Source organism: Dipodomys merriami, unplaced genomic scaffold (genome assembly GCF_024711535.1).
Source record: "Dipodomys merriami isolate MVZ:Mamm:240054 unplaced genomic scaffold, mDipMer1.0.p SCAF_10, whole genome shotgun sequence".
Taxonomy (NCBI): Eukaryota; Metazoa; Chordata; class Mammalia; order Rodentia; family Heteromyidae; genus Dipodomys; species Dipodomys merriami.
The window spans coordinates 20,172,993-20,284,713 of NW_027202271.1; the positions used below are offsets into that span (position 1 = coordinate 20,172,993).

The 111,721-nt window shown below is 45.5% G+C and overlaps 6 protein-coding genes across 15 annotated transcripts; 3 read left to right on the forward strand and 3 right to left on the reverse strand.

Moving 5' to 3' along the window:
- Positions 1 to 2,557: 2,557 nt before the first annotated feature.
- On the forward strand, positions 2,558 to 19,800 carry Gdf11 (growth differentiation factor 11). Its single transcript, XM_070042490.1, has 4 exons — positions 2,558 to 3,053; positions 8,333 to 8,730; positions 9,679 to 12,059; positions 19,720 to 19,800. The coding sequence occupies exons 1-3, from the start codon at positions 2,558 to 2,560 to the stop codon at positions 10,057 to 10,059; spliced, it is 1,275 nt and encodes a 424-aa protein (XP_069898591.1). The 3' UTR covers positions 10,060 to 12,059; positions 19,720 to 19,800.
- Positions 19,801 to 19,803: 3 nt separating this feature from the next.
- Positions 19,804 to 73,976, reverse strand: Sarnp (SAP domain containing ribonucleoprotein). Its single transcript, XM_070042557.1, has 11 exons — positions 73,871 to 73,976; positions 69,715 to 69,814; positions 63,909 to 63,955; positions 63,173 to 63,240; positions 58,994 to 59,045; positions 57,323 to 57,396; positions 56,870 to 56,898; positions 53,410 to 53,435; positions 49,845 to 49,913; positions 24,493 to 24,582; positions 19,804 to 20,098 (listed from the first exon to the last, which is right to left on the reverse strand). The coding sequence occupies exons 1-11, from the start codon at positions 73,904 to 73,906 to the stop codon at positions 20,057 to 20,059; spliced, it is 633 nt and encodes a 210-aa protein (XP_069898658.1). The 5' UTR covers positions 73,907 to 73,976; the 3' UTR covers positions 19,804 to 20,056.
- A 103-nt stretch (positions 73,977 to 74,079) lies between these two features.
- Positions 74,080 to 77,747, forward strand: Ormdl2 (ORMDL sphingolipid biosynthesis regulator 2). Its single transcript, XM_070042568.1, has 4 exons — positions 74,080 to 74,305; positions 75,295 to 75,469; positions 75,630 to 75,781; positions 77,304 to 77,747. Exons 2-4 carry the CDS (start codon positions 75,296 to 75,298, stop codon positions 77,437 to 77,439), a joined length of 462 nt encoding a protein of 153 aa, XP_069898669.1. The 5' UTR covers positions 74,080 to 74,305; position 75,295; the 3' UTR covers positions 77,440 to 77,747.
- A 208-nt stretch (positions 77,748 to 77,955) lies between these two features.
- Positions 77,956 to 87,559, reverse strand: Dnajc14 (DnaJ heat shock protein family (Hsp40) member C14). 5 transcript variants are annotated; one of them, XM_070042456.1, is made up of 8 exons: positions 87,510 to 87,533; positions 85,605 to 85,785; positions 84,267 to 85,075; positions 80,700 to 80,806; positions 80,379 to 80,498; positions 79,490 to 79,650; positions 79,300 to 79,402; positions 77,956 to 78,899 (listed from the first exon to the last, which is right to left on the reverse strand). In XM_070042456.1, the coding sequence occupies exons 1-8, from the start codon at positions 87,510 to 87,512 to the stop codon at positions 78,689 to 78,691; spliced, it is 1,695 nt and encodes a 564-aa protein (XP_069898557.1). In that variant the 5' UTR covers positions 87,513 to 87,533; the 3' UTR covers positions 77,956 to 78,688. The 5 variants fall into 5 exon arrangements, with proteins under 5 accessions (XP_069898557.1, XP_069898543.1, XP_069898554.1 ...); XM_070042442.1 differs by having other exon boundaries at positions 83,607 to 85,075; XM_070042453.1 differs by lacking the exon at positions 85,605 to 85,785 and having other exon boundaries at positions 83,607 to 85,075; positions 87,510 to 87,559.
- On the forward strand, positions 85,571 to 93,524 carry LOC138841710 (transmembrane protein 198-like). Of its 5 annotated transcripts, none has more exons than XM_070042526.1 (5): positions 85,571 to 85,627; positions 88,293 to 88,552; positions 89,121 to 89,702; positions 90,915 to 91,078; positions 91,215 to 93,520. In XM_070042526.1, the coding sequence occupies exons 2-5, from the start codon at positions 88,378 to 88,380 to the stop codon at positions 91,341 to 91,343; spliced, it is 1,050 nt and encodes a 349-aa protein (XP_069898627.1). In that variant the 5' UTR covers positions 85,571 to 85,627; positions 88,293 to 88,377; the 3' UTR covers positions 91,344 to 93,520. The 5 variants fall into 5 exon arrangements, with proteins under 5 accessions (XP_069898627.1, XP_069898646.1, XP_069898605.1 ...); XM_070042545.1 differs by lacking the exon at positions 85,571 to 85,627 and adding an exon at positions 87,156 to 87,336 and having other exon boundaries at positions 92,544 to 93,524; XM_070042504.1 differs by lacking the exon at positions 85,571 to 85,627 and adding an exon at positions 87,156 to 87,336.
- Positions 93,525 to 94,001: 477 nt separating this feature from the next.
- Positions 94,002 to 102,984, reverse strand: Mmp19 (matrix metallopeptidase 19). 2 transcript variants are annotated; one of them, XM_070042469.1, is made up of 9 exons: positions 102,786 to 102,984; positions 102,391 to 102,476; positions 101,040 to 101,170; positions 100,446 to 100,661; positions 98,132 to 98,377; positions 97,583 to 97,708; positions 95,950 to 96,114; positions 95,663 to 95,790; positions 94,002 to 94,954 (listed from the first exon to the last, which is right to left on the reverse strand). In XM_070042469.1, exons 1-9 carry the CDS (start codon positions 102,873 to 102,875, stop codon positions 94,520 to 94,522), a joined length of 1,623 nt encoding a protein of 540 aa, XP_069898570.1. In that variant the 5' UTR covers positions 102,876 to 102,984; the 3' UTR covers positions 94,002 to 94,519. The 2 variants fall into 2 exon arrangements, with proteins under 2 accessions (XP_069898570.1, XP_069898578.1); XM_070042477.1 differs by lacking the exon at positions 98,132 to 98,377.
- Between the last annotated feature and the right edge of the window lie 8,737 nt (positions 102,985 to 111,721).

The window sequence follows — 111,721 nt, forward strand, 5'->3', positions numbered from 1 at the left end:
TTGGGATGAGAAGGGAAAGGGAAAGAATTTTGAAGGAGAAGCCCATGAAGGTTTCTATTAATTACTATGTAATTCTGGGAAGGTGGCTCAGTGGTAGAGTGCTTGCCTCGCATGCCTGAGGCCCTGGGTTTGATTCCTAAGCACCACATAAGCAGAAAAACCTGGAAGTGGCACTGTGGCTCAAGTGGTAGAGTGCTAGCCTTGAGCTGAAGAGCTGAGGGACAGTGCCCAGGCCCAGAGTTCAGGCCCCATGACCAAAAAAAAAACCTATTTGAGGGTAGGTATTGTGGTCCAAACTTTTTTTTTTGCTCAAGGTTAGTGCTCTACCACTTGGTGCTCTACCACCTGAGCCATAACTCCACTTCTGGCTCTTGGCTGGTTAAGTGGAGATAAGGGTCTCATGGGCTTTCCTGCCCAGGCTGGATTTGAACTGCAATCCTCAGATCTCAGCCTGCTGAGTAGCTAGGATTATAGGCATGAGGCATTGACCCTGCCCTTATGCCTGGAGCCCCAATTTTTTTCCCTCATTTTGCTCTAGCTCACCTACCCAACTCTGCTCTTATGCTTCTACCAACCCAACTTTAAGATATTTTATTATTGTATTGAGTTTTAATTCCAGAATGGAAATCAACACACCCCTCTACTTGGTCTGAGAAGCTCAATAATGAAGTTCATCTTCTGCCTCCCCCCCCCCAAATGACTGACCTTGTAAATATTTACCATTTGCCTAGTAAGCTCCAAATTGTGAGGACTGAGAAATAGCCCTAGAGGAACTAAGGTCTTGAGGAGGTAATGAACACTTGAAGTTAAGTTCTCCCAAAGCATTTTATCACTAAGCATTCTTCCACTCTGCTTTCTGGCTGTGCCTAAGGTCACATCTCCTTATAAGAGGGCTGGTCCCACATCTGAGTTTCTCTCTTGACAACTTTCCATCTCCATTCAGCCATCTGGGCAGAGCCTTCTTCCATTCTGAGCCTTCAGGTATTCTTTGTTTTGTTGTTGTTGTTGTTGTGCGGCTTGGAATCCAGGCCTGGGCTTTGTCCCTGAGCAATTTTTTTTTGGGGGGGGGTCTGGCCATGGGGCCTGAACTCTGGGCCTGGGCACTGTCCCTCAGCTCTACAGCTCAAGGCTAGCACTCTACCACTTGAGCCACAGCGCCACTTTTTCTGCTTATGTGGTGCCAAGGAATACCATGGCTTCATGCATGCAAGGCAAGTACTCTACCACTGAGCCACCTTCCCAGCCCCTGCCCTCAGTTTTTTGACACAAGGTTTCACTTCAGATGGCTAGCTAGCATTACAATCTCCGTGGTGTGTGTGTGTGTGTGTGTGTGTGTGTGTGTGTGTGTGTGTGTGTGTGTGTGTGTGTTGGTACTGGGCTTGAACTCAGGGCCTGAGTGCTGTCCCTTAACTTTTATCACTCAAGGTTAGCTCTCTTACCACTTGAGCAATAGCTCCATTTCCAGCTTTTTTTTTTTTTGGTGATTAATTGGAGGCTTGGCTTCACACCTTGATCCTCGGATCTCAGCCTCCTGAGTAGCTAGGATTACAGGCATAGGCATGAGCTGCTGGGTGCACAGCCTATGGGGCTTCTTTAAACAACTTCTTTGGAGTACCTCTCATAGTCAGGGATCCTCCTCTTCCTTCCCCGTGGGCTCCTAGTGCTGCCACCAAGGCTGACTTGGTTCCTGGGTCCCTATCTTTCAGGGCAACTGAAGGAGTCTCTGCCTTCCCCAGTTACCTGCATCAAGCTCCTGATGACTCTCTGCTACCTCCCGGGTATCTGCCCTCCTGTGTCTCTCCCTGGGTGCTGGTCTGGGCCCCATCACTAGGGTCCCCGGCTCTCATTCTTCTCTCCGTGCCTTGACATCTCCTCTGCTCTAGTCACACTTCTGTCTGGGCTCTCCTCATCTTTGTCTTTGATTCTCTTCCCTCTTGAGACCCGTGGCCCTAGTCTTTTCTTCTCTTCCTCTCGGTCTGTCTCTGTCTCTCTCCAAGTCTCTCCCCACTCGGACTTCTTTCCTCCCTCCTTTGTTTCCCCCTCTCTCCACTGCCTACTGGGGGTCTCTCCGGATCCGACCCTTTCCCCCCCCCCCGATCCCTATCTGCGCCCCCCTCCCCTCCCTCATCCCTCCATCCCCGCGTCTTCCTCTGGGCCGGTGCTCCCTCCCTCCTCTCCCTCACCCTCCCTCCCTCCCTCTCTCTCCCTCGCCCTCTCTCTTTTCCTCCGCTCTCTCCAGCTCCCTCTCTCGCCTCGGATGACAGCGCTACCTCTTTTGTTGGCTCCGCAGCCAATCGCGGCCGCTGACGACACGGGGGCCGGGGCTATAAAGGGCCTGGCCCGGGCCCGGGCCCCCCCAGCCGCCCGCCCCGGCCGCCCGCCCGCCCCGCCCGCGCGCCCGCCGCCCCCGGCCCCCCCGGCCCCCCCTCGGCCGGGCAGCCCCCAATCCCGCGCCGCCCGGACCCCCTCCTCCTCCTCCCCTCCTCCCCCGCCCCCTCCCCGCGGGACTCCGGCGTCCCCGCCCCCCAGTCCTCCTCCTCCTCCCCTCCCCTGCAGCATGGTGCTCGCGGCCCCGCTGCTGCTGGGCTTCCTGCTCCTCGCCCTGGAGCTGCGGCCCCGGGGGGAGGCGGCCGAGGGCCCCGCGGCGGCGGCGGCGGCGGCGGCGGCGGCGGCGGCGGCAGCGGCGGCGGCCGGGGCCGGGGTCGGGGCCGGGGCCGGGGTCGGGGCCGCCGGGGCCGGGGGGCAGCGCGCGAGCCGGCCCGCCCCGTCGGCGGCGCCCGAGCCGGACGGCTGTCCGGTGTGCGTGTGGCGGCAGCACAGCCGCGAGCTGCGGCTGGAGAGCATCAAGTCGCAGATCCTGAGCAAACTGCGGCTCAAGGAGGCGCCCAACATCAGCCGCGAGGTGGTGAAGCAGCTGCTGCCCAAGGCGCCGCCGCTGCAGCAGATCCTGGACCTGCACGACTTCCAGGGCGACGCGCTGCAGCCCGAGGACTTCCTGGAGGAGGACGAGTACCACGCCACCACCGAGACGGTCATCAGCATGGCCCAGGAGAGTAAGTGCGCGAGCGGCGCGGGGCGGCGCGGGGCGGCGCGGGGCGGCGCGGGGCGGGCGCGGGGCCGTGCGCGCTCGGCTCCGGAGCGAGCGGGGCGATCCCGGCAAAAAGGGTGGGGGGGAGACCGTGTCCGGGAAGCTTATTTTCTGCAAGCAAACAAACATCCCCCCCCAGCCCCGCAACGTGGCTCCGGGGGCCGGGGGCCGCTCCGCAGAACTTTCTTCTTCTTTTCTTCTGAGCGGTGCCGGGGGGGGGGCAGCGGAGTGGCGCGTACGCCCCGTCCCGGGAGGCTGGGGTTGAGGTGTGGGGCAGGGGAGGGAGACCCTGCCTCGCACACCCCTGGCTGCCCTCCCCGCCCCCCCTCGCCCCCGGTGTGTCCTGAAGGGCCCTGTGTGTGTGTGTGTGTGTGTGTGAGGGGGTGTTAGGCTGGAACCGAATCGCGAGGCGCGCGGACCCCTGCAGTCCAGCCCAGTCCCCGGGCGGCCGCAGTGCAGCCGCCCCGCGGCTTCCCGCGTCCACTCTCCGCCCCGGGGGCTCCGTCCGCGGCTGCGCCCCGCGAGGCTGCGGGGAACTGGATGCCCCTCTCTCTCACCCGTCTCAGGAATAGGATTCCAGAACCCCGGGTTGCTTGCTGCCCCACAGCCCAGCTTGGCACTCCTCAACCACCTGCCCGAACCTGGTCTCCGCACTGGGTTACTACCCCAGTCCTGACAGAGCTCTGGAGAACTCCACTCCGCGGCGCGCGCGGGGGAGGGGGGGTGGTGGCGCTTAGGACATCTTTGGTTACTCAAACCTCAGTGTCCGTCCCTCATTCTACCCGCAGGAGCCCGAGGAAGATCTAGGGAGAAAAGAGAAAGAACTAGATGTGGGGGTGAGGGAAGCTGGGGGGGGGCACGCCGGTGGGACCCAGGCATCCGAACTCCTGACCAAACGGAAGATGAACATGTTAATAGACATGAGCTGCTTTGAAATTTTATGGCCTGGAAAATCCAGGCCAATCCTATACCACCCCCACCTCCAGTTCTCCCTGGGGTCAGGTGACTCCCTCTTCCCCTCTCCTGCTGGGTCTCCCCTCCACACATACCCCCCAACTCCAGGGAACCAGGCCCCCTCTATTCCCCAGTGGAATGGCAAGGTTCCCCACCAGCACACACACACACTCACACACACTCACACATACTCTTTGGTTTTATGGCTCTGGACAGCAGAGGAGGGAGACTGGTTTATTGGCAGATGGGTCATAAAAAGCTGAGGGGCTGAGGGGAGCCCTAATAGCCCACCCCCCATGTTAGAGGCACAGGAACACAGGTGTACCTCTGGGAGGCCGAGGGCCTGAAGCACTTAGTTCTGCAGAACTTAACTGCACAGTCCTTGGGCAGTGTTGTGAAGAGGATGCAGAGAACCGGGGAAGTTACACTTGGTGGCGGGTCAAGGCATGGAGCACTGGTTTTGGATTCCTTAGTCTTCCTTCTGTTTCTAGGGTTTCTGCCTTGGGGAGCGAGGGTCAGTCTGAGATTCACAGGAATGGGGGAGGCATTCTAGAAAATAGTTGTAGAGGAATTCTGATTTCACGTGCGCGCGCTGGAAAATGAAGGGTGCAAGGGAAAAAGATGTTCGGGTCTATGTGTTACAGTGTAAGGATGTCCAGGATGGAAGGGTTTCTAGGCTGTGATGTTCTTGCTGCCACGCTCAGCATCCCTTAACATTAAGGCCTGAGCCCACAGTTAGCTCTGGAAATGGGGATGCATGAAGGGAAGGGACCTTTCCTGTGTACCGGATTGGGCAGCCCAGCTTAGTCGGGGTGGGGTGTGAGGGAGGGAAGGACAAACTCGTGGGGTGGGGTCTTACCTCAACTTCCCCTCTAGTACCACCCCCCAGGACTTGGGTTAACTACGACTAGGTCTCCAGCCAGGTATATTGTACGGCCCCTTTAAGAGTCTAGCAGTGCTCTTAAGACAGGGAGGGGGAGTGGAGGGGAGGGGAGGGAGAGAGGGGAAAAGGAAAAAGAGACTTTTATAGTCTAATCCCCAGGGACCCGCTTTAATAAGAGACTTGTGCTCTGCTAATCGGGGGAGGTGTTTGTCAGCAGAGATGGCCTCTGCTCCCCTCCCCCCTGTCTCCCCTCCCCCAGCCCTGTACAGTGGACCCCAGCCCCCACCTCGCCCAGGCTGCTGTGCCTGCCTGCCCTAGTTCCTTCGACCCTCTCAGGCGCTCTCACCCCAGCCTTCATCCTGAGAACCCAGCCCCCTGCCCTTCGGGGAGCCAAGCCCAGCCCCTTAGTTTGTCTCTCTGGCACACCCCTTGAGGCCCCTGCCCTCTCAGCCCCAACCTTCTGCCCCCAGGCCTTCCAGCCTGGGTTGGGAGAGGGGTGTAGTGGGGGGGGGGGGAGGAAAGGGGGGGAGTGAACGGGGAGGGGGGTTGGGCCTTTGCTGAAAATAGTGCAATGACCTCTCTCCCCCACCAGCACCGCCTACTAAACCTGACCTGCTGCCTGCCACCAACCAGATCAATCCAACACAGATGTGGCCCCTTCCCTTCCCCATGAGTGCTGGGGGGGGGGGGCGGAACGACATGTGTTGGGGACATTCTCAAGCCCCATTTCCCTCTGTAGCTCTACCTGCTTCCCCTTTGTTTCTCCCTCTGCACCCTTTCTGCTCTTTTCTTTACCCCTCTTACCTCTAGCTTAATTCCTACCCACTCCTTTCCAATTCACTACCTCAGCCTTCTGCAATTCCCAGACTGACTTCTTCCCTTACTGTGATCTAACCTGCCTTCATTCCAAGATCTCTCCATTTCTCCTCTCCCTTTTCCCACATCCACAGAAGTGTAGGTGTGAGGGTTCTCTAGTGTGGGTGAAGAATGAGGGAGGATAAGGAACCAGATTGTGGGGACAAGACTCTAGTACCCAATCCATTACCTCCAAATCCTAGCTCAGTCAGCTTTGGTAGTGACATAGGTTTAGAGCTTAGAGAGTTAAACCAACATTGATTGAGAATTACCTCTACCACACTGAAAAGTGTGGTAGGTAAGGAGTCTGGCAGTAGTTAAAACCCACTGGTGGCCTGGGGTCTGGTGGCTCATATCTATAATCTTAGCTACCCAGTAGCCTGCAATCTGAGGATCACTGCTCGAAGCCAGCCAGGGCAGAAAAGTCTGTGAGACTTTTAACTACAATAAACCATTCAGAAAAAGCCAGAAGTGGCACTGTGGCTCAAGTGGTAGAGCACAAGGAGACTGGGGACAGCGCCCAGGCCCGGAGTTCAACCTCCAGAACCAGTTAAAAACAAAACCAAATCCACTGGTGTTGTAACCAAAGAGTAAGAGTTTAGGAAAAATTGAAGTCTTTGCCTGTATAAGATCCCAGCATGGAATGTTGAGTACAGCTTTGTACTTATGAGAAATCTGTTCACAAGGAGATGAGTAGTTAACAGCAAAACCCAGGTAATTCCTATGCTGTAATTAGGCACATTATGCCATGTGGACTGTTGCTTGTCATTCCAGATCTCACTAGTAGCTTCCCTGACCCAGCTACTACTCTCCTAATCTCTGAATCTCCACTCCCCAAATCCCCTCCACTGCACCTCTACTGACGCTCCCACCAGTAGAGTAACTGTGAGGACTACCAGAGCACGGGGACCTCAGAAGAACCAAGGAAAAGATGCTACAGGACAGAAGAACTTTGTGTATCATGTTCTGAATATATGGAAATCATTAAGCACTTTCCTCCCCATCTCAGCTCCTTTTGGGGAGGGTTGGGGGGATGTTGATGGGAGACACCATATGCTAAGTCCTTCAGAATATGAAACCTGGGCATGAAAAACTTCATAATTTAGGGCACTCCCAACTATTTAAGTAATTAGGAAGAAGCAAGAGAAATCAGAACTGAGGAAGACACAGGGGACGTATATTGAGAATCTATCTATCTATCTATATACATATATATATATATATATACATACACACTATATATATATATATATTTTTGTCGTCTGTGGGGCTTGAACTCAGGGCTTGGGTGCTGTCCCTCAGCTCTTCAGCTCAAGGCGAGCGTTCTACCGCTTGAGCCACAGCGCCACTTCCGTTTTTCTACTGCTTTATTGGAGTTAAGAGTCTTACAGAGTTTCCTGCCCCAGCTGGCTTTGAACCGTGATCCTCAGATCTCAGCTTCCTGAGTAGCTAGGATTACAGGCGTGAGCCACTGGCGCCTGGCGAGAACCAATATTTATCAATACCTCTTTATGGCCCCCAACAAGGGAAAATGGATCAAAATGTAAAGTGGGGTATTGAAACTTTTTAAAGACTTACTGTAGCAGTAGACTGAGGAACCAAAAAAAGCTCGGGGGAGAAAGAGACAATTGCTAATAATTAATGTCATTTGCTGAAAATGATTTCCGACACTGTGCAATAGCTGGGGCCAGTGGGCACCCTGGCTCATGCCTGTATAATCCCAGCTTCTTGTGATGTGAAGATACAAGGGTCATGGTCTGAAGAGGTCAGCCTGGGCAAAAAGCTTGAGTCTCTACCTGAAAAATTGTTGATTAAAGCTAAAAATACTGGGATATGAATCAAGTGTTAGAATGCTTGACTATCAAGTACAAGACCCGGAGTTCAAACCCCAGTATCACAAGGAAGAAAGGAAGGAAGGAGGGAGGGAGGGAGGGAGGGAGGGAGGGAGAGAGGGAGGGAGGGGAGAGCTGGGGCAGTAGTGGCAATGAGGAAGCAGCTCAGGGAATTTGATTTAGGGGAGAGGGAATGGGCAATCTGGTAGGTGTAAAGGAATAAGATGAGAAGCCTACATCTGAGTTCTACTTTGAGGCAAATTTAGCCTATACTCTCTCTGGACCTCTCAGATCTCCTCTAAGGCCATTTTCTTTTGGGGGTGGGGTACCAGGCTCCACCATTAAACAGATCAGAGCAGACCTGAGGAAGAGGAAGGCAAGGTAACCTGAGTACAGCAGGAGTAATGAGGTACATTGAAGGTTCAGAGAAAAAAGTTGTGGTCTTACATGCTTGGAAAGCTCTGGAGGGAAGAATTACCTAATAACTAGCTTTATAGGTCATTTGGTAGAGGGGAATCTGTAGCTTAGTGAAACTGGTACAGATCAGGAAAGCCTAACAGTCATCATCCTAGAGAGGAGACACTTGGGTACCAGAGGCGCGGGAGAAGGGTAAAGAACTGGAAAACTCAGGCTCGGAGGAACCTGCCAATGCCACCCAGGGTTGCTGAAGCGCTACACAAACACTCTTTGCTGATGCTGTGCCCCCTTCTCTCTTATCAGCTGACCCTGCAGTGCAGACAGATGGCAGCCCTCTCTGTTGCCATTTCCACTTCAGCCCCAAGGTGATGTTCACAAAGGTACTGAAGGCCCAGCTGTGGGTGTACCTTCGGCCGGTACCCCGCCCAGCCACGGTCTACCTGCAGATCTTGCGACTGAAACCCCTAACTGGGGAAGGGACCACTGGGGGAGGGGGTGGAGGCCGGCGTCACATCCGTATCCGTTCACTCAAGATTGAGCTACACTCACGCTCCGGCCATTGGCAGAGCATCGACTTCAAGCAAGTGCTACACAGCTGGTTCCGCCAGCCACAGAGCAACTGGGGCATCGAGATCAACGCCTTTGATCCCAGTGGCACAGACCTGGCGGTCACCTCCCTGGGGCCAGGAGCTGAGGGGCTGGTGAGCAGGGGGCCGGAAGTGGTGGTGGATATGGCCCTGAGGAGGTGGGGGATGTTAGAAAAAGTGGACTAGGCATGTGAAAGGATTGGGGACCAGTGTTCTTTCCTCTGGGGTCAGGAGCTGACTCTAGAGGCATCGGGAGGAGCTGGGCGGTGGCTCAGTGGTAGAGTGCTTGCCTTGCATGCATGAGGCCCTGGGTTTGATTCCTCAGCACCACATAAACAGAAAAAGCCAGAAGTGGTACTGTGGCTCAAGTGGTAGAGTGCTAGCCTTGAGCTGAAGAGCTGAGGGACAAGCGCCCAGGCCGAGTTCAGGCCCCATGACTGACAAAACAAAACAAACTTATCTAGGGAGCTGGGCACTGGTGGCTTACGCCTGTAATCCTAGCTACTCAGGAGGCTGAGATCTGAGGATCATACTTCAAAGCTAACCCCAGCAGGAAAATCCATGAGACTCTTATCTCCAATAAACCAGGAAGTCGCTGTGGCTCAAGTGATAGAGCACTAGACTTGAGCTGAAGAGCTCAGGGACAGTGCCTAGGCCCAGAGTTCAAGCCCCACGACTGACCAAAAAAAGCAAAAACAAAACAAACAAAAGCTATCCAGGGACTCAAGCCAGCTGAAAACTGGATTTGGGATAAAGAAAGGTGTCAGTTATTGGGAGGTGGGGGGTGGGAGGGACTCACAAACTGGCCCCTGAGGCCCTGGGCCAAATTGCTGATGAGGCTCAGGTTGGTAGAAAAGGGAGAATCAGGGGAGGTGAGTTGAGATGGTTAGGTGACAAAAGTGTGTAGAATATAGGGTCTGTCTGGGGTTAGTAGCGATGGAACAGCCTAGAAGTCAATGGTTTCTGTTCTGATGCCCCTGTGAGAAGTAGCAGGGAAAGGAACAGGGAAGATCTACTGTTCAGGGCTATGTCACATCTCTTTCCCCTCTCCCTGACCCTCAGCATCCTTTCATGGAGCTTCGAGTCCTAGAGAACACAAAACGGTCCCGGCGGAACCTGGGCCTGGATTGTGATGAGCACTCAAGCGAGTCCCGATGCTGCCGATATCCTCTCACAGTGGACTTTGAGGCTTTTGGTTGGGACTGGATCATCGCACCTAAGCGCTACAAAGCCAACTACTGCTCTGGCCAATGCGAGTACATGTTCATGCAAAAGTATCCACACACCCACTTGGTGCAACAAGCCAATCCAAGAGGCTCTGCTGGGCCCTGCTGCACCCCAACCAAGATGTCCCCAATCAACATGCTCTACTTCAATGACAAGCAGCAGATTATCTACGGCAAGATCCCTGGCATGGTGGTAGATCGCTGTGGCTGCTCCTAAGGTGGGGGACAGTGGATGGCCTCCCCCATAGACCCTTCCCCAAGACCCAGCCCTGGCCCTAATTCCCCCAAGCCCTACAGCTCCCTCCGCCTCTTCCCATGAACACCACACCTTGTTCCCTGACCATGCAGTGTGCAATACAACAGAGGGAGGCAAGTGGGGGATTGAGGGGTGAGGGGTTGGGGCAAAGGGAAAAGGAGGGGCATGGTCAGGGTTAGGCAGTGTCGGAGGTTTGCGGATGAGAAGGTTTGGCAAGAAGACAGAGATGTAGAGACAGAGGTAGAGATGGAGGAATAGAGACAGGAGCAAACTGAGCAGCATGGAGAAGGCAAAGGGACAGAGAGGCAGACAAGACAGGAGACTAGGCAGAGACAAATGCTGAGAAAGAGACTGACATGGAGTAATAAATGAAAGCCCCACATCAAGCCTCCTTTTTTCTACTGGCGAGGTGAGAGGCTTGGTGTAGTTTGGGGAGTTCCCCTGATTACTCAGTAGGAAGAAATCAAAAATCCATTCTTAGATTCTTCCCTCTCCCTCCAAAAGTTGCCAGGGGAAGGGAAACAAAGACAGGGGCAAAACTAAGGATTTGGGAATTTTATTTATTTATTTATTGTGACTTTTTTTTTTTTTTTTTTTTTTTTTTTTGGTATTTGGCTTTACTGGAATAGGGGGCCCCTGCCCACAATGCCCCATTTGTCCCTTATTCCTCAAACCCTGTTCTTCCCCAATACCCACTTAAGCACTTGTATAAAGCCTCCAGGGTTGGGAATGGGATTGAAGGGCAAGAGGGCTAACACATAAAAAGTTTCTACCCCATAATCACCCTAACTAACCTTTTTGAGCCAAATGGGGTTGAGGTGAGTGTTCATGGAAACAGGTTAGGGTTTAAGAGCTGGGGGAGAGAGGGAGCCCTCAACATCCAGGATCTATATGAGAGCCACCAAACTAACCCTCAGGCCCACTTTTATGGTATTATTTTGCCAGGGGGTACAACCTGCTTATGCCCAAATTCCCCTCAGCCAAGAGACCAAAGAGCCTGTGGAATGCCTCTGCTCCCAGCCTCTATCTTCAGGTCAAGAAAAAAAAAAATACAGATCCCAGAGTCCTCCAGGTCTGGGAAGGGTTAGAAAGGGTCTAGGAAGTAGTAAAGAGGCTGAAGGTCACAGGGCATTTGAATCCAAATCACTGCTCTGGGCTAGGGAATAAAGCCAGCAGACCAAGGTGGAAGGGATTCTGGAGATGGGGACATTTTAGTCCCCCAACCCCAAAGCTCAGGGTAGAAGGAGGGAAAACAAGGGAGTAGAGTGTCTATAATTTTTATCTTTTATTTTTGGAAAATAGTATCTGGCAGCAGGGAGGGGTAGTACAGCGGGGCACAGCATGTGACAAGGCCAGTTACAGCAGAGGATGAGAAGGATGGAGACCCTCTGATTTGGAAGGCTGCGGAGCAGGCAGACGTTGCCACTTCAAGCCACTAGTTGAGCCCCTTCATTCCTTTCACAATCCTCACCCACCCTCCTCTGGACTCACTGTGCCTCAGTTTCTTCCCCTCGATGGAATGAAAAATAGCAGCACCCGCCACAGCCAAGAGATGAATTCTGAGCACTTACCACGGGCACTTTATGGACATAAAATACCTCTCGCTGTGGGACTAGATAACCAGGGCACCAGAGTGGTGGTGAAGACATGTGAGGCTTAGCAGAGTCACAGGCTTCGAAGTACAAGTTCCCCTCTGCCTCCCAGCTGGACAGTGCCTGAAGCCACGGAGTTGAGAATCTCCATACCCTACCCATACCTCACCAGCTACCTCCTGGCTCCAGCCAGGAGCCTACAGGGAGGAAGTATGCAGCAAAAGAATTCCCTCTATACAGAGTCAGCAGTTCTGGTCTGGCAGAAAAAAAAAGCTGAAGTAAAGCACAAGCTGGTGAGCAAGCCTAGAAGACTTGTTCTTCCTGAGAGCATGTCTCTCCTGCTTAGACCAGACCATGGAAGGGGCAAAGGTATGTGATCAACCTTGGGAAGGTGATGTTACTAAGTCTTAGCATCTTTCTCTTATTCTCATAGTGAGAAAATGAGGTAAGGTGCTTTATAAAGGAGTGACTTTTCAACTCACTTCCCATATGGCGACCATGTTAACCCCAAGCCTCTCCTCTGGCTCTGTTCATCCTTTCTAACCCAGTCTTGGAGAACAAGACACCCTTGACTGTCAACACTATTTACATTTCCTTGGTGGAAGGATAGGAACAGAAAAGTGAAGATGCTTTCCTCTAAGGGCCAAATGCCTCTTGATGGGGTGGGGGTTGAACAGTGGGCACCAGTCAACTTCCCTCAATAGTCTAGAGTTAGGGCATTAAACTTGGGGGACACTTAAAACATTGCCCCTTTATTACCATCGTAAAGAGCTTTGCAAGGAGGGAGAACTCTTAGGAATATAAGCCCAAAAGCTGAAGTCTTCCTCATCCTTACACATCCCCAAAGAGGCATGGGAACAAAGAGGCTTGGGGACATGGCCCAGCTCCCTAAAAGGAGCTAGTCCTTACCCCCACCACACACACCTTGTGTGTGTGGACCTGGTCAGTGCCCCTCCAAACATACCAGTTTTTAGTGTAATTATTTACTTTTTTTGTGTATTTGTTACATCATGTGTGTGATTGCCTTTGTTTGTTAAGGGTGTCTGAGAAGTATGGGGCTGAGAGGGGTACTGGAATGCCAGGAAAGGACTTCTTCACTGAGATCAAGGCTTCCTGGAAAGAGGAATCATTGCAAAAAGGCCATCAGGCAGTTTTCAAGTTATGTGACAGAGGGCAAAGATGGCCATAGGGTGCTCTGAGTTTTGGGATGGTCACATGACACAATCCAGCACTTGAACCTGAAAAAAGAAAAATAAAAGCAGTCAAAGAGTTTAGAATTCAGTGCTGACCTCTTCTCCCTAATCAAGCGCCACATTTACACCATGGAGACCAGGAACTGAAGAGGATCTAAAGGGGTCCTTGGAACGAGACAGAAAACACTTAAGGATTGTGGGATGAGGGTTGGGACACAGAAAATAGGAGAGGGAAGGGATTTAACAGTTCTTTTCTGGAAAGTCAGAATTCTTTTAAAAATTCTCTGAAGACATCTCCAAATCTCCTCAGAATGAACAATGTAAGTTCTCTTGGGATAATATAGCTGATGTCTCTCCTATTCTGCAGTCCTTAGTCCTAGGTAGCTTCAGCAGTCACCAAAACCCACGAACCACACCAACACCCATTCCTTTTGCCTGTGCAACAAGCACCTCAAATACTGTGCCCACAACAAAAATTGTCCCCATATAGACAGCACCATTTGTTCCAGGGACAGGAGAGCTAAAGGTGGCAAGAGAATCTTGCTTGGTTTACATTAAAAATAATGATGGCAGCCGGGCACTGGTGGCTCACGCCTGTAATCCTAGCTACTCAGGAGGCTGAGATCTGAGGATCGCGGTTCAAAGCCAACACGGGCAGGAAAGACCGCGAGACTCCTATCTCCAATAAACCACCAGAAAACCGGAAGTGGCGCTGTAGCTCAAGTGGTAGAGCGCTGGCCTTGAGCTGAAGAGCTGAGGGACAGCGCCCAGGCCCAGAGTTCAAGCCCCACGACCGACAAAAAAAAAAAAAAATAATGATGGGAGGTAGAGATTGAAGGATTATGGCTAGGGGACAGCCTGTGCAGAAAAAGGAGATGCTATCTTAACAGAAAAATCTGGGCATGCTGGTACAGCTGTCATCCCAGCTAGGACTAGGATTGCAGTCAGGACAGTCTAGGGAAAAAGTCAGACCTTTTTTCAAAAACAGCCAGAACATGAGCCAGGCATGGCTCAAGCAATAGAGTGATTCCCTAACAAATGTAAAGCTCTTGAGTATAAGCCCCAGTGCTGCCCCAAATAAACAACAAAAAACTTCTGTGACATGAACCTGACCCAACATGAAGGAGGACCAAATGAGAGTTTCAATGTACTTCTCCACGAGCATACTGACCTCCACCCAGACCAATAACAAAACAAGTTGGGAATGGGTAAAGTTGAGACTGGATGCATAATAAAAATGCTACATCTGGGCTGGGAATGTGGCTTTGTGGTAGAGTGAACCTGGGTTCAATTCCTCAGTACCACATAAACAGAAAAAGCCAGAAGTGGCACTGTGGCTCAAGTAGTAGAGTGCTAGCCTTGAGTAAAAAGCTCAAAGATAGTGCCTAGAGTTTAAGCCCTAGGACTGCCCCCCCCCCAAAAAAGCCCCATCTTTCTATTTTCCTCCAAAAGAACTGCTTTATTTGTTCTGTGCTAGTAATGGGGCTTGAACAGAGGGCCTGCACTCTTGCTTGCGTATTCAGTTCAGCTGATGCTCTACCTCTCTAGATCTATCCCTAGCTTTTAGCCTGAGCCAATAATGGGTCCTATTACCCATCTGTCCACTGCATTGAAAAGGCATTCAGAAGAAGGTATAAGATGACTAATAGGCTTTCTTTCTCTCTTTCCCCACGCTCCCCCCCCCCCCCCCCCATTCTGCCAGTACTGAGGCAGCTCTCACTCGACATTTTTACTGGTTAACTGGAGATGAGTCTCAATGACTTTGCTGGCTTAAAACTGCAATCCTCAGATCTCAGCCTTCTAAGAAGCTAAGTTTACAGGTGCAAGCTACAAGTCTCCAGCCTACTAAAAAGTTTTTGCCCCCTTTTCCCAAACCTCCTTCAAGATAATGAACAAGTAGTTATCCTATAATCTGCCTTTAACCAGGTTTTGCATGTGAGGAGCTGGAGGAAGAAAATCAATGCCCCAAACGACCAAGTCAGTTTTCCTGCCAGTGATCTGGGGCTAAGAGAGCACCTACAATTCTCTGCAGTCTCTACACCAAAAACAATTGAATAAGTAAGCACATGTACGCATACACAGGGCTATTCCACTTAACCCCTATTCTTTTTTTGTTGTTGTTGTTGGTCATAGGCCTGAACTCTGGGCCTGGGCACTGTCCCTCAGCTCTTCAGCTCAAGGCTAGCACTCTATCACTTGAGCCACAATGCCACTTCCAGCTGTTTTCTGGCCTATGTGGTGCTGAGCAATCGAACCCAGGGCCTCATGCATGCAAGGCAAGCACTCTACCACTGAACCACTTTCCCAGCCCCTCAACCCCTATTCTTATTTTTTTTCTTGGATTGGTCATGGGGCTTGAACTCTGGGCCTGGGCACTGTCCCTCAACTCTTCAGCTCAAGGCTAGTGCTCTACCACTTGAGGCACAGCGCCACTTCTGGCTTTTTCTGCTTATGTGGTACTGAGGAATTGAACCCAGGGCCTCATGCATGCAAGGCAAGCACTCTACCTCTGAGCCACCTTCCCAGCCCTCTTTTTTTTGTCAGTCATGGGGCCTGAACTCTGGGCCTACGTGCTGTCCCTCAGCAATTCAGCTCAAGGCTAGCACTCTACCACTTGAACCACAGTGCCATTTCCAGCTTTTTCTGCTTATGTGATACTGAGGAATCAAACCCAGGGTCTCATGCATGCAAGGCAAGCACTGTACCACTGAACCACCTTCCCAGCCTCAACCTCTATTCTTTAACTGGCACCTACTTTAAAAAAATGCCACTTAGCCTAAGTTTTAATGGTAATAAACCTAAGAACTAATATTTACTGACTGACTGCTATGCAAAGTATAGCATGCAAATCATGGTATATAATATGGGATCAGTTAATTTTCACTGTAACCTTCACAACAGGATTCCAACCATTTAGAAAATTTAATAAAAAAAGAAGAAGATTTTATTTAGTAGTTTGCCCAGGTCTCGGAGCTGGTATGATAGAACAAAGAAATCTAAACATCTAACACATAGCATTACATTTTAATCTATTATTTATTATTTTATTGATATGAGAGGTGGGAAACTAAATATAGGGACAACAAAGAAGAAAAATAATGAAAAAAGTCAGAAACCATGGAGTTAAAGAGTTTAAAGGTGTGAAGCCTTTTCTTTTCTTTTTTTTTTTTGTCAGTCGTGAGGCTGGAACTTTGGGCCTGAGCACTGTCCCTCAGCTCTTCAGCTCAAGACTAGAGCTCTACCATTTGAGCTACATCACCACTTCCAGTTTTCTGGTTTATTGGAGATAAGACTTTCAGGACTCTCCTGCCTCAGGACTCTCCTGGCCCAGGCTGGCTTTGAACTTCGATCTTCAGATCTTAGCCTCCTGAGTAGCTAGGATTATAGGTGTGAGCCACCGGTGCTCGGCTAAACCTTTCATTTTCAATCCCCTTAAAGGAAAAACAAGGGTCTAGAAACACCAAGAGCAGGCAAGGTTAGATTTGGAAAGAACTTGTGTAATTACAAGTGGCACTGATGGTGAGAAGCTTCATAAAAGAGAACAGGGAAAAATGGAAAAACTATATCCTGTTTTAATGATCTGAGTTCCTCTCTCCCTCCATTTCCCATGTGAATTATAGCAAGAAGACTCAGTTTAACACCAGTAAGTTCTGCTTTCTGACACCTTCCTTCTTACAGCCTTCAACTCCACACAAGCTTCTAGCTTTCTATTTTCAGTAATTCTCAAGAAATGGGGCAGGACAAAGGCATTTTAGGGATGGAAGAGAAACAGGATTATTCTAGAAAAAGTAGAAAAAGGTACAGATTTACAGCAAAGGAAGCCTGTTCTCTCCACAGCTTTTAAAGACCCACCCCCACACCCCACCACTTTTTGTTGCCAGTCCTGGGGCTTGAACTCTGGGCTGGGTGCTGTTCCTGAGCTCCTTTTGCTTGTTCAAGGCTAGCATTCTACCACACTTGAGCCACAGCACCACTTCCAGCTTTTTCTGTGATTAATTGGTGATAAGTCTCAGGACTTTCCTGCTAAAGCTGGCTTTGAACCTCAATCCTCAGATCTCAGCCTTCAGAATAGCTAGGATTACAGGCATGAGTCACTGGCTCCTGGTCAAAGACTTCCACATTAAGAACTTCAGGGTATGCAGGGAACATCACAGCTTCAGAGTAAGGAAAAGTCAACTGACCACATCTAGATGTTGAATTACCCAGGAGAAAAAATAAGGGATAGAAGGGGTACTTGGATCCTAGATAAAGAATTACAAGCCTAGAAGTCTGTTCTATCTAAGCAAATAAAATGGGGTTTTACCTTTGGGATTAGACATAGACATGGTAAACTACGTGTGCTCAAAAAGTGTGAAATAACAATGAGACAAAAAACAGGGGCTGGGAAGGTGGCTCAGAGGTAGAGTGCTTGCCTTGCATGCATGAGGCCCTGGGTTCGATTCCTCAGCACCACATAAGCAGAAAAGGCCAGAAACGGCACTGTGGCTCATATGGTAGAGTACTAGCCTTGAGCTGAAGAGCTGAGGGACAGTGTCCAGGCCCAGAGTTCAGGCCTCACGACTGGCAAAAAAAAAAAAAAAAAAGAAGACAAACACCATACTTGGAGGTTAGATTCTCCCCCTTCCCCTTCTTCTTTCTCTCAGGGGAGAGGAGGATGGTACTAGGGCTTGAATCTAGGACACTGACCTCTCTCTCAGATTTTACTCATGGATGCTGATCTACCAACTGAGCCAATGTCTTCAGTCTGGCTTTTTGCTGGTCCATTTGAGACAGGGTTTCATAGAGACTTTTCAGTACAGTCTGACTTCAAATCCTGATCTTCCAGGTCTCACTCTCTCTCAAGCAGCTAGGATTATAGGTGTAAGCTACCAGCAACTCAGCTGGAACTTAGTCCTGAACTGCAGAAATGGAAAAAAGGTTAACAAGAAAAAAAAAAATCCTTACATATTGAGAAACACTTTATATTTCTGGAAGGTCATGGAAGATAAAGAGAAGAAACCATCGAAGGAGCCATTGCTTCTTCACTTACATCCAGGGGTAGAAATTCTTACAGAATCTATAATCTCTCTCAGCACAAAAAGAATAATTCTCTGATTGCTTTCTTATAAAGACAGTAAGGGGGGAAAAAAGAAAAGAAAAGAAAAGAAAGCTAATCCAAAGATTGGAGTCCAAAGTTAAAGAAAGGGAGGAGGCAGAAGACTGATGAGAAGAGGAAAAGTCACTCAAATTGTACAGTTTGAAGAGATGAAAGTTTAACCGATTTTCTCTTCTATTCCTCAGTTCTACAAAGTCTCAGATGAAGCAAAATTCATAAATGGGCAAACCTTTGGATCTGCTCTCCACAGTATAGTTTTGCTGAAGTGTCTAAATATTGGTCTCTGCTTTCTTCACCCATGAGAGATTTATTTAGCCAGGCCGATTTTCATACAAACAACAAACACAGAATCTAATTATGGAACTGGACTCACGCCTGTAATCCTAGCTACTCAGGAGGTTGAGATTTGAGGATCAAGGTTCAAAGCCAGTGGGGGGGGGAGGGGGGGGAAAGTAGGGGGGGGAAGGAAGAGGTCTGTGAAACTCTTATCTCCAATAAACCACTTGAAAACCTGGAAGTGGTGCTGTGGCTCAAGTGGTAGAGTGCTCACCTTGAGCTGAAGAACTGAGGGATAGCACCAAGCCCAGAGTTCAAGCCCCACGACAAAAAAAAAAAAAAAAAAAAATCTAATTGTGGAAGCAAAGATTCCAGGTAAGATACCAGGCTTTTAAGTTTTATGACTTCACACCTCCCCTCCACTAAAAAAAATAAACCAAGCTTTTATAGATATTCAAGTATAAAGACTAAAAGGAGAAATACAACACTAACACATCAAAAATACTAAATATATATACAAACATATATACAACTTCAAGTACAAGCAAGCAGCCTGCTTGGGCTGACTATACTTTTCTAATCAGGAGTCTCAGCAAGAAACATCACTGCCAAAACATCAATGGCACATTTAAATAAAACAAAATAAACTAGCATTCTAATTTGACTTACTGGGCTTGATAAGAAAGTAGAGGTAGCGTTTGGAATGTACCTTAGTGCTCAGTGGTAGTGTTTGTCTAGCATGTCCAAGGCATTGGGTTAAATCCCTAGCACACATACACGCAAGCCAGGCAGTTATTTTACTAGCTCATGCCTCTAATTCTAGCTACTCAGGAAGCTGAGATCAGAGAATCAGCCAGCCTGGTTAGAAAGGTCCATGAGATTCTATCTCCAAATTAGCCAACAAAAAAGCCAGGCTAGACATATGGCTCAAGTAGTAAAGCACGAGTGGAACAAGTACAAGGCTATGAGTTCAAACTCCAGTACTGGCAAACAAACACAAACAAGAAGCATCTCGTCCCACTGCTTATGTATCAATGATATAGGTAATGATGCTAAATATCTGACACCTGTCATGCTTTATCTAAGGAATATCCAGGCCATTTACCTACACGAACTATATAACCAACAAGGCCAAGCAAAATGACTTCTGGTATTAGTATCATGCTAGGCCATCCTGGAAAATAGGGCCCTTCTTACTGTTGGGATTCTGACACATTTTATCCAACAACAAGGCATACAAAAGAAGTTTATCAGTCATTAGCCTTTATGGTTATATCCTTTGCAGTTCCTAAAACCTCCCAAGTTTTCTCTATTTTATCTCATGATCACTTTAACCTGCTGAAGCAAAAATTCAAGGGGTAACTTGTCCTCTTCACAAAGTAGAAGGATGTCTCTAAGTGTAAACATGAGAATAAACAGGCTTAGAAGGTAGACTCAATCCTCTTTCTTATCTTCTTTTCCAAAGGATAAAAGAATTATGGCTCTAATATTTGCCCCTGAAGCTCCCCTCATCTGGTCTGATCTGGCTTTGAGAACTTAAAGGAGCACCTAATAAAACACATTGTTCTATTTTCTCTCTCTTTTTTTTATTAACAAGCAAAATAATTAAAAACAAAACAACCTTAAAGTTGGAACAGCAGTAAGTCCAATTGTTGCTGGAGTTCACAGATGTGTCTGGGGTACATGCTCCCTCATTGAGAGCAGGACGTAGACATGTGACTGTGCATTTAGATATATATGTAACCAGTAAGAAACATAGAAATGGAAACCACTGGAGAACAGAAAGCATGAAGAACTTTTCATCATGCAATCCCAAAGCGTTCTGCTCTTTTCCTCTTCTTTGCCTGTGAGGAAAAAGCAAGAAGAAAAACATTTGATCGTTAAAACAATAGTGGCCTAGGTTCCTGGTTGCTTTAACCCAAACTCACATGAATCGTCACAAGGCCAGAGGAATGATGACTCAAGACTTTAACCCAAAGACTTCATTCCTGAGTCCTTCTAGTTATCCAGTTCAAGCTGGGAAGATTTAGTGAAAAAGGAGAATGAGGACGAAATATTATTAAGATGTGAGACAGGAGGGGAGAAAGAAATGATAGAAAGGGGAAAGGTTTTATGAAGGAACAGAAGTGACACTCATTTCTAGTCTCAGCAATCAGAAGGCTGAGGTAGAAGGATAATAAGAAGTTCAGGGCCAGTCTGGGCTCCAGAGTGAGACCCTGTCTCACTACATAGAAAAAGAAAAAAATCTTGCAAAATGGCAGCTCTACCTTAGAAAAAGCTATTCTGGAAATTCTAAGTCCTAACCAGGCTGAGAAAGTCTTCCACTCTGTGCAGAGCTGGGAGATTCCAGAGGACAAAAGGGTTAACCAGTGCTATTCAATGAGGGAATATTCTGCTTTAAACAGTAGCAACACCTTTGAGCCTCAGGACTCCAATCCAGAGAAGTATGTACATCTTCAATGCCAACAGTATACATTAGTGGAAGCTGGGCCAGTGGCTCATGCCTGTAATCCTAGCTACTTAGGAGTCTGAGATCTGAAGATACAGGTTCAAAGCTAGCCCAGGCAGGAAAGACTGTGAGACTCTTATTTCCAATAAACCACCAGAAAACCAGAAGTGGCACTATGGCTCAAGTGGTAGAGTGCTAGCCTTGAGCTGAAGAGCTGAGGGACAAAGCCCAGGCCCAGAGTTCAAGCCCCACAACTGACAAAAAATAAATATATAAATAATATATATATGGCACAAAAGTGGACAGCAAGGCTGGACAAAAAACAAAAACAAAACAAAAAAACATTCTAGCCCTTCATCCTCCAACACACAAGAGACTTTTCAACCCAATCACATAGAAAATTTAGTACAGATAAATTCCCTTCTTCATTCCTTCCACTCAGATGAGTTTTCAATTATGGCTGGCATTCTACCACTTGAGTCATGTCTCCAGTCTAGTTTTTCGCTGGTTAACTGGAGATTGACTGACATAGAGTATTCTGATCTGGGCTGACTCTGAACTTCAATCCTTAGGTCACAGTCTCTTGCATAAATAGGATTACAAGTGTAAGCCACCAGCATTCAGCATAATACAATGTGTGTGTGTGCACGTGTGTGTGCATGCATGCATGCCAGTACTGAGTCTTGAACTCAGGGCCTGGGTGCTGTCACTTGTTTTTTTGCTTAAGGCTAGCACTGTACCACTTGGGCCACACTTCCACTTTCAACATTTTGGTGGTTGATTGAAAAGTCTCATGGGTTTTCCTTCCCAGACTGGCTTTGAACCACAGTCCTCAGATCTCAGCCTCCTGAGTTACTAGGACTATGGTGTAAGCCATGGCTGCCTAGCTTAATCTTAAAAGAAAGGTGAATATAGGAAGTGGAGGCACTAAAAAAGCTAAGAGCCCAGCCATACCATCATGAGAATCAAACAAAAATCGGATTCATGTGAACTTCATCAGCTTTAGAAGTTTCTATTCCTTTACATATACTACCTCTTCTAACAAAAGCCACTGTACCATGCCAGAAAAATCTTTATCCTCCTTAACTTGGGAGAGAACAAATATATTTACTTAGTGAACATGCTTGGTTTACAATAGTTTCCCCTTGTAAGAAGAGACTAATTCTAAGCAGTTAAAACAAGTGTAAGTTTGCTTCACGATCATCCTGATAAATAAGTATGTAACCAGATACTTAACAACGTAAGTATTTTATACTCAGTAGTACAAAGACTTTAAATTCCTTTTGTTTTTTTCCTAGTGGTGAATGTAAACTGATCTGCCCTATTCATAAAACTACAGGTCTTATTATGGCTTATTTATAAGGTGATGGGTAGAGCTCACGACTGTAATCCTAGCTACTTAGGAAGCTGACATCTTAGATCACAGTTCGAAGCTAGCCCAGGCAGGAAAGTAAGACTCTTATTTCCACTAAACTACCAAACAAGCTAGAAGTGAAGCTGTGGCTCAAGTGGTAGAGTGCTAGCTTTGAGCAAAAAGAAGGTCATTAGACAGACCTCAAGCCCTGAATTCAAGCCTCCAGGACTGGAACCAAAAAAGAAAAAGAAAGGAAGAAAAAAAAGAAAAAAAGACTATTGGGAAGCAAATAAATTTTAGAGGCTATCTCTCCAGATGTTGACAGAAGAAAATCTAGATTATGGAGGTAAGATACAATATTATAAATACCTTGACACTCAAGAAGCTTGTTGTGGGCTGGGAAGGTGGCTCAGTGGTAGAGCACTTGCCTTGCATGCCTGAGGCCCTGGGTTTGATTCCTCAGCACCACATAAGCAAAAAGAAAAAGCCAGAAGTGGAACTGTGGCTCAAGTGGTAGAGCGCTAGCCTTGAGCTGAAGAGCTAAGGGACAGCGCCCAGGCCCAGAGTTCAGGCCCCATGACCGGACCCCCCCCCCCCCCCAAAAAAAAAAGAAGCTTCTTGTAAGTCTACAGAAATAATTTCAACTGTCCTTTATATATACTTCTGCTGATACCCACATACTATTAGAGATATGATACTCAAATCAATAAATTATCAATGATCGATCTCAGTGAATGTCAATTACTCCAGGGGAGTCTGAGGTATAGATAAACAAGTCTCTTAAAAAGCTACAGTGAGGGCTGGGAAGGTGGCTCAGTGGTAAAAAGCTACAGTGAGCCCAGGGCTCAAGCCTGTAATCCTAGCTACTCAGAAGGCTGAGATCTGAAGATCACGGTTCAAAGCCAGCCTGGGCAGGAAAGACCATGAAACTCATATCTCCAATAAACCACCAGAAAACCAGAAGTGGCCCTGTGGCTCAAGTGGTAGAGTGCTAGCCTTGAGCTGAAGAGCTCAGGGACAACGTGCCCAGGCCCAAAGTTCAAGACCCATGACCACAACCTCCCCCCCCCCCCCCCGCCCAAAAAAAGCTACTGGGGCAGGGCACCAGTGGCTCACACCTGTAATCCTAGCTACTCAGGAGACTAAAACTTAATTGTAAACAAAGTGTAAGAATAAGAAGCCTCACTTGTGTCCACTATCTTATTCCAGAGGGGATTTAGGCACAATTATTCTTTTGCTTAGGTTGGAGGTGGCTTTCATTTTTTTTTTTTTTGGGGGGGGGGGTCCAGTCATGGGGCTTGAACTCTGGGCCTGGGTGCTGTCCCTCAGCTCTTCAGCTCAAGGCTAGCACTCTACCACTTGAGCCACAGCGCCACTCCGGGTTTTTTCTTTTTGCTTATGTGGTGCTGAGGAATCGAACCCAGGGCCTCAGGCATGGAAAGCAAGCGCTCTATCACTGAGCCACCTTCCCAGCCCGGAGGTGGCTTTCATTAAATGATCAAAGGAAAAGGAAACATGCCCAGCAGAAAATAATAAACACTGTTGAGTAAACACTTTTGAATACTTACAACATGTCAGGCCATCATTCTTAAGCATTTTGAATAAAGCCATCCCTTTTTTACATAGAATCATTTCACTCCATTCTGAAAATCCTAGTCTGAGGTAAGCATATTATCTCTACTTCTTTTTTTTTTTTTGGGGGTCTGGTCGTGGGGCCTGAACTCTGGGCCTAGGCGCTGTCCCTCAGCTCTTCAGCTCAAGGCTAACGCTCTACCACTTGAGCTACAGCACCACTTCCGGCTTTTTTTCTTTTTGCTTATGTGGTGCTGAGGAATTGAACCCAGGGCCTCAGGCATGCAAGGCAAGCGCTCTACCACTGAGCCACCTTCCCAGCCCCTATCTCTACTTCTTAGATAGTGAAACCAAAGTACTCTATAAGTGGCAGAGTCATTAAAACAAGCATTTATGACACCAAATCCATTGCTGTACTAAGTCAAACATGGAATTAAATACATTGGTGGAATTCGGTATAACTTCAACCTAGACAAAAATATCAAGCAAAGCCGGGCGCTGGTGGCTCACACCTGTAATCCTAGCTACTCAGGAGGCTGAGATCTGAGGATCGCGGTTCAAAGCCAGCCCGGGCAGGCAGGAGAGACCGTGAGACTCCTATCTCCAATAAACCACCAGAAAACCGGAAGTGGCACTGTAGCTCAAGTGGTAGAGAGCTCGCCTTGAGCTGAAGAGCTGAGGGACAGAGCCCAGGCCCAGGATTCAAGCCCCACGACCAACAAAAAAAAAAATCAAGCAAAAGGAATACCTTGTTATTTGGGCACTTAAGAAATAGGATGGAGAAATAAAGGTGTTTTTTCCTCTCCAACATATTTGTCCTCATTTATTTCACTTTAACAGCTCTCTAAAGCATTCTATTTTACCTCTGTATCCTCTGTGGTTCCAGTTCCAGCTGAACTTGTGACAATCCCAAATCGTTCTTTCCTCTTTTTTAGTTTCTCATCATCTTCAGACTGTTCAAAGACAAAAACAGAACAACCAGCTGAAACAAATCAGTCTTTTATTCATAAAATACACAGAAATAAGGTATTAATTTATTGGTTACAACATGTAAGCCAGCTTTATACCCAAGAACTAAGGATCATACAAACAGAACAACAGGTGATAAAATGAATACAGATGGTGTTATGATTTGGATAGGTTTGTCCCCAAGGGCTCATGTATTGGAAACTTTTTTAATATGATGGTGGTGGAGAAAGATAGTGAAACCTTTATGAAGTAGAGCCTTATGGAAATTTTGGTTAGGTCATTGGTAGCATGATCTAGAGGGGATTAAAGTATTCCTGTGGGATCTGGAGTTCTTGTGAGTGAGTTATTCTAAAAGCAAACGTAATCCAAGTCACATTCTGACTTTTTTGGTGGGGGTTCTAGGGCTTGATCTCAGAGCCTAGGTGCTATCCCTGAGTTTTTGCTCAATACTAGTACTTTACTATTTGAACTACAGCTCCACTTCTGGTTGTTTTGGTGCTAAATTGAAGAGAAGTGTTTTAAGAACTTCCCTGCCCAGGCAGGCTTTGAACTGTGATCCTCAGATCTCAGCATGAGTCATCATAGTACTTGGTTAACTATACCTCTACCTCAGTCTTTGACTTTCAGTACACACACACACACACACACACACACACACACACACACACACACACACACACTCACTGCTTGCTTTCTAGTGAGTAGAAAGGATATTAAGAAAGCTTGGAGCTGGGCGCACGCACACGCACACGCACACGCACACACACAACACACACACACACAACACACACACAACACACACACACACACTCACACACACTCACGTTGCTTGCTTTCTAATGAGTAGAAAGGATATTAAGAAAGCTTGGAGCCCGGCGCTGGTGGCTCACACCTGTAACCCTAGCTATTCAGGAGGCTGAGATATGAGGATCGCGGTTCAAAGCCAGCCCGGGGAAGGAAAGACTGTGAGACTCTTATCTCCAATAAACCACCAGAAAACCAGAAGTGGCGCTGTAGCTCAAGTGGTAGAGCGCTCGCCTTGAGCTGAAGAGCTGAGGGACAGCACTCAGGCCCAGAGTTCAAGCCCCATGACCGACCAAAAAAAAAAGCAAGCTTGGGTGCTGTGAGTGAAAAACCTTACACATTAAATTTTTTCATCTTAGATATTATTAAGATCAACTATTACCTACAGTTTTTCTACCTTTTTCATTACAACCACCAATCAGTCTACAATGGGTGCCCAATGCATATAATATAAACTGTGGAAAAACCAGGTACTAAGTATATATGTCCTTAATCATAAAATAACAGTAATAATAGTAAAAATATAGACATTAACATTTGAGTGCTTTCTATCTGCCACATACAAATTGTTTTTGTTTGTTATCTTTATTCTGGTAATAAGCCTATGAAGTAGGTGCAAGATTAGATTCATGTAATACAAATACAAACTAAAGCTAAAAAGATTAATCTCAGATGGGCACTGGTGGCTCATATCTGTAATCCTAGTTACTCAGAAGGCTAAGATCTAAGGATTTCAGTTAGAAGCCAAGAGGAGCAGGAAAGTCTATTAGACTCTTATCTCTAATTAATCAGCAAAATGCCCAAGTAGAGCTGTGGCTTAAGTGGTTGAGTGCTTACCTTGAACACAAAAGCTCAGGAACAGCACCAAGGATCAAGGCCCTGAAGTCAAACTCAGTACCAGCACCTGTGTACATGCATGTGCGCACACGAGTGTACACACACACACACACACACACACACACACAAATTTACCTCAAAAAACACCAAGTAGTACAGCCAGGATTAAAATCTGATCAAGACTCATCATACGTACAAACTGACATGTTGAATTAAAACCCCTTTATACAGATACTTAAAGACTTAAACAAATTTAGGGAACTTTGCTCAAGTACACACTTTTCCTAACTTTGCTATCTAACACAGTATTTCTTGGATGAATAGTAGCAGAATAAGTGCTTAATTCCCAAGGAAGAAGATCACCAAGAATCTTAGTTAAAAGTATTTGTGAATTAATTACTTCTATATGATTTATATAATTGAAGCAGTATTAGCATCCTTCTACCAGAGTAACTGCTTCTACTTTATAAACTAAGAACCTAGGGAAGGTACTTCAGGTAGAAATATAAGGTCATCCACAGTCAAGATATGGAATCATTCCAGATGCCCCTCAGTGGACAAATAGATCAAGAAAATATGGTAGGGGCTGGGAAGGTGGCTCAGTGGTACAGTGCTTGCCTTGCATGCATGAGGCCCTGGACTCCATTCCTAAGCACCACATAAGTGAAAAAAGCTGGAAGTGGTGCTGTGGCTGAAGTAGTAGAAAGCTAGCCTTGAGCTGAAGAACTCAGGGAGAGCACCCAGGCCCAGAGTTCAGGCCCCATGACTGACAAAAAAAAAAAAAAAAAGAAAGAAAGAAAGAAAGAAAAGAAAATGTGGTGAATATACACAATGGAATGCCTCCATCAGAATGATATTGAACTATTCATAAGGAAGTGGAAAGATTTGGAAAAAATTATATTAAGGGAAGTAAACCAGACCTAAAGAAACATTGTTTCCCTCATTTGTAGTTACTAAAATATGCCTATAGGGGCTGGGAAGGTGGCTCAGTGGTAGAGCGCTTGCTTTGCATGCATGAGGCCCTGGGTTCGATTCCTCAGCACCACATAAACAGGGGGAAAAAAGCCGGAAGTGGTGCTGTAGCTCAAGTGGTAGAGCGCTATCCTCGAGCTGAAGAACTGAGGGATAGCGCGCAGGCCCAGAGTTCAAGCCCATGACTGGACCCCCGCCCCCCCAAAAAATTAATAAAATAAAAAATAAAATGTGCCTATAAATCTACAAGTTAACACACTCAATGGTACAAGACAAAAAATATACTGTGATATGATAAATTACACAGGACTCTAGACATTTATACCTTGAGACCAAAGGAGGATATCCTTAAGAGAGGACCACGAAGGCTCAATAGATATGTGCATATGATCATATAAAATAATATCTATCAAAATGAACTCCATGAAATAGAAACAAGGTTATTTTCCTTTGTTGCTGTTTTATCTTTTGTCTTGTTTGTAAATTGTGGGGAAAGTAGAGGGGGCACAGAAAGGGAACAAAGGAACAAAGGAGGAACAAATGCAGCAGCACACTATAATGTCACTAGACACTATGTTGTAAAGGAACTATACAACTAGTGGGTGGGGATGGGAGGGGAAAACAGTGGGAGCCAGGAAAGGGGGTGACACTGTTCAAGAAGAAATGTGCTCATTACCTGACTTATGTAACTGTAACCCCTCTGTATATCACCTTCATGTATTTATGTATGTACTTATTTACTTAAAGAAATATACTAAGGTTTCCCTCAGCTGAATTTGTTTCTAAATTTTGCTAAGGAACCATTCCAGGTGTTCAAATGTAATAAAGAATTGTAAGAAGCCAGGCGCCGGTGGCTTACGCCTGTAATCCTAGCTACTCAGGAGGCTGAGATCTGAGGATCGCGGTTCAAAGCCAGTCCAGGCAGGAACATCGGTGAGACTCTTATCTCCAATAAACCACTAGAAAACCAGAAGTGGCACTGTGGCTCAAGTGGTAGAGAGCTTGCCTTGAGCTGAAAAGCACAAGGACAGAGCCCAAGCCCAGAGTTCGAGCCCCACGACTGACAAAAAAAAAAAAGAATTGTAAGAGCCAGGTACTGGTGGTTCATGTCTGTAATCCTAGCTACTCAGGAGCTGAGATCTGAGGATCACAGTTCAAAGTCAGCCCGGGCAGGAAAGCCCAAGAGACTTTTATCTTCAACTAACCACCAGAAAACTGGAAGCGGCACTGTGGCTCAAGTGATAAGAGCGCTCACCTTTAGCTGAAGAGCTCAGGGACAGTGCCCAAGCCCAGAGTTAAAAAAAAAAAAAAAAAAAAAGTAAGGAACTGTAACCCCTTCATATACCACAAACAAAACAAAACAAAAAAAAAGAATTGTAAGGTTTCCAACAAACACCAAGCCCCACCACATATTTACTGTATACATCAAGGGGTAAGTTGTATTGACTTTTTTTTTTTTTTTTTGTCGGTCGTGGGGCTTGAACTCTGGGCCTGGGCACTGTCCCTCAGCTCTTCAGCTCAAGGCGAGCACTCTACCACTTGAGCTACAGCGCTACTTCCGGTTTTCTGGTGGTTTATTGGAGATAGGAGTCTCACGGTCTCACGGTCTCTCCTGCCCGGGCTGGCTTTGAACCGAGATCCTCAGATCTCAGCCTCCTGAGTAGCTAGGATTACAGGTGTGAGCCACCAGCGCCCGGCTTGTATTGACTTTTTAATACTACCAGTAAGACAAAACCAAGTAAGACATAAATGGAGACTGAATAATAAAATGAGTTTTAGGAATAAAAGGAGCATTTGAGGCTAGGAATGTGGCTTAGTGGTAGAGTGCTCGCCTAGCATGCATGAAGCCCTGGGTTCCATTCCTCAGTACCACATAAACAAAAAGAAAAAAGCCAGAAGTGGCACTGTAGCTCAAGTAGTAGAGTGCTAGCCTTGAGCAAAAAGAAGCTCAGGGACAGCGCCCAGGCCCAGAGTTCAGGCCCCATGAACGGACCCCCTCCCCCGCCCCAAAATGCCTATGTCTATCTGGAAGTAGGGGGGAGAGGAAAAGGGATAGCCTTTTCCCTTGTTCTTCATTTTGCTACATCCTAAAATGGCAAGTTTCAATTTGAAATTAAATTGTATTTCCTTTTGAGTTCAAAGGTAAAGCATGGAAAGTAGGAAGAAAAATGAGGACTCACTTCTCTGGCTACTAAGGCTAGCATCAGAGATTTCTCTATAACCTTTGTTTTCAAATCACCTCTCTGGAGGCCTAAACAAAGTTTCTGCTCCAAACTTATTAGGAACTCTAGGGTGAAAACTAAACCCAATACAGCTTCCTAACTCCCCATAAACAGCCTGTCTTTCCCTCAACTAGTACCCCTCAACTCCCCCCTGTGGCCTCCTTCCTTCTTGCCCTGCAGGGAAGTGTACAACAACCTAGTAAATCAACACAGTTCTAATGATTTCTCTCATTTGACCCTCCTAAGTGTGACCATGTTCCATGGAAACAAAATACACAATAAACTTCACTCCATCTTTAGCTCCTTGCTGACAGGTTTTGGTTCATGGGATTTCGAGACCCATCTGAAAGAAATTACCTCAATCAAAACTCATCTCTCTTTGTATTCATCAGGCCAATGCTCCCCCCCAGGCCATGATCACAGGCACAAATGGGGTTACGCATCTGCGGACAGCCCTGACCTCTCTAGCTTGGTGTCATACGCATTTGTAAACCTCTCCATTCTTCATCACCCTCTCAATTCCTTCCTCTAATCCCTCAATTCCTAACCAATCTTTTACTTCATATGCATACACCTATAAAGGGAGAGAAGTGTTTGAATCTAAAGTGTCCTCATTTCCCATCAAATGTTAACTCCAAACAAAAAATTCAAAATCAGAGGGAAAAAAAAACAAGTCCTAATTGACACAATACAGGCTCTTCCACAGACTTAATTTCTCCCAATTTTTTCACTCCTCAAAATGAGATATTTACATTTCTGAGGAATCAAACCCAGGACCTCATACATGCGAGGCAAGCACTCTACCACTGAGCCACCTTCCCAGCCCCAGATATTTACATTTCTGGTTTTTTTTGTCGGTCATAAGGGCCTGAACTCTGGGCATGGGCACTATTCCTCAGCTCTTCAGCTCAAGGTGAGCGCTCTACGGCTTGAGCCACAGCACCACTTCCAGTTCTCTAGTGGTTTATTGGAGATAAGAGTCTCACAGACTTTCCTGCCCCGGCTGGCTTTGAACTTTGAACCGTGATCCTCAGATCTCAGCCTCCTGAGTAGCTGGGATTACAGGTATGAGCCACCAACACCCAGCTGAGATATTTACATTTCTAAAATGAGAAAAAATTGTGCAAAATAGAGCACTCATGTAAGAAGTCAAATATTTCCAGGAATCACCACGATTGCATTTTACCATTATGTAATAAACACAGTACCAAATGAAGTCCCTTAAGACATAAAGTATAAAGAAAATAACACATGCTAAAAGAAATGACAGATATTCAAGGCTACTCCAAGACACCAGTTACATATGCAGAAACTTGATAAATAATAACTACCACATAAATAAGTATGAACTATCATATAAGGTAGTAAGTGTTAGGAGCCAGGCCCTGGTGGCTCAGGCTTGTAATCCTAGCTACTCAGGAGGCTGAGATCTGAGGATCACAGTTGGAAGCCAAGGCTGGGCATGAAAGTCTGTGAGACTCTTATCTCCAATAATGACAGAAAAAGCCAGAAGTGGCACAGTAGCTCAAGTGATAGAGTGCTAGCCTTGAGCAAAAGGACCAGGGGCAGCACCCAGGCCCTGAGTTCAAGCCCCAGAACCGGCAAAAAAAAAAAAAAAGAGGGATTGTTTATATTGCCAGATTTCCCATGGTCCTTAGAGTAAGAATAAGATCCCTTACCTAAGGTAACAGAGAAACTGCTTTCAGCTGCAAAGGAAATAAGTGAACAGATAGCTAGAATCAAAGTTAAAATTTAGTGTAGTAACTGGACAAAAACAGTCTTGCCCACCAGATCCTAACCATTTTCTCTCTCAAGGTCCCTGAAAACCTTTGCCAGGCTGTACTGATTTCACCAAGTTTAGTGGCTAAAAACAGCAGAAGCCCACATAAGGTAGTACCACAGAGGACTGAGCAAGGATCTTACCTTCACTTACATAGTTCCAAAGAAACTGAGGAATCATTTCATTCATTTATTCATTCATTCATGGTGCCAAGGATGGAACCCAGGGTCTCACCATGCGAAGTAAGTAAGCAAATATTCTACTCCACCCAGTGTAGCACAGGCTAGCTACACATTCAAGAATAGCTTTCCTCAGCCTCTGAAGGGTAGGATTATTTAGACATCCATCCCACATCTAGCATAAATAATCATTTTCAAGAACAATGCCACTACAAAACTCATTCATTCATTCATATTATCAACTGAGTGTCTCCTTTGGTCAGGCACTATTTTGATCACTGGAAATACAGAAATGAATAAGAAATCTTAATCTCACAACGCTTATTTATAAATTCACCACTGAGTTACTGTAAAGGTTCATGGAGAAATGTTCTTTCTGGTTCTCAAACCCAATATAGTTACACTTAAAAATATATAATTAGGCTGGGAATGTGGTTTAGCAGTAAAATGCTTGCCTAGCATGCATGAAGCCCTGTGTTTGATTCTTCAGTACCACATAAACAGAAAAAGCTGGATGTGGCATTGTGGCTCAAGTGGTAGAATGCTTACCCTGAGCACAGAGAGGCCCAAGGACAGTGCCCAGGCCCTGAGTTCAAGCCCCAGGACCAGAAAGCACACAAACATATATATATATAGATATATATATTTATACTTTTATATGCAACTTGTTAGCATTTACTTTGTGTACACTGTAAACAATACAACTGTTTCTTTTACTGCTGTATGTCTGGAGCCTTCCTTTTTTCCCTCCTGTGCTGGTACTGAGGCTTGCACTCTACTACTTGAACCACACTTTCACTTTTGGAGATTAGTTTCATGGACTTTCCTGACAAGGGTAGCTTCCAACCACCATTCTCAGATCTCAGTCTTCTGAGTAGCTAGGATTACAGGCATAAGCCACTAGTGCTATGTATGGTTTCTTGTCTTTTTTTTTTTTTTGGTCAGTCATAGCGCTTGAACTCTGGGTTTTGATGTTGTCCCTAGCTCTTCAGCTCAAGGTGAGCACTCTACCCCTCTTGAGCCACAGTACCACTTCCAGTTTTCTGGTGGTTTATTGGAGATAAGAGTCTCACAGACTTTCCTGCCCAGGCTGGCTTTGAACTGTGATCCTCAGATCTTAGCCTCCTGAGTAGCTAGGATTACAGGCATGAGCCACTGGTCCCTGGCTATATGGTTTATTTCTTTTTCTTTTTTTGTTAGTTGTGGGGCTTGAACTCTGGGCCTGAGCGCTGTCCCTCAGCTCTTCAGCTCAAGGCTAGCACTCTACAATTTGAGCTACAGTGCCACTTCTGGTTTTCTAGTGGTTTCTTGGAGATAAGAGTCTCACAGATGTTCCTGCCTGGGCTGGCTTTGAACCACGATCCTCAGATCTCAGCCTCCTGAGTAGCTAGGATTCTAGGTGTCTGGCTTGTATGGTTTATTTCAGACAAATGATTTTGAAAATATTGCTATTAGAAAAGAGAAGCCAGGTCAAGTATAATGGCAAATACCTTTTTATCCCAACTACTTGGAAGGCTGAGGTAGGGTGTGAGTTCAAGGTTAGCCTGCTTCCAAGTTTTAAAGATGTGTGGCACAACAACTGTTACTAGCATGCACTGAGATACTGTGTTCAATACAACCCTTTGGAGATGGTGTGGGCGAGAGAAGAGAGAAGAGAGAAGAGAGGAAGGAAGTATTGAAATGAGGATGAACTTTATAAGAAACAAAGAAGATCAAATCAGAGCCATAGAAGATGCTTAGAAAAGATGAAGTGAAGACAGTTAAAGGGCTGCTGCCACTCCCTTAAAAACTTACCCCGAGGGGCTGGAAAGGTAGCTTAGTGGTAGAGTGCTTGCCTAGCATGCATGAAGCCCTGGGTTTGATTCCTCAGTACCACATAAATAGAAAAGGCTGGAAGTGGCACTGTGGCTCAAGTGGTAGAGTGCTAGCCTTGAGCAAAAGCAGCTTAGGTACAGTGCCCAGGCTTTGAGTTCAAGTTCCAAGACTGGTTAAAAAAAAAACACTTATTCCAGGCCAAACATAAAAGGACCACTTAAAAATACCTCAATGAGCTGAGAAGGAGAAAAAGAGGTACAAGGTTATAATTAGAAACTTTAAACTATGGGCTTTTGGCAACGGTTTCCATAGCATGCACTCTGTAGCCAGTGCATTAAGTCCCAAATGACAAAATCAGCTGCAACAACTGGCAGCTGAATACCATACATATCTTTAAATTGATTGCCTTTTATACCAGAATGCTAGTATTGATATCTCTATAAAACACAGAGCTCTAACTTTTGCCTTCAAGATTCAAAATCAAGAGGACATTTCCCAAAACGTACTAATTTTTATTCTGCATACAATAAAGAACATTGATCCCAGCCTAGCCAAGGGCTATTTGCTCTGCCAAAAGGAGTCCACTTTGATGCAATTAGCACCCCCATGGGCTGTCTGTTCAAAGCATTTGCTCTCTTCAATCTCATTACCAATGCCACTCTAGATCATAAAAATAAACTAGAGAAAACAAAACAGTGTCCTAAAGTATAACCCAGGCAAATTCAGGAAAACTGAACTAAAAAAAAAAAAAATTCTCAAGAATACAAAGTGCTGGATCCAAGAAATCTCGCTATTTTCTGAAGAGGCCAAAGAATTAACAAGAGCATTACTCCTGGTTATTCTAAGAACTCACCCCTTATGTGTGGGGATAAATCTAGAAATGCAGTCTGATATATCTTTACAAGTAGAAGTATTTCAGGGAAACTCAAATATGGCAACTCATTTTCCCTTCAGAAGTCTTTTCCCTGGAATGATGAAAAAAAGAGGATGGGAACTAAGCTATTCAACTTTTCCCCCCAGTACTGGGATCAAAACAGGGTCTTGCACATTCAAAGCAAATGGAGAGCAACTCCCAACCCAAGCTGGTTATAAATTCTGCAAAAGAAACTTCTGTTTTTGTAAATGAATCACTATCCTAAGATGCTAGCAGTTCTCAGGCCAATATGATTTTCTAAGGAAATTGTAAAGTGGTGAGCAAAAAGGAAAAGGGAAGCCTTCTAATTATTTTCCTGAAACCCACTGCCATGTGACTGATGGTAGGATGAAAAGCAGAGCCTGGGGGTTCTGTTGATGATAGATTAAGGACAACATGACCTTGACTTTCCAGAGTTAAAGGTTATGAAACACTCCAGGGTAAGTGAGCTTCTAATTTCATACTCACAGGATGAATGACAACTGATGGCTTTTCCATCAGTTTCCATTGAAACATTTCAATGCTTGAATAGCTGTCATCTCATTGCCCATTTCTGAAATCAATCTGAACTTATTTATTCCTAAGCTTTATATCAATCAGATCACAGAATACAGGGCAGTAACAAAAGTAATGCATACAGTTTAGGAAGATTAAAGGTGAAAGACTAGACTAGCAGAGTATGCTACCTTAACAAATATATGATAAAGAGATACTCTACTCACAAGCATATACCAACCTCCTCAATATAAACCATCTTTCCTACTCAGCACTCTCCAACTGTGAGATTAGAACCAACTTTCAAAGGCCTGGGCACTGTCCTTGAGCTTTTGTGCTTAAGGCTACTGCTGTACCATTTGAGCCACAGTTCCACTTCCAGCTTTTTTGGCAGTCAGAGATAGTCTTTTAGATGCTCCTGCTTTCAACTGCTGCTTTTTTTCCCCCCCTGCATTTTTCCTGCTGGCTTTGAACTGTGATCCTCAGATTTCTGCCTCCCCAGTAGCTAGGATTATAGGCTTAAACGTCAGGCTCCACAGACTTTCTTTCTTGGCCATGGGGATTTAACTCTGGGCCTGAGTGCTGTCCCTCAGCTTTTCAACTCAAGGCGAGCACGCTACCACTTGAGCTACAGCGTTACTTCTGGTTTCCTGGTAGTAAATTGGAGATAAGAGTCTCACTGACTTTCCTGCCCTGGTTGGCTTTGAACTTCGATCCTCAGATCTCAGCCTGCTGAGTAGCTAGGATTACAGGCCTGAGCCACCGGTGCCTGGCTTTCCTTTTTAAAACCTAATTTTATGGGGCTGGGAATGTGGCTTAGTGGTAGAGTGCTTTCCTAGCATGCATGAAGCCCTAGGGTCGATTCCTCAGTACCACATAAACAGAAAAATCCAGAAGTAGCCTGTGGCTCAAGTGGTAAGATTGCTCAGGGACAGTGCCCAGGCCCTGAGTTCAAGCCCTAGGACTGGCGAAAAAAAAAAAAATTAAATACATATACACACACATAATTTTATTGTTATTATTAAGGTGTTATACAGAGGGGATACCATTTTGTAAGTCAGGTAATGAGTACATTTTGGGACAGTATCACCCTTTCCTTCACTTTTCCTCAGTTTCCCTCTCTTGTCCCCCTGCTCGCTGTCTGCAGTGTATACTAAATAGCATCCTTCCTCCCCCCCCACCCTGCTTTCTGCAGCATGACCTCCCCACTCCAAAAAAACCCAAAGCCAAAACAAATACCACCACTACTACCACCACCACCACCACCAACAACAAAAATCATGTTCCAGTTTCCTGGGATTTGTTTCAACAAATAGTATTTTCAAGTTTTCAGAGAAGTTACACCGTTGGAAGGTATCCAACAATACAAGGGTATCCTCCTTTAGTCTGACAGTTTTTGTTTGAATGCCTAGACTATTGTGTCCAGTTATATTTTAGATCTAGCTTCCACATATGAGAGAAAACATGAACCATTTGTCTCTCTGAGCTTGGCTTAACCTCACTTAGGATGATCTGTCCTAGGTCATCCATTTCCCTTCAAATGTCATAATGTAATTCCTTCTAATGATGAGCAAAATTCCACTGTGTCACAAATTCTTCTCTGGGCTGGTTTCAAACTAGGATCTTCAGATCTCAGCCTCCTGGGTAGCTAGGATTATAGTCATAAGGAACTGGCATCTGGCAAAACCACTAGAATTTGAGACCACTAAGAACTGTTAAGGGGCTAGGAAGTTGGCTCATGGGCTGGGAAGGTGGCTCAGTGGTAGAGCGCTTGCCTTGCATGCCTGAGGCCCTGGGTTCGATTCCTCAGCACCACATAAGCAAAAAGAAAAAAGTAGGAAGTGGCGCTGTGGCTCAAGTGGTAGAGTGCTAGCCTTGAGCTGAAGAGCTGAGGCCCAGAGTTCAGGCCCCATGACCGGACCCCCCCTCCCCCCCCAAAAAAAGTGTTAAGCCAGGAATTAGTGGCTCACGAATATAATCCCAGCTACTCAGGAGGCTGAGATCTGAAGATCATGGTTCAAAGCTAGCCAAGGCAGGAAAGTCGGTGAGACTCTTATCTCCAATTAACTACCAGAAAACCAGAAGTGGTGCTGTGACTCTAGCTGATTGTAGGACAAAGCAAAGCAAAGCAAAAACAGGTGGAGGAAATGAAGGCTTCAAAGTTGAGACCCCTGGAAACCAAGTTTCTATTAGAAGTCCCTATCTCCCTTCCTTAAAAGCCAGGAAGCTGATACTTTTAAGGATAAGTGATGAAGAGCTTAGCGAGAAGTTTGTAGAGGGAAGCTAAAACTTAGGAGAGGTAAGTCTTGTCTTAAATAAACTGGGGAAAAGAGAAGGAAGGGGTGACATTGTCCAAATGAGAAATGTACACATAACCTGAGTTATGAAATGGTAACCCCTCTGTACAACATTTTAATAAACATAAATATATGTGTGCATATATAATATATAACAAATATACATATACATATATTATATATACTAAGTCTCTGGGCAATGCTAAGTGCAGCCAAAAGACACCTAGTACAGAAAAAAATTTCAAAAACAAGCAAGGCGGGGCCGGGAAGGTGGCTCAGTGTATCCAGAGAGCCCTGGGGATTAGGAGCAGAGCTTTATCACTTAAGGATAATGATCTACCACTTGAGCCACAGCTCCACTCCTGACTTTCCTGGCCCAGGCTGGCTTCAATCATGATCCTCAGATCTCAGCCTCCTGAGTAACTAGGATAACCAGCATGAACCGCTGGTGCCCTGCTCACCAAATTACTTTCTTAAGTCCAAACCATATGTTTCAAATATAATCTCAAGAATATATCTCTGGGGGCTGGGAAGGTGGCTCAGTGGTAGAGCGCTTGCCTTGCATGCATGAGGCTCTGGGTTCGATTCCTTAGCACCACATAAGCAAAAAGAAAAAAGCTGGAAGTGGCGCTGTGGCTCAAGTGGTAGAGTGCTAGCCTTGAGCTGAAGAGCTGAGGGACAGTGCTCAGGTCCAGAGTTCAGGCCCCACGACCGGACCCCCCCCCAAAAAAAGAATCTATCTCTGTATTGTAAGTATGACAAATAAAACATTAAAAAAGTCACATCTCCATTGCTAAGAATTAAAAGAGAGTAATCAAATATATATTTCAAATGTACAATACTGCAAATGCATTTCTATTTCTGTCCTAAGACTCTGCTTGGAAATTATGCATGTATGCATGTATGTATGTATGTATGTATGTATATATGTATGTATGTACTGTCTGAGACCAGACTCGACCTTGGTATCTGACGCTTTACTCACTGGCTGGCACTCTACCACCTGAGCCATACCTCCAACCCTCTATATTTTTTAAAAGTAGGAAAAGACAGTAGTGTAGAAAAGGGAAAAAGAAACGAGTTAACTTCTAGGTTTTTAGCTTGTACAAGCTCTGAACTCAGGCCTCACACTTGCTAAGCTTCCATGCTTTGGGCTGCAGCTCTATCAGTCTATCAGTTGAGCACACTTCCAGCACTGCTTTATGCTCATTCTTCTGGAGAGGAAGTCTTGGACTTTTCTGTCTGGGCTGGCTTCAAAAAAATGATCCTACAAATCTCAGCTTCCCAAATAGCTAGAATTACAGGTGTGAGCCATAGGTTCCCAGCCACCTCAACCTTCTAGAGACCACCAAGTCAAAACACCAAGAGCAACAACAACAAAAAACCGCTTATGATATGGGTACAGTATGGTTCATGTCTATAATCCCAGCTAGTTTAGAAGTGAATACTGGGAGGATGGAGATTTGAGGCCAGCTAGGACAAAAAAAAAAAGCAACTCCATTTCAACCAATAAAGTTGGGTAAGGTGGCTCCTGCCTCAAGACTGCTATTCTTTTTTTTTTTTTGCCAGTCATGGGGCCTGAACTCTGGGCCTGGGTGCTGTCCCTCAGCTCTTCAGCTCAAGGCTAGCGCTCTACCACTTGAGCCACAGCTCCACTTCTGGCTTTTTCTGCTTATGTGGTGCTGAGGAATCGAACCCAGGGCCTCATGCATGCGGGGCAAACACTCTACCACTGAGCCACCTTCCCAGCCCACAAGACTGCTATTCTAACTAAAGGAGAAGAGTAAATAAGATAATTGCAGTCCAAGGAAACCCTATTTGAAAAATAACAAGCAAAAAGAGTTGGGAGTACTAGGCAAAGTTGGCTCATGCCTACAATTTTGCTACTTAAAAGGCTGAGATCTAAGCCAGGAGCTGGTGGCTCATACCTATAATCCTAGCTACTCAGGAGGCTGAGATCTGAGGTTCATGGTTCAAAGCCAGTTGGGGCAGGAAAGTCTGAGACTCTTATCTCCAATTAACCACCAGAAAACCAGATGTGGCACTGTGGCTCAGGTGGTAGAACGCTAGCCTTGAGCTGAAGAGCTGAGGGACAGCGCCCAGGCTCAGAGTTCAAGCCCCACGACCAACAACAACAACAAAAGGTTAAGATCTAATAATCATGATTAAAAGGCAGCAGGGGGCAGACAAATCTGAGATACTTTATCTCTGATTAATTAGCAAAAAAAGCCAGAACTGGGGATTGGCTCAAGTAATAGAGCACTATCTGTGAGCAAAGGTGAAAAAGGAAGAGGCTAAGAGTTTAAGCCCTAGCTCGTGCACACTCTCTCTCTCTCACACACACACACACACACACACACACACACACACAAAGCTAAGGGCATGGGTCAAGTGGGAGAGTGCCCACCAAGTACCTTCAGTAGTACATGAACATCCCTACCATCATTTTTCAGGCATGAAAAGCAACTGTGCTATTGTAATGAGTACACAGAAAATGAAGTCCAAGCCGGGCAACGGTGGCTCACGCCTGTAATCCTAGCTACTCAGGAGGCTGAGATCTGAAGATCTCGGTTCAAAGCCAGCCCGGGCAGGAAAGTCCGTGAAACTCTTATCTCCAATAAACCACTAGAAAACTGGAAGTGGTGCTGTAGCTCTGAAGAGCTGAGGGACAGCGCCCAGGCCCAGAGTTCAAGCCCCACAACCAAAAAAAAAAAAAGAAAGAAAAAAGAAAATGAAGTCCATGTAACTATTGAATCTTATTTGAATTGAGCTCTTATGTATAAACTATTAACTTTCCTTATCAATGTCATCACAAACAACAGTGTTAGAGGCTCAATTATTAAAATGTATCTCGAATATTCATAAACTACTACAGTTCTTACAACATGAGGAGGCTTTGAACACCAAAAGTGATTATCAAACATAAAAAGTTAGCCTGGCACTGGTGGCTCATGCCTGTAATCCTAGCTACTCAGGAGGCTGAAATCTGAGAATCACGGTTCAAAGCTAGCCCAGGCAGGAAAGTCCGTGAGACTCTTATCTCCAATAAACCACTAGAAAATGGGAAGTGGCACCACAGCTCAAGTGGTAGAGCCTAGCCTTGAGCTAAAGAGTGCAAGGACAGCGCACAAGCCCAGAGTTCAAGACCCACAACCAACGTAAATAAACAAACAAATAAATAAAAAATTATTGAGGGGCTGCGAAGATGGCTCAGTGGTAGAGCGCTTGCCTTGCATGCCTGAGGCCCTGGGTTCGATTCCTCAGCACCACATAAGCAAAAAGAAAAAAGCCGGAAGTGGCGCTGTGGCTCAAGTGGTAGAGCGCTCGCCTTGAGCTGAAGAGCTGAGGGACAGCGCCCAGGCCCAGAGTTCAAGACCCACGACGGACAAAAAAAAAAAAAAAAAAAAAGTATTAAGAACTGAAAGTGTGGTTCAGTGATGGAGTGACTGCCCAGTAATTGGTATGCCTGGCATTCAAACCCCAGTACACAAGTCATAATCAGCTCATTTTACTATAACAAAACGAACAACCCCAATACACACCCCAACTCCCTTCAAAACCTAAGCACCTTCCCAACCATCACTTTCCCCTTCCCATACAAATTTCTAAGGATGGCTATACTTAGATTAATATAGTTAGCTCACATTTCACCAATGTTAGGGAATATCTGAGAGCAAATAAATATTGTTCCACTTCAAAAAGCCTGGCTATCTGTCAGTTACCTCAATGTTATATCTACAATTAAATAAAAAACTAGCTATCATTTTACTTGTACACTGAGAGTAGCATTTAACATGATCATTTCCTTTTGGTGATTATGGGATTTGAGTTCAGGGTTTCTTACTTGCTAGGCAGGGGCTGTACCATTTAATGTATGACTCTAGCCCTGAGAGTGGCCTAACTTTAAAAAAAAAATTAAAGCCAGGTGTCTTAAAATGCATTGTATTCATAAATTCATATACTGAATTGAAATCCCTCTGTACAAACTACAGAAAGAAACAAGAAAAAGGAAAGAAAGGAAGAAGAGAGAAAGAGGAAGGGAATGAGGGATGGAGGGAGGGAAGGAGGAACAAAGGAAGGAAGGAAAGAAAGAACGAAAAGAAAATAAAGGCAGCTAGGTGTCATGAGTGGCTCACACTTGTAATCAGCTACTTAGGAGGCTGAGATCAGGATGGAAGTTCCAGACATACACGTTATGACCCCTTCCCAACTAAGAGCTGGGTGGGATGGGCCTATAACTACATGGAGGCTGAGATTTCAGAGTAATGCAGTCACAGTTCCAAATCACAAGATTCCATTTCAATGGAAAAGTCACTCAGGGAATGATCCTACTCTAAGAACTAAAATTAAATAAGCAAAGGCATTTAAAGTAAAACAGACTCAATAGAATCCAATATTCCTTCTCTTTTTCAGGCTGTGTTGACTTTTGGGGAAACAAGAAAGACAAACATTTTTTCCCCCCAAAGTCATCAGCTCTGACATATTAGAAGGATGCAAAAAAGCAGTGAGAGTAAATAAAGTAGTAAGCTGAGAGTTTTGTTTACTACAAGTTTTATATGTAGTTTTTTTGGACTCAAAGTCAAAAGAATGAAATCAAGAGTGAAAAACTAAAATAAGATCTTAGTGGTCTTAGCCACAAGCTTTAGAGAAAGTACAAATCTCTATCAGAAACTTCCCAAATATCTAATTTGTGTAAACAGGGCAAGGTATTATTAGCCATTAACAATGATAAAGGATCCAAAATTTTACCTTACTCCCCAAATTTAAAAACTTTCTGCCAAGCCAGGCGCTGGTGGCTCACACCTGTAATCCTAGCTACTCAGGAGGCTGAGATCTGAGGATCTCGGTTCAAAGCCAGCCCGGGCAGGAGAGACCGTGAGACTCCTATCTCCAATAAACCACCAGAAAACCAGAAGTGGCGCTGTAGCTCAAGTGGTAGAGCGTTCGCCTTGAGCTGAAGAGCTGAGGGACAGCGCCCAGGCCCAGAGTTCAAGCCCCATGACAAAAAAAAAAAAAACAAAAAACTTTCTGCCAAGCACTGGTGGCTCATGCTTGTAATCCTAGCTACTCAGGGGGCTGAGATCAAAAGGTAGTGGTTTGAAGCCAGCTCAGGCAGGAAAGTCTGGGAGACTCTCATCTCCAATTAACCACCAAAAAGCAAAAAACCAGAGGTAGAGATGTGGCTCAAGTGGTAGAGCCTTGAGCAAAAAAGCCCAGGGACATTGAATGCCCAGGCCCTAAATTTCAAGACACAGGACTAGCATAAACAAAACAAACCCAAAAAACCTGTGAAAGTGTTCAATTTATAACCCTAATATTTGTTGTCCTCTTTTATTTTTTCTTCATACTTTTCCTAGATGAAAAGCATATGTCTGAAGTTAGGGCACAGTGAGAAAGCAGAAGGAAAAAGCTAAGCAAAGAAAAACACCACTCTTGTTTCGTTTCTCTAGTTAAAATTAGAATACATTTTTAAGAGTCCAGCATAAAAGAGAGAAAAATTCCATTCTGCCCCTTTGCTCTTCCAAATTCCTATATCCAAGTGGTTTGACAGCAGTTGAAAGGCTCACATAATGACATCATTGATTGGAACTATAATAGAAGGGAGTGAGAAGAGTTTTTGTGGGGGGATGGAAAGGGAAGGAGGTGAAGATGTATTTGTGTTTCAAACAAAAGACAAGTTCTGTTCTTCAGCAGAGACAAATGAAGAACCAGATGACTGGATAAACTGAGGTCAGAGAGTTTCTCCTTTTGTCTTCTCTTTAAACAGCTCCTTCACCACTCCCTCAAGGTTTGTTCTATTGGGGCAGCAGAGGGAGAACAGTTTGTTTTTAAGAGGAGAAAGAGATGAAGAAAAAAAAGACAAAAAACAAAACCCAGATACATGATTATACACTGTGTCTTTCCTTGAAAATATCAATTACTTACTTTCAAAGTATTATGTGAATTAGAAGGGATTTTAAAACTAGGTTAAATTTTGGTTGAGCCATGGCCAAGCACTGATGGCTCACATCTCTTAATCAGGAGGATGAGATTTGAAAATGGAGTTTTACCTGCCTGGGCAGAAAAGTATGTGACAGACACTTTAACTCCCAATCAACCACCCAAAAAGCCAGAAGCTGAGGCATAGCTCAAGTAGTGGAGAGCCAGCCATGAATAGAAAAGGTTAAAAGAGAGCTTAAGTTCTAGTATTGGGAAAAATTTTGTTGTTGTTGCTGAGCTTTAAAATGTTCTGAGAAATGTTACCTATCCTGGAAACTCATTTAGGCTGTAATCTCCCGGTTGTTTATTCACTGTAATATCCATCTTCAATTGCTACTTAAACTATATACAGATGTTTTTTAACTTATGAGATTTTACCCAATAAATCGGTCAAAAGGTGAAAATACCTAAGTCAAAAATGCATTTAAAGCTGGGCGCTGGTGGCTCACGCCTGTCATCCTAGCTACTCAGGAGGCTGAGATCTGAGGATCGCGGTTCAAAGCTAGCCGGGGCAAGAAAGACCGTGAGACTCCCATCTCCAATAAACCACCAGAAAACCGGAAGTGGCGCTGTAGCTCAAGTGGTAGAGCGCTGGCCTTGAGCTGAAGAGCTGAGGGACAACGCCCAGGCCCAGAGTTCAAGCCCCACGACCGACAAAAAAAAAAAAAAATGCATTTAAGCCAGGAGCTCGTGGCTCACACCTATAATTCTACCCATTCCGGAGGCCAAGATCTGAGGCTCATGGTATAAGGCAGGCCCAGGTAGGAGGAAGTCCATGAAATTCTTATTTCCAATTAACTACCAAGAAACATGGAAGTGGAGCTGTAGCACAAGTGGTAGAGCACTAGTCTTGAGCAAAAAGGCTCAAGGCCCTGAATTAAAGCTCCAGGCTTGGCACAAAAAAAAAAAAAAAAAAAAAAAAACTTAGTGCCAGTGGTGCACAACTGTAGTCCTAACGATTCAGGAGGTTGAAATCTGAAGATCAGTTTGAAGCAGCCAGGCATAAGTCTGTGTGACACCACCTATTTACAGTTAACCACCAAAAAGCTGGCAGTAGATTTATGGCTCAAGTGGCAGAGTACACGCCTTGAGTAAAAAAGCTAAGAGAAGGCTGGGAAGGTGGTTCATTGGTAGAGCGCTTGCCTTGCATGCATGAGGCCCTGGGTTCGATTCTTCAGCACCACACACCACATAAGTAGAAAAAGCCTGGGCTGGGAAGTTGGCTCAGTGGCAAAGCGCTTGCCTTGCATGCCTAGGGCCCTGGGTTCGATTCCTCAGCACCACATACGCAAAAAGAAAAAAGCTGGAAGTGGTGCTGTGGCTCAAGTGGTAGAGCACTAGCTTTGAGCTGAAGAGCTGAGGGACAGCGCCCAGGCCCAGAGTTCAGGCCCCACGACCGGATCCAAAAAAAAAAAGAAAAAGCCTGAAGTGGCACTGTTCTCAAGTGTTAGAGCACTAACCTTGAGCTGAAGAGCTCAAGAACAGCGCCCAGACCCAAAGAGTTCAGGCCCCACAACCAAAAAAAAAAAAAAAAAAAAAAAAGTTCAGGGACCACACCTGGGCCTAGAGTTCAAAGTCCCAGATTGAACAGTTAAAAAAAGAAAAAGAAGCCGGGCGTTGGTGGCTCACGCCTGTAATCCTAGCTACTCAGGAGGCTGAGATCTGAGGATCGCGGTTCAAAGCCAGCCCGGGCAGGAAAGACCGTGAGACTCCTATCTCCAATAAATCACCAGAAAACCGGAAGTGGCGCTGTAGCTCAAGTGGTAGAGCGCTGGCCTTGAGCTGAAGAGCTGAGGGACAACGCCCAGGCCCAGAGTTCAAGACCCACGACAGACAAAAAAAAAAAGAAAAAGAGGGCTGGGAAGATGGCTTAATGGTAGAGTGCTTGCCTTGCAAGCCAGAGGCCCTGGGTTCGATTCCTCAGCACCACATAAGCAAAAAGAAAAAAACCGGAAGTGACGCTGTGGCTCAAGTGTAGAGTGCTAGCCTTGAGCTGAAGAGCTGAGGGACAGCGCCCAGGGCCAGAGTTCAGGCCCCATGACCGGACCCCCTAACCCCCCCCCCCAAAAAAAAGAAAGAAAAATCATGGAGAATTGTTAGAGAAAATACTTAAAAAAAAAAAAAAACAGAGCCCAGGCCTGAGTTCGAGCCCTATTTCTCTCTCTCTCTCTCTCTCTCTCTCACACACACACACAGAGACACACACACACACACAAATACATTTAATACACATAACTTAGGAATAAATATAGTACACTTCAGAGTAGTATCCATTATTTGCCCTGGTCATTGAATGGATGACTAGAAGCTGCACCTTGATACTGGTGACAAAGTAGCCTGTACCACATAATGCTAGCTCTGGAAAACATTAAAATTCAAAATCACAATCAAAATGTAGTTTATACTGAATGTGCAATCTTATTTATTTATTTATTTTTGTCAGTCCTGGGGCTGGAACTCTGGGCTTGGGTGCCTACCCTGTGCTCTTCAGCTCAAGGTGAGCAGCTCTACCACTTGAGCCTTAGTGCCACTTCTGGTTTTCTAGTAGTTTTTTTTTTGGGGGGTCCGGTCGTGGGGCCTGAACTCTGGGCCTGGGCGCTGTCTCTCAGCTCTTCAGCTCAAGGCTAGCGCTCTACCACTTGAGCCACAGTGCTACTTCCGGTTTTTTTCTTTTTGCTTATGTGGTGCTGAGGAATCAAACCCAGGGCCTCAGGCATGCAAGGCAAGCGCTCTACCACTGAGTCACCTTCCCAGCCCATCTAGTGGTTTTTATTGGAGATGAGTCTCATGAACTTTACTGCCACGGCTGGCTTTGAACTGTAATCCTCAGATCTGAGCCTCCTGAGTACCTAGGATTACAGGCATGATGCATTGGCGCCTGGCTTGAATGTGCAATTTTTTAAGTTAAAATTAACACTAATAAGCCAGGCATCAGTAGCTTCCTCCTATAATCCTTTCAACTCAGAAGGCTGAAATCTGAGAATTTCATTTCAAAGCCAGACAAGGCAGACAAATTCTTGACTTTTTTTTTTTTTTTTTTTGCCAGTCCTGGGGCTTGAACTCAGGGCCTGGGCACTGTCCCTGAGGTGCTTTTGCTCAAGGCTAGCACTCTACAACTTGAACCACAGCGCCACTTCCACCTTTTTCTGTGTACATGGTACTGAGAAATCGAACAGAGGGCTTCCTGCATGCTAGGCAAGCACCCTAACACTAAGCCACATTCCCAGCCCCATTTCCCAACTCTTTATCTCCAATTTACCAGCAAAAAATCTGAAGTACAGATGGGGCTCAAGTGATAAGAATGTAAGCTATGTCAGGCATTGGTGGTTCATGCCGGTAATCCTAGCTATTCAGGAGGCTGAGATCTGAAGGTCCAAGTTCAAAGCCAGCCTGGGCAGGAAAGCCTCAGCAACTCTTCAATTTATCATCAGAAAACCAAAAGTAGAGCAGGGCTCAAAGTGGTAGATAAAGAGTTCCAGGACAGCACCCCAGACCCTTAGTCCAAAACCCACAACCAACAATAACAAAAAAAGGATGTCCAGCTGGGTGCTGGTGGCTCACACCTATAATCCTAGCTACTCAGGAGGCTAAAATCTGAGGATCAAAGTTCAAAACCAGTCTGGGCTAGGAAAGTCCATGAGATTCATCTCCAATTAACCACCAGAAAACTGGAAGTGGCACTGTGACTCAAGTGGTAGAGCACTAGCTTTGAGCTGAAGAGCCCAGGAATAGTACCCAAGCCCAGAGTTCATGCCCCATGACCACAACCAACAACAAAAACTAATAATAATAATGTCCAGCTATAATCAGAAAAGACTAAGTATAAACACAAGGTTCAAAGTTCAAGCCCTGTAACTAGACATGCATGCACACACATCAACCTATTTAAATGGACCACTGTATATAAGCAACATTCTTATTACTTGATTCCAACCCCAGGAAGCAGGGGAAATCAAGGATTTAACGGTTTTTTGTTTGTTTGTTTTTGGGTCCGGTTGTGGGGCCTGAACTCTGGGCCTGGGTACTGTCCCTCAGCTCTTCAGCTCAAGGCTAGCGCTCTACCACTTGAGCCACAATGCCACTTCCGGCTTTTTTCTTTTTGCTTATGTGGTGCTGAGGAATCAAACCCAGGGCCTCAGGCAGGGTAAGCACTCTACCACTGAGCCACCTTCCCAGCCCAAGGATTTAAGTTTTACACTCGAGCACTGCTACTTGAGAACATTTAGAAATATTTTAGTAACCAATAGCTAACCTACAGGTTACTTTTTAGTAGAAAATAGCTATAAATAATAGCTAAATACAATAGATATAAATATTAGAAATTATCTAAAAATCTACAGGTTGAGATTCTTTTTTTTTTTTTGGGGGGGGGGTTCCGGTTGTGGAGCCTGAACTCTGGGCCTGGCGCTGTCCCTCACCTCTTCAGCTCAAAGCTAGTGCTCTATCACTTAAGCCACAGCGCCACTTCCGGCTTTTTTCTTTTTGCTTATGTGGTGCTGAGGAATCGAACCCAGGGCCTCATGCATGCAAGGCAAGTGCTCTACCACTGAGCCACCTTCCCAGCCCCAAATCTACAGGTTGAATGATGGCAACTCATGCCTTTAATCCTAGCTATTCTGGAGGCTGAGATCTGAGGATTCTGGTTCAAAGCCATCCAGGGCAGAAGAGTCTGTGAGACTCTTATCTCCAATTAACCACCAGAAAACCAGAATGATGCTGTGGTTCAAAGTGGTAGAGCAGTAGCCTTGTGCACAAAGACGCTCAGGGACAGCACCCAGGCACTGAGTTCAAGCTCCATTACCGATATATAATAAACATCTATAGGTTACTCTTTTCAGCTTGTTGTAGAATTTAATTCTTTTACCACTATCCTCTTTAAAATTAATCTAACAAATTCTTCAACACAGCTCACAGTTCCTAAGGTTTAGTTTCATACTGGCAAAGTTCTATATATGATACCACAGTTTGTAAGTACATAATAGACTTTTGTTTTTGGTGCCAGTCCTGCGGCTTGAACTCAGAGCCTGGGCATTGTCCTTGAACTATTGTACTCAAGGTTAATGCTCTATCACTTGAGCCTCAGCTCCATTTACATCTTTTTTTTTTTTTTGCTAGTTAATTGGAGAAAACAGTCTCACAGATTTTCCTGCCTGGGCTGGCTTTGCAAGCTGATCCTCAGATCTCAGGCTTTTGAGTAGCTAGGATTACAGGCATGAGCCACTAGTACTTAGCTTCTACCTGAACTGGCTTCTGCCTGAACTGGCTTCACACCATGATCCTCAAATATCAGCACTCCGAGTATAGGATTATTGGCAAGAGCCACCAGTGCCCAGCATCATTTTATGACCACACACACACACAAAAAAAAAGGCCTGGTGATAGTGGCCCACATCTATAATCATAAATTACTCAGGAGGTTGAGATCTGAGGATTGTGGATAGTAGCCAGCACAGGTAGACAATTATGAGAGGCTCTTTGGGGGTTTGTGTTTTGTTTGCTTTCTTGTTGTTTTTACCAATATCCTTTGACACAAATCACAAATCAACTGGCTTTGCCATCTTGATTTCCTCTATATAACTCTCCATTCAAAGATGAGTTTATTATGTGGCAGGCCAAGTCCTGTCCTTTACCAGTAGGACTGACCAAAATTACTACTTCTACACACACACACACACGCACACACACATGCACGCACAAGAATGAAAACCAAGCGCGCGCGCGCGCGCACGCACGCGCGCGCACGCACGCACACACACACACACACACACACACACACACACACACACACACACACGCAGAGTCAAGCACAAGAATGAAAACCAAGCTGGTAATCAAAATCAGAACCAACGAGGCAGATCTTATTTTTATGGGTTTGGTTTTGTTTCAGGGGGTAGGAGGTTTTTTTAGTCCGTAGTCACCATGTGGCTTATAGAGAATAGAAATGCCATTCTATCTTCGGATAGACCAAAGAATTGGATGAGACAATTTACAGCCAATTGTGTAAAAAAATGTCTATAAACGCCAGTGCCATTCTTCGCCTTGGCACTTCCCATTATCCTAAACCAACAGGATCCTATTCACTGAGAGCTGAGCTCCAAACATGAATAGACAGACTTTTATTGGGCGGGGGAAAGGAAGAAAATGATGGCATGTGAGAAGCCAGATTTTTTTTTTTTCGGGGTCCGGTAGTGGGGCCTGAACTTTGGGCCTAGGCAATGTACCTCAGCTCTTCAGCTCAAGGCTAGCGCTCTACCACTTGAGCCACAGTGCCACTTCCGGCTTTTTTCTTTTTGCTTATGTGGTGCTGGGGAATCGAATCCAGGGCCTCAGGCATGCAAGGCAAGAGCTCTACCACTGAGCCATCTTCCCAGCCCCGAAGCCAGATTTCTTTAAGTTTCTGTGTCATGCCTAATGTATATGGTATATTAGTAGAGTGGAATATAACTGTAATATAAGCAATCATCCAAAAGTCAGCCTAGGAAGAATAGCAGAGAATGTTTCCACAAATATGTAATATGCTTGAGCTCTAATTCCAAAATATGAAGGAAGCAGATGACTTAATCAGTCAAAGTATTACTTGAGCAGGGTGCTGGTGGCTCATACCTGTAATCCTAGCTACTTAGGCTAAGATCTGAGGATCACAGTTCAAAGCCAGTCTGAAGCCAACCTGGGCAGGAAAAGTCCAAGAGACTCTTATCTCCAATTAACAATTCAAAAACTAGAAATGAAGTGGTGTAGAATGGAAGTAGTAGAGTACCACCAGCCTTGAGCGAAAAGAGCTCAGGGACAGTGCCCAAGCCCTCAGTTCAAAGCCCCATGACCAACCAAAACAAACACACAAAAAATTAAGTTCTTAGAAGCCTGCTATGTTCAAGAGAGTCCTTCTCATTCTGTATAAACCTGCAAGCTGATTTAATATGATAAAAACAGCACTTACATCCAATCTACATTACCTTTCTAGAGATTGAAGAGACATTCAAACCAAATCTTTGTGCTCTTTCCTTTAGCTTATCCAGGTTAACCTACAAAAATATAGGGATACTTTTAAAAATAAAAAGAAGGCAGAAACTATCATAAAATGCTAAGAATCCAGAAAAGTTTAAAACATCAAAACAGTATGGTACTACACACTTGTAATCCCTGTATTTGGATGGGCTGAGGCAGGAGAGCTGAGTTTGATGCCAATGTGAGGCTACACAATTATTTCCAGGTCAGCCTGGGACACTGCCTGGAATAAAAACAAAAACCTGATGGACTCCTGTGGCTCACGTCTGTATTCCTAGCTACTCAGGAGGCTGAGATCTGAGGATCATGGTTCAAAGCCAGCCCGGGCAGTAAAGTCAGTGAGACTCTTATTTCCAATAAACCACTGGAAAACCGGAAGTGGTACTGTGGCTCAAGCAGTAGAGCGCTAGCCTTGAGCTGAAAAGCTGAGGGACAGGACAGCACCCAAGCCCAGAGTTCAAGACCCACGACTGACCAAAAAAAACAAAACAAAACAAAACAAAAACCCTATAACCTGTACTATCAAAGATACCATATTACAACAAACTTAGGAACTAACATAGCACCTATGCACTCCAATGATTATTGAAAAGCTCTTCTGGAATGGAGTGAAGGTTTCAGCCCAGCCTCTATTTGTCAAAGGTAGCAAGAACTTAAGAGATCAAAGTAGGCCAAACACTGCTTGAAAAAGGAACTGTTTATATAAAATATTACTTCCAAACAAGTCCATCATCCACAGCCTAAACCCATTCTTATACTAAGCTTCTGAAAATAGTTTTTTGTTTTTTTTTTTGTTGGTCGTGGGGCCTGAACTCTGGGCCTGGGTGATGTCCCTCAGCTCTTCAGCTCAAGGCTAGTGCTCTACCACTTGAGCCACAGCGCCACCTCTGGCTTTTTCTGCTTGTATGGTGCATGCAAGGGAAGCACTCTACCACTGAGCCACCTTCCCAGCCCCTGAAAATAGTTCTTAACTCTATCTTCATCCAAAAACAAATTAACCTACCACTCAGCACTATGGTAATCTTTAGAAGACATATGCTGCTGCCACTATCCAACTTGGTTCTCTACTCCCTCTTGTGGGAGCCTCGGTATAAGAGTTGTTATCTTTTTCTTTTTTCTTTTGTCAGTCGTGGGTCTTGAACTCTGGGCCTGGGCACTGTCTCTGAGCTCTTCAGCTCAAGGATAGCACTCTACCACTTGAGTCACAGAACCACATCCTAAGAGTTGTTATCATAGGTTTAAGACACTTTTTTTTTTTTGGGGGGTCCGGTTGTGAGACCTGAACTCTGGGCCTGGGCGCTGTCCCTCAGCTCTTCAGCTCAAGGCTAGCGCTCTACCACTTGAGCCACAGCGCCACTTCTGGCTTTTTTCTTTTTGCTTATGTGGTGCTGAGGAATCGAACCCAGGGCCTCGAGCATGCAAGGCAAGCGCTCTACCACTGAGCCACCTTCCCAGCCCCTTTAGGACACGTTTTTAAAAATAATAACAGTAATGAAACATTTCAATTTCACTTACAACAGCAGGATTTTATAAAGCTGAACATATTTTATCACAGCATGTTTCATATTTTATCACAGCATGTTTCCATTTTCTAAACACGCTGACTTGGTCACTTGGCCATTCTTATTTTTAACGTTCTTTGATTTTTTTTTTTTTTTAACGTTCTTTACTATCTTTACTCCTACCTACTCAGGAGGCTGAGATTTGAGGATTGAAGCTCCAGCCCAGGCAGGAAGGTCCATGAGATTCTAAGCTCCAATAAACCACCAGAAAACAGGAAGTACACTGTGGCTCAAGTAGTAGAGTGCTAGCCTTGAGCTGAAGAACTCAGCCCAGTGCTGGTGCCAGTGGCTCACGCCTATAATCCTAGCTACTCAGGAGGCTGCTGAGGTCTAAGGATTGTGGTTCAAAGCCACCCTGGGCAGGAAAGTCCCTAAGACTCATCTCTAATTAACCACCAGAAAACCAGAAATGCTGCCGTGGCTCAAGTGGTATAGCACCAGCCATGAGCTGAAGAGCTCAGTAACAAAGCCCAGGCCCAGAGTTCAAGCCCCACAACCAACAAAAATAAATAAATAAATAAAATTAGCAATTATCAGCCAGAAGCCAGTGGCTCACATCTGTAACCTTAGTGTCTAAGGAAGTTGAAATCTCAGAATTGCAATTCAAAACCAATCTAGTAGAAAAGTCTGGGGGGAAAAAAAGGATTAGAAGTGTGAACCAAGTGGTAGAATACCAGCTATCAGTAGAAAAAGCCAAACCAGAGTGCTAGTGAGTTCAAGCCCCAGTACTGGAATTAAAAAGAAAAAAATTAGACATTATTGACAGGGCTAGCAACACTGAGCAGCTACTACTAATCCTGCCGGCTGAGAACTGTAAGATCACAATTGGAGGTCAGCCAGAGCAGAAAAATTTGCTGGACCTCATCTTCAAAACAATCAGCAGCCAGGAACCGGTGGCTCACGCCTGTAATCCTAGCTACTCAGGAGGCTGAGATCTGAGGATCGCAGTTCAAAGTCAGACAGGGCAGGAAAGTCCGTGAGACTCTTATCTCCAATAAACCACTAGAAAACTGGAAGTGGCACTGTGGCTCAACTCTTATCTCCAATAAGCCACTAGAAAACTGGAAGTGGCACTGTGGCTCAAGCGGTAGAGTGCTTGCCTTGAGCTGAAGGGCTGAGGGACAGCGCCCAAGCCCAGAGTTCAAGCCCCATGACCAACCAAAAAAAAAATCAGCAAAAAATAGGACTGGAGCCCAGCACTGGTAGCTCACACCTATAATCCTAGCTACTCACGAGTGTGAGATCTGAAGATCGAAGTTCAAAGCCAGCCCAAGGCAGGAAAAAGACTCTTATTTCCAACTAATCACAGAAAAAGCCCAAGCAGGAAAGTCCATGAGGTTCTCTAATTAACTATCAAAAAAACTCAAAGTGGAGCTGTGGCTCAAGGGGTAGGGTGCTAGCCTTGAGCAAAATAACACCAAGATAGCACTCAGGCCCAGAGTTCAAACCCTAGGACTGGCCAAAAAAAAAAGTAGGGCTGAAAAACCCTACAAAATTTCAAACTCTAGCTCGAAAATCAGGCCTAGATTCAATTTTCAATTCCTAGTATCAGCAAAAACTAAATATAATGGTATTATCTAACGCCAATGGACAAGGCCTGAAACTCTAGTACCATAAGACAAAGAAACTGTTCTCTAGCTAACATTTATTCATCCTTTCTAAACAAGGAATAGCACAATATATGGCAATTTCCCTAACTCCTCTGTATCTCAATCATTTTTTCATTACTATTGTTATTTTTAGGTTTGGGAAAAAAATTTTCATAAAATAAAAGACTAAAATATTACTATACTTATTGTCATTATTCAGGACATACAACATATATCAAAAAAAAAAGTTACCAAACCTATCACCTGTAGAATACCTCTGATTCAAGGAAGTCTCTAATTTTAAAAACTAACTGTATAGAGTTAAGATCGGTTTTAAAAAGGAATAAAAAAAGATTGCATACCACAGTCTTGTTATCAGACGACAGACCTAAGGAAACAAAAAAGAATTTTATTTAATATTCTTAAGTCATAAATGAAGTCAGTAATGTGACAACATAAAAAACAGTATATAGGGCAAATAACGTTTATCTAATAATGAAAAAGAAAAGGCAGAAAATTCATCTACAGATGATGTATGTATTCACTGCTGGTGGGAACATAAATAATGAGACTGTTTTGGAGTTGGCAGATACTTAAAAAATTAAACATACAAAGCCAGGCTCTGATGGCTCAAGCCCCTAATCTTAGCTACTCAGGAGGATGAGATATGATGATCACAGGTTGAAACCAGCCCTGGCAGGAAAGTTCATGAGACTCTTATCTCCAATTAGTTACAGAAAAAAACAGGTAGAACTGTGGGCTCCAGTGATAGAGCACTAGCCTTGAGCAACAGAAGCTTACAGACAGAGCCCAGGCTGAGTTCAAGCCCTAGTACTGCTCCCTCTCAACTCCCCACACACCAGCAAAAAAAAAAAAAGTTAAAACATAGCTGGCTGCAATGCTTGGTAAGAAATGTATGCATTATCCTGCCCATGTAATTGTAGCCCCTCTGTACAGTATGTTCTCAAATAAAATAAAATACAATTTAAAAAAAAAAAAAAAAACCATAGCTGGCCACTGGTGCTCATATCTGTAATCCTAGGTACGCAGAAAGCTGAGATCTGAGGATCATAGTTTGAAGCTAGCTTGAGCTAGTCCATGAAATTCTTACTTCCCATTAACCGCCAAAAAAAAACAGAGTTAGAGCTGTAGCTCAAGTGGTAGAGTGCTAGCTTTGAGGACAAAAGCTCAGGCACAGCACACAGGCCCTGAGTTCAAGCCCCAAGACCAACACATACACACAAAAAAAGTTAAACATACAATTACCATTGACCTAGTAATTTCATTCCTAGATAAATATCCTAGACAAAGATACACAAATGTTCATAGTATTATCCAAACTAAACAAAAAGTGCAAACAACCCAAATATTCCAGAATTTTCTTCCATTCCTTCATTCACTTTGGCAATACTGGATTCTAAAACTCAAGGCCTTCCCCTTGCCACCAAAGCACTCAACCACTTGAGCCTCCCATTTCCTGCCTTTAAGACACTTTTGCAATACCTTTACCAAATCTTCTCTTTTTTTTTTTGTCAGTTGTGGGGCTTAAACTCTGGGCTTGGGCGCTATTCCTCAGCTCTTCAGCTCAAGGCTAGCGCTCTACTGCTTGAGCCACAGTGCCACTTCCAGTTTTCTAGTGGTTTATTGGAGATAAGAGTCTCACAGACTTTCTTGCCCGGGCTGGCTTTGAACCATGATCCTCAGATCTCAGCCTCCTGAGTAGGTAGGATTACAGGTGTGAGCCACCAGTGCACAGCTTGTAATAAAGTCTGAACTCAAGATCTTACACTTACTTGGTTGGCTGATGCTCTACTACTTGAATCATACATACCACTAGACTGGCTTTTTGCTGGTTATTTTGGAGATGGAAGTCTCACAAACTTTTCTGAATAATTTGGCCTCAAACCACAATCTTCTGATCTCAGTCTCTTGAATAACTAGGATTAAAGGCCTGAATCCATCAACATCTGGCTCCATTCAGGTTTGATTTGGGGCTTGAACTCAGGGCCTGGGCTCTGTCCCTGAGACTCTGTGCTCGGTCCATGAGCATCTTTGTGCTAAAGGCTAGCGCTCTACCACCTAAGCCACAGTGCCACTTCCAACTTTTTCTGTTTATGTGCTACTAAGGAATTGAACCTAGGGCTTCATGCATGCTAGGCAAGCTCTCTACCACTAGGCCACATTCCTAGACCAATAAAATTATTTTTTAAAAACCCAGGGCTGGAAATGTGGCTTTGTGGTAGAGTGCTTGCCTAGCATGATGAAGTCCTGAGTTCAAATCCTCAGTACCACATAAACAGAAAAGGCCAGAAGTGGCACTGTTGCTCAAATGGTAGAGTGCTAGCCTTGAGCAAAAGAAGCTCAGGGATAGTGCCCAGGTCCCAGTGCCCAAGCCTCAGAACTGACAAAACAAAACAAAAACCCACAATAATACTAATTTTATTATCTTAAGTAGTATACAACAGGGTTATAATTCAACATGTCAGTTTATACCTTTTCTCATGTTCTTTTATGATTAAAATAGGAACATATTTATTGACTTTTCATTTACTATCCTTTTATTTTCTTTTTGTTTATGATAGTAGGATCAAACTTTGTGCATGTCTAGTAAGTACTCTATTACTGCATTACATACCTAATTTTTGAGAGAGGGTCACTATGTAGCTCAGGCTGGCCTTAAACCTGCTTAAAAGCCCAAGCAGGCAACAAAATTGAGATCCTTTAGCCTTTCCCTTCTGACTGCTGGGTTTACAGATGTATATTACCACTCTGGACTTGACTTGTTTATTTTTGTGCCAGTTACTGGGGATTGAACTCAGTGCCTGTCCTTAGCTTTTCTTGCTCATGTCTGGCACTCTAACACTTGAGCCATACCTCCACTTCCAATTCTGCTTGTTAGTTGGAGATCAGAATCTCATGGACTGGTCTGGCTTTAAACTTTGATCCTAGCCACCACTGGTGACTCACACCTATAATCCTACCTATTCAGGAAGTTGGGATCTGAAGATTATGGTTCAAAGCCAGCCTGAGCAGGAAAGTACAGGAGACTCTCATCTCCAATTTAGCCACCAGAAAACTAGAAGTGGCACTGTGTTTCAAAGTGGTGGATCAAAATGGTAAAGCGCTAGTCTTAAGCAAAAAAAAAACAAAAAAAAACAAAAAAAACTCAGGGACAGTGTCCAGGCCCTGAGTTTAAGCCCCATAACCAAAACAAAAAAAAAAAAAAAGCTTTGATCCTCAGAGCTCAACTTCATCAGTAGATCACAACTGTGAATCACTGTACCTGGCTAGAATTTTATTTTTAACATAGAATAGTCTGCTATACTACAACATAGATTTATTTATCCAATTATTTAATATATTTTTAATTATTTTCAGTTATTAATATCTAAAAATAAATCCTCAGTTTCAAATACATTCAAGATTATTTCCTTTTAAGTTCTTAGAAGTAAAATAATGAAGGTAAAATAGTCTTTTCCCTTTTACCACTTATACTATCCCATAATACTGATAATTTTATGCTGATAAAAAAGCAATTTCATGCTGATAAGACAACAGACTAAGTAAGAAAAGTAGTAGAAAACTCTCTGAGAATACGCAGGGAAGCCAAGACAAATGGTGGCAGCTCCTATTTCTTATAACATCAGAACCCTCTCTTAATTGCTTGAAAATCTTAAATATGACTTAATCTGAAACAACACAAACACTACAACCTCTTAAGGACTTCCAGAACTAACATGTTTACCTAAATTTGAAATAATGAAATCTTTTTTATCAAAAAAGAAAGTAAGTAACTTTCTCATATGATCTTTGTACTCTTACCTTTTGTTGGAACAGAAGAAATTCCAAACCTGCAGGAAGAAAAACAAGCTAAATTTTAGGAAGCTGTTCACACTCTTGGTTGTCCCCAAGGCAAGGGTATATGACACTTCTAGCTTGTGATCTCAAGTTTTGCAATCATTAGCTAATTCTAACAACCCTATGAAAGAGGTTCACTTTACTCTCCTTCTCACCAAGAGTCAAGGGAATATACTAAAAGGAATCTTTATCCGTCAGTTCCTGACTCTTACCTATTATAAAACCTAACAATTAAACAATTAATAAAGGCCCATCTATACCACATTCAGATCAGCAAGAGATACTGTAATAGAGTTAGAATGTGTTCGTTTCCTTTTAGCTGGGTATTATTCTACTTAAAATCAACAATTATAAAAAGTAGAAGTCACACCCCTAAGCTTTCATAACTATGAGATCCAAAAAGCTGGAGACACTCACCTAGCTGCACGAGCAGCTTTCTTACTCTCCAAACTGACAGGTACATTGAATCGTTCAGCCCTCTTCTGCATTCTCTAAGTGAAAACAGATGAAAGAGGAAAAGAAAAATTTCAGTTTCTAGATTTGAAAAATTGGTTAGAAGCCAGGTAGCACTGGTTCATAATCCTAGCTACCCAGGAGGCTGAGGATCTGAGGATCCCAGTTCAAAGCAAGCCCAGGCAGGAAAGTCCATGAGACTCTCATCTCCGATTAATCACCAAAAAGCAGAAAGTGGAGCTGTGCCTCAAGTGCAGAGCACTAGCCTTGAGCACAAAAGCTCAGGGACAACTCCCAGACTCTGAGCTCAAGCACCAGGATTAGCACAAAATAAAAAAAAAAGTTGGTTAAAGGTTTACATTACAGATATCAGTAGTAGTTTTAAGGATCTAAACTTAAAACACTGACAGTCCTCGGAGCTGGGAAGGTGGCTCAGAGGTAGAGTGCTTGCCTTGCATGCATGAGGCCCTGGGTTCAATTCCTCAGCACCACATAAGCAGAAAAAGACGGAAGTGGCGCTATGGCTCCAGTGGTAGAGCGCTAGCCTTGAGCTGAAGAGCTGAAGGACAGTGCCCAGGCCCAGAGTTCAGGCCAAACAACCAACAAAAACAAAAAACAAAAAAACAAAAACACTGACAGTCCTAGATTCTATTAGGGTGTATGTATCCTAAAAGCTTAATGGAACAGCTATTTCCTGAAAGCAAACACACACAGGTGTGCACACACAAACTCCCTACTACTTCATGCTCTAGAAACAAAAAGGAAAAATAAAACCCACATTCTGCATAAAGCCAAAAACATATTATCTTTGGTTGATCTTTGGAAAGAAAGTTGAAAAATAACTTGGTAATTTTTCAGTTAGAAATGAGGCAGGGCTGGGAATATGGCTTAGTGGTAGAGTGCTTGCCTAGGATGCATGAAGCCCTAGATTCGATTCCTCAGTACCACATAAACAGAAGAAGCCAGAAGTGGTGCTATGGTTCAAGTGGTAGAGTGCTAGCCTTGAGCAAAAGAAGCTCAGGGACAGTGCCCAGGACCTGAGTTCAAGTCCCGAGACTAGGGGGAAAAAAAAGAAATGAGGCAGCAGCAACTCATGGAATTCTAAAATTTTAATAGTTCCTACCTTTGAAAGGTATAAAACTTAACAGAAAATATCAACTAGAAGCTGGTTTGAGATTTTGAGATAGAATCCAAATAAATTTTAATATCACCTGCTAGCAGGTAATAATTTAAAGAGGACACTATCACTACTACTTTTTCAAGCCTATCAAACTCTAATCATAAGATGACAAAATTTTAAATAAGACTATTTCAAAGCTGATACCCTATGTCATACCAAATATTCTCCAAAGAATAGTTAAAATTCCACCATAAAGGTGTCAATACTGATTTTCTGCTGTGAAAAAATTCTGAAATGATCATGCAGATAAAATGAAGGGCAAAAAATAGAAATGGCTAGGCATGACAGCACATGCCTGTAATCCCAGCATTCAAGAGGCTGAGATGGAAGGCTCATAGTTTGAGGCCACACTGGGCTCCATAACAAGATACTGACTGAAAAAAAACAGACAAAAAGAGACAGACACAGAGACAGAGAAATGCTGACACTGCTCTAGTAAGGAGCAGAATTCCTACCTCAGTCTGTGATATTTCAGATGTAATTTTTACTACCTTCTTCTCTGCTGCCCTGAAAAAGAAATATTTTTCAGAAATCAGGAAATTGGTATTTTATATCAAAACCTTAGAAATGTACAAAAAGTTGCGCTGCCACTCTGTTAGCTCCCCTGCAACCTCTTAATCCAAAGAAAACTCTGGTTCCTTTTCTTTTACTGAGAAGAAAAAGTTCAAATAAGACTGTTTCTTTATCTGAGGGGGAATGGGAATGTGGCTTAGTGGTACAGTGCTTGACTAGCATGCATGAAGCCCTGGCTTTGATTCCTCAGTACCATATAAACAGAAAAAGCCGGAAGTGGTGCTGTGGTTCAAGTGGTAGAGTGCTAGCTTTGAGTGAATGAAGCTCAGGGACAGTGCCCAAGCCCCAAGTCCAAGCCTTAGAACTGGCAAAAAAAAAAAAAAAAAAAAAAAAAAGGAAAAAAGTCAACAGGAAGTCTAGTTTAATATTTTGGGCCAACGAGAAAAACTCAAAGGATATAAAAAATGATTTCATTTTTTTCCTAGGAACTTTAAATTTACTTTTGGACTAATGACTAGTTCTCCAACCCTAATTTAAATACCAGCTTCCAATTTTTATCACAACAATAACTAATGAGTACTCAATAAGCCCCAATTTCCTTGTTTTACAAATCCCTTATTTCTCCCAAGGGGACTGTGGCCCTAGTTGAAGCAGTCAAATTGGAACAAATAAAAATGCCAAAGAGAGTGAGAAGAAAAAAGCTTAAGGGGGGGGGGGGAGAGTAGAATTAGGAAAACATGGCAAGTTACAGGCAAAAGGTTTAAGAGAAAACAAAAGGGGGGACCATAGGGGCGGGAGACAAAGTTCAGAAGTACCTAGGATAAATGGAAGGGCATTAACTCTCCAACAAACAACTCCAATAAAACTGTGGGTCATAACCAGTCTCATTAAGGTCCCTCATTTAGAGACATGAACAGCTTTTGTTCCAATACCCCAGACACTTTTCCCATTTGATGCCCTGAAAGGTAGTAATGGTTTAATGACATTTTCAGAGGAAGCAATTCTGGAACAGGAAGCTACTCTCTCCATCCTTTTGTTGGGAGGTCCCTGAACCAAAAGACAAGCAATGGGTGCCCCCTGCTGACCATATCTAAGTCCTACAACATTTAACTACCTTGGGTGCAAAACAAAACAAAACAAAAAACCAGCCATCAAATTAGAAAGTTATATTCATGAAGAATCTCAGGCCAGAGTTGAAAAAGAGGATTCCATTCTGACTATTCAATGACACTTTCTAACTTGTTCAAGCAAAAAAAAAAAAAAAAAACACCCACAGAAGTTTAATGTTTTACTTGAAGATCAATGTCAGTAAGAGAGCAATCCTCTCAATCAACCACAGATTAATGACTTCCTTCTTTTCATCTTTGAAGACAATCACTGTAGTAGAACTCACAGCAGAAAAGGAACTAATTCAAGAGAGTTCAGACCACTTATATTCCAACTCAAGACACAGATAAAACTCAAGTAATAATGCCTATCACATTCTGGGGGCTCATGATGTATTTCTACTCTTCACCTCCAAATCACAAAAACTACTCTAATTACACATTTAACCAATGCTAAAGATAGTCAACGTCTTTCAAAGCTCTACAAACTTTCAAACCTCATTATTTTAACCTAAAGAAGCTAATTATTATTGCATTCAGTTGATTTTACTTCTTATCCCAGAAGTCTCCAAAATATCCCTATTTTAAGGTTCTCACTAAGTCATGTTCTCAGGGCACTGTATCTTGTTACAATGGGAGCCATGGCTAATGCCTGGCTCATGCTTATCATCCCAGCTACTCGGTAGTCCTAGGTCAGGAGGATCAGTTCAAGGCCAGCCTAGGCAAAAAAGTAAGCAACATACACCTTAACAACAAAAATTGGCAAAGCAGTGTGCACCCATCATTCTAGTTAGTTGAGAAGCCTAAATATGTAGGCTACAGTCCAGGCCAACACAGGCAAAAACCTGAGATCCTATGTTAAAAACAAAGTAAAAATTTGAAGACATGGCTCAGCTGAGAGTTCCAGTGGAACAAGCAAAAAAGCAAGCAAACATCATGTCCAGAATTCAAAACCCAATATAGGCAAAAACAAAACAAAATTGATATCCATTTAAGCTAGGCACCAGTGCTCATGCCTATAAACCTAAACTATTTAGAAAGATAAGATCTGGAGGATCCAGGTGTAAAGCTAACCCAAGCAGAAAATCCAAGAGACACCATATCCAAAAATAACCAGCAAAAAGCCAGCCTGGAGGCATAACTCAAAGGGCAGAATACAAGCTGAACAAGCAAGTAATAAATCAAGCCAATACACTGACTTATATTCTCAGTGCCAGCAAAAAAAAAAAAAAGTTATTGTACAGGAAAGATTACCCAACATGAAAGAAAACTCAAGAAACTGTGCATAGTGTATTTATCTGTATCCACATATAAACATAAATATATTCCTATACACACAAGGTTAAATACCCTCAAAAGAATCTACTAAAAACTTCTATGAAGGCTTACGGGAAGGAACAAGGATGTAGCTTAGTAGTATAGTGCTTGACTAGAATATACAAGGCCCCTGAGTTCTATCCCAATTTCAAATTCCTAAGAAATGAGGGATAAAAAAAATGTCTTCCATGTACTATTTCTTTTATTTTTTATTTTTTGGTCAGTCATGGGGCTTGAACTCTGGACCTGGGCACTATCCCTAAGCTCTTCAGCTCAAGGCTAGCACTCTACCACTTGAGCCACACCTCCACTTCCAGTTTTCTAGTGGTTTATTGGAGTCTCTCGGACTTTCCTGACCAGGCTGGCTTTGAACCCCAATAATCCTCAGATCTCGGCCTCCTTAGTAGCTAGGATTAAGGCGTGAGCCACCGACGCGCAGCCTTTTTAAAAAATTTTTTTTCTATACTTAAATCTACTTCATACAGCTATCAGAAACAAAAATGATAGAAGGGACTCAATTTTTCTTTTTCTTTTTCTTTTTTTTTTTTTGGGTCTGGTCGTGGGGCCTGAACTCTGGGCCTGGGCGCTGTCCCTCAGCTCTTCAGCTCAAGGCTAGCGCTCTACCACTTGAGCCACAGCACCACTTCCAGCTTTTTTCTCTTTGCTTATGTGGTGCTAAGAAATCAAACCCAGGGCTTCATGCATGCAAGGCAAGCACTCTACCACTGAGCCACCTTCCCAGTCCCTCAATTTTTCTTAATGTGCTAACAAAATGACTATTTGGTGAAAGAACCCTGAACAAAAATGCCTATCAACCTTATAGGATGGTTTAAACAAACTGAAACCGATTTTCCATTCTAATACTGGTCTTCCTTTCACTATATATCACAAAGAAAGGATACAGTGTTACTTGAGAAATAAAACATCTGCTCAACTCCCTCCTTCACTACAAAACTCCTTTTATGCAATTTTATACTTTTTACTGGTTAACTGGAAAGAGAATTTCACACAATTCTGCCCAGGCTGACTTTGAACCACAAACCTCAGATCTCAGATTCCTGAATAGCTAGGATTACAGGTATGAGCCTGGCCATTTTATATTTTTCTATAAGACTGTAGCTCTAGAAGAGTAACAGTTTACAGAATTTTATGTAACAGATAATCTTACAGATTCTGCAGTAATTCTTATGATGATCCTATGAAAGAACTAAGGCTAATACTAAACTATTTCTGAACTTGAAGATATCTGGTTTTAATCACCTATTATATAACCTGAAGACAAACTGCTTTACTTCACTTGAAAATTCTGGGTTTTTATTGTTGTTGTTTTTGTTTGTTTTGTGCCAATACTGGGGCTTAAACTGAAGCCTCATACTTGCTTAGCTTTTTTGCTTAAGGCTGATCCTCTACCATTTGAGCCACACCTTCACTTCCAAGTTTCTTCAGTTAACTGGAGATAAGAGTCTCTTAGACCCGTCTGCCAGAGTGGCTTCAAACCTCAATCCTCAGATCTTAGCCTCCTAAGTAGCAAAAATTATAAGCATGAGCCATTGATGCCTGCTCTCCTGAAAATTTCTAATTAACAAGAAATGAAAAAGTTAATGGGAACACGTAAGAGGTAAATAGAATGAAACTTTAAAACCAATAAAAATATCACTGTCTGCATTATGCTCAGATTGTTTCTAAAAAGACAATTACACATCAACAGTTTTTTCAGGGGGTTCTTCTTCTTTGACAGGCAGCTCTATGGGCTTTGGTTCTTCTTCCTAAATTGAAAACAAAAAAGGTTCACATGAATCAATAGTAAATACCCATCAACAAAAGAATATTACAGTAATCCTAGCTACTCAGGAGGCTGAGCTCTGAGAATCGCCCAGGCAGGAAAGTCCATGAGACTCTTATCTCCAAAAAACACTAGAAGGGGCTGGGAAGGTGGCTCAGTGGTAGAACGCTTGCCTTGCACGCATGAGGCCCTGGGTTCCATTCCTCAGCACCACATAAGCAAAAAGAAAAAAGCCGGAAGTGGCGCTGTGGCTCAAGTGGTAGAGCACTAGTCTTGAGCTGAAGAGCTGAGGGACAGCGCCTAGGCCCAGAGCTCAGGCCCCACGACAGGACCCAAAAAATGAAAATAAAAAATAAAAATTTTAAAAAACACTAGAAAACCGAAAGTGGCACTGTGACTCAAGCTATAGAGCACTCGCCTTGAGCTGAAGAGCACAGGAACAGCATCCAGGCCCAGAGTTCAAGCCCCACAACCAATTTAAAAATATATATATTACAACCCCAGAATGAACAAATCTCACAGAACTTTCACTCTGTTCTTGAGCTCCCCAAATAAATTAGCATCTAAAATACTGTAATAGTTAGTATTGAGCAACATGGAAAAGGCAGTAGCACACTACCAAGCCAATTAACCTTAGTTTTTCCAACTTACCTCTGTTTCATCTCCCAATACATCTTCTTCATTTGCCTCTTCTTCAGCTAAAGAACATTAAAATATTCAGGTCAAACTGCATTACAAAACCATCTTGATGACTAAACTAAGAATAAAGTTACAGGGGCTGGGAAGGTGGCTCAGAGGTAGAGTGCTTGCCTTGCATGCATGAGGCCCTGGGTTTGATTCCTCAGCACCACATAAGCAGAAAAAAAAGCCGGAAGTAGAGCTGTGGCTCAAGTGGTAGAGCGCTAGCCTTGAGCTGAAGAGCTGAGGGACAGCGCCCAGGCCCAGAGTTCAGGCCCATGACCGAACCCAAAAAAAAAAAAAAGAATAAAGTTACAATCACTTTGGTTTCCCAAAATAAAATTAAACAGTGAAGGCCGAATTGATGATTATATAATCTGGAACATTTGAAAAACTGAATGGATTTTGGTCAAGACTACTGGTTCATGGCTAAAATCTTAGCTACTTAGGAGACTAAGATATGGAAGATGGTGGTTTGAGGCTGGCTAAGGCAGCCTCAAGTCTGCAATAGTCCATCACCAAAATAACCACTAAAGAGCCAGATGAGCTGGGCAATGGTGGCTCATGCTGTAATCATAGCTACTCAAGAGGCTGAAATCTGAGGATCGTTCATTGCCAACAAGAACGGAAAAATTCCCAAGACTCTGCTCTCCAATTAACCAACAAAAAGCCAGAAGTGGACTGGGGCCAGTGGCTCACCTCTGTAATCCTAGCTACTGTGGAGGCTGAAAACTGAAGATTGAGGTTTGACGTCAGCCTGGGCAGAAAAGTCTATGAGATTCTAATCACCAATTAACTACCAAAAAGCTAGAAGAGAAGGAAAAAAAAAAAAAGCTAGAAGAAGGGTTCTGGCTCAAGTGGCTAAGTGCTAATCTTGAGCTGACCCCCCCCCCCCAAAAAAAAGCCAGAACTAGAGGTAGAGCTTAAGTACTAGAGTACCATCCTTAAGTGAAAAAGCCAAATAAGGCATAAAGCCCTCAGTTCAAACCCCAATACAGACATACATACAGGTGTGCATGCTGGCACACATGCACATACACACATACCAAAAAACAAGCTAGACTGGCCAGACTGGAAGTGTGGCTCAAGTGGTAAAACACCAGCCAAACAACTGAGCAAGCAAATGCAAGGTCTCAGGTTCAAAAACAAATATTTGGCTAGGTCTATAGTTGGTGACTCAGGTCTATAGTTCTAACTACTTAGGAGGCTGAGATCTGAGGATCATGGTTCAAAGCCAGCCCAGGAGGAAAGTCTGTGAGATTCTTAATTCCAATTAACCTCTAGAAAACCAGAAGTGGCACTGGGTTCAAGTGGCAGAGTGCTAACCTTGAACACAGAGGCTCAGGGACAGAGCCCAGGCCCTGAATTCAAGCTCCACAACAACAAAAGTTTTTCAAAAGACAAAAGCAAAAAAGTAACAGGAGAACATTTGATTTTCCAAAAACTAAGACTCCTACTTAGGAAAGGATGCCAAAGAAAAATTTAAAAACAAATCACAAAGAAAATATCTCAAGAGCTGGGCGCCGGTGGCTCACACCTGTAATCCTAGCTATTCAGGAGGCTGAGATCTGAGGATCGCAGTTCAAAGCCAGCCCAGGCAGGAAAGTCCATGAGACTCTTATCTCCAATAAGCCATTAGAAAACCAGAAGTGGCACTGTGGCTTAAGCAGTAAAGCGCTAGCCCCAGACCCACTACCAACCAGAAAAAAAAAGAAAGAAAGAAAATATCTCAGGAGGGTGCCAAAGGCTCACACCTGTAATCCTAACTACTAGAGCCTGAGATCTGAGGGTCACAGTGCAAAGCCAGCCTAGGCAGGAAAGGCTGTGAGCCTTTTTTTTTTTTTGCTGATCGTGGGCCTGAACTCTGAGGCACTGTGCCTCAGCTCTTCAGCTCAAGGCTAGCACTCTAGCTACTTGAGCAACAGCGCCACTTCTAGCTTTTTCTGCTTATGTGATACTGAAGAATGGAACCCAGGGCTTCAGGCATGCAAGGCAAGCACTCTACCACTGAGCCACCTTCCCAGCCCTGGCTGTGAGACTTTTGCCTCCAATTAATCACCAGAAAACAGGAAGTGGAGCTGTGGCTCAAAGTGGCATAGCACTACCTTGGGTGAAAAAGCTCAGGGACAGTACCAAGGCCCTAAGTTCAAGCCCCATGACCAACCCCCCCCCCCCAAAAAAAAAGAATAAAAAGAAAATATCCGTGTCTGAAAACAAGTAAGTTACTAGAATTAAAAAAAAAAAAATCAGGGCTGGGAAGGTGGCCCAGTGGTAGAGTGCTTGCCTTGCATGCATGAGGCCCTGGGTTCGATTCCTCAGTACCACATAAGCAAAAAAAAAGCCGGAAGTGGCGCTGTGGCTCAAGTGGTAGAGCGCTAGCCTTGAGCTGAAGAGCTGAGGGACAGCGCCCAGGCCCAGAGTTCAGGCCCCACAACCGGACCCAAAAAAAAAAAAAAAAAAAATCAAGCCAGGTATTGGTGGTTCATGCCTGTAATCCTAGCTACTAAGGAGGCTGAGATCTGAGGGTTAAGATTCAAAACTAGCTCTAATCTCCAATTAACCACCAGAAAACCGGAAGTGGCGCTAACCACCAGAAAACCGGAAGTGGCGCTGTGGCTCAAGTGGTAGTGTACTAGCTTTGAGCTGAAGAGCTGAGGGACAACGCCTATGCCCAGAGTTCAAGCTCCAGGACCAAAAAAAAAAAATCTACAAACTAGTAAGGAACCTCAAAACTGGGCAAACAAACCTAAAAAGCTATGACAAAAAGGAAATATAAGTTAAAAACAACAAATGAACAGATAGGACACTTGATAGGATATCAAATTTAGGTTTGTGTAGATACAAAAACTCTGATGCGGGGCTGGGAAGGTGGCTCAGTGGTAGAGCGCTTGCCTTGCATGCCTGAGGCCCTGGGTTCGATTCCTCAGCACCACATAAGCAAAAAGAAAAAGCCGGAAGTGGCGCTGTGGCTCAAGTGGTAGAGCACTAGCCTTGAGCTGAAGAGCTGAGGGACAGCGCCCAGGCCCAGAGTTCAGGCCCCATGACAGGACCCAAAAAAAAAACAAAAAACTCTGATGCACCAGTGTTAAAAAAAAAACTCTGAGCACCAGGTGGCTCAGGCTTATTGTCTTAGCTACTCAAGAGGCTGAGATCTAAAGATCGTGGTTCAAAGTTTGCCCAGGCAGATGGCGCCCAAGTCCCAAGTTCAAGCCCTAGTTCTCTCTTTTCCTTCTCTCTCTCCTCTCTCTCTCTCTCTCTCTCTCTCTCTCTCTCTCTCTCTCACACACACACACACACACACACACACACACACAGAAAGAAAAAAGAAATCAGGGTCTGTTTTGTTTTTTTCTTTTTTTGGGGGGTGGGGGTCCAGTGCCCTACCACTTGAGCCACAGCGCCACTTCCGGCTTTTTTCTTATGTGGTGCTGAGGAATCGAACCCAGGGTCTCAGGCATGCAAGGCAAGCGCTCTACAACTGAGCCAACTTCCCAGACCATGTTTTTATTTTCTTAAAGGCAGAAATGGAAAATGTCAGACCTAGGAGGGACCATGGCTTGCCTAGTTTATAGACTTCAAGGTTCCAGACACATATATCATAAATCATGAATACTTAAGACGTGTAAGAAGTTTGACATAGTAAATTCTTAGTAAATGAGTAATTAAAATTCAGGACTTTAAAATTTTAGTCCAGTGATACTTGTACCACTATGCTAACCCCTCCTCCTTTTCCTCACTCCGCCCTTCCTTCATTCCTTCCTTCCTTAAGACAAGTTTCATTAATTATCCATGCTGGCCTCAAATTCATAATTCTTCTTTATCAGCCTTCCAGCAGCTGGGATCACACAGGCTAACACATTTATAACACATAAACACATACACTCTCGTACATTCATTCATTCACTTTTGTAGAGCTAGGATTCAAACACAGGTCCTGCATGCTAGACAAATGATCTACTATTGAAAACTACACTTTAACTCTCCATGCTAACTTTGTATGTGAGCTCACATGTATGTGCCAATACTGGCTCTTGAACTCAGGACCTCCCATTCTTGCTTAGCTTTTACACTCAAGACTGATGCTATATCTGCACTTCCAGCTTTTTGCTGATTAATTGGAGGCAAAAGTTATCTCAGATTTGTCTATCCAATTTGATTTTGAGCCAGGAACTTCAGATCTTAATTTTGTTTTTGTCAGTCATGGGGCTTGAACTCTAGGCCTGGGCACTGTCCCTGAGCTCTTCAAGTCAAGGCAGTGCTCTACAACTTGAGCCATAACTACAGCCACAGCCCCACTTCGGGTTTTCTGGTGGTTAATTGGGGATAAAAGAGTCTCATAGACTAACCTGCCCAAGCTGGCTTTGAACTCCAATCCTCAGATCTGAACCTCCTAAGTAGCTCTTTTTTTTTGGTCAGTTGTGGGGCCTGAACTCTGGGCCTTGGTGTTGTCCCTCAGCTCTTCAGCTCAAGGCAAGCACTCTACCAATTGAGCCACAGTACCACTTCCAACTTTTTCTGCTTGTGTGGTGCTAAGGAATCGAACCCAGGGCCTCATGCATGCAAGACAAGCACTCTACCACTGAGCCGCCTTCCCAGCCCTGTGAGATTCTTGTCTCCAATTAACCACCAGAAAACCAGAAGTGGCCCTGTGGCTCAGCGGTAGAGTGCTCGCCTTGAGCTTCTAAGAGCTCAGGGACAGCACCCAGGCCCAGAATTCAAGCCCCACAACCAAGAAAAAGTAGTTCGATGCTGGTGGCTCATGCCTGTAAATCCTAGCTACTTAGGAAAGTGAGATCTGAGGACTGCTATACAAAAGTGTGTAAGACTATGTAACTCCAATGAAATACCCCTCAAGTCATAGAGAGCTAGGTTAGGTCCTGAGTTCAATGAAGCCCCAGTACCAACACACACACACACTCTCTCTCTCTCTCTCTCTCTCTCTCTCTCTCTCTGAAGGATAAGGGGGAAAAAATAAGCTAACCTGGGGCTGGGAAGGTGGCTCAGTGGTAGAGCCCTTGCCTTGCATGCATGAGGCCCTGAGTTCGATTCCTTAGCACCACATAACCAGAAAAAAAAAGCCAGAAGTGGTGCTGTGGCTCAAGTGGTAGAGTGCTAGCCTTGAGCTGAAGAGCTGAGAGACAGCGCTCAGGTCCAAAGTTCAGGCCCATGACCGGACCCCACCCCCCCAAAAAGAAAAAAAGAAAAAAAGAAAAAAAAGCTAACCTAAAGTTGCCCTATAAAATGTGTTTTATATTAATAATAACTACTCCATTTTAGATGATCAAGAGCTTTGGGTGGTTTTACATTTTTCAAGATATGGTCTTTATTATGTAGCTCAGACTGGCCTTAAACTCACAATTATGCCTAAATTTCTCATGTGCTAGATTATGTGTACCATGCCCAGCCCAAGTTTTCTTTTCTTTTTTTTTTGTCGGCTGTGGGGCTTGAACTCCTCCTGGGCACTGTCCCTGAGCTCTTCAGCTCAAGGCTAGCGCTCTACCACTTATGCCATAGTGCCACTTCCAGTTTTCTAGTGGTTAACTGGAGATAAAGAGTCTCACAGACTTTCCTGCCTGGTCTGGCTTTGAACCATGATCCTCAGATCTCAGCCTCCTGAGTAGCTAGGATTACAGGTGTGAGCCACCAGCACCTGGCCCAAGAGTTTTCTTGATGATCTTAGAGTTTACACTAGCAATGATCTAAGGAAGGAAGAAATCTAAGTGTCAGAGTCTAAAAATTAATCCCCTTACATTACCTGGCCTCCTCCACATGTACTCACCATGCTCCTCAAGATAAGCCTGGAGCCTGTTGATGAGATCTTGTTTTATTCCTTTAGTCTCCAAACCACGAGCAAGACATTCTTGCTTTAGTTCAGCAAGCTGGAGAAAAAAAATTCCCTAGTTAACAGGATGAATCCCAATGAGTAAAAGATGTAGTAATCACCAAAAAATATATAAAATAACTAGGTGCTGATGGCTCATGCCTGTAATCTTAGCTATTCAGGAGGCTGAGATCTAAGGATCACAGTTCATAGCCTATCTTGGCAGGAAAATCCAAGAGACTTTAAACAACTTAAGAGCTGAAGTGGTGGAAGAGTGCCAGCCTTGAGCAGAAAATCTAAGGGACACTGCCAAGGCCCTAAATTTAAGCTCTACTACTGGCGATCAAACAATCAATAAAATTAGAAGAAATGAGAGATAAAGTTCAATTTAAACCTACTGCTTTTAAATTGGACATGGTGGCTCATACCTGTAATCCTAGCTATCTGTAAGCCAGCCCAAGCAGGAAAAGTTCATGAGACTCTTAATCTCCAATTAGCCACCAAAAAGCCAAAGTGGAGCAGTGGCTCAAGTGCCACAGCACTAGCCTTGCACACAAAAGCTCAGGGACAGCACCCAGGTGGAGTTCAATCCCCAGGACCGCACAAATAAACATAAATAAATAAAACTACTGCTTTTAATAATACTAAAACCCGGGCTGGGAAATTGGTTCAGTGGTAGAGTGCTTGCCTTGCATGCATGAGGCCCTGGGTTTGATTCCTTAGCACCCCATAAGCAGAAAAAGCTGGAAGTGGTTCTGTGGCTCAAGTGGTAGAGTGCTAGCCTTGAGCTAAAGAGCTGAGGGACAGCCAGGCACCGGTGGCTCACGCCTGTAATCCTAGCTACTCAGGAGGCTGAGATCTGAGGATCTCGGTTCAAAGCCAGCCCAGGCACCAAAGTCCATGAGACTCTTATCTCCAATTTGCTCTGCAAATTACTATATGGAAAAAAAACAAACAGGTTCTCCCTATCACCTAGCTACGATTTGGATATGGTGTGAACTTGTTCTCCTGTGTGACGTTGGAAGATAGAACCTCTAAAAGGTAGAACAGCCGGGAAAGGCGGGACACACCAATAATCCCAACACACAAGAAGCTGAGGCAATGGGCTGGGAAGGTGGCTCAGTGAGTGCTTGCCTTGCATGCATGAGGCCCAGGGTTCGATTCCTCAGCACCACATAGGCAAAAAGAAAAAAGCCAGAAGTGGCATTGTGGCTCAAGTGGTAGCGTGCTAGCCTTGAGCTGAAGAGCTGAGGGACAGCGCCCAGGCCCAGAGTTCAGGCCCCACAACCGGACCCAAAAAAAAAAAAAAAAGAAGCTGAGGCAAGAGGACTTTGAACTGTCATGTGTAGCCTTTGCTACACAGGAAGGCAATGTCTCAAGAAAAAGAAAAGGAAGCCGGGTGCTAGTGGCTCACGCCTGTAATCTTAGCTACTCAGGAGGCTGAGATCTGAGGATCCAGGTTCAAAGCCAGACATTAGACTCTAATCTCCAATTAACCACAAGAAAACTGGAAGTGGCACTGTGGCTCAAGTGGTAGAGCACTTGTCTTGAGCTGAAGAGCTCAGGGACAATGACCAGGCCCAGAAGTCAGAGTATAAGGAAAGGGTTCTTAACTAGGGGTCCATGGCTCTTCAGGACTTCAAGATAATTTTATAGAGCCCCTCCAACTTCTGGGGAAAGGAATATACTTTTCATCAGAGTTTAGAGATACTTGTGTAAAAAAGTAAAAAGTGCTCTGAAGAAAAAGCAGATAAGCAAATGTAATTAAAGAATGCATCCTGAAGAGCTATGAGCCATCAAATACCACTGAGATGCCATGTAAAATGAGGACTCACCGGTGGATTCAAGCAAAGTGGTATTGAGTCATACAATATGTCACCCCTTGTGTTTGACTCTAGAGTGCGCACGCGTGCCAGCATGCAAGTGCATGTGTGCCAGTACTGGGGTTTGAACTCAGGATATCATACCTTTGCTTGGCTTTTTCACTCAAGCACAACACTATCACTTGAGTCACACCTCCACTTCCAGGTTTTTGCTGGTTAACTGGAGACGAGTCACTTGGATCTGGATCTGTCTGCCTTCAAAACATGATCTTCAGATCTCAGCCTTCTAAGTAGCTAGAATTACAGGTATGAGCCACCAGTTGCTGGCTGATATCTGGATTTTTTTAATATACAAAAATGTTTTTAAGGCTTACCCAAAAAGCTTTTCATTTTAATAAATTTCAACTTAATATCAAAAAAAAAGAGAAGGAGGAAGGGAGAGGAGGTGGGAGAGGAAGAGGAGGAGGGAGAGGGGAAGGGGGAGGGGGAAGGGAGGGAGAGGGGGAGGGAGAGTCCTGAGCCAAGGCTAGTGGTTCTTGCCTATAACCCCAGCTAGGAAGGCAAGAAGGGCTGGAGGCCAAACCAGGAAAGGTTAGTAATACTTTATATCTCAAGATCAAACAAGAAAAAACATCCTTAGACTGAGGTTGTAGCTTAGTGGCAGAGCAGTGCTCAGCATGTATAAGATCCTGGGTTGATATATGGTACTAGGAGAAAAAAAGCGGTAGTGGGAAGGGGGTGAATCCTCTTTAAATCCTCAGGAGCACTTGCCTCATGGGTCTCCTAGACCATAATATCTGAAATCAGGTCAGAGACTATTATGTAAAAGTGATTTAACCATTTAAATGCAAATTTAATATAAACCTGACAGATACTGCCCCCCTCCCCGAAAAAAAAGGTTCTCAAGATGATGTGACCAAAACAAGAGCAAACATCTAATGGGAAAACTACAAATCACAAATAAGGAACTAATCAAGATATTCTCTTCCTAAAAGGAACTACTATCTCCTTCTAGGAATGATATTCTAAGTGCAAGAAAGCTACCAAGATTCCCAAAAGGTACAACTTAAAATAGCTCCTGGGGGGCTGGGAAGTTGGCTCAGTGGTAGAGCTCTTGCCTTGCATACCTGAGGCCCTGGGTTCGATTCCTCAGCACCACATAAGCAAAAAGAAAAAAGCTGGAAGTGGCGCTGTGGCTCAAGTGGTAGAGTGCTAGCCTTGAGCTGAAGAGCTGAGGGACAGCGCCCAGGCCCAGAGTTCAGGCCCCATGACTGGACCCAAAAAAAAAAAAAAAGCTCCTGGGATTCAGAACGCCTTCCAATGGAGCTATCAGGCAGGACCCAATATGAAACAGGCCAAAGATGACCCTAACTTTGGAACTATTTTTCCCCAAACTATTGCAGTTATGAGCTCTCTCTCTCAGTGGCAGGAGGGGCACATCAGGTGAGATAACTGGAGAAACTTTGAAAGCTGTGGTGTCTGTATTTTCACAAACTTTTCAAGGCTGCCTTAACACCAAGCTTCTATGGAGAGGGCTATTTTCTAAGGCCTCACCATGGTTTCAATTGTTTTTTTTGGGGGGGGTGAGGGGGGTCAGTCTGGGGCTTCAATTCAGGGCCTGGGTGCTGTCCTTCAGCTCTTGCACTGAAGGCTAGTGATCTACCACTTTGAGCCACAGCTCCATTTCCGGTTTTCTAGTGATTAATTGGGGCTAAGAGTCTCACAGACTTTCCTGGCTTCGAACGGTGACCCTCAGATCACAGCCTCCTAAGTAGCTAGAATGACAGGAGAGAGCCACTGTGCCCGGCTGGTTTCAAAAGTCTTAGGCGTGCCCTACCTAGAAAAAGGGAACGCAAGCATTTTCGGAATCATGTTCAGGATATATAGGTATATGTAGGTGCATGGACATCTACATACGCAAAAATGCTCATCATCGGCTAACAGGAGAATCTCGGCTTTCCGTCAGCAGACTGGAAAGCACCCATTTGGGCTGGGATCTGCCTGGGGCAGCGGAGGGACGACTGACGTAACCCAGCGTTAGAAAAACGAGTAATAAACCTGACCGAGGTGGGGAGGGGTTGGCGGCCAAAGCGACGACAGGAAGGAAGCCGAAACTACAGGTAGAGGCAGCAGTACATTGGTGAGAAGTGGGGCCTTTGGGCAGGGAGGCGTAAAAGAACCACAGCCGGAGCCGGAAACGACGTGGGAAACCCTGAAAGGAGAACTTCCAAGAGAAGAAAGCGCAATCCTCCCGGAAAGCCCACCTCAGCCCTTTCCTCTCCCCACTGTACCTTCAGCTTATGGAGCTCCACCGTCTCCGCCGCCATCTTGTTACCCCTCCACTCCACTAGGCCCCCACCGGCTGCCTCCGCCTCCCGGAGCTCCCGCCTAGACGTAGAACCAGAGCCAACCAATCGCCGCCACTCTTACTTCCACCTTAGACCATCGGCTCTCCTCATTCGTCAACGGCTGACGTGACTCTCACGCCTCTCGGCAGCTTTCCACGGTTCTCTCAAAAGTAGGACCTGGGGAGAAGGGGGCGGGACTCGCAGCTACCTAACGACCTAAAAAGCGACCAATTGTACGTCCACCTTGCAGACACTGGTAGCAGCGCTTAGTCTGCTCTACCAATTGAGAGCGCGCAAAGGGCAGAAGGCGGGCACTTCCGGGAGAACACAGGTGTTCTGCGCCGCGCCCCTAGCCGGACGGGTCCCCGAAGCTGGCAGGTAGGAGCTGCTTAAATCCTGGAATTTGCTGCCGAGGGAAAACGGTGGAAGGCAGAAAGAGTGGTGGAGAGTTAACTATCAAGAAGGCAGGGCTGAAGAAAGTTTTAATGTATCGGAAGAGCGAATGTGGGGCGCTGGGAGGACCTCGGGGCGGGCGCGATACTGGGGCTTAGGGAATTTTAGGGCGGGCCAGAAGAGCTGCTTGCTAACCGGGCGTCGTTTGCTTAAAGGCTAGCACTTTTAAAGAGCCAAGTTGATTACCTAGGCTTTCAATTGAAATTTTTACGTGGGCAATTCAACTCTTTATTTCCAAGATTTCGGCTTGGCTCTCCCCCCCCCACAGTGTTTCCATTTCTTTATTAAAAAGCTCTTTATCTCCTTCATTGCCTTCGTTAGTTAATTTAATCGTTTGTATTCTCTTGTTCATTTGAGCTGCCCTAGCTTTAAGTAGCTCCATCTCTTCAGGTTTGAGCTCAGTTCTCTTAGTTCAGACCAGAAAACTGGGCAAGTTCTTGCAGCGCCTCATAGTTGAAAGAAAGAATAAGGTTGTTGGCTGCTGACATGCTAGGAGAGTAGGAGGTTGAGCAAGCCCCAGAGAAAAAAGTGGGGACAAATGGTAGTTTTACTCAGTCCTTCTACTGGCCCCTTGATTGACTCTTAAAAGAACACCGAATATGTGTGACCTTTTCCTGATTACTTACGAATTTCTTCCAAGTTAGGTGTAACCTCCACTCTTTGAAGCAGGTGCCCCAAGCCTAGGCTTATTCCATGTTATAGTGGAAGTGTAAGGATCAAAGTAAAAATTGCCATAATGACTCTTCTTTTGTAATTTTCCCCAAGTCTGTAGTCTGCATGATAAAGTAGTTCTTTCATGTGTAATAGAGTTCAGAGGACTGGGGCTCTTTAAGGAGACAACTAGGGAAAACAAACTCAAACACAGGTTATGAAGAAATTGAGTTGGATTCCTGTCTGAACCTTCATTGTGGTAGGATGAATGTGGGGGTAGCACACAGTGAAGTAAATCCCAACACTCGAGTGATGAACAGTCGGGGCATCTGGCTGGCCTACATCATCTTGGTAGGACTGCTGCATGTGGTTCTACTCAGCATCCCTTTCTTCAGCATTCCTGTTGTCTGGACCCTGACCAACGTCATTCATAACTTGGTGAGCACTAAACCATACTCTTGTAACTACCCCAAGCCTTTCCCAACCATAAAATCACCAATTGTGTGGGGATTTATGTCTTCCTTGTGGAATCTTAAGCATAATTCTTGAGCTGAAGGACTACTTTGCCTCTCAATACTGTCCATTTCCCTCTTCCCAGGCAATGTATGTCTTCTTACATACAGTGAAAGGGACACCCTTTGAGACTCCTGACCAAGGAAAAGCTCGACTTTTGACACACTGGGAACAGATGGACTATGGGCTCCAGTTTACTTCTTCTCGCAAGTTCCTCAGCATCTCTCCTATTGTACTGTGAGTCTGTGGGATAGGGAAGATGCTGCTGAAATCAGAAACAACTCTAGAGCAAGGTGGTAAAGTTCATAGAGAAGCTTTAAAAGGTAGACTTCCAGACTAGGAATATGGCTTAGTGGTAGAGTGCTTTCCTAGCATGCATGAAGCCCTGGGTTTGATTCCTCCGTACCACATAACAGAAAAGGTGGGGCTGGGAAGGTGGCTCAGTGGTTGAGTGCTTGCCTTGCATGCATGAGGCCCTGAGTTTGATTCCTCAGCACCACATAAGCAGAAAAGGCTGGAAGTGGCGCTGTGGCTCAAGTGACAGAGTGGTACCCTTGAGCACAGGCCCAGGCCCTGAGTTCAAGCCCCAGGACTGGCTAAAAAATAAAAGGCAGACTACCTAGTAAGACCCTTTGTCCTAAGTCTACAAAGAATAGTAAAAAGTAGAAGACAGTAGTAAAGCATTCCTTGCTGCCTCCTTGGTAATAAGAAAATGGAAAAAAAAGTTTGAGGGAAAGAAAAACTCCAGCCTGTAACACTTGCTACTCAGAAGGCTGAGATCTGGGGCTCAGTGGTAGAGCGCTTGCCTTGCATGCATGAGGCCCTGGGTTCAATTCCTCAGCACCACATAAGAAAAAAGCCTGAAGTGGTGCTGAGGCTCAAATGGTAGAGCGCTAGCCTTGAGCTGAAGAGCTGAGGGACAGCGCCCAGGCCCAGAGTTCAGGCCCCATGACCGGACCAAAAAAAAAAAAGAAGGCTGAGATCTGAGGAGTGTGGTTCAAAGCCAGCCCAGGCAGAAGAGTCTGTAAGACGCTTATCTCCAATTAACCACCAGAAAATGGGAAGTGGAGCTGTGGCTCAAAGTTTTAGAGGGGCTGGGAAGGTGGCTCAGTGGTAGAGCGCTTGCCTTGCATGCCTGAGCCTGGGTTTGATTCCTCAGCACCACATAAGCAAAAAGAAAAAAAAAAAAAAAAGCTGGAAGTGGCACTGTGGCTCAAGTGGTAGAGTGCTAGCCTTGAGCTGAAGAGCTGAGGGACAGCGCCCAGGCCCAGAGTTCAGGCCCCACAACCGAACCCAAAAAAAAAAAAAAAGTGGTAAAGCACTGCCTTGAGCTGAAGAGCTTGGAGACAGTGCCCAGGCCCAAAGTTCAAGCCCCATGACCAACAAAAAAGAAAAACTCCAAATAAAAGCAAGTAATTTTACAGTTCCATAAGATGCAAATAAAGACAGAAATGAATGTCTTCAAAAACTGGGGAAAGTGGAAGCAGAGAGGACTCTTAAAGAGTCACATAGGCTGAAATAAACACAGATTTATAGTCTCAAATCAAAGGTACTGATTATATCCTAAACTCAAAAATAAATATTGATAAAGCTTTTCCAATATCCAAGGAATACATGCAAAAAAAAAAAAAAAAGAAAAGAAAAAAATAAGAAAGAACAAACCAACCTGGTCATTTAAAATAGAAACTCATTGGAAAAGCATGAGCATGGATCGAAACAACTATACCACACTCATCCTATTTTTTTTTCTCTTCCCTAGCTACCTACTGGCCAGCTTCTACACGAAGTATGATGCTGCTCATTTCCTCATCAACACTACCTCACTGCTCAGTGTATTGCTGCCTAAGTTACCACAATTCCATGGGGTTCGTCTCTTTGGCATCAACAAATACTGAAGGATGGGCTGAAGACAACTACATAGGCATGGAGAAGGCACTGGAACGAAGACTAACATTTTTTTTTTTCCACTTCTCCATTCTGAGAACTATAGAACCTTTCCCAAACTCCCAGGAAGCAAAGAAATTAGAAATTGGTGCTCCTGTTAAAGACAAGACTTTGAGTCAGGAAAGGCAGATGAGATTAATGGCTAAATCATCCAAACATGGATGCCATCCATGTTTGAGCAGCTTTTTCCTTCTCTACCACCTTCTAGTTCTGTTTTGCTGTGTATTTTCTTCATAATAAAAATAATTTTTTTCAGCTGCCACTTGGTCAGCAAGGATAGGGTGATGTCATAATGCTGGGAAGGAAATACAGCACACTGACTTACTTAGAAAATTTTAAATCATTTGTTATCCCTTCTCCTTTGGTATAGTAGGTTTCCTTCACTCTCAGCTAACTTGGCAGAGAAAAGATTCTGAATTCAGAAAAGGGGCTCCTCAACTATGTGGGCAAAGAAGAAAGGGAAGATATAGGTTGCCAGTTATATATTTATAGAAAGATAATCCCCTGGCTTTAAATAGATATGTACATACAAATATGAACAAACTTAAAAAAATACAAACCCTTGGATCACATTGGGGCTTCTGCAAAGTCCCTTTATCCTTCCCCCTCACCCAAGGGTAGAGGGCATGAGTCTGCTTTTTAAAAATTATTAATTTTGGCCATCCTTGCAGCAAAAAGCCAGACATGGATAATCTGCCCACAAGGTGAAAAGTCAGAGGAAAAATTCCATTTCCACTCTTTGAACTCTTATGCCTCTTCACAATTAGGGCTACATGCTTTCTCATTCTCTTTTTGACTAATATCTCAGGTTAAAAGAGGAGGTTCCCCCTAAAATAAAATACACTCAGTTTAAAAGGGGGTGTCATTTGCCCTAAAAGCAAGTTAGACAATCGTTTACTGACCTTAGGGAAATACCCAGTTTTCACACCGTAAAGGAATATACTGTCTAGCCTAGGTCTAGGACCTAGGTTCTTTGCTCTAGCTACCCCCTATTTCTTTGGTATTGTCAGAAGACAAGATTCGGTTCCTAGGTGTTGGGGAGGAGGAAAAGTGGCTTCCTACAAATACTGAGTGAACAACTGAAGCATAAATTTTTCCCTTTTCGAAATAGTTAAAAATAAAACAAAACAAACTTCATCCTGCGCTATACACAGCCCTTTTGACTCCCTGACATTATTTGAGGAAAGAAGAGAAGGGGTGTCAACGTTGGAAGGGCCTCCTCACTTTCTTCCGCCGCTTGGGTTTGGCTTTTCCCTTGGGTACTGTGCTGTTGGGCTTGGAAGCTGCAGTGGCCCCAGGGCCAGGCTGAGGAGCTGCAAAGAAGTTCCCATTGGACATCTGGCCTGGGGGTACTTGAAAAATCCGGCTCAAGAAATCCTGGAGGTCAGCAGGAGGGGTATCTGGGGTGGTTCTGGGGGGGGCGGAAATAAATGAATAAGCCAAGAGATGTTAAGTAATATAGCTACCTAAGATTATACTGAGTCAATTCCCAGACTTCCCGGAAAGTAAGGCACTTAAGTATTCTAAACAGCAAGTCATTTGAAACCATACCCAAGAACTGAAATAGGGTTAGGAATGTGGCTTAGTGGTAGAATGCCTGCCTAGCATGCATGAAGCTGTGGGGTTCAAATCCTCAGTACCACATAAACAGAAAAAGCTGGAAATGGCACTGGGGCTCAAGTGGTAGAGTTCTAGCCTTGAGCAGAAGAAGCTCAGGGACAGTGCCCAGGCCCTGAGTTCAAGCCCCAAGACTGGCCAAACAAACAAAAAACTGAAATATTGGATAGATAATTCAAAGGAACACCACCTACCTCTGGCGACCACTGGTGCCTGGCATCCGAGAACCAAATGAGATATGATAGGGAACTCTGTGGGTATCTGGGGAGATTCCCACACGCTGGCATCCAGCCCACTCTGCAAAATGGAGAAACAATTAGCCAGAAAATCGCAGTTTAGAGTACCAAGATGAAGTATGAAGATTTCCAGAGGACAGAAAGGTACCTGTAATGTCATAGACCTTTCCATCCATCAGTGCAAAGTAGGTGATTTTGAGGCCCAACATGCTTGACTCTGCCCAAAAGTCTCCTTCCTCAGCAGGATGCAGTCTATTACACTCAGCACAATATCTAGCACTCTTAGGTTCACGGTCCATTTCAAACCTCCTGCAACCAAATAAAAGTACAGTACTTAATATTTTGTTAAGTCTTCCAAGGGCACTGCCAGTAGTGTCTCATCATTACAATCAAATATATCAACAAAGTTAAAAATAATCTCTACTTGTTATATATGCCTATGTACAGGCTTCCCTCAACTTTCAATCTTAAGGCTAATTTTGTTTTCTTCCTGCTAATTCAAATCCTCAGTCTTGCTGGGCTCTGGTGGCTCATAATTAATCCTAGGTACTCAGAAGGCTGAGATCTGCTGATCATAGTTCAAAGCCAACTATCCAACCCAGGCAGAAAAGTCTGTGAGACTCAATAAAATACTCAGAAAAAGCCAGAAGTGGAGCTGTGGCTCAAGTGGTAGAACGCTAGCCTTAAGGAAAAGAAGTTCAGGGACAGCACCCAGGCCCTGAGTTCAAGTTCCAGGACTCGTGCACACGCACTTACAAACATGCAAAGGAATTCTCAATCTCTTGTAATACAGGAACAGTGGAGGGACCTCAGGCTCTTTTTACTCATCATCTGTATCCCACAATTATCAGGTTTTTGTTTTTTCCCTCAGCCAAGAAGCATGTTTGGCTACCCAATCTCCCTCTCTCTCTCTCCCTCTCCCTTCCCCTTCCCCCATTCTTGGATTTGAACTCAGGGCCTTGCACACATGCACACCTCATTCTAGTTACCCAACCTCTGAGTTATGGCTCTCCCATCCCTGCCTTCCTAATTCATACCTATGCTTTCCTTGGCATCGGCTGCACATCATAGTATTCATTGCCTCTTTAAGATCATCTTGCAGCTTGGATAGGAACTCATTCACTGACCGGCTCAGCTCATTCTCTGCCATTCGTTTCCTAAAAGGAAGGCTTTGTTAAGTTAGAGTATTGAGAAAGGAACAAAGAGACAGACCTATTTGCCTCTTGAGGCCCTACTAGCTAGAAAAGAACTTCATTCAGTTCCCTCTTCCTGACAGTCTCTATCTACAAGTCTAAGGGCCTCTCCTATTGGGTACTTTTTAATCTATTTCACCTCACCATTTCCCATCTCCAACTTACATTTCATATTCTTTCCGCTTTTCAGGGTTGCTGACAATGTCCCAAGCTGCCCGCAAAACTTTGAAGGCCTCTTCAGCCCGAGGATGATGATTTTTATCAGGATGAACCTACCACGACAAAGAACCTACCATCACAAATCCATTCCAACCCTATACCCCTATCTTGGGTCCATTCCCATATCAAAGTTTTGTAGAATCAATTTTCCTTAATGACTACTTTGCTTCTGCAGTTCAGGTCCCAGGTGTCATCTCTATGACCTTGAATATTTCACATTTTATCTATTACAGATTGAGAAGATTAAGTAAGAATACATATGAAGAATGTAGCACACAATCTGGCCATCCACTATCTCATTTTGCCTGGAATTATGTCAATTTAGTACTGAAAATGCACGTAGGGATGGTTGGTCATCCTGCCTAACAAACATTGAAAGCCCTTGAATTGTAGTTGTATTACCAATCATCAGAGTTTCAAAAATGTTATTCACACTCATTCTTTTCCTACTAGAAAAATCTCATATCTGAAGCTAACATAGTGGTTTATGCCTACAATCCCAGTACTCGGGAAGCCTGAATCAGGAAGATCACATTTGAAGTCTGCCTAGGTTACAAAGGGAATTTCAGGTCGCCCTGAGCTACCTATCTAGTTAAACACTATCTCAAAAAAAAAAAAAAAAAATTCATTTCCAAGACTTACTACAATAATCTGCCTTTCTGTTCCAGAAATTAAATAGCATATGGTATTCTCCTACGCCTTTTATACATTTTTCAGTCTTTCCTCCATAACAAGTGAATAGCCTTGAATGTCCCATTTTCATTGCCCAAATACCACTTGAGGCTCACCCCCCAGCTTTCCTCATGGATGCTAAATAAAAGAATGCTATTAAACTTCCCATATTCCCAGGCTAATATGACATGGTCAACAGGATCTAAGTTCTTTAAAAGAAGACAACTAGAAACTCTAGTCCAGGGGAAAAAGAGACAGAGAGAACGAACTTTGGGGTTTAGGAGCTGTAAAGGATGAAGGAACCTGAGTTAAAAAAAAAATTATTTCCCAACATGGAATGTCTGCTAAAAGACATGAAAGTGAGAAGACATCTATTAGTAACTAAGGATAAAGTTATTTTAAATTACATGAGGCTATCCTCTTAAGAGTCATTCATTTTCCACCAAATTCATTTGGTTCTTTGGTGAATTACAGATCTGGAGGCTTCTCCCCCCCCCTCCCCCCCGCCCCAGTCCTGGGGCTTGAACTCAGGGCCTAGGCACCATCCCTGAAATTCTTTTTCTTTTCTTTTTTTTTTTTTTTTGGGGGGGGTCCAGTCATGGGGCCTGAACTCTGGGCGCTGTCCCTCAGCTCTCAGTTCAAGGCTAGCGCTCTACCACTTGAGCCACAGCGCCACTTCCAGCTTTTTTTCTTTTTGCTTATGTGCTACTGAGGAATCGAACCCAGGGCCTCAGGCATGCAAGGCAAGTGCTCTACCACTGAACCACCTTCCCAGCCCAAGGCCTCCCTCTTTCTAGGAGTGCTATACCACTTGAGGCACACTCCCAGCCCTCTAATTGCAATCTGACTGTACACTTGCATTAAACCATTCCCCTCAACTGTACAGTACAGCACCTGCACATTCTCTCGTCGATAAAGTGTACTTTCATATATGATGTACATAAACACATACCTATAATTCATGTTGCATTTTCCTTCCATCTAATATTTTGGGCTGCTCTTGAAATAGCCTGTTTTCAAAGTTCGGAATATAGCTCAGTAGAGCACTTGCAAGGCTCCAGGTTCTACTCCAAGAGTACCAAAAAATAGCAGTTTTCTCCTATTCGGTCTTGAAAAAAAACTTAAAATGCACTCCTTGCCTCTCAAGAAGACAGCTAAGTTTCCCCATGTTTAAAAATCCCTCCTTTAGCCGGGCGCTGGTGGCTCACGCCTGTAATCCTAGCTACTCAGGAGGCTGAGATCTGAGGATCGAGGTTCAAAGCCAGCCCAGGCAGGAAAAGTCCGTGAGACTCTTATCTCCAATGAAACCACCAGAAAACCCAAAGTGTCACTGTGGCTCAAGTGTTAGGGTGCTTGCCTTGGGCTGAAGAGCTGAGGGACAGCGCTCAGGCCCAGAGTTCAAGCCCCACGACTGACCAAAAAAAAATAAAAGAAATTCCTCCTCTGCTGGGGAAGAGGGGCAACTGAGGTACTCTCTTCCTCAACCTAGTTAGAAAGACTTCATATAGGCCATGTGAAGTCCATCACTGCCTGTTACAACTGGTTTCAAAAATAATTTTTTTTCTTTTTTTTGTCGATTGTGAGACCTGAACTTGGCCGGGGCGCTGTCCCTGCGCTCTTCAGCTCAAGGTAAGCGCTCTACCACTTGAGCCACAAGCACCACTTCCCAAAAACAAAAATCTTATGAGGAAAGATTAATATGGAGGGAAAGTCAGATTCTATAGTAGAGAAAAACCTTCAGGGCTGGGAAGTTGGCTCAGTGGTAGAGTGCTTGCCTCTCATGCATGAAGCCCTGGGTTCAATTCCTCAGCACCACATAAGCAAAAACAGGGGCTGGGAAGGTGGCTTAGCGGTAGAGCGCTTGCCTTGCATGCCTGAGACCCTGGGTTCGATTCCTCAGCACCACAGAAGCAAAAAGAAAGAAGCCGGAAGTGGCGCTGTGACTCAAGTGGTAGAGTGCTAGCCTTGAGCTGAAGAGCTGAGGAACAGCGCCCAGACCCAGAGTTCAGGCCCCATGACCGGACCCCCCCCCCAAAAAAAAAAAAAAAAAAACATTCATACTCTTTCCTAAGAACATTATGCTTCAAATTGACTGTGCAATTTGCTTTTCCTTGATTCCACTCTCTCTAAAACCGAAACATGAGAACAAAGGCGAATGTGAATTAGGTAAAGGGTACTCACCATCACTGCCAGCTGCCTATAGGCCTTCTTCAGTTCAATATCTGATGCTGTGGCTTCAACCCCCAGCACATGGAATGGGTTTAATTCATCCTCAGGAATCCCAGCCATGGTCAAAAGTCGAGTCACTTCCTCTTCTGGCTGACAGTAGCGCCCACTAGCTACAGGTGCATTCCCCTGCCTGTTAGTCCTCTGCTTGACCCAAGGCAACTCCAGCCAACCCCACTGAACTAATCTTACCAGCTGCTGCCACAGCCTGCAATCTCTCAGAAGAGTAAAGCATCGCTGTAAAGCTGGAGAATCCAGCCAAGAGAAGAGCCAGGTTGCCTTGTCTCTCCAGCCTAACCGATCACCTAGCCCCACTAGAAACCGCCAGCCCAATTGCAGACAGCCCAAAAAGAGAGCCAAAGCCAGGAGTAGCAAAGCACCCAGTAGTCTAAGAAAACGGGTGAACAGTCCTGCCCCACAGTAAAATCCTTGGCTTAGAAACTGGTACGCCACTTGGGCCCAGCTCCCAAACCTCCCTGCCCAGACTCCCACCCAAACTCGAAAAAGGTCAAGATCGCTCCCTTTCAGCTGCCTGCATGCATAGATGAGATGGCCACAAGTTTCCACATACTCTCCCACCAATACCAGAAGTTCGATTAGCCACCAGAAGCCCACCTGTCCAAGCTGACATAGTTCTTCTGCTCCCCATAATCCCAGGCCTCTGCGTTTATCTGTCTGACTACGTTTTCGGCCCAGGCGATGTCGACCAGGGGACCTGGGATCTCTCCGCCCAACCTCCCGAGTTTCCTCCTTGGTTGGAAAACGGTGCCGCTGCCTCCGAGATGGGGTTTTTTTCCCACTGAACACATGTGAAAAATCACTGGGGAACTTAAGAGGTTCTTCATCATCATATTCTTCTTCCAACTCTTCATCTTCCCCCAAGGCTGGAGAGGTGCAATGGTGGCAAAAGTTGCTGGAAGAACCATCTCCTGCCTCAGAGTAAGACCCTTCGGGGATATGAAGGGTCCTCTGGCAGTTACAAGCAGATGGAATGGAAAGAAATAAAGGGTTCCCATCCTCCTGGTACCCAGCCTCACTCTCTCGGCAGAGTTCCTGGTCCACTCCTGACTCTTCTTCTGAAGATGCCTCACTCTGATCAGGTTCTTCTCCTTCTCTAGGTGGTCCTGGACCCCTTGGGGGGCCATGGCTTGGATCAGACCAGTGGGCTGGGTTTGGGAGCTGTGTGTACTTAGGCCCAGAGTGCTCTGTGAGGCAGCGGGTACCATTAGGAGCAGTCCCTGCTGAGTCCCTGAGTTCGGAGAAGGAAAGTATTTCAGGGTTCACCGAGGGTCCTGAAGTCCTGAGGGAGGCACCACCGCCGTGGTGGGCTCCACACAACCCTCTTTCTCCGGGGTGCTTCTGGGCCATTTCCCCGGGGCTTCCTGAGGATTTTAGGTCACAGCCATCATGGTACGTTCCGCTGCCTGTAAAAGAAGGTTATCAAGGGAGGAATGGTCCAGGGTGGGACCCAGAAAGTCTAGAGTACAAAGTCTTGAGTCCAAGTTCACCGTACCAACCCCCCTTCCCCCAGTGACACCATTTTAATCCCAGGTTCTTTGGTGTGGCATTCCCTAACCCTAACAGTACGCCCAGGAGTCATCATCAGACCACAACCCTAACAGCAACCAACCTATCCCCACCCACCCCACTTCCAAAGCTTCAAAGTTTTCTGTTTTTCCCAGGAAGCGAAAATATTCCATCAAGGACCGTGTGTGTGCGCGTGTGTGTGTGTGTGTGAGAGGGGGGCGGGGCCGCAAAGGGTGTGGTCGGGGTGGGGATGGTCTCTCTCCCTCTCAGCAAAAAGGGAAAGGCGGGCGGGCCGGTGGGAGCGGGGCGGGGGCACCGACGGTCAGGGAAGGGTGGGGACCTGGAGCCTCTCCAGGAAAAGCGGGCGGGGTGGGGGCGAGGGCGGAGCCGAGGATCGCCCCCGAGAAAGCCCACCGGGTGACTCACCCCGCTGGACGGCAGGGGCGAAGGTAACGTACCGAGCAGCGGCGGTAACTCCTCCCCCTCGAGCAAGCCGGGCCTGATGCCAGGGGGAGCTACGAGCGCAGCTCCCCCGGCTCCGCCTCCCGCTCCCGCTCTGCTTCCGCCTTCCGTCCCCGCCGCAACCAAAGAGCTGCGCCGACTTCCACTTCCGGGGTCACGGGGCGGGGGGGAGGAGACGGTGTGTGACAGGGCGGGGAGGAGGGGGGGGGGGGGAGACAGGAAGGAAAGGGAAAAGCGGTTGGCTGGGGCGCGAGCCAGTCGCAGCTATCCCTGAATCCAAACAAGAGGAAGCGGCCCTGGAGAGACCCCCCCCTTGGTCCCGCCTCTTAAAGGGCCATCCTCCGTCGCCCTCTGAGCGCTGGAAAGGCTGTTCACGCCAGCCGGGCTGCTGGAGGCGAAGTGGGCTCTTGCAGCAATGCCTGCAGGCTAGCGGGGAAGGGGAGGAGAAGAGGGAGGGACCGACTCTCAGAGTTGCTCTGGCTTTGTAGCTCAGCTATGCAGGAACTGGGAGATGGAGGACAGCCGCCGAGCCATCCTCGTCTCTTTCCCTTGCCAACAAAAATAAAACAAAAACAACGGGGAGCCACCGCCCTGGTCCTTTCCCGGCCGGCTGCAGAACAGAAGCCCCTTTGTGTCCGGCCTAAGTGGAACGGAGAAGACGGTGCCGCAGGCTGCCCCCCCCCCCCAGCCCCGGCCCCTCCTCCTCTCCAGGCAACCCTTGGCCTACCCCCCTCCCCCCGCCCCGGCTGGCGGGCGGCCTGGGTAACTCTAGCTCCCACGCCCCGGGCCCGCCCCCTCCGGACGCGACCCAGTCCTGGAATGGGGCTGGGGGGGGGGGTGCCCTGGGAGCGGGACTCCGCGGGGCTCCGAACCCGAGCCAAGTGCCACAGAACACTGCCCTCCGCAGGCTGCTTCGCACTCATTTGCATACCAAGCCCCGACGTCGACCCGCAGCCCCCCGCTCCCACGCAGACCCCCGGGGTCTCCCCTTCTGTGCACACGCTTCTAGCCTTACAGTTCTGTCAATGCCCCGTCTTGCTCCGCAAGTACTTTTCCACTCAGCCCACCACCAGCGCCCCCAGATCAGTAAAAGTCCCTTCCCCGGCTCCTGAGCCTGACCACCCGGTTCTCCAGCAAGACAATACTCCAATTCTCTGGGAAGTGGAAGAAACCAAACTGGAGCCAGGGGGTCGTTTGCACCCCCACTGAGGGCTTTGAGAGCTTCGAGTTGTCGACTCGGCTTAGACGCATTGGAGACATTTCTCCAAATCTCCTGATGTGTCTCCCCAGTCTTTGCTCTGCTATGATTGGGGAGTCTCTGGCTCTGAACTAGAGCAGTAGGCAATCTGAGTCCCCCCTTCCCCCCCCAATACCCCCCATACTGAGGGAAGGATTGGAGGGTCCCGCCCTGTGATGTCACCGCTCACACATACACACACACACACACATACTCACACACACACAATCCCCCCCCCCCTTCCTCCACTCCACCCCCCACCTCCAAGCTAGTTGCATTTAGTTCACTGGGCTTGGGCCACGACTTGCAAGAGTTTAGGGTGCAACGAACAAGAGTGGCTGGCCCTGGGAGTGCCGGCGGCCAACAATCACCCGGGCACCCTGGACCTCCGGGCTGGCTGGGATGCAGCTGGGGGTCTAGGAAAGCATTTCGCCCCCTCTCCTCAGCCATGGCAGGGTGGTGAGTAGTTAACACTCCCCTCCCCAACTTCCTCTTGTTTAGGATCCCAGATTTCCAAGCGTATTGAGAAGAGCCCTGGGACTTTTTCGAGCCAACCTTCAGTCTGTTAGGACTTTGGTACTAAAAAGACAGCTGAAGGAAAGTACCTGCAAATCACACTGCCCCATTCTTACCATATCTCAAGTGCCAGTCCTTCAGCCAGCTCTTTTCAGGATCTGAATTCAGATCCCACTGGCAGCCCAGACATTCCCAGGAGAAAATAATGAGTGAGAAAAGTCCCATCAGTGTCCTGAGGGGAGGAGCAAGTGGATACAGGGATTTGAGGTGTCTGTGGGCTAGGCGCCTTGCATATTCCTTGTGGAACCCTGGGATTTGGATAGTGCTTGTTCTCCCCTTCCCCCAACTCCATCTCAGCATGAAGCCTAGGCTTCAAAACTGTCTCTACTTGATTCCTTGTCTCAAACTCCTTTGGTGTCTGTTTTTTTCCTTCCTTGGGGTTGGAGCAGCTGTCCTAAGACCCCACCATGACTCATCCCTCTTCTTCCTTCCTCTCCCCTCTCTATTTAACCCCACCCCTTTCCATTTCCATTAAGTAGTATTGAGCTCCAGCTGCAGATGAGGCAAACTTTCTTTTCAGCTGGAACAAGATGGTGAGGCTTTTAGCATAGCGTTAATGCCCTTTATAGATCTAGTGCTTCCTATTCTTCTCCCCCCTGGAAAACTAGAGGATAGACAAAGCCTTATTATCTCATGAGACTTTCACTTGTTTAAGTTTTACTTTATATCCTTGGTTCAGAGGATGGGAACACTCCCCTGTGCACCATCTTGTAGACTTCTTTACTTACCACAACCAGGTCATCTTCTCTTCTGAAACTGGCCATTCTTCAAAAGAAATTGCGATAGATAGTCCTCAAGATTCATGAATACCTCAGTTCCTGCTCTGTATTCTTTTGCAGGTTTCCCAACCACCTCAAGACATTTATGGATGGATAAAAGGAGCTGACACTAACCTCCAATCCTGTGACCACCTTCTCTTCAGCCATGGAGAAAACCTTGACGCCCTTGACTCTGACATCTGACCCAAGGCCCTTTAATCAACAACTCTCAGAGCCTCCCAATTCAAGATGTGTCTTGGAACCCCAGGACAATCCGGAACTGGCGCCCACCCTGGTGTGTGCGCTTTGCTGCTGCTTTGGAATCATCTACTGCTGCTTCGGTGAGGGCAGGGCCAAGGTTCTATTACCCTCAAAGGGAACAGTTCTTCTTTTGCTCCTGGGTCACCTCACCTTCTCCATCAGAAAATGCCTACTTTCACAGTGGCCTGTACTGCCCTGCCATCTTTATGTCCATCCCCCTGGCCCATCGTGCTAGCTGTCACCTCTCTGGCATTCTCTACCCTCCTTTCCCAACTCCATTCCCAAATGATCCAAACTCCACTATTTCAAAACTCCATTCCCAAATTATTCTTCATACATGAGAAAAATATCTGGAAATCAGAATGAGTCTGTAGTCATTTTTTTCCTGTGTGCCATCCCTGAGGACCAGCTAGACCTTCCTGTATATATCCTCCTCAATACATCCATCTTACCCTCCTGACTTTCCTTTCCATCCACTTACAGTTTCTGAATACCCTCTTTCCCTCCTGGAGCTTAATCCATCCCTCCCCTTTGCCTTGAAGTCCCCTTGGTTTGCTATTCCCATTTTCTGCTTCTCTTCTAATTTACCAAAGCCATTCCTATAGATCCCTCTTTCTACCTTTCAGTACCTCCTACTTCTCTTCCCAGGCTACCGCTGCTTCAAGGCAGTGATGTTTCTCTCCGGCCTGCTGTCAGGAGCTCTGGTGATCTTCCTGCTGTGCCACAAGGAGCGGGTGCTGGAGACACAGCTGAGCCTAGAGGTGACTGCGGGCATCGCGCTTGGCATTGGCCTCCTCTGTGGTCTCGTCACCATGCTGGTTCGAAGTGTTGGACTCTTCCTGACTGGTCTCCTGCTGGGCCTGACCTTGGGCATCGGGATCCTGCTGGGTACTGAACCCATCTATCAACCACCCTCAGCCTGGGTGCCAGCCGGGGGACTGGTGGGACTGGCACTACTGGGAGCCCTGCTCACACTTCGGTGGCCACGTCCATTCACAGTTTTGGGCACAGCCCTTCTGGGTGCTGCAGTGCTAGTGGCCTGTGCTGACTACTTCCTGGAGGGGCTGGCACTGGGTAGTAGGCTGGGCCAACGTCTGCAGGCACTTCCAGACTTGCCTCCTCTCTGCTGGTATAGCTGGGTGTTATTGGGGACCTGGCCTGCTTTGGGTGCTCTTGGAGCCCTCGCCCAATGGAAACTCATGGCTGAAGAATGTGAAGGCCCTGCTAATGGTGAGTTAGTGCTACAGTATTTGAACAGCCAACTTGTGCCTACTAATGTCCTTACTTCACAGACTTTAAGAGGAGAGGGGAGAAACATTGGAAAGAGGATACAAGAGGATATCTAAAGTCAACAGGGAAGCTGGGCACTGGTGGCTCACACCTGTAATCCTAGCTAGTCAGGAGGCTGAGAACTGAGAATATCGGTTCAAAGCAAGCCCCAGCAGGAAAGTCTGTGAGACTCTTATCACCAATAAATCACCAGAAAACTGAAAGTGCCACTGGGGCTCAAAGTGATAGAGCTCTGTCTTTGAACAGAAAAGCTCAGAGACAGTGCCCAAGCACTGAGTTCAAGCCCCATGTCTGAGTGGGAAAAAAAAAAGTAGATTAAGTAACATAAAAAATAAGATCAACAGGGAAGGAAAGTTAGAGGTTAAGTAGCCAAGGGAAGTCTGAGTAAAAATGAGAATACCCATTGTCAGGGGATACAGGGATTGCTATGAAATCAAAGGAGAATCACAGAGAGTAGAATCTCAGAAAGTAGAATTCCAAGCTGAGTGCCCAAGACTCATGCCTGTCAACATAGCGACTCAGAAAGATGAGATCTGAGAGGATCGCAATTCAAAGCCAGCTTGGGCAGGAAAGTCTGTGAAACACTTAGCTCCAATTAACTACCAAAAAAAAAAAAAAGCCAGAAGTAGAGCTGTGGCTCAAGTGGTTGAGTACCAGCCTTGAACAAAAAGGCTCAAGGATAGCACTCAGAGTCAGGGTTCAAATACTAGTACCAACCCCCCCCCCCCAAAAAAAAAGAGCCAGAATTGGTTGAGACTTGAGAAAAATACAACAGGAAACTCCAAACGGATTTATACAGAATGAGAGTCTGTTTAGGGTTGAGGATTTTCAGACCCTAAAGAGGCCTCCTTCTTTTGTTTTTGTTTTGTTTTTGTTTTTGTTTTTGTCAGTCATGGGGCTTGAACTCTGGGCCTGTGCGGCTGTGCCTCAGCTCTTCAGCTCAAGGCGAGCGCTCTACCACTTGAGCTAGAGCACCACTTCCCGTTTTCTAGTGGTTTATTGGAGATAGCAGTCTCACGGGCTTTCCTGCCCGGGCTAGCTTTGAACCGCGATCCTCAGATCTCAGCCTCCTGAGTAGCTAGGATTACAGGCGTGAGCCACCGGTGCCTGGCTTAAAGAGGCCTCCTTGATTCTGTATTGCTCCTTTTCAAGCAGTGATCCTGAGCCACCAGCGAAGGCATTTCCAGCTCCTTCGGATCCCTCAGCAAGAGGCCAAGTGGCACCGGACCACCTCTGGAGCCAGACTGTGTGAGGGCAGCTATCATCGCCAGCTCCCTACCACCAATTCCAGGAGCCCTGCTGACAATCTGGCACCTGTGAGTGGATGGATGGGACACCCTGGAGGGTTAGGGGTGAGATAGGGCAGAGGGTTTAGGGAAGGGTTAGCTTAGGTCATAGCTGATAGCCGAAGTGTTCTAATCCAGGCCCTTCTTCTGCCCTGTACCCCTTTAGAGTTATCTCCAGAGTCTTCGGGAACGCCATCTGGGACCAAGTACCCAGGCCACAGCCCCTCACATCATCTTGGACCTGGATTCTGACTGTTCCTCTGTCCCCCTCACCTTGCCTTCTAGCTCCACCTAGTTCTGAACTTAAACATCTACTGATGCTCCCCTTACCCTTATTGAGGGCCTGGAATGCTAAAGTGAGGAGGATCTGAACTCAGAACTCACACAAATTCCTCATTTTTTGGACTTGGGGGTAGGATCTGTGCTCCAGACCAGACCTTATAGGGATGTCTTTCAGGGACGGGCAGCCAAGAGTCTTGTAGGGAGTGAGGGAGAGGGATGAAATATAAGTACCTCTATCTAATGGAAGTACCTTAGTCCTTAGAGAAACTTTAACCTTAATTCCCTACAGAGTAAGGCTTTTTTTTTGTTTTGTTTTACAGTACCCTGGGTTTGAGCCCAGGGCCTTGTACATCCTAAGCAAGCACTCTACCACTGAGCTATATACCCTTGTACCCCAAAATGCCTTACAAATACCTATTTCAGTGTGTGTCATAATAGTAAAATAAGGGTCTCTGTGCTGTGTGTGTGTGTGTGTGTGTGTGTGTGTGTGTGTGTTTGTGTGTGTGTGTGTGTGTGCTTACAGGCATGCCTGTCCTGGGGCTTGAACTCAGGGCCCGAGCACTATTCCTGAGCTTTTTTGCTCAAGGCTACCATTTGAACCACAGCTCCACTTGCAGCTTTTTTTTGTGGTTTATGGGAAATAAGAGTTTCATGGAGTTTCCCACCAAGGCTGGCTTCAAACTGAGATCCTCGGATCTTACCCTCCTGAGTAGCTAGGATTACCAGCAACTCATTTGTGCCCAGCTAAGGGACATGTTGTTTTGCTTTTTTAGGACCTATAAAAATATGGGGGTTCTTAAAGTATTTAATAGCCTTCTAATGAGGAGAATGGCCCAGAAAAACTCCAGGTGGTCCCTTATTAGGGAATAATTGGGTTTCTGGTTGGTTTTTCTTTCTCTGCCTTCTCCTACCTCAGTGAGAAGCACTATCCATGGTGCCTCATACCCCTTCTCTCTCATTGGGAGAAAATTATAGCACCTGCCTCAGTACCCACCTCTCCAAAAGCTGTCTTCTCACTCCAAGAAGAGAGCATTGGCCCAAATGCCAGAGTCTTGCCTTTTTTCCCAAAGGTGCCTGATCTTTAAACCTGCATGGGAAACAAATGCCTTCTCCGCCTCTCACTGTGGGTCATACTAGTTTCCTCCTTAACCAAAATTTTGTTCTAGCCACTAATTCATCCTAATTCTTCTCTACTCTGACTTTCCTGCCCAAGGTCTGTTCCCTGGTTTCCCAGACAGCACGAAGACAAATCCCTCCCTGGAGAGCAAAGTTATGACAGGAGGGAGGAAGAACATGGGATCATGTGAATAAAATGGCACTGAAAACTCAGCCAGGGAGACTGATTTTTACTGTTGCTGCTCTTTTCTTTTTCTGCCTTCCAAAACAAAGGGGTAGCCAGGCTCTCGTGACTCAAGCCTATAATCCTTACTATTCAGGAGACTGAGATCTGAGTTCGGAGGTTCAAATCTAGCCAGGGCAGAAAAGCCCATGAGACTCTTATCTCGTTACACATGCACACACACACACACACACACACACACACACACACACACACACAGAGTCATAAGTGGAGCTCAGGCTCAAGTGGTAGAGCATTAGCCTTGAGCAAAAGAAGCTCAGGGTGCCGGGCGCTGGTGGCTCACGCCTGTAATCCTAGCTACTCAGGAGGCTGAGATCTGAGGATCGCGGTTCAAAGCCAGCCCGGGCAGGAAAGACTGTGAGACTCCTATCTCCAATAAACCACCAGAAAACCGGAAGTGGCGCTGTAGCTCAAGTGGTAGAGCGCTCGCCTTGAGCTGAAGAGCTGAGGGATAGCGCCCAGGCCCAGAGTTCAAGCCCCACGACCGACAAAAAAAAAAAAAAAAAAAAGAAGCTCAGGGTAAGCTGGGCACCAGTGACTCATGCCTGTAATCCCAGCTACTCAGGAGGCTGAGATCTGAGGATCACGGTTCAAAGCCAGTCTGGGCAGGAATGTCTGTGAAACTCTTATCTCCAGTTAACCACCAGAAAACTGGAAGTAACTCTGTGGCTCAAATGGTAGAATACTCGCCTTGAGCTGAAGTGCTCAGGGATGGTGTCCAGGCCCATAGTTCAAGCCCCACGACCCCCCTCCCCCCAAAAAAAATTTTTCAGAACTGGAGGAGGGGGAAAGAGGTAGCCTTATTAACAATATGTCTCTGAGAATATGACACAGGTACCCAAATAGACCAATGAGGAGCTGAACACTCAGACAGCTAGAGAAAGAGCTGTTTGGCCCTCTTAACACAAGGTCAAACCAGCACAGCTGGCTCATGCCTATAATTCTAGCTACTTAGGAGGCTGAAATCTGAGGGTAACAGTTCAAAGACAGCCTGGGCAGACAATCTGTGAGTCTCTTATCTCTAATTAACCAGCAAAAATCCCAGGCCTTGAATCTAAGCCCCAGTACTAGTACACACACACAAAAAATCAAATAAAAAGAACACAAGGGGGCTGGGAAGTTGGCTCAGTGGTAGAGTGCTTGCTTTGCATGCATAAGGCCCTGGATTCGATTCCTCAGTATCACATAAGCAGAAAAAAGCCAGAAGTGGAACTGTGGCTCAAGTGGTAGGGCAATAGCCTTGAGCTGAAGAGCTGAGGGACAGCGCCCAGGCCCAGAGTTCAGGCCCCACGACCAAAACAAAAACAAAAACACCCACAAGGTTAGCCTTTATTAAATATGCCAAACTGCTTGGCAATTCATACATAAATATCTCATTTAATGTAACAACCCTACAGGATTGAAATTAACCTTATTTTTGCAAATGGGGAATTCCAAGGTTCAACAAGGACAATTAGATTGCCCAAAGTCACAAGCAAGTAAATGTGATTGATTCTCAAGGATTCCAAAGCCCTTGCTTATTTTTACTAGCCATTAATTTTACCCAGGGAGAACATGACTCAGATAGACAGCCTCCCAGCTGTTGCCCTCAGTAAGCTCAGGGTTTCATTGCCACTCCCCCTCACCATTGTCCTCCCACAGATGACAATTGGAAGTGCTATTTGCGATGAGGAGGAAATGAATGGAGTTGAGGACTTAATTAGAAGTAAGGGGGCACCTCCCAGGAGGGAAAGAGCCTGGTAAAATGGTAGCCAAAGTCATGAGGTCCATGGTTCATGCTTGTTCTGTAACACCTGCGTGTTTCTCATGAAGAGACATTTGATTAGGCCTTAGGTCTCTTGACGGGTGACATTAGCAGGGAATGAAAGGCTGGTAGAGTCTGTAGCTGAAAGGATCGTGTCCACGATTGAGTCTGTGGGTGAGTGCTCATGGTTCAAAGTAGGGGCCATGGCTGAAGGAGTGCTCTCCAAGGTTGTGCCTGTGGTTGAAGAAGCGGTGGCCCCAAATGATGGGTTAGTGACTGGAGTCTGGGGACGACAATGCATCCAGTTGTGGGCGATATTTTGGGGGTAGCCTTTCTCCACTCGAAGCTGCCGATTGAGGCGCCAGTACTCTTTGCCCTTGAAGAAGTAGACTCGACCATCCCGCCAGCTCATAGCAGCAGAGGGCTGGTCTGGCACTCCAGTAAACAACTCCTTGATTGGTTTGGGGTAGCGGCTGAAGTCAGTTTGTGCCAGCTCATCCCACTGCCAGTACCCTGAGCCCTAGCAGATGGGAAGAAGAAGAGAATGAAAGAACTTAGATAAGTAGCCGGGCGCTGGTGGCTCACGCCTGTAATCCTAGCTACTCAGGAGGCTGAGATCTGAGGATCTCGGTTCAAAGCCAGCCGGGGTAGGAGAGACCGTGAGACTCCTATCTCTAATAAACTACCAGAACGCCAGAAGTGGCGCTGTAGCTCAAGTGGTAGAGCCCTCGCCTTGAGCTGAAGAGCTGAGGGACAGCACCCAGGCCCAGAGTTCAAGCCCCACGACCGACAAAAAAAAAAAGAAAGAAAGAAAGAACTTAGATAGCTGAGCACTAGGATCACACTTCAAAGCCAGCCCAGGTAGGAAAGTCTGTGAGACTCTTATCTCCAATTAATCACCAGAAAATGGAAAGTGGTAGAGCACTAGCCTTGAGCAAAAGTTCAGGAACATCACCCAGGCCCTGCTCAGTTCAAGCCCCAAGACTGACAAAAAAGGAGGGAAGGAAGGAAGGAAGGAAGGAAGGAAGGAAGGAAGGAAGGAAGGAAGGAAGGAAGGAAGGAAGGAAGGAAAGAAGGAAGGAAGGAAGGAAGGAAAAAGAAAAAGGAAGAAAGAAAGAGCTCAGGGAACTCCCACTGCAGCTATAGAAGATCTCCCTAACTTTCCTTCTTGATATGTGGTAGCCTACCCCTCCTCAAAAGGGATACATCCTTGTTTTGGACTTTATACCTTAAAGAGGAACACCTTTTGGTTCAGAGGCCAATAGAGAGCTGCATCCAGGTTGGGTTCTACCCTGTTCAGTTTCTTGGGGAAGCCAGGAGACATCTTGAAGTTAATGTAGCGCCACACCTTGTTTCCTAAGAGTGTGGAAGAAGAGCAGGCGCCTCTGTCAAGTGGGCTTCTGAAGTCCCTCTCATCCACCCTGTCAGACACTTCTCAATTCTCCCATCCTTTTAGGGTTTCTTTTTGATGAAGCCATCCCCAGATGAGACACTGTACCTAACTAGTCCCCTTACCCTTAAAGAAGTGAATCCATTGAGTTCGAGGAGAGTACACAGCAGCATCCAGGTTTCCTGGGAGACCTTCCCAAAGGGCAGATATTCGGAACAAGGGACCCAACCCGGTATTTGTCACAGTCCACACGTAGTCCCCCTTGAAAGCATATGTCTTCCCATGGGGTCCTGTGAACAAAGTTGTGCCAACAAGTCAAAAAGACATGGTCAAGGGCTGGGAAGGTGGCTCAGTGGTAGAGCACTTACCTTGCATGCCTGAGGCCCTGGGTTCGATTCCTCAGCACCACATAAGCAAAAAGAAAAAAGCCGGAAGTGGCGCTGTGGCTCAAGTGGTAGAGCGCTAGCCTTGAGCTGAAGAGCCGAGGGACAGCGCCCAGGCCCAGAGTTCAGGCCCCACGACCGGACCCCCCCCCAAAAAAAAAAACCATAGCAATAAAGCAGAACCTCGTTTTTAAAAAAAAAAAAAAAAAAGACATGGTCAAAAAGACAAAGATGGGGTAACACAGGTGGATGATAATAGGTCCCACTGAACCCTTCCTCTACCCCAGACCAATTTCCTTGTGTGTGTGCTGGTATTGGAGCTTAACTCAGTCTAAGCACTTATCTGTTTCACTCAAAGCTAGCATTCGACCACTTAAGCCACAGCTCCACTTCTGGGTTTTTGTTGGTTAACTGGATAAAAGTTTTCTTAAGCCAGGTGCCAGTGGCTCACACCTCTAATCCTAGCTACTCAGGAGGCTGAGACCTGAGGATCACGGTTTAAAGCCAGCCCAGGGAAGGAAAGGCCATGAAACTCAGATCTCCAATAAATCACCAGAAAACCAGAAGTGGCTGTGGCTCAAGTGGCAGAGCGCTCACCTTGAGATGAAGAGCTGAGGGACAGTGCTCAGGCCCAGAGTTTAAGCCCCAAGATGAACACCAAATTTAAAAAAGAAGAAGAAGAAGAAGAAGAAAATTTCAACTGAAGGAGGAAATTTAAGGCAGAGAAGGATGATCTAGTGTTCAGCCTCTTCTTTGCTGTTGAGAGCACTTAAGTTCTGGTTCACTCAACAAAACAAAAGCACTACAGACAGCTGCTCTTCCTCCAGGTCCTTATTACCCCCAACCCCCTCCAAATGTCTTCCAAGTTCTTCCAAGCAGAGGCAAAGCTTTCCCTACCAGACATTCCAGTCTATTCCATCTTGTTGCATTTCCAGATGCTCTCTAATGTCCCTTATATGGTGTCATCCTTAATAAATTCTTTTTTTTTTTGGCCAGTCCTGGAGCTTGAACTCAGCCTGGGCACTGTCCCTGAACTTCTTTTGCTCAAGGCTAGTGCTTTACCACTTGAGCCACAGTGCCAGTTCTGGCTTTTTATGTTCATGTGATACTGAAGAATCGAACCCAAGACTTCATGAATACTAGGTGAGCACTATACCACTAAGCCACATTCCCAGCCATGCTTGGTAAATTGTTATCTGGCCCTCTTTTCATTTGATCCTGAATCCTCCCTTTTCCTGTCACATGGCTTCTTCCATGTACCCATGACTACCTGCATTGCTCATACTACAGTCCCATGTCCTCCCCATTTATCCAGGCCTTGGCATCGTGGGCTGCCCTGACTACCTGCCCACAGCCTGTTAGAGAAGGATCTCACCCAGCATCATGGCATCCAGTTCACTGCTGCAGGGGTTTGGCATGGGACCAGGTTCTGTAGGCACTGGGGATACAATAGGCACCTCCGTCTCTTCCTCTTCATCCTCTGTCTCTGGGGTCTTCTTGCCTGCAAAGTGAAACAGTGCTCTTGAGAGAAAGAAGTCATAAAACATGGCCTCCCATCTACTGTAAGCGCTGCTCAGTAGCCCTGCAGAGAGGAAAAAGGGAACCCCTAGCACGTTTCCCTTAGTAGAAGACAATAACACATCGATATCAGCAGAAGACACATTTTTCATTTTGAGAGGTACCAGAAAGGCAGAAAGAGGTTTGCTGGAATGTACATTCTCTATCTCCAAGAATAGCAATGAGGGAAGAGAAGCTTGGAAGGAAGATTAAACATAGAAGAGTCAGAAAGAAACAGTTCCTGAAATTGAAGAAGTCTGAAGAACTGGGTGAAGAAAGAAGAAGTGGTTTCCCTCTGTTAGCATCTTCAAGCCCACAGAGATGCTAGTTAGACAGCCCCTCATGTTCTCTCAAGAAAAAGACTGACCATACAGGGCTTGGATCCCAGCCACATCATCCGGGTGCAGCTTGAAGTAGGGCCTGTAGCCAGCATAGACAGGAGCCATGAGAGCCTGCGTGTATCGAGAGTGCCCAAGTCCCAGGGCATGGCCTAGTTCGTGGGCTGCAATGATACGCAGGTTCACCCCCCGATAGGTCCCCTCAGTCCAGAATTCATCTTCATCAAAGTGTACACTGCCAAGCTCTGGGATGTCAGCATGGGCCAGAACCTTCCCTGGACAAAGGCAAAGGTAGACAGGAAGGAGGTTGAAGATCACTACGCTAGAGCAATACCTTGCCTTGTATAAACTAATTACTCCATCCCCTTAGAATTCTTCCTGGGCATATTTACTCTCTTAGATATTTCATTCAGATTTCCCTGTGATCACCAGTTCTATCAGGGATGGCCATCATAGTCTCTTAACCTCCCTAGCTGATCTCTTCTCTGGTTTACTCCATTCATTCCTCCTCAAGTTTCTTTTTTTTATTTGTTTTTTTTGCTGGTCCTGGGGCTTGAGCTTCGTGCCTAAGCACTGTCTGAACCTCTCTTTGTACTTAAGGCTAGTGCTTTACTACTTGAACCACATCACCACTTCCAGCTTTTTCTGAGTAGTTTATTGGAGAAGAGTCTCGCCAATTTCCTTGCCCAGGCTGGCTTCAAACTGTGATCCTCAGATCTCAGCCTCCTGAATAGCTAGGATTTCAGGTGTGAGCCACTAGCATCTGGCTAATTTTTTTGTGTGTCATTATTAGGGCTTGAACTCAGGTCCTGGGTGCTGTCCCTAAGTTTTTTTGCTCAAGACTAGCTCTCTACCACTCTGAGCCACAACCACACTGGTCCTGGGCCTCTAACTCAGAGCCTTGGTGCTATCCCTGAGCTCTTTCGCTCAAGGCTAGCTAGAACTCTACCACTTTAAGCAATACTTTTTGTTTTCTGCTGGTTAATTGGAGATAAGGGTCGCACAGATTTCTCTGCCTAGGCTGGCTTTGAACCGTGATTCTCAGATTTCAGCCTCCTGAATAGTTAGGATTATAGGTGTGAGCCACTGGTGCTTAGTGGCCTTATACTCTTGCCTGGCTTTTTTGCTCAAGGCTGGTGCTCTACCACTTCAGTCACAGTTCTTCCATATTTTTGGTGTTAATTAGAATTAAGAGTCTCATGGATTTGTCTGCCTAGACTACCTTAGAACTGTAAGGTCCGCTCCTGGATGGCGAGCAGACTCCACCCTCCTCGCAGCAGTCTCCACCCAGTACCTGCGTTACCTAGGCAACTGGGACACCTGGAAGAGGTCACATCTACATCCGCTGAGGTCACATCTGAATTTGATGTGGCCACACCTTTCCCCACCCATACCCTACATAAGGGCTAGCCCAGGCCCAGACTCTCCCTTTTTTTTTTTTCTCTCTGTTCGTTTCTAGCTCTTGCTGCTCTTTTCTTGCTCTCTTGCTCTCTCTCTTTCCCAGCCACGTGGAGTGCCAACCTTGCCTGGTCCCAGCAGGTCTACCCCTTACCTGAATACCACGTGAGTGCTACTGTTCTTACCCCTCTCTCTGCTCTTTTCTCTCTCTTTCCTCTCTTCCCAGCTCTCTCTCATTCCCAGGCCTTTCCCAGCCACGTGGAGTGCCACCCTTGCCTGGTCCAAGCAGGTCTACTGAATAAACCTACCCCTTATCTGAATACCACGTGCGTGCTGGTGCAGTTCTTACTCGCCTACCTCTTTTTAAAAACCTAACAAGAACCTCAATCTCAAATGTCAGTCTCCTGAGTAACTAGAATAACAGAGCTTAAGCCACTAGCCCTGGCTCAAGTATTTCTTGTTAGGGGAACTTAAGCCAAGGGAAGGAGACATAAGCTTTGAAGAGGGGGCTTGGTAAGATCCCAGATAGGTGACCAACTGCTCCTTTAAGGAATATTGGAAATGGGTCAGAGAGTATAGGTGCAAGTGGATATAAAGAAGAACCTAAACATTTAGGCTCCAGAGTCACTTGCTCCAGAAGACAGAGATAATTTAAGACTTAGCCAGACACTGGCGGCTCATGCCTGTAATTCTAGCTACTCAGGAGGCTGAGATCTGAGGATCACAATTCAAAGCCAGCCCAGGCAGGAAAGTCTTGAGACTCTCATCTGCATTTAACTTCCAGAAAACCAAAGTGGTGCTGTGGCTCAAAGTGGTAGAGTACGAGCCTTAAGCAAAAGAGCTCAGAGACAACACCCAGGCTCCTGGTTCAAACCCAACAACTGACCAAAAACAAACAAACAAACTTTGACTTCTGTAAGGTTAGAGCTGAGAACTGGTACCTACCAGGCCCATCGAAAGTATTGGAGCAGGTTGGACTTTGACGGCCATGGAAAGACAGTCGAATATCAGCCCAGCCAGCTTGTACTTCCCGGAAGGTCAAAGGAGCCACATTACTCCAGTACCTAAAAGCTTGAAGCAGGGCTGCACGGGCTTTATAGGATGAGATGGAAGAAGGCAGGTTCAGGATGCGAAAGGTCAGGTGCTTCTTTCTCCAACGGCCTGGAAATGAGCCAGAAAATAGATTAGAAACAAAGATCCTTCTGCGAATTAGAGCACCAGATTCTCCTCACAACACTAGAGAGCTCTCCTAAACAGAGACACTCACCAACCCCTCTCAGCAGACAATAACCAAGTAATCACTTGGTGATTATCCATCCATTCAATACTGAACTGGTGCAAGCTGTTTGCTTTAAAGTTCTCGTTCTCTCTCTCTCTCTCTCTCTCTCTCTCTCTCTCTCTCTCTCTCTCTCTCTCTCTCTCTCTCTCTCTCTCTCTCTCTCTCTACATACACACACACACACACACACACACCACACACACACACACCAATGACACATTGTCCTCTCCTCTCCCTCCCTTGACAGACTCATTCCTCACCCAAAAGCAGGTATTTAAGAGTCTTCTGGTTGAAGGGATCCTCCAAACCACAGCGAGGCTGCCTCATTCGAGCCTTGGTGGCCTCATCCAGCTGACCAGAGACTGGCAGCTCAGATGCTTCCTGAAAAGCTCTAGAAAGGGAAAAAGGGATGAGTTCACCAGGGCAGGCAAATCTGGACTGTTAAGGGAATGGGGACTAGGGAACTCTTCTGTCTCCTGCTACTCAAAAATAGAGACCAAGATAGGTATGGAATCTTTGAAGCTGATAGGGGTCACTCCATCCTCCAATTGTCCTAAGTGGGAATTTCTTTTTTCTTTTTTTTTTTTCTGTAGAAATGGCAACACTCATCAACTTCTTGTCTCCGTTTTCAGTATTTTTTATTTGAGTAAGACTGCCCTCAGGTATAGCCTTCTTTCTAGACTTCTCCTGCCCTAGGGATGTATCTGGGCCCCCTGCTCTAAAGAACCTCCCTGCAATGCTCCAACCAAAAGGCTTGCCCTCCTAGGCCTTCTCTCTTCCTGACTCCACCCACCTCTTAGCTCAGCCTGCTCTTGGGCAATGTCATCAACTGATGGACTACTATAGGGCTTTTGGACATCTCAAGAATCTCAACATTCCTAAGAGCATAAAGAAAAGCAGCCTCTTGCTGGTGGTTCTTGTCTGTAATCCAAGCTACTCAGGAGGCTGAGATCTGAGGATTGTGAGTGGAAGCCAGTGGGTCAGAAAAGTTTGTGATACCATTATTTCCAATTCACTAGTAAAAAGCTGGAAGCAGAGGTGTGGCTCAAGTGGTAGAGGGCTTGGCTCTGAGTCAAGTACTGATCCACAAACAAAAGAAAAAAATAACCCCCAATGAAATGTCTAAATTAAATGTCTAAAAGGTATCATCATATCAACATCTCAATTCATAGTTTTATAGGCAAATTATGTGAACTATAAGACAACATGGATATAACGCGAACCCTCTAAAGGAATGTTCCAGGCCTAGGCAGATTCAATACCTGTACTTTTCTTCCTTCCTTTCTTTCTTTTTTCCTTCCTTCCTTTTTTCTTTCTTTTCTTTTGACACAGGACTTGCTATGTAACACAAGAGGGCCTTGAACTCTCAATGTGCTTGTGTCAGCCTCTTAGCACCAAGGATTCCACCCCCCCCCACCAAATTTGTGCTTATCATCTTGAATCCCTGCCTCAACCCATGCACTATGGTCTTAACAACCATAGCACCCATCTAACAGATCCTCAGTGTGACTTGGGTCAGGCAGAGGTGAGCCTAAGGAGAGGAAGCTTTGAGAAAAAATAAGAACTCATTGAGACCTCAGCTATCAAAGCAGGTTTGTTGTGACCTCTCACCTCAGAGCCTCCATGATATCTTCTGGGCTGAAGTCATCAGGTACTTCTAGAGGTTTCTGTAAGTACCCATATTGCAATAGATAATCCTGGAATAACAGGGTAGAGGCAAGCAGAGTACAAAGGGGTTAGTCACATAGTAAACCTTCCAAATGGCCTCACAGACCCATCCCAAGAAGAGAAGAACAGATACAGTAGGGATAAAAGAAAGGTGCATTGGGGAAGGGGCTCAGGTGAAAAGAGGGGAAGGAGAAAAGGGAATGGACAGGACAGATCGATCACGGCATAGAAGCAAGGAAAGGCAGTCAAGTGGAAGGCAGGGCAGAGATAAAGGAGCCTCTGGAGTAGGAGCCCCTGTTATTCCCCTAGCCTGGGACCTTCCTTCCCAGGGGACTCACCACAGCTGCCTTCTCCTCTGCAGGCCCCAGGGCCCGGCCTGAGACTGTTATTGGGAGTAAGAGGCCCAGCCACAGCTGCTGCCAGTTCATGGTTCCAAGAGACAAGAGTGCTAGAGGCTGTCCTTATTCTCCGAACTGGGATTTCTGGGAGTCTGGGGAAGCAGAGTTAGACAGGGGGCTTCTTACCTCCAGCTCTCTTCACTCTCAGACTCTTTATGAAACAGCTGAGGGGGATGGGGGGTGGCACTGGGGAGGTGACTCAGCCCAGGGATGTGTTGCAATTCACCATTAACCCTTGCCCTACCAGAGGGCAAAAGCCCCAAAAAGCCCCTGACAACCCCCTTTCCCCTCAAAGTACTCTGCTGGACACCAGATGACTTTTTGAACTGCTCTGAGTGAACTTCCCAGCAGGATGAGAAGTAAAAATCTCTGAAGATCAGAATAGAATCAGTGTTAGCCTTTGGAGTTGGACATTCCTGTTTCTCAGGGAACGTTATCTACTTTTGAATAGGAAAACTAATTAAAGCAAAGAGGTAGAAGAAGGCCCAGAGGTAGCTTGGGTTTCAGGTGAAGGGACTAAGGGGGAGGTCCATTTCTTCTCCTCCAAGATCAAGTGGAAATTAAAGAAATAAAGTTTTTATTTAGAGACAAGGTCTTATTTTTTAAATTACTTTATTGAGATTAAGTGATTACACAAACTTCACAATATTGTGGGATAGTGATACTTAGCTAAAGTCATAAAGTCATAAACACAAATTCACAAGGTGAATTGTCATTATCATGGTCTATAAAGCTTGTGAACTCTACAAACTTTGACAGTACAATGATTTCTTCCAAATAGGATGATCTATACATTTCTTTCCTTTTGCTTAGTAGAGACAGGGTCTTCTTATGTAGTCCTGGTTGGCCTGGAACTCATGATCCTCCTGTCTCAGCCTCCTAAAGGCTAGGATTATGGGCCTGCACCACTACTGCAGACTCAAGAATACTACTACACGGGACTGGGAATTTGGCTTAGCAGTAGAGTGCTTGCCTAGCATGCATGAAGTCCTGGGTTCGATTCTTCAACACCATATATACAGAAAAAGCCAGAAGTGGTGCTGTGGCTCAAGTGGTAAAGTGCTAGCCTTAAGCAAAAAGAAGCTCAGGGACAGTGCTCAGGCCCAGAGTTCAAGCCCCAGGACTGGCAAAAAAAAAAAAAGTAATGAAGGCTCAAGAATACTACTACTGCCTCTAGAATAACTGGGATTACAAGCACCACTCCTGGCTGTTTCTCTAGAGACAGAGAGGAGAGAGTGCAGAGAGAGAGAGAGAGAGAGAAAGAGTCCCCTGGGCACTGTCCCTTAACTTTTGTGTTCAAGGCTCACACTCTACCACTTGAGCCACAGCTCCACTTCTGGCTTTGAATTGTTAATTGGAGATAAGGGTCTCAAGGACTTTCCTTCCCATGCTGGCTTCAAAGCACAATCCTTAGATCTCAGCAGCCTGAGTAGCTAGGATTAGGGCCTTGAGCCACTGGCACCCTTCACTTGACTACTTTTTTTTCTTTTCTTTTCTCTTTCTTTTCTTTCTTTCTTTCTTTCTTTCTTTCTTTCTTTCTTTCTTTCTTTCTTTCTTTCTTTCTTTCTTTCTTTCTTTCTTTCTTTCTTTCTTTCTTTCTTTCTTTCTTTTTTGTCAGTTGTGAGGCTTAAAATCTGGGCCTGGGCGCTGTCCATCAGCAGTTCAACTCAAGGTTAGCACTCTACCACTTGAGCCACAGCGCCACTTCTGATTTTCTGGTGGTTCATTGGAGATGTTTCACTGACTTTCCTGCTGGGGCTGGCTTTGTACCATGATCCTCAGAACTCAGCCTCCTGAGTAGCTAGGATTACAGGTATGAGCCACCGGTGCCCAGCTTTGGCTACTTTTTATAATAGAACGTGGAGAAACAGAGAGAGTAACCTGTACAATGACATGGAACTTCTAACTGGCATATACCAAATTCCTCTGATGACCCCATACCATTTACTCTTTCCAGACACCACACTTTTTTTGTTTTGTTTTGTGCCCGTACTGGGGCTTGAACTCAGTGTCTAGGTGCTATCCCTGAGCTTCTTATACTCAAGGCTAACACACTACTACTTGAGCCACAGCTCCACTTCCGGGTTTTTTGGTGGCTAATTGGAGATAAGAGTCTCACAGACTTTCCTGCCCAGGCTGTTTCATATCACAATTCTCAGATCTCAGCTTCTTGAGTAGCTAGGATTACAGGAGTGAGCACTGGGCTCACATTAACCAGTAAAGGTTTGTTCTTTGTATAGTTAAGGACAACTGAAGGTTCCACTAAGACATGCAACATGCAGCATATTGTTTAAATGCACAGTGAAGTAGGCATAGGAAAGGGGAAAAGGTTATTAAACTCATATTCTCAGTAAGACCTTACTTCTGAGCAGGTTGAAATGCTGGGAGGCCACAAGAGGACCCCTTACTCTCCAGGATCAAAGCAGGGATACCCCTGATTCATCTTCTGCCCTCAGTGGTTTCATGATTCACCCAATACCCAGCTGGGTAACATGGATGACTAAATACCAAATGACCAGAGACAGAGAGCCTTTGAACAAGGATTGGTACAGGCTCCCAGCATACTGGTGCACCCAGGAAATGATGGCGCTTGGGACACAGCTTCTGCTCTGTCCCTTATAGGGCTCTTTGTCATCCCTTTTCTCTATCTTTGTGCCCCCTACTCAGTCATGCCCACCCACTGCCATGGAAGGCCTAAGAGGTAGAGCCACATTTAGAAATGAAGAAACCAGAAAATGGATGGACATAATTCTAAAAGTTACCAAATCAGTTATTTTTTAAATTTCAGTAACACCCCCTGTGTACTGGCCTTTTTACAGAGGAATAAAAAAGGCTCTAAGAAGTAGCTTTAGGTCACACAGCTAGAAGCAGGAGAGTCACGGACTCTTTGCACACAGCTCTTCAGCCTTGGGGAGGTTCCCACAAACACCCAAACAACCGCCCCCCCACCAAGAGTTGCAGGTGGTTCATGTATGCAAGGACTGTGTGACTAATTCTGCACATGAAGCATCATGACTATGCTTGCCGCCAGCTCCCACCACTGCCCCAGCTCTTTTTTTCCTCTGTATTTGTCATCCCTCACGAGGGGAGATATGGGAATGTGTACAAAGGATTAGTAACCAGCTTGTCCCAAAAAAGAGAACTTGAATTTTAGAAAAATAACTCCCAGCTTCTTTGGTTTGCTTGTTCTGATTTCCCTTTCTGTCCACATACTATGGCAGAAGAGCTCGTGTAGAAGTTATTTTTATTTGTGTCTTTCTGTTGACATGGGGTCTTGAAAACTTTTTTGCTCAGGCTGGCTGGAACCTCAGTCATCCTGATCTCAGTCTCCTGAGTAGCTGGAATTATCAAGGTGAGTAAAGGTGCCTGGCTTATAGAAGGGTTTGTTGTTGTTGTCTTTGTGTCAGTCCTGGAGATTGAACTCAGGGCCTAGGTGCTGTCCCTGAGATTTTTTGCTCAACACTAGAGTTCTACACTTGATTCACAGCTCCACTTCCAGCTTTGTAGTAGTTAACTGGAGAGAATACCACAGACCTTCCTGCTAGACTGGCTTTGATGAACTGTGAGCCTCAGCTTTCAGCCTCCTAAGTAGCTATGAGCCACTGGTGCCTGGCTAGAAAAAAAAATATATATATATATATATTTCAAAATATAGATATATAAATTTTGTCAGTTGTGGGGCTTGAACTCAGTGCCTGGGCACTGTTTCTGAGCTCCTTTGCTCAAGGCTAGCACACTACCACTTTGAGCCACAGCTCCACTTCCAGGTTTCTGACGTTTAATTGGAAATAAGAGTCTCATAAACTGTCCTGCCTGGGCTGGTTTTAAACCACTACCTTCAGATCTCAGCCTCCTGAGTAGCTAGGATTAAATGTATGGGCTACCAGCACAGGGCCTAGAATTATTTTAGATTAAATGATAACAAGAAGCAATAAGACTTCTGAGAGTACTTCATAATGATAACTACCATGAGTGGAGGTTAAAAGTATGTGTACAGGTTTTCAGGACCTCAAGAAAACCAATTTCTCTCTCTCTCTCTCTCTTCTCTTTTATTCTCTCTCCCTCTCCTTTTCCCTTTCTCTCTCCCTCTCCCCTTCCCCTGCTCTTTTCCTCTCTCTCTCTCTTTTTTTTTTGGGGGGGGTCCAGTCATGGGGCCTGAACTCTGGGCCTGGGCGCTGTCCCTCACCTCTTCAGCTCAAGGCTAGCGCTCTACCACTTGAGCCACAGTGTCACTTCCGGCTTTTTTCTTTTTGCTCATGTGGTGCTGAGGAATCGAACCCAGGGCCTCATGCATGCAAGGCAAGCGCTCTACCACTGAGCCACCTTCCCAGCCCCTTTTTTCCCCCTCTCAATCTCCCTCTTCTTTTTTCTCTCACAAAGTTTCAGCTATATAGTCCATTATGGCCTTAAAGTCATGATCCTCTCAAGACTCCAAAAAGACTAGGATTACAAGCTATGTCTGGTTGATAGCCATCTTTACTCTGTGGAAGTGAGCAAAGGTTGGAATATATAAGTATATGTGCCAAGTTCAGTGAGGCTAAAGCAGTAACTCTGGGGTAGAAAGCCTTCTAAGTATACCTCAGGACCAGCATTCATTCCTCAGTACTGCAAACACAAACATACATAAATGGCAAGTCTTGGGCCTGAAACTAGGAACTGCTGTAAAGGATGAAAAAATGAAAGTTTGAACTAAGTTAAAGCTGATCAGAACCTGCCCTGGAAATATGAAAAGGCAGGAGGGAATTCCACTGGTTTGTTTTCCCCTCAGAACCCTGTGGTTGAGTTCTTCAGAATGTTACTTTGGAAACCTCTGTTTTTAAAAGAACTTCCTTACCCCATACACAAACACATTCCTTTAATTAGTCATAAGTTCCTAGAAACATATGGGATTGATGGCAGGTCTAGACACAGCTGGAATTGGTTAGTGATCAAGGAAGTGGAAGGGGCTTGGGATGATTCAGGGAGTGGGTGAGCACATTCTGCTTGCCTGATACCTCAGATTTCCTCAGACACACACTCCCTGACATTCTCACCTGTCCACTGCCTGCTCTCCCCCCCCCCCCACCGACCCCCCTCCTTACAGAGCCTTGGAATGAACTATTTCAGATTTCATTGGAGAGACCATTAGACCTAAATCCTGAAGCTTTTCAGTTCCAAAGTCTGAGAGAGATCAAGATCTGCTCCCTTTTCTGATTGCAGACAAAAAATTGCTGTCCCATAGGATATGTCTACAACTTTCTGGAGGCCTCTGTTGGGGGTTTTTTGTACAGCAGAGTGCTTGTTACATGAAGGGATAAATTCTAGTTCCTGGAACAATGAATAAGAGAGGAATAAGGAATTTCAGTGTTCATTCAGCTTCTGGGTGAAAAATTGTGACCGCTGAAGTAGGGGGAATGCTCCTTCTGGAAATGGCAACCATTTCTTTAGTGACAAACAAAACTGATCTGCATTGCTTTTACCAAAGAGAGTAGGTTTCGGGAGAGTGCTTTGACCTCCTTAGCCTCACCTTTATAATCCCCTAAAACAGATCTTCCTCATGGTTGGGTACTGTCATGGGCTTGAAAAATCTGTTCAGGCCGGGCACCGGTGGCTCACACCTGTAATCCTAGCTACTCAGGAGGCTGAGATCTGAGGATCTTGGTTCAAAGCCAGCCTGGGCAGGAAAGTCCATGAGACTCTTATCTCCAATAAACCACTAGAAAACTGGAAGTGGCACTGTAGCTCAAGTGGTAGGGCACTCGCCTTGAGCTGAAGAGCGCAAGTACAGCGCCCAAGCCCAGAGTTCAAGACCCATGACTGACCAAAAAAAAAAAAAAAAAAAAGGAAAAGAAAAATCTGTTCAGTTTTTCTTTTTTTTTTTTCCCTAGTCAATTGTGGGTCTTGAACTCAGGGCCTGGGCACTGTCCCTGAGCTTTTCCACTCAAGGTTAGTGCTCTACCACTTTGAGACGTAGCGTCACTTAATTGGAGATGAAGAGGCTCGTAGACTTACATGTCTGGGCTGACTTCAAACCACAATCCTCAGATCTCAGCGTCCTGAATAGCTAGGATTTCAGGCTTGAGCCACCAGCACCTGGCTGGTTTCTTTCTTTGTAAGCTAAAGAAAGGTCTTAATAGGACATTGACAAAAGATGGTCCAACCCACGTGCCAGTGGCTAACACCTGTAACCCTAGCTACTTAGGCGTCTGAGATCCTCAGATCTCTGTTCAAAATCAGCCCAGGCAGGAAAGTCCATGAGACTGTTATCTCTAGTTAATGACCAAAAAAGCTGGAAATTGAGCTATGATTCAAGCAGTAGAGTGCTAGTCTTGAGCAAAAAAAATCTTAGGGACAGCCGGGTGCTGGTGGCTCACGCCTATTATCCTAGCTACTCAGGAGGCTGAGATCTATGGTTCAAAGCCAGCCGGGGCAGGAAAGTCCGTGAGACTCTAATCTCCAATAAGCCACTAGAAAACCGGAAGTGGTGCTGTGGCTCAAGTGGTAGAGCGCTTGCCTTGAGCTGAAGAGTGCAGGGACAACTCCCAGGCCCAGAGTTCAAGCCCTACGACTGACCAAAAAAACAAAAAATAAAAATAAAAAAATTTCAGGGACAATATCCAGGCTCTGAGTTCAAGCCTCAGGATCAGCACACACAAAAAAATGTTTTTGAGGGGCTGGGAAGGTGGCTCAGTGGTAGACTGCTTGCCTCACATGCATGAGGCCCTGGGTTTGATTCCTCAGCACCACATAAGCAGAAAAAGCTGGAAGTGGTGCTGTGACTCACGTGGTAGAGCGCTCGCCTTGAGCTGAAGAGCTGAGGGACAGTGCCCAGGCCCAGAGTTCAGGCCCCACGACTGGACCCAAACAACAACAACAACAAAAAAAGAGTACTCTCCTGCATGGGCTGGCTTTGAACCATGATCCTCAGATCTGTCTTCTCAGTAGCTAGGATTATACATGAGCCATTGGTGCCTGGCAGAGCACCAATCTTGAGCAAAAAAGTTAATTGACAAAGCCCAAGTCCTGAGTTCAAGCCCCAGTACTGGCAGCCACCATCCCACGCTCCCTTGCCCCAAAAAAGGAGTTAGGAGGAATGCTTTCAGGAACAGGACCAGTAGAGGCAAGGACTGAGACTTAGAAACAATGTCAGAAATGGCTCGTTTGATGAATTGAAGCTAGTTCAATATACTTGGAGTAGTTTGACTAGAGTTGGTAAATGGTAAATGATGCTGGGGCTGAGAATGTGGCTTAAAGGTAGAGTGATTGCCTAACATGCACAAAGCCCTGGGTTTCATTCCTCAGTACCACATAAACAGAAATAGCCGGAAGTGATGCTATGGCTCAAGTGGTAGAATGTTAACCTTGAGCAAAAAGAAGCTCAGGGACAGTGCACAGGCCCTGAGTTCAAGCCCCAGGACTGGCAGAAAAGAAAAAAAAAGAAAATTTGCAGGAATTAAGGAAGAACCCAGTGCTTGAGTGCTGGCCTTGAGCTTCTTTTGCTCATTAGCAGTCTATCATTTGAGCCATAGCACCATTTCTGGCTTTTTCTGTATGTGGTACTGTGGAATCAAACCCAGGGCTTCATTCATGCTGGGCAAGCACTCTACCACTAAACCATATTCCCAGCCCATGTAGGATCTTCTGAATGGAGCTAAGAACTTTGAATACCTGAGATATTTGATTATCATTGAGGTCCCTGCTGCCAGCAGAAAAAGAACATGTAGTAACCAAGAGTGTGATGATCAGCAGTCACAAAAATTGAGTGGCAGCTCTTTTTGGTTTAAAGTTCTTCAACCTGGGCTGGGAAGGTGGCTCAGTGGTAGAGCGCTTGCCTTGAATGCCTGAGGCCCTGGGTTCGATTCCTCAGCACCACATAAGCAAAAAGAAAAAAGCCAGAAGTGGCGCTGTGGCTCAAGTGGTAGAGTGCTAGCCTTGAGCTGAAGAGCTGAGGGACAGTGCCCAGGCCCAGAGTTCAAGCTCCACGACCGGACCCAAAAAAAAAAAAAAAAAAGTTCTTCAACCTATATCATTAGTTTGGCCCTTCGGGGTCAAACAGTAAAGAAGGCATAAAAACCACATTGCTTATCTGCCATAATAACAATCACACATAAATTAACAGGTCAAGCCAGGCACTGGTGCCTCATACCTGTAATCCTAGCTACCCAGGAGGCTGAGCTCTGAGGACTGCAGTTCAAAGCTAGTCTGGGCAGGAAAGTCTGTGAGACTTTTATCTCTACTAAACTACAAAAAAAGCCGGAAGTGGCCGGGCGCTGGTGGCTCTCGCCTGTAATCCTAGCTACTCAGGAGGCTGAGATCTGAGGATCGCGGTTCAAAGCCAGCCCGGGCAGGAGAGACCGTGAGACTCCTATCTCCAATAAACCACCAGAAAACCGGAAGTGGCGCTGTAGCTCAAGTGGTAGAGCGCTCGCCTTGAGCTGAAGAGCTGAAGGACAGCGCCCAGGCCCAGAGTTCAAGCCCCACGACCGACAAAAAAAAAAAAGCCGGAAGTGGAGCTATGGCTCCAATGGTAGAGTTCTAGCCTTGAGCAAAAGCAGCTCAGGATGACAGGCCCTAAGTTCAAGCCCCAGAACAAGCACAGATGCACAGACACACACAATTCACTCATCAAAAGTAAATTTGTTCCTATTTTAATTAGATTATAATACAAATTTTTCTTCACTGAAATCTGAGCAAATTACCAAAATCTGTTGCTTACTTCTCACACACTAGTGGGTTTTGTTTGTTTTTTTGTTGGACATGGGGCTTGAACTCAGGGCCTGGGCATTATCCCTGTGCTTTTCCATTCAAGGCTAATGCTCTACCACTTTGAGCCACAGTGCCACTTCTGGTTTTGGGGTAGTTAATTGGAGACAAGAGTCTCATAGGGATTTTTCGGC

Bases quoted from the DNA above. Each gene is read 5' to 3' on its own strand.
- Sarnp (XM_070042557.1), bottom strand. From the start codon at position 73,906: ATGGCGGCGGAGACGGTGGAGCTCCATAAGCTGAAG. The intron at 59,046-63,172 runs GTAATTGTCTTT...TTTCTTTTTCAG, and splicing joins CCTGAAAAAACTGTTGATGT to GGCAGCAGAGAAGAAGGTAG. The intron at 49,914-53,409 runs GTATGCAATCTT...ATATTTTTGTAG, and splicing joins CGTCTGATAACAAGACTGTG to GTTAACCTGGATAAGCTAAA.
- Ormdl2 (XM_070042568.1), top strand. From the start codon at position 75,296: ATGAATGTGGGGGTAGCACACAGTGAAGTAAATCCCAACACTCGAGTG. The intron at 75,470-75,629 runs GTGAGCACTAAA...CCCTCTTCCCAG, and splicing joins CCAACGTCATTCATAACTTG to GCAATGTATGTCTTCTTACA. The intron at 75,782-77,303 runs GTGAGTCTGTGG...TCTCTTCCCTAG, and splicing joins AGCATCTCTCCTATTGTACT to CTACCTACTGGCCAGCTTCT.
- Gdf11 (XM_070042490.1), top strand. From the start codon at position 2,558: ATGGTGCTCGCGGCCCCGCTGCTGCTGGGCTTCCTGCTCCTCGCCCTG. The intron at 3,054-8,332 runs GTAAGTGCGCGA...CTCTCTTATCAG, and splicing joins CATCAGCATGGCCCAGGAGA to CTGACCCTGCAGTGCAGACA. The intron at 8,731-9,678 runs GTGAGCAGGGGG...CCTGACCCTCAG, and splicing joins GGCCAGGAGCTGAGGGGCTG to CATCCTTTCATGGAGCTTCG.
- LOC138841710 (XM_070042526.1), top strand. From the start codon at position 88,378: ATGGAGAAAACCTTGACGCCCTTGACTCTGACATCTGACCCAAGGCCC. The intron at 88,553-89,120 runs GTGAGGGCAGGG...TTCTCTTCCCAG, and splicing joins AATCATCTACTGCTGCTTCG to GCTACCGCTGCTTCAAGGCA. The intron at 89,703-90,914 runs GTGAGTTAGTGC...CTCCTTTTCAAG, and splicing joins ATGTGAAGGCCCTGCTAATG to CAGTGATCCTGAGCCACCAG.
- Dnajc14 (XM_070042442.1), bottom strand. The intron at 80,807-83,606 runs GTGAGTACCCTT...TTGTCGTGGTAG, and splicing joins ATAGGCAGCTGGCAGTGATG to GTTCATCCTGATAAAAATCA. The intron at 79,651-80,378 runs GTATGAATTAGG...ATTTGGTTGCAG, and splicing joins CGATGCCAAGGAAAGCATAG to GAGGTTTGAAATGGACCGTG.
- Mmp19 (XM_070042469.1), bottom strand. From the start codon at position 102,875: ATGAACTGGCAGCAGCTGTGGCTGGGCCTCTTACTCCCAATAACAGTC. The intron at 101,171-102,390 runs GTGAGAGGTCAC...TTCCCTTTCTAG, and splicing joins GATATCATGGAGGCTCTGAG to AGCTTTTCAGGAAGCATCTG. The intron at 95,791-95,949 runs GTAAGGGGACTA...CCACACTCTTAG, and splicing joins ATGGATTCACTTCTTTAAGG to GAAACAAGGTGTGGCGCTAC.